The sequence below is a fragment of the Salvia hispanica genome, chromosome 2 (assembly GCF_023119035.1).
Source record: "Salvia hispanica cultivar TCC Black 2014 chromosome 2, UniMelb_Shisp_WGS_1.0, whole genome shotgun sequence".
Taxonomy (NCBI): domain Eukaryota; kingdom Viridiplantae; phylum Streptophyta; class Magnoliopsida; order Lamiales; family Lamiaceae; genus Salvia; species Salvia hispanica.
The window spans coordinates 35,276,405-35,415,471 of record NC_062966.1 but is presented as its reverse complement, the minus strand read 5'-3'; the positions used below and the strand labels follow the sequence as shown (position 1 = coordinate 35,415,471).

Sequence of the window (139,067 nt, the reverse complement as noted above, 5' to 3'; positions counted from 1 at the left end):
TTATTATCTTCCATTTGTAAAAAAATATTGCTTAGTTTCGTCCATTTTACACAGAAGAAAACTACACATGCAAAGAAATATAATTATTTTCCTACCAAAGTGGAGTATTAAATAGTGATGCATGATTGCATTCAATCTTTAGTAAAATTTTGTATTTAGAGTTTATATATTTATTGTTGATAAGGTTTCCATACCTTACTGTCTTCCTCTCCCGTCCCCATCTCGACCATTATTACCACAACTGCCATTTTTTCATTATTAAAATTGGACATGTGAGAGCATTGGCAATAACATGGTTAGGAACAGGGGTGTCGAAACGGGTAGCGGGTAACGGGTAATTCGTATCCCGACCCGATACCCGCCGGGTATCGGGTACCCGCTACCCGATAATAACGAAAAATGGGTCGGGGTCGGGTATTATAATTTTGAGTTTTGCGGGTAACGGGTATACCCGAAATGCTCGATGCACCTGATTACTATAGGGGATTTTAATTTATATTTTAATTAATTTCAGTATTTTAGTTTAGGTTGGGTTTTTTTTTAAATCTCCTCTTCTCTCTTCTATTCTACTAGTATATTTTTTTGTTTTTCCATTCTATTTCTATCACTTTTTGTTTTTCCAACACACAGCATACATCGCAGTATATTTCATTTTTTATTTTTCCATTCCAAATCTTTAATGGATTTAAGGTAATTCATTAGTTAAGTATGCATACAGTAGTACTCACAGTATATATTACTTGTAGCAAAAGGTGATGCGGTCATCCCAGCCGCCCCCACACCCCGGCCCGACAGTTTATGAGGGGGTTCAATCAGGGTACACAACGGCCCGTTAGAGAGGAGGCCTTCAACCCACTGTCCTGACAGGAGCCCATCTCTCAAGGCCTCACACTTGTGCCTAAGAGATGGAAGCTCCCACACGCCAGTAGTGGGATTCGAACCCAACTCCTTGTAGCAATATCTGCTCCCCAGGATCCAATTGCGCTAAGCCCCTGCGGGCTATATATTACTCCTATTATGTATAGCAGGTCCAGTAGCACATTTATATCTTATATACTATGTACTCGTATACACATTTTAACTTTTAACAATTAAATATCAAAATATACAAATAAAAAAAAATACATGTTCGGGTCGGGTACCCGCAACGTCGGGTGCGGGATACCCGACTCGGTATCGGGACTACCCGATATGTAGCGGGACGGGTATCGAGACTGGATTTATGGGCCTAAATCGGGTGCGGGTACCCGATGAGTCGGGTGCGGGTACTCGCGGGTACCCGTTTCGACACCCCTAGTTAGGAATATAGTTAAGCATGCACACGACTAAACTATGCAATTTTAGTTTTTATTAATAAAAGTTCAATAATTTTCAAAATAATATACTTAATTGAAAGCCTAGTCCTATATCATGTGATCTACTTTGACCCAGCATGTTGTTTAAGAAATGTGAAGGAAATTGAGTGAATGCAGATACCAAAGAAAAATATGAATATTATAAGCGTTTAAAATTCAAAATATTTATCGATGTTGGATTGGGTTATGGGTATGCGTGCATATTACCCGATTACCTATAATTTTCTCCAATGTAATTTAATACCGACATGCACAGAATCAATCACACTTTATATGGTAGCCTCAACATTAGGGCACCACGCCTTCGTCGTCACATTCTTAAATAGACTGAACTAATAGTACTTGGGTAAAAACGAAAACAAATATTCCTCTATCAAACTGAAAAATTTGTACTTCCTCCATCCCGTTTAAGATGACCATCTTTCCTTTTTTATTTGTCCCAATCAAGATGGTCACTTTCCAATTTTGGAAATAACCCCCTCTCTCATCTATCCTCATTAAAATATTCAACTACATTTTTCCTCTCTACTTTATTTCACATTACAACACTTCCTAAAATCTCGTGCCACTCAAGAATGTGGTCATCTTGAGTGAAATGGAGAGAGTATAATATAACGTAAATAATAATTATTACTATTATTATTTGAATATATAGTAGAATATTTATCGTTGAGATCAACTATATAACCTTTGCTTGCAAAGCTCAAAAGATAAGTACGAATTTCTTTACTAATATACTAAGCAACTCAGTAAACATTTTCAAGGTGTAAGCTACTTAAAAAGTTTGCATAACAAGCAAAGTGTATAATTCTTCGTAAAGATATCACATGATGCTATGACCCCTAAGTTTAGGCATATCAAGTAGGAGTACGATGTATTTCCCACCTATATACTATTTCTTAATTTTTAAATGTATTTATCCCTTTTATACCCATTTTCTTTACATTATTTTACTGATCAAAAAGAAATTCAGAAATTTTTACTATTTATTATTGTATCGTCAATGGGCATAAATCCATTTGATTCTCTCACCAAATAAATTAAATAAATTCATATATAAAGGGTAAAATAGGTTTGTAATTTGTAATTTTTATCCCCTACAAAGTAATTAAACCCTTAATGAAGAAGTATTCTTACTTTTCCAGCAAATTTGAGTGCTTGAATCGGATTTCCTAACTCATGAAAATGATAGTACAAAATCCCTATCGACACGCATTGTTTTTCTGGACACTTCATTTTCTTAATTAATTTTAAATTAACTGTATCTCAAGTGTCTGTTTTCATCGCAGTTAAACTAAATTAAATTAATAGACGAACTATCAATTTTTTTTGGTTAACAATTAATGTGATATGTCAGGAGAAAGACAAGCCCCGAAAGCAACAAGGTGGATAAGTGTTGCAACAATATTAGTTTAATTGATGTATTAATTATAGTTACCAAGCTATATGGTAAATATTTAAATGACATCATAACAACAGTATATTCTGATGGTGTAACCTCTTGCTCGATGGTTGGGTTCATTAGCTCATAAATTAAATTGATAATAGTCATTTAAATTGTGAGATATAGGAGTATATTTGGTGTTGGGTTATGAGATGCAATTTTATGGTGTCTAATCTATATTTTCTTGTGTTTGAGCAGGAATTGTACATGTCGTTTCTGATTTTACATTTTTCCTTCACAACTAATATTCCAACTTAATTATTTATTCGTCATTATCCGGTACAGGTTCAATACGTCAATCAGGTTGGTGTTTATCCCATAAAATATTACTCCCTAGTTAGTTAGCATATTACAAGAATTCAGAAAGCAAAGAACTATACCAAAATTAACTTGTAATATTGGGGTGAATTAGTAATTTAGTCGAAAAAACTAGGTCCTGATCATTAGTTGCAACCATGCATTGATCTTTTGAATAAAATTAGTAATAATTATATAGAGGAGGAGAATATCAGTTTAGGCATTAATTAAATGCGGTTTTACTTTGTCTAAACAGATTTTTGTAAATAAATGGGACTTTTTTGTGTCTATTGTCTAAATGAAATTGATATTGGTACGTATAGAAGAAAGAAAATAAGGAGATTTTTTTTAAAAATTGTGAGAGACTGAGTTTATTTCTCTCATCATTTTCACAAGAGCATCTTATCCATTTACAAAAGGGGTAATTTTTAAATTTTTTCAGTTTGACTTTAATCATGACGGATGCATATAAATACAAGTAGATATTATATGGTATATACTTAGATCGTAAAGAAAAAAGAAGTGTGGTCAAACTTTGACCATAATAATCTATGTCACAATCCATGACCAAATAATTAGTCATTGTTGAGTTACTTCTATTGGGGTATAAAGGTATTAATCGAAAGGAAAATTTCTTTGCGATCCATATGCCATCGTAAATAAGGGTAAATAATATCGAACGTTAATGAAATTTATTGAGATATTTATATGTGAGTTATCCAGCATAAAAAATTATCAACTGGAATATCTAATGGGTCTTATTGTCAGTTGGTTTGGTCTAATAGCATGGGTGATTATGTTCCAATATTGACAAATACGAATGGCTTTGATATAAATTGTCCGAAATCGAAAATACTCTCAAACCTAGCTATACCTTAGGTATATAAGTTGTCCGAAATCGAAAATACCCTAGACCCTAACCAACCCCGTATAGGGAAGAGAAAGTTCAAGCCCTAATTAGCATATACTGAACATCCAGACAAATGGTGGCAAATAAAATACTCTCTCCATTCGTGAAATGTTGTCCAATTTTGCCATTTCGGTACATCTGTGAAATGTTGTCCACTTTGCTTATATTTTCTTTCTATTTTCGGTTAACTGGACACTACTTTCCACTAACTCATTACACGCACATTCTATTATAAAACTAATATATAAATGCGAGGCTTACATTCCACTATCATTTTTCCACTCATTTTTCTTCACATTTCTTAAAATCTGCACTGAGTTAAACATGGACAATATTTTGCGGACGGAGGGAGATCCCTAGAATTTATGACCCATGCGTGTGCATGCAATGCTTTTGACCGTGTGAGAATCTTATGCCCTTTTCTTTACAAAAGGGTGAGTAAAATAGATTCGCCATGAAATGGTAAAATAAGAGAGATAATAATGTAGATAAGACTCTTCTCTATATTATTCTCTCTCTTAATTTACCATTTCTCCTCTTTAACTATTTTTTATCATTTTTACAAAAAAAGAGCAGAAAAGTCAATGAGATTGCTAAAGCGGGACGGATGGAGTACTAATTTGGCATCTTAATATAATTTGGCCCTACTCCAGTCAAAAGAAAGATCCCACGGTCAAACTCCTTATTCCGAATATTTCATCCCTTTGCCGAATTAAAAAATTCCCATATAAAAACTGCAAAATCTGAAGATTAATTTTACCTTTGATCAATGAGGTGGGTTGAGTACTTTATCCTCTGAGTTGCATTGCTTTTGCCGAAAGAAAAATAGATGAGGAAAAAATTCTCATCCAATCCAAGATCTTGCTTTGAATTATCTTCTAAAATCTTCACATGATTGTATTAGTCCATATATATAACTCCATGCAATACGTATAATTGGAAAAGCATATATGCCTTTGAAATATTACCATAAGATTTGACAGCATAATTATCATCTAACCGCCTTTCCGATATGGTAACTGCAGTAAATATTCTAGCAGCTAAAAAATGTGGGCCACAAAGAATTTGGATTGCCACGAATGTTTAGTGCTGAAATCGCCTGTGAATTCTAGAGAAAATGACACTACTTCACTTGGCCACTTAAGGTGACGAATCTCTCTATCAAAAAAAAAAAAAAAAAGAAAAAAAAATGGGCATCAAATATAAATAGGTCTCCAAGAATTGCATTTGTTCATAAGTGAAAACCACACTAGACTTCATCCATGGACAACAGGAACAAATGTGCAGGCTGCTACAGACAGTTCAACAAGATGGAGCATCTTGTCGAGCACATGAGGATTTCATATCACTCGAATCACGAACCCCTCTACGGAATCTGCCACAAGCATTGCCGCTCCTTTGAGTCTATCAGAGAGACACTGTCACGACCGCATTTTCTAAAGATAGAAAACACGGTTGATCGCGACTAGGGGAGGACTAAAAAAGCGGGAAAGAAAGGGGGAAAGCAACAAGACTCGGAGCTCGAATAAAAATGAGAGTATCACTTCAAACAATCAACAACTCAAACAATCAACAACAATAAAGGATGAAACTTGTGTAATTAGTAAACTTTAGAACTTTATAAAACATAGTACTAATGCACAACTAAACTAATAACATCGTCTTTTTTAATTTAGAACACTAATTATAGAGTTTTCCAAAATTAAAACCTAAGCCCAAAATAATGAATAAAATTAAAACCTAAGCCCAAAATAATGAATGAGGCCCAATACAATCTCTCTCTTCAGATCGGCGCCTCTCCTTGTCTTTCTCTTTCTCGCCACCGCGCCCATCTCCCTCACTCCTCAGCCTGCTGCCCTCTGGTCGGAGCTGTACACCGGCAGTTCTTTAGGCCAGCCTCTTTCCCTCCCTCCTCGCCTTCCTCAACCGCCGCATCATAGGGGACCCACGACTCTGAATTTTCAACAGTAAGCTCACATTTCTAAAGCTTTCACCTTTTAACCTTGTTGATTTTTCCATTGATTTTGTTGCTGTAGTGTAGTGGATTTATATTATCCTCCCATGTTATTTTGGTTTTCAAGGAAAATCGGATTCCGGTCATTTTTCTTCTTCTCCCCTTCTTTCTCTCTCTTATGTGCAATCAAAAAATCAGTCCACAACAATAGTCCTCAAAATTTCCGATTGGATTAATGACTTACTTATGTATAAGTGTTAATCTCCCTATCATTTCATTGCACCAATTTTTTATCCAATAATCTCCGTCTTTTTTTTGACCACTTTCCCGCCAAAACAGTGCCTGCGCGAGGTTTTCCCTTCTCTCTCTAAACCCTGAACCCTAATTTGTTATTTATAGAGAACTAAGCTAAATTTGGCTAGTGTCTTAACTTAAATTGTTCTTAGAATTGCAAATGCTCGTTTTTGCCAATTAGGCGTGATAGAGTTCTCAGTAAATTTTTTAAAAATGTCAGTAAATTAGTTGACATAGGAACTTTGGGGTTCATTGCTCTTGGCCGGAAAGTCGTTTAGTTGCATTTTCTTCCAACTATTCAGTTTTTGTATATATATGTATGGATTTTGTGCAATGATAGATATTATTGGTGTTTGAGTTGTTCATTTTCTGCTTGCGTATGAAAAATAGTTATGAATTGCTTTCCAATTTCATCTACTGAGCTGCAAGCTTGCTACAATTGGCTGATTATTAGGATTGCATTTTGCAGTCTTATAGAGCTATGGATGATAATCTTTACGATGAGTTTGGAAACTATATTGGACCTGAAATCGATTCCGACGATCAGGAGAGTGATAGGGAGGAGGAGGAAGAGGAGGAACTTCCTGAGGATGAGGAGGCTATGTCTGATGATGAACATGGCCCTGGAAAGCCAAATGGGTGGCTAGCAACAACTGAGGATGTTGATATGGATGGCCAAATTGTCCTAGCCGAGGATAAAAAATATTACCCAACTGCTGAGGAGGTCTATGGCGAAGAAGTGGAAACTTTAGTCATGGATGAAGATGAGCAGCCACTTGAACAGCCTATTATTAAGCCTGTGCGAAATCTCAAGTTTGAGTTGGGGGTTAAGGATTCAACTACCTATGTATCAACACAGTTCCTTTTGGGTCTCATGTCAAACCCTATGCTGGTCAGGAATGTTGCTTTAGTAGGCCACCTGCACTGTGGGAAGACCACTTTCATGGACATGTTGGTCGAGCAGACGCATCACATATCAACCTTTGATCAGAACAGTGAGAAACATATGCGATATACTGATACGAGAATTGATGAGCAGGAGAGGAGGATATCCATCAAGGCAGTGCCAATGTCTCTTGTTCTTGAGGATAGCAATTCGAAATCATATCTTTGCAATGTTATGGATACTCCTGGTCATGTTAACTTTTCTGATGAGATGACAGCTGCTCTGAGGCTTGCTGATGGTGCGGTGTTAATTGTTGATGCTGGAGAAGGAGTTCTGGTAAGCTCATCTTATTTATTGTAGGTGTGTGTGTTTTCAAACTTTGGATTCCACCTCCATCTATGTGTATTTAGTTTCCCATTTGTTAATAGGTAAACACAGAAAGGGCAATACGCCACGCAATCCAAGACCGCATCCCCATTGTAGTTGTGATAAACAAGGTGATATCTCAAACCCAGTGAAGTTTTGTAAAGTTGGTACTCTCTCTGATTATTTCACTTAATGCTGCCTGGATGGTTTTTTCTTTGACATGTCTGACTTATGTATTCTCAGGTTGACAGATTGATAACTGAGCTCAAGTTGCCTCCAAAGGACGCGTACCACAAACTAAGGCACACAATTGAAGTCATCAACAACCACATTACGGCTGCATCTTCAACTGCTGGAAATGTTCAAGTTATCGACCCTGCCCTTGGAAATGTTTGTTTCGCGAGTTCCAGTGCAGGATGGTCATTTACCTTGCAATCATTTGCTAAGCTATATGTTAAACTCCACGGTGTTCCATTTGATGCTAACAAATTTGCCTCTCGCCTTTGGGGTGATTATTACTACGAACCTGATACCAGAAGTTTTAAGAAGAAACCACCTGTAAGTGGAGCAGAACGGTCCTTTGTTCAGTTTGTGCTTGAACCTCTTTATAAATTATATAGTCAAGTGATTGGAGAACATAAAAAGAGTGTAGAGGCCACACTCTCTGAACTCGGAGTGACTTTGAGTAATGCAGCTTATCGCTTGAATGTTAGGCCACTGTTAAGATTGGCATGTAGCTCTGTTTTTGGTAGTGCCACAGGGTTTACAGACATGCTGGTTCAACACATCCCATCTGCAAAAGATGCTGCACCGCGGAAGGTTGAGCACATCTACACTGGTCCTAAGGACTCCCCAATTTATGAGGCCATGGAGAACTGTGATGCATCAGGTCCTCTAATGGTTAATATTACCAAACTGTATCCTAAATCAGATTGCAGCGTCTTTGATGCCTTCGGCAGGGTCTACAGTGGAGAAATTATGACTGGCCAGACGGTACGTGTACTGGGAGAAGGGTATTCTCCCGATGATGAAGAAGACATGACAGTGAAAGAAGTGACCAAATTATGGGTCTACCAAGCTCGTTATAGGATTCCTATTAGCAAAGCCCCTCCTGGTTCTTGGGTTCTAATTGAAGGTGTGGATGCTTCCATTATGAAGACTGCCACACTCTGCAACTTGGAATATAATGAAGATGTCTATATATTTAGACCCCTTCAGTTCAACACTCTTCCTGTGGTGAAAACTGCTACAGAGCCATTGAATCCCAGTGAGCTGCCAAAAATGGTGGAGGGTCTTAGGAAGATCAGCAAAAGCTACCCATTAGCTATCACAAAGGTTGAAGAATCTGGGGAGCATACAATTTTGGGCACTGGAGAGTTGTACTTGGATTCCATAATGAAGGACCTCAGGGAGCTTTATTCAGAAGTGGAAGTAAAGGTTTGTATCTCTTTCATCGTCCTACTTTTGCAGATTATGTTAGTGATTGAGGGTTTCAAGCTTTCTAACTGGCTTTCGTTCTATTTTTTCCCTCACTTTGTCAAAAGGTGGCAGATCCCGTTGTCTCATTTTGTGAAACAGTTGTGGAATCCTCTTCAATGAAATGCTTTGCTGAAACTCCAAACAAAAAAAATAAAATTACAATGGTAAGCATTTATTTTAATTTAGAAACTCACTATCTAGAAATTTTACTTAGTAATATATCTCTCGTCATTATTTGAATTTCTAGATTGCGGAGCCACTGGAGAGAGGACTTGCAGAGGACATTGAAAATGGCATTGTAAGCATTGACTGGCCCAGGAAAAAGCTTGGCGACTTCTTCCAGACAAAGTATGACTGGGATTTGCTAGCTGCGCGGTCTATTTGGGCATTTGGTCCTGAGAAGCAGGTAAGTAATGCGTCCATCAAATGTTTTTAGCCAACCATATCTGCTCCACAATAGCACCATTTCAGACTTCATTATGTTCTTTTAATTCCTTGATCTAGGTGTTCCTTTGAAATTTTTTCTTACATAAATTAATGACATATTTACGTTAACAGGGGCCTAATATTTTGTTGGATGATACACTGTCTAGTGAAGTGGACAAGAGTTTGCTCAGTGCAGTTAAAGATTCTATTGTGCAAGGGTAAGTTTTTCTGGTGGCTTTTCTTTTGTAATTTACACGTGTTCTTGTTGCACTAATGTACGTCGAACAGGTTTCAGTGGGGAGCTCGAGAAGGCCCTCTATGCGATGAGCCAATCAGAAATGTTAAATTTAAAATAGTAGATGCCAAGATTGCTCCTGAGCCACTGAACCGTCAATCCGGCCAGATCATTCCAACTGCTCGACGCGTGGCTTATTCGGCTTTCCTTATGGCTACACCTAGGCTCATGGAACCAGTGTATTATGTGGAGGTAATATTTTTCTCTTACCCTTTGCTGTGTTACAGAAACCTAAGTCAAACCAATATTAGCATTGTTTGGTTGGTTATGTATATGCCATTACACCCACTGACATACACAGAAAGAGTATGTATTCTGGGTGCTTGGTTTTAGGGATTGGTTAATAGTAAGCAAAAACCTACTAATTTCTTGCCCTTTGCAACTCTTTTCTTTTTTTTTTTACTGTATCCTAATGGGTATTATTTTCAGATACAAACTCCAATAGACTGTGTTTCCGCAATATACACAGTTTTATCGCGTAGGCGTGGTCACGTCACTGCTGACGTTCCACAGCCAGGGACCCCAGCCTACATCGTTAAGGTATGAGGCTCTTATTTCAAGTAGCCAGGTATCTTAGTGATATTCATTATTCTTTTTACCATAACTTCCATTATTAAAATTTGTAGGCATTTTTACCGGTGATAGAGTCGTTTGGATTTGAGACAGACTTGAGGTATCATACTCAAGGGCAGGCATTTTGCGTATCCGTATTTGATCACTGGGCTATCGTCCCTGGAGATCCGTTGGATAAAAGTATAGTTCTACGTCCGTTGGAGCCAGCCCCAATTCAACATTTAGCTCGTGAATTTATGGTGAAGACGAGGCGCCGCAAGGTACAGTATCTATCCTCATTTTCGACTTAATTACGGCTTGAAATTCACAGGGTTAAATGTGTTGATTTGAGTGTGAATATATTTCTGAAGTAGTTTTATTCCTTATAAATTTGTATGGATTTCCACAGGGAATGTCGGAAGATGTGAGCATTAACAAATTCTTCGATGAGGCTATGGTTGTTGAACTGGCTCAGCAGGCTGCCGATCTTCATCAACAAATGATCTGAACTTTTCATTTGTTTGGCTCGATATCGCGGTTTGGTAGATGCTACACTTTGTTACCTACGTATATTTTGTTGTAATACACTTCAAATTCTGTGATTTTAATGTGTTCATGTGTGCTTTGTCAAGCAAACATCGACCCAAATTAATGACTTTAAAAGGATTTAAACCTCAATGGTTTTTCGACTTTTACCTCAATTTAAACCTCAAGGGTTTTGTACCACAAGTATCCCTTATCATATAGTACCCCTTTTTTACTTCCTCCGTCCTTGAAACTTAACACAATTTTTAACGTGCAATTGTTAAATTAAGAGATACTATAAAAAAGTGCTTTTGTCTGCTAATTGGTATCCCAGTTTATCATTTTTTTAATCTTAGGAGTAATGATTCATTTTTACTATAAATAATAAGTAAATTTTAAATTCTACTAATTTATTCTAGTCATATTTTATTACTACTATAAAAATAGTATCACACTCTTTGTTTTTAGTAGGGAAACTTGTTGAGATATGCAACTATGAAAATTATAAGGAGAGTATGTAGGAATCTTCTCCATTTTTTTCTTTGATTACTTCATGTTGTTTTGCAAGAAGACTGATATTTATTAATCAAATTGTTGAACAATTAAAACTTAAAAGAAATCTTGGAAGTCATTGAACTCAATTTTTTTGCTTATTTTACCTATAGATACACATATGAGTATTTAATATCAAGATTGTACTAATCCACTACTACTTAAATTATTATGACTTGCTTATTTTACCTATAGATACACATGAGTATTTAATATCAAGATTGTACTACTCCACTGCTAATTAAATGATTATGGCTACACTCCACTAAATATTACTCCCTCCGTTTCATAGTTGTAGAGTCATTTCATTTTACGCGCTCGTTTTGAAAAAATAATTATAAATAGTTATAATGGAGAAAAATTAAAGTAAAAAAAAAGAATATTGTAGATAAGACTCTTCTCTACATTATTCTCTCTCTTACTTTACTTTCTCTCCATTTTAACTATTTATTATCATTTTTCCAAAACACATTTTAACTATTTATTATCATTTTTTCAAAATAAGGACAGAAAATGAAATGACTCTACTAATGTGGAAAGGAAGGAGTAGTACTTGTGCAAAATTTTAAGTACGTTATTGTGCTAGAATCGTGACATAATATTCGACAGTAGCCGATCGAATAAAGAATGTTTCATCAATCGTATATATGGGCAGTGTGCTGATTGGGAAACTTAAAAAATAATCACTCTTCGAACAATTTATGCAGTTTTATGTTTTGTTTACTCCACTAATTAAAAACACAACACAATAGCAGACTATTCGGACTCATTCTTTTATGCGGGGCAGGACCCACTGGCAGTGAAAATATAGTGAAAATTGGTGGAATTAATTAGTGCAATGTGAACCGTTTTTTAAGAATATATAGTTTTATGGACTAATAAAATGTGAATAAAATGAATTAGTGGAATATAAATTTTTTACCAAATGTAATAGTAAAAATAAGCATTTCAATTAATGAAAGATGGATGAAAAAAAAAATTAATACTATCAATTAATAGGGGACTAATGTAATATGACAGAAAATAAATGGGTTCATTCTTTTTTATGCGGACTCACCGGCAGTATATAATACTCCTACTCCACATTCATCTGGTTTGACTTTGGGGAATTGGCACTGATAAAGTGCTTAGTTTAGTAGAAGAGTGATGATAAACAATCAAATTTTGTTCCACCAAATAAAATTATATTAGTAATTTGATATATTAATTATATTTAAAAAAAACTTGATGTCTCTATTCTCTCTCTCAAAATCAAATACTCTTATTTCTTCTAAGTTCTAACAAACTCTATTCAGTCACCAACGTCTATATTCTCGAAAGTGAAAATATGCCCACATTTGTTGTCTCACTCCAATTTCTTTCTTCAATGTATAACATATAGATTTGAACTTCCATTCACTCCAATTTCTAAGACTTCTCCCAAATTACCAAAGATGAGACTTCTCCCAAATTACCAAAGATGAAACCATCAAGCTTTCTCTCCATATTTGAACAAGAGGCGCTATTCTTCTATGATTTTACTCCATTTTATTTCATTATGCCATACAATTGTGTAAGAAATAATATCACTCTGTTCCACTTTAGGAGTCCCTGTTAGATTATTCCATAAATGATAATAGGCCCCACATCTCACTTACCATTTTCCGCTCACATTTTATTATAAAACTAATATATAAAAGCATGACCCACATTTAATTATCTCTTTTCACACATTTTTCCTTTACTTTTCTTAAAACTCGTGCTGAACTCAAATGAGACTCCTAAAGTGGGACGGATAAAGTATTATATTGTTCCGCTTACACTATAGCGTGTGTCTTAGGTTTAAATTTTTCGGTGTCATATATACCCTTTGTCTCAGTCTAAGTGAGACGTATTCTATTTTGGTACATCCCAATCTAAGTGAGACATTTCCTTTTTCGGGCAACAATCAACTCACTCCTCTCTGTTTCTTACTTTATCTTCTCTCTTTTTCTTTTTTACTTTACTCTCTCTTACTTTACTATTAATAATTTAATTCACTAAACACCACTACCTAAATTCTTGTGTCAAAATAGAAACGTTTTACTTAGGCCGGGATGAAGGAGTATAAAGCAACCGTGTGTGACTCCAAATTCCCACTCGATCAAAAAATATCTCCTCATCCCCATTTTAGCATGAAACTTCAACAACCACATCCACGATAGCTTCCTCCCCGCCATAAGTTTTCTGTTTTACTTCTGCGAGCTCAATCATTTCTTTGGACATACATCAAATGATTATTTGCTATATTTGAGATTTGCACCAGTGCCATTATTGATTTCCGGCCGCGACTTACTAAAATCCATGATAGCTTTAAATTTCACCATTTATTTGTGCGATTATTGATTTCGCGCGATTTAATTTTAGTATGCTAAAATTTCGGCTGTTATATTGAATGTGATTATTCAATTTTGTAATATTTTTTTACTTATTTTTAGAGGTTATCCCTGGTTCTGGCTGGAAAGAGTCTTGGGCTATTCTTCATCCTTGGATAGTTGGAAAGAGTCTCGGGCTATTCTTCATCCTTGAAGCTATACAACGGTGGATGAAGGAGGACGACAAACTGTAATATGCACTGCTTGTTTTTTCTTTGGTCATACCACCTTTTCAAGAAGCAAGCGTGGCACCTGACACGTAGTGATCTATTGGAAAAAAGAGGATTGGACAAAACAAACATAATTCATCTAATATGGTTGATTCTAAGTGGATGTCTTTTATTCAAAATTGTGAAGTTTAACTACATGTGACTGATTTCACCAGACCAATATATGTCTCTGATATCACCGGATCAACCTATGTGGTTGATTCTAAGTGTACGTCATTGTGAATGTTAACTACGTGAGACTGATTTCACCGGAACAACCTATGTAGCTGAGTTGAATTGCACTCTTGTTCTTTTCTTGTTTTAGAGATAGTTGAAACGTTCCAAAGGGGTTAGAACCCTTCTTGTCATTCAAGAAGCAAACGTGACACTTGACGCGCAATGATCCATTGGAAAAGAGAGAGTTGACCCAAACGAACATAATTCATCTAATATGGTTGATTCTATGTGGATGTCTCTTATCAGGTATAGTTTAAATATGTCAATCAGGTTGGTGTTTATCACATAAAATATTACTCCCTAGTTAGTTAGCATTACAAGAATTCAGAAAGCAAAGAACTATATCAAAATTAACATGTAATATTGAGGTGAATTAGTAATATAGTCGAAAAATATTAGGTCCTGATTAGCTGCAACCATTGATATTTTCAATAAAATTAGTAATTGTATAGAGGAGGAGAATATCAGTTTAGGCATTAATTAAATGCGGTTTGACTTTGTCAAAACAGATTTGTAAATAAATGGGATTTTTGTTTGTGTCTAAATGAAATTAATTGATATTAATACGTATAGAAGAAAGAAAATAAGGAGATTTTTTTTAAAAATTATGAGAGACTGAGTTTATTTCTCTCATCATTTTCACAAGAGCATCTTCTCCATTTACAAAAGGGGTAACTTTTAAATTATTTCAGTTTGACTTTAATCATGACGGATGCATATAAATACAAGTAGATATTATATGGTATATACTAGACCGTAAAGAAAAAAGAAGTGTGGTCAAACTTTGACCATAATAATCTATGTCACAATCCATGACCAAATAATTAGTCATTGTTGAGTTACTTCTCTTGGGTGTAAAGGAATTGAACGAAAGGAAAATTTCTTTGCGATCCATATGCCAATTTCTTTATAACCTATTTCCAAATATAGAACCACGTCGTAAATAAGGGTAAATAATATTGAGTGTTACTGATATCTATTGAGATATTTATATGTGTTATCCAATATAAAAAGGTTACCAATTGAACTATCTAGTGAGTCTTATTGTCAGTTGGTTTTGTGTAATAGCACAGGTGATTATGTTCCAGTATTGACAAATACGAATGACTTTGATATAAATTATCCGAAATCGAAAAAACTCTCAAACCCATACATTCGGCATTATAAGTTGTCCGAAATCGAAAATACCCAACCCCATCTAGGGAAGAGGAAGTTCAAGCCCCAATTAGCATATACTACTGAACATCCAGACAAATGGTGACAAATAAAATAACTAGAAATCAAATTCCATGAGTGGAAGAAGAGGATTTGGATCCCCTGCTGGAGCTGTTGTTACACATAGCAAATTTTTTTAAATAAAAAAAATTAATATTTTATATATTATTTTAATATTATAATTTATTATTGTAAAAAAATGGTTGTATATAACAGCCGCTCTCGCTGTGCTTGGAGCCACAGCAGGGGATCCAAACCCGTAATAAGGTCCCTAGAATTTATGACCCACACGTGTGCATGCAATGCTTTTGACCGTGTAAGAATCTTATGCCCTTTTCTTTTCAAAAGGGAGAGTGAAATAGATTCGCCATGGAATGTTCACACCAAAAATTAACCATTGGTTGTTGCTTTAATTTGTTGGCATATTATTAATAGCGAGTTTCCTAACCTCGGTTTTCTGAAGCAAGACTAGGTTTCCTTGTGCCTACACGTGTTCACATACACATCCACTAATTCATTATAAACACACATACATATAGGATATATGTGTATAAACACACATATAATACACATACATATAGGATATATGTGTATAAACACACATACATATAGGATATATGTGTATAAACACACATATAATACACATACATATAGGATATATGTGTATAGACTAATACGATAGACTATGATTTGGGTCGATTCTGAGTTCTGCTCAAAATGCACTATAAAGACTCATGAATCACATCATTAAAAAAATTGTTGTGGGATTTAATGATAATTTGTTTAATTTGGCATCGATCTTAATATAATATGGCCCTACTCCAGTCAAAAGAAAGATCCCACGGTCAAACTCATTATTCCGAATATTTCATCCCTTTGCCGAATTAAAAAATTCCCATATAAAAACTGCAAAATCTGAAGATTAATTTTACCTTTGATCAATGAGGTGGGTTGAGTACCTTATCTTCTGAGTTGCATTGCTTTTGCCGAAAGGAAAATAGATGAGGAAAAAATTCTCATCCAATCCAAGATCTTGCTTTGAATTATCTTCTAAAATCTTCACATGATTGTATTAGTCCATATATATAAATAACTCCATGCAATACGTATAATTGGAAAAGCATATATGCCTTTGCAATATTACCATAAGATTTGACAGCATAATTATCATGTAACCGCCTTTCCGATATGGTAACTGCAGTAAATATTCTAGCAGCTAAAAAATGTGGGCCACAAAGAATTTGGATTGCCACGAATGTTTAGTGCTGAAATCGCCTGTGAATTCTAGAGAAAATGACACTACTTCACTTGACCACTTAAGGTGACGAATCTCTCTCCCTCAAAAAAAAAAAAGAGAAAAAAAAATGGGCATCAAATATAAATAGGTCTCTTCAAGAATTGCATTTGTTCATAAGTGAAAAACCACACTAGAATTCATCCATGGACAACAGGAACAAATGTGCAGGCTGCTACAGACAGTTCAACAAGATGGAGCATCTTGTCGAGCACATGAGGATTTCGTATCACTCGAATCACGAACCCCTCTGCGGAGTCTGCCACAAGCATTGCCGCTCCTTTGAGTCTCTCAGAGAGCATCTCATAGGTATATATATTTATTGTCTTTTCATCAAATAGATAGAATTTTATATATATGCTTGATGATTTTTGCGAAGCAGGACCTCTTCCTAAAGCCGAATGCGAGAGGATATTCAAGGATCGAGGATGCGACATCTGCTTGAATGTCTTCAGCAGCCGCCACGCTCTTCTCCATCACCGAGACAAATGCCACTTCTCCCGTCGAAACAATGTAATAATTTTACTCATTCAAATATGAAATTTTCATATTATCCTTTTTAATTCCAAATTTAACATATGTTAACTTTTTTTTTTCCTATTGGAAAATTAGGGTTATAGAATGGGGATTCAAGATGAGTTGAGGATGGATAACACAAGGGGGAAAGTGGTGTCTCTGGCTTGCAAAATGGTGGGAGGAGGCAGTGATGGCTCACTAGACCTCTGTGCAAGAGTCTGCCTCATTGATGAGAACGAAAACATCCTTTTCCACACCTATGTCAAGCCAAGCCTTCCTGTCACCAACTACAGGTACGAGACGACTGGCATAAGGCCGGAGTATTTGAGGGAAGCGACGCCAGTTAGACAAGTTGGAAGGAAGATTCAAGACTACTTATGCAATGGGGAGCCGATATGGCAGATCCGGTCTAGAACTGGAAAAGCTCGAATCCTCGTTGGCCATGGCCTCGAACATGACTTAAAATGCTTGGAGTTTGAGTATCCCGAGTTTCTCATTAGGGATACTGCTAAATATCCACCATTGATGAAGACGAGCAAGCTGAGCAACTCGTTGAAGTACTTGACAAAGGCATATCTCGGGTTGGTGAATGAATCTAAAATTTTATTAATTTTTTATCATGTTATATGTGTGTTTTTTTTACTATTATGAGTTATGTGCAGATACGATATTCAGAACGGGGTGCAGGATCCGTACGAGGACTGTGTTGCAGCGATGAGGCTGTACAAGAGAATGAGAGCACAAGATCATAGGGTGGAGAGCTATCCATTGGCTTCTGATCAGCAGAATCGGAATAACTTTGCTTCGTGGAGGCAAGCCGAGCTGGAGAGGATGAGCCCGGAGAGAATGTTGGACATGTCTAGATCTGATTACTATTGTTGGTGCTTGGACTCCAAATGAGGTGGAGATGATGAATTCAACAACAAGTTTGAACTATTTATTTCCTTCTTTTATGCCAGTAGATTTATGTGTATTATCAGAAGAAGCAGTAATATTGTATAATGCCATTACTATTGTTGCTATTTCAAAGGTAGTAGTAATTTAATTAAAAGTGTTTTGCTACAAATTTGAGAAATTTGTTGTGTTGCTGAATAAATTTATCTTAATTAATTATTTGTAAAAATAAAATAAGTTCCAAAATAATGATCCAAATTATATGGTTTCAAGAAATCAAGAAGGTCCCAAAAAAGTAATATTACCTGGATATATTTTGAATTATTCAAGTTCTTAAACATGATCCTAGTTATGGAAACAGTCAAGATAAATCTTAAAAATGATTTTGGTTTTTCAAGTGTCTTTCAAGTGATTTTCAAGATATTTAGGTAAAAAGAAGTGTAGTTATTAGTAAATAATGTCTATTGGTTAAATGAATAGTATGTTAACAATATATGTCCATAATTTCATAGGTTTCACTTCTCTTCAAAATTCACTCCAATAGCTCTTTGAGAAAAAAAAAAAAAACATGATATATATCGCTTGTGCAAAGTTAAAATAATTAATAGTCTCGTGTTATTTTTTCGAATAATATCGCGTAGTGGTTGAATGCTAGTACAATACATAACTAATTTGTTGGCAACGTACGTTAACTCACGAATATTGTTGTAATTGTAATGTGTAATACTAGCCTATATAGATATTAATTGAAAAACAAATTGATGTGGAAAATAAAATTATATTATAAAAAAGTTGTTTATTGAAGAATAATTAGGCTAATCATACATGTCTGGTTAAAAATAAAGCTAGACTAATCTACTGATTGTATTTTAGGCCATAAATAATTGATGTACTAAACTGTGATCACAGTCCAAAAGTGAATTAGAGAAAATAATTTGCAACAAATAATAGGCCCTAATAAATTTAAAAGTTTATAGATATGAGCCCGATCAATATATAGCTTAAAAGAAATAGACTATAATAATGTTTTTAAAAGTGACTATACTAACTTTAAAAATGAAGTAAAGTTAAAGTTGATTAGATGATATTATAGGGATGTGATCATATCATAATCCATATTTATAGTGATAACCTAATAATCCTCATTTTATCGATGAAAAATATTATTTAATGGAACAGAATATTATTTTATGGAATAAAAGTATCATTTTATGTATGCTGAAAAAATATCATTTTATCGTGTATAAATATCATTTTTAGTAAAAATGATACTTTTGACTCTAGGGTTATTAGGTTATCACATATATATATGAGTTATGATCTGATGCACCCCTATATTTTGATGTTCAAATTTTTGCATAACTATAGCAGGTTTATATTAATGTTTCGTGGAAATAAATTTGCTTCGTTAAGTTTTTAATTTTAGTTTACATTATGATTTTTATAGGGGAGCTTACATTGAGGATTTAATATTATGGCGTGGAATTCAATTTGAGCTATAATTTGATGTTCTATCTATATATATTTACGACTTTACCTTAAAATTTATTTCTAATTACAAAAAGGGAATTTCTAACTATTGTATGGATTTTTCGACAACATTTTTTCAATTTAAATGACCAAATTGCTGGTAAGTAAGATAGTAATTTAATAATTTAAACTTCGATAATAGAAGAGCCTTAAGTTATCTTTCAAATTTTGTTTTATTCGCATTATTTTTTTTGGTAATTTTTGTTGATAGATGGAAATTTATTTTTATCCACTTTGAGAAGGACAAAAAAAATGTGTGGTTACGTGGTATGTCTCCAAAATCAAATCTTTTACCACTGAAATACAAAAAGAAATCAAACTAATTATACTAAAACACAGCCAAGACAACCGTAATCTAACATTATTTTCATCTCATCACTTGCATTATTTATGTCATCTTTTAAAAAACTTACAATCATATTGCTAACTAGTCACTTCACTTTTCATGAAACCCATACTTTTTTTTATCTCACGTTTGGATACATATTGCTAAATAAAATTGGTAGCGAATGCTTTAGCCCAAAAAATAACAACAATCAAAATTAACCTTTGGCCCAACCAACTATTATTGAAAGTCCATAATTTAAACCTCCCATCATCAACAACTATAAGCCACGACATAATGAATGTTTATATACACCATTTTGTTCTTAAAGATGCAGACAGCCGCTACAAACCTACAATAGATACACGCAGAGTATATCTCGACCTAGATCGATGAAGAGGAACTCGAGGCGAGGGCAGCGGTGCACACGACCTAGTTCGAGGGGAGGAAGTCGAAACTATGCAGTTTTGGAAGTGCAGAGAACATAGCCAGATATGAGAGAACTCATTGCGAGGGCGACGAAGGCGAGGAAAGACATGGACACGGAAGCAGTTGCTAAATCAGGAAACTGGTCCTTCCCCCAGTTCAGTTGCCAGTCGTCGATCCGGATGGTGGCAGACGAGGAAGCTGATATGAGAAGATAAGCGATCATCTGCCACCAACAAACATAACCATAACCATGATCATTATCATCGGAATGTCTTTCAGTAAGCATACCAAAAACATGAGGGGAAAAAGCATACAAGCAAGTTCTTGATTTGTAAAATAACTTAACCAAGATAAGAAGCTGTCAAGCTGCTAAATAAAGGGAAAGTTAAATCAATCATAAATGTCGATATCGTTGCATCTTCTACATATGATTACCGTTTGATGGGCTGGGAGTCAGAACCAAACTCTAGCAAAAATTCAAATAAATGATAGTATGCGTTTTGACCCATCGGACAGTCTCACACAAGTGTTTGTGTTTCTTAATTGGGTTCTCGGGCAATTAGTTTTTCATCTTGTCATATTATACGCACAACTTAACATGGTATCTATATAGCATGATCGTGAAACACAACGTAGAAGCATGTAGTTAAAGCAACTAAAGAAAGATGAGAATAGTGGTGAATGGAATCTATTTTTTCATCTTTACCATACTGCTTTTCTCAAGCTATGAGATTCCTCCTTTACTCATAAAAGAAGAAAATGCACGCACACTCCTTAAAGCACTAGAGACAATAATTCTTCAACATGTAAAGTGAGGTGGTGACTGACGAGTGGGAGGAAGAAAGGAACATAATGCAAGCCAAAAAAGCGGCTCAACAAACAGATAAACTCTTAGTGATTCCCTTTCGTCAACTCATGGCTTATCCGATTATCTAAGGAGCAAGACGACAACAAGGCCCACAACACCAAAGAAATCACTCTATTTTAGGCCAGAGACACAAGCGAACTAAATTAGGGAATAGAGAGCAACTGCATAGATATGAGTATCAATTATCAAACTGGGTAGACAGAAGTACTAATTCAAACCCTTCATTATCACTAATCATCATACAGAAAGGGAAACACGATTCTAATGAAATTTTTCTCTCAACATCACCATCACGACCACTCACTTTCCATGCTTGGTCTAGGCAAGAAACAACACAAAGAAAAGTAATATATCTGATTGTGCAAATCATTACTCATTACCATAAGGACGCATATAAGTAATTAACCACACATAAAGGATTAACCACAAAAGGGAGATTTCTATTGCAAATGTTCATTTATTGGAATATTTGATTTCTCAAATCACATATAATAGGCAGTAAAGACTTGCCTGATCAGCTGCAAAGTTGAGGTAGTGCCGGAGTTTCGGTTGTTGATGCACAATATACTTTCCGGTCACCAGATTATATGACATATCCAATGCCTGAGCTCCAGAATACACAAATCCAATCACATTCACAGACATACAGTACCTGCCAAATCCCTAATTCAGATTCAAAACCACAACCTTCAAAGAATTCAAATTTCAAACAGCCTTGTATATGCTACACTGATGAGCTACATCAAACACGATTGCGATAAATCTTCACACAAACATATATTCACAGTTGTTTGGATAATGTAGTTGGCTAGTCTTAGCATTCAAAGAGCCGACCAGAGGCTACTGGCAAAGAACACATCTCCATTCAAATTTCAATTGACCACTGATCTATTCCATAAGGGAAAGACAAACTCCACCACTTGAAATGTAATCTCTCAACTGTTACCGAAACTTTTCCACGTTGTATTTGCGACCACAACTTTGCATGAATGTGAATTATTAATGTCTTTTTCCAACTTCTACAAAAAGTGTATATAAACGAGCTGAAACAGAGCTTAACTGAATTCAGAATTTAAGTCAAGAAATCACAATCAAATTAGTAGAATAAGTTACATACATATTATTCTTTGCCTAAATTGAACCAAGTCATCACTCCTAAAAATAGAAAGATTAGTATAAATAATTCGGGTTATAAAATACATTTATTTGCAAACATATAAATTCAAGATAATTATTTTTACCTGAATTCTTTGTAACGATCAAATGAATCGAGAGCCCATCCCTGATTTCTATCAGCTGCCATTACCGCAAATGAAATTAAGCAAAACAGCAATCCAAAAACCCTAAACCCCAACGCAGCTTTCCTCACCATCTTCTCCCTCTCACCTCTCCTCAAAATAGACAGCGACGGACTAACCCTCCTCCGCCTAATTCCACTTCCGCCGCCGCCGCCGGCCAATTCAGGTCCCGGATCCGGCTTCGGCGCCACCACATTCGGCTCCTCCATCACCGCCCTATTCACCACCGCCGCCATAGGCTCCTCCACCACAACCATATCCTCCATCGGCCCCTTGTACATGTCCTTCCTCACCACCACCGCCGCCGGCCGATGCTCCTCAACCCCACTCCCGCGGCCGTGATCGAAGGCGATGTACTCGGATTCGGGCGAGGAGCGATCCATCGGCCGATTCGTCTCGTGCTCCGGCGAAGAGCCGCGGCTGTTGCTGATGGTGATGTGCGCGGAGTCGGGAGAATTTTGGTCCGGCGGGGAGAGCGAGATGTGGTCATCGCTGTTGTGCTTGGAGTGAAGCGGCGAGGAGTAGGAGTCCGCCGGAGAAGATAGGGAGATGTGGTCTCCGCTGTTGTTGCGTCGCGGAGAGGGGGCAGATTTGGGCGGAGCTGCTTCGGTTTCAGGTGGCGGCGCCTGATTATTTTTATTTTCCATCAAAACGGAATTTCGAATGAATTGTTTTCCGGAATTTTCGATTCTGTTGATTTTAATAAGAAAAAATGAAATTGTTTGGAAGAAATGCAGCTGATATTTTTCAATCCTTTTATTTCCACATACACAGACAATGGAGTATATTTTTTTATTTTTTTATTTTTTATCGAATTTGGGGGCTTGTTTTCGGACTGATTACCAATGTCGATTCCTGCCAAATAATGCTATACAAATCATTTAACAGAAGTTGACGGTAATGAAAAGTATGTGGGGACGCCTAATCTAACGGAGTTGCAAAATTATATGGATGAGGTGTCCAAAAATAAAAATTTTATTCTAATAGGAAAGAGGGTGACTGAGGGAATATTCAGTTTTTAATATTACTTCTAGCTCTGTCCCATAATAATTATCCATTTTAATTCCCACATGAGCTTTTAAGAATGTAAAAGAAAATATTGATTGGAAAAATTAGTAGAAACACTAAATTTCTTATCTCATGTCTGCTTTAAAGCATCTTCAATGGTCGGCTAGCGATCGGCTAGCCAATTCTTGCCGGTATGCGCCGTGGGGATGCGGTGGGGGAACTAGGGGGATGCTCGGCGGGGGGGTGGAAGCCCTGCAGTGAGCGGTATGGCGGCCGGGTGGGGGAGGCATGCATTTCGCATTTACGCCAGAAGAAGATGTCGTGATCAAACGATGGGGATGATGTGGCAGTAGAGGGATGCGGTGGGGATGTGCCAGACGTGTATGCATCCCGGATTTGTGGGGAATGCAGTGGGTCACCGGGAGTGGACACTCGCATATCGTACCTCGCTTGATTTTTGACGGCCGCGGCTCACCACGCTCGACCCTGAAGTGGAGACGTGCAGCTGATCACTCGGCGATGACCTTCTCGTCATTGCATGATATGGATCGATCTCGGGATCCGGATACTCCCGTTCCAGCGGAGGCGAAGCCGCGTCGAAGAAGAAGACGTAAGGGGAAGGCCAAGGCGGCCGGCAAGTCGTCGCAGCTCCGCTGAGGACGACACCCCCGGGCCGGAGGAAGTGGATCTGAGGATGAGTACGCCGGGGTGGCCAAGGGGTGGTGGAGGTGTACGATCCGTCGGCCGCGAACAAACTGGCCGTCAACATGTGGGCGAAGATCAGAGCCGCCTATAGGAGGCACCGCCCGCACGGGAAGGACTTTAGCGGGGAGGAGGTCCGGAAGGGGTGGGAGCGCATCAGGGTCGCGGTCGGCCGCTGCTTCGTCGTTGTACGCCAACGCCGTCCGTCGCCTCACTAGTGGGCGAGTAATGAGGAGGACGCCCGGAGGATGGCCAAGAATGAGTTTCCTTGGCGGGGAAGTATAAGGAGTTCAACTTCTGGGAGTGCTTTTTGTTGCCGAAGGACTCCGAGAAGTTCTGGGCGGGGTGCGACGCCGGGTGGCCGAAGAAGCAGAGGCCGAACTATTCCGGCGACTACAGCGGGCAGCAGAAGGCGGATCCTCACGACCTCCCTCGGGATGCAGAGGAGTTTCCATCCCCTCCTTCATTTGTTGGTCGTCCTCACCCGGTTGGCAAAAGCAGGCGCAACGGGCTGCGAGGGGAGGATCCCCCCTATCGCCCCATGAGGTCCAGTCCTCCGCCCTCCCACCCGCCCCACTCGAGTACACTCTCCATTCGCGTAACCATACGCGGGATCAGATGTACAAGGTCTTCCAAGATTGGAGGACCGACACTGAGCCCACGGAGAAGATGTTTCTTCACTCGATGCTCGAGAGCATGCGGGTTGATTTGGAAATCGCGAGGGCACGACTAGCGGGTTTTAAAGTGGGCTCAGATACCACGGGCGGCGGCAGCGACGACAAGGACGGCGGCAACGGCGACGACGAGGAGGAGTAGAGAGTGGCGGGGCTCGTGTGTGGAAGCCCTTTAAAAAAAAAAAACATGTATTTTTTTTTAAATCTTTGTACTTTTTTTGAATGAAATGAATTAATTTTCCCTTATACGTGTCGTAAATTTAATTTCGTAATTTAATCGTAATTTTAATCCGTAAATGTAGTATTTTTTTGAATTATTTTTTTGCGGCTAGCCTATGGCTGGCCTAAATCTGATGTGACATGTGTATTTTTAGTGCTGCTGACGTGGCAGGGTGAGAGAATGGCTGGCCTATTGCTGGCCTATTTAGCATTGGAGATGCTCTTATGTGAAAAAATACCAATTGAAGTGGAGGGTTTTTTCAAACAACAAAGGGTTGGGTCAACTATTTAATTAAATGATATTGAGTGTGTTTTCCATCTCCTCTCGAGAAAGAAGTAGGGAAGAATACGTACAAATCAGATTTTTTGAGGAACGTATCAAGAGAGAATTTGATTTGCTTAGACAGTGTGTGGTTGGTAAACAAGGATCAGTATTATAAAAAGGTACAAAATATATCGTCAAATATTCAATTAGTTTTATAATAAAATGTGAATGTTATGAGTTAGTGGAATGTGATGCCTATTTATCATTTATTGTCAAAAGTGAAAGTGGATAATTGATGAGAGGAGAACAAAAATGGCAAAAATGGACAATTAATGGGAGACGGAAAGAATATATCTTATGATTAAATATATGTGTGTTCAGTTTATGAGATTGAATTTAACAATTTAATTATAAATGGATAAATATATGATAATTAGTTATAACTAATCATTTTAATTAAAATAATTTTATATTTAATGATAATTAATAATTGACAATCGAACGATACCTAAGTATACTTTATATTGTGCCAAGCCATTCTTCCAAGGTCTAATAGTATCAAGTTATAAAATTCTAGCATCAGATTTCATATTAATCATATTTATATAATGGTTGTAGTACAATTTTCTATTTAAGGGATATAATAACTTTAATTCTCTCTATCAATATTTATTTGTTTTATTTATCAATATCAAATTTTCAAGAAAACAAGAAATGTTGACAAAATAAAATTATCATAGGTCACTAAAAAAATGAATAAATGCAATATGCATAACAAAATATACTCAAAAGGTTTAAGATCTATTCCGGCTTGAATTCCCCAAACCGGCACGGTCGTACCACTTCTATGGCTTAAGATCTAGAGATTTTTGAAGTCCAATTCTCAACAAACATAGCATCCGTCCTAATTAAAAATCAGGTTAACTATCTTCCAACGATGCGGGAACATTGTTATTTCCCTATACACTGTACAAGCATATAAATATAACTTCATGCCAACACTATTTGACTAGATTTATTACTACAAAAATGCGTTATCAAATTTACAATCAACACAATCATATAAATACACATTTATACCAACAATATTTACCTAGATTTAATACTACAAATAACGCATAACTAAATTTACCCATTTAGAGAAAAAGAAATAAAGTTTAAAAATCTGAAAAGATAAAAAAGTGAAAAATCCACCAATCGCGTAACGGTATAAAATATAGGAAAATGCCTTTTACTGCACCCACAATTCTGCACTATACACATTTGACCGCACTATTTCCCACTTCCCCTTTCCCAATATTCCTGCAAAATTCTGTGGAAACAGCGCAAAATCCTCGACGCCTCCTCCGCGCTCGACCGTGCAACGGTAAATGAACTCGGCGAACAATCGCGAGAGCTTTTCCTTTTGTTTCTGTGAACAACATAGAGAAATGTGTTTGACGCGTGGTGAATTGCAGCTGTAATGGAGTTTTTCTGCTTGTTTTTTGTGCATTTTTAGCCTCCGGCACCAGGCGAGCGAGGATGGGAGCAATTTACGAAGACGAGTGCTCGTTGTCTTCGAATTACAGTTTCGCGTGCTCTCAGGATTTGAGATTCTCCAAGCAAGTTCATGACAATGTCCACGGAAACATTTATCTCGATCAGGTAACATACATCTCTCGGACTCGGACTGTGTGTGTGAGTTCTATTGGAGCTACTTTTCCTTGTGCTCAAAATTGTTAAATTTAGTCGATAGATAGAGGATAGGTTCATGACTTCATTCTATTGATAAATCGTTCGGTTTAAGCTTTGTGAAAGCTGTGATGTGTTTCTACCTGAAGAGCTACTATATTTTATTGTGTTAAGCGTTTGTTCAGATTATATAGTCAGTTTATCAATTGTTTTTTTGTTTGTTTTGCAGCTCTGTTTGAAATTTGCTGATACCGAACAGTTTCAGAGGTAAATAAACTACTTCTGCCATCGATATATCTGATGTAGTTATGCTGATTTAGAGAGGCGTTTGGTTGGGAATTTCGGTGAATTCGGAGTAGTGGAATATAGAGGGCTGATTTTATAGGAGAATTGTTAACCATTGATGTTTGCTTATGAATTGAGGAAACGAACTCTAAATATAACTTACTATCAGGTTTTAAAAACTTGTTAGGAGGAATGCTTTTTTTTTTTATTTAGAATTCTTATTAGTTGAAAAAAGTGCAACTGTGCAAGGGTGTTTTGTTCTTATTGTTGTTGTTTATATGCATACATATATGTTTATGTGTGTGTATTTATACATGTACATATCAGATTGTTTCTAAAAAGTTAAATGTATAGTTGAAGTTGAAGAATCAATTATAAATTCCTCAAACTAACAGTAGTCTTAGTTTCTAACACAATATTTGTTTTATTGCCAGGCTGCGTGATCTTAAGCAACTGGGTGAGTGCAGGACATTTGGTGTTCTCTCATTATAGTCATTCACTAGCACTACATTAATTTTGAGAAATGGTTATGCCGAGTAGCTTGAGTATAAGATTATGACCTTAAGTTATCCATAAGGTCGTATTATCTGTTCAATGTTCATTTTATTTAATGAGCATTCAATTATGTGAAGAAAATCATTGGCTAGTGACAACATTCTATAGTATAATACTCAATTGGAAATTTGAGGAAATTGCATCTTTAGGCTTGATATTTGTTCATGCTCTTTTACAGTAAAAGTTTTCTTTTGGAGACGTCGAGATGTTTTTATGGAAACTCAGTTGTAAGTTGTAACTGATGTGTTACACACCTCACTTGTTTACTTCCAACACTTGAGGCAAAAGATTATGGCCTTTTTAAAATTTTTATACAATTATAGTTGCTTGTGTTTTTCAAACTGCAGTGAATATCAAGAAGAAATATCATGGATTTGACAATTGTTTTATTGAAGCTCTCTGCTCTCCTGATGAAGGATCTCAGTTCACTTAACTCATATGATGAAGTCTTTCCATTGACCATTTTGTGTTAAATATTTTATTTTATCTTCAGGAATGGCACACATGGTTTACCCAGGAGCTGTCCATTCTAGATTTGAGCATTCTCTTGGAGTTTACTGGCTTGCTGGTGAAGCTGTTCACAAACTTAAGGCTCAACAGGTTGTGCCTTTGCATTAGAAATGTTTATTGAAAGTATACAGTGAAGCTATTTTGTAATCGTTGCAAGTGATATGCATTTTGCAGGGATTAGAGCTGGGTATCGATCGATTTGATATGCAGACTGTGAAACTTGCAGGTAATTTTGCTTTTTTCTCAATCGATGAGCAGGAGCATCCATTTGCATAAATCATAGTTCCTGACTACCTCTTATGCTTTGATTGACAGGGCTCTTGCATGACGTAGGTCATGGACCTTTTAGTCATTTGTTTGAACATGAGTTTCTTCCCAAGGTTGTTGCAGGATCAGAGTGGTAATATTGCATGACCAACTACAATTTTGTAAAAAAATGAATCCAGCTGATTAGGTCCTACTATTAAACTGTGATATTGATGTTTATAGGTCTCATGAGCATATGTCTATAGAGATGGTGGATCATATTGTTGATGAACATCACATTGACATAGATGCTGACACCATTAAAAGAGTCAAGGTGAAAATGCTCATCACTTGGTTTAATTTGTCAGAGGTTAGAGTGGAACATGATTTCATAATATTTTGATGTCATTAAGTCAACTAAGGTGATTAGTCTTTTTATCGAATCATAATTTCTACTTTACATCTGTAACTTGTTAGCTGTGACCAATGAAGAATTCAGTTAGTTAAACTCTAAGAAGAAGATATTGATGGAGTCTCGTGGAGACATATTACTAGTGGTTCTGTGAAATTGCATTTAAAATTCTAAATAACGGTTTGCTATATGAAATGTTTTTATTTTTTATCCCTGGGCAATGTTTATTCCTAATGTTGAGGCACTGAGCTTTGTGCTAGTATTTGATTAGATTATTTCAATCGTAGTTCTGTTTTGTGTGTCTAAGAGTCAATGTTAGTTTTGACTCCATTTCTGTCCCTAATACTTTCGCAGGAAATGATACTCGCAAGTTCAAAATATGGTATAGGCAAAGTAAGTGATACTGTAAAGATCATGGCGATTTTATTTTATTGATAATGGTGCAGCTTTATGGTATGCCAAATCACTTGTTGAGATTAAATATGTGGTTTTCTCCAATCTATAGAGCACAAGGGAAAAGCGTTTTCTTTATGATATTGTGGCAAATGGTCGAAGTGGCATTGACGTTGACAAGTTAGTAACCTCAACTCAGGGGACTATATGTTCTTTCTAAATTTTTGATATCATCTTTAAGTTTATCACTGTATCTTCCTTAGAAACTTTGTTAATCGTCTTATTATTTATTCCACGTTTAATTTATACTTCAGATTTGATTACATTGTCCGTGACAGCCGAGCATGTGGTTTAGGATGCAACTTCCAGTTTGAGAGGTTATTTTCTAAATTTATTCATTATTCGACTCACATGCACTTAGTTACTAAAACTTGGGGAGGATTTCACTAGATACAATTATATTTCATGAAGGATTCTTTGTGACCTGCAGGCTAATGGAGAGTATGAGAGTTATGGGAGATGACATTTGCTACCGGGCAAAAGAATGTAAATTTATGCATAGCTGAATATGCACCTTTTCATTTAGTAACCAATCCTCTTTTAATGAAATATAAGTTTCAGATCTTACTGTCCATAAGTTGTTTGCCACCCGAGCTGACCTGCACAGAACTGTTTATACTCATGCAAAAGTGAAGGTCTGTGCCAAAATTATGTTAAGTTCTGAAGTTGATTTAATTGCACATATATAGCAGGAACAAAGTCATATCTTGTTTTTGCTTACCTTGGGTGGCCTATTTACGTTTGAAAATTGCTGAAAGTGTAGTTTTGTGTTTCAGGCTTTAGAGCTGATGGTAGTAGATGCCATGGTGAGTGCAAATAGTTATCTACAAATAGCATCTCACATACAGGATCCTTCTCAGTATTGGAAGGTTGGGGAGCTTTCCAACTTATATATCTTCTAACTTCGTATATTGCATGATATTTACAGTTTATGTTTTGTGTTATAGTTAGATGATACTATTATAAAGACAATTGAGACTGCTCCAGACCAAGAACTGAAGGAATCCAGGGATTTAATCCTTCGGATTCGCCGGAGGGACTTATATCAGGTCTGATAGACTAAGTACACACATTGACGATTTGTGACTACTACTGCTACTTTGTTTTTCATTCATTTTAGCTCCTAGTGCAACAGCATGATTATCTACTGACCCTCTAATTTGATTTTGCAGTATTGTAATGAGTTCGCTGTTCCAAAGGAGAAATTGGAGAATTTCAAAAACGTCACTGCTCAAGATATAGTTTGTTCACAGGTATGATTGCTTTAGAAAATACAGTAATATTTTAGTATTATTGGCTTATTTTCCAGGAAACTTTCTGCAATTTATATTTATTGCACTCTTGCTGTATAGAAAAGTGGCGGAGTGTCCATAAGAGAGGAGGATGTTGCTGTTACCAATGTCCGGATTGATTTGACTCGTGGGAAGCATAATCCTCTCGATAGGTGCTTATCCATATTGAATTACTTCATGCACCCATTTCCTTTGATATAGTTTTTGAATGGCTGTACTAATGTTTTGTGTTCTCTCGCATATTCCTTCTTCCAGCGTCAAGTTTTTCCAGGTGTGAATCACGGGTCCCAGTTGTGGCTCTTATTAGATTCTCATTTCCGCAACTTTACACTCCTGCAACTTTCTCACTATTTCCCCTCCCCTATTCTCTCCTTTTCAAGGATTATGAAAGTACGGAGAAATTCATTATTTCTGATGATCGCATCAGCCACTTGCTGCCAACATCTTACCAAGACATGATTGTTCGAGTCTACTCCAAAAAGCCTGAACTGGTCTCTTTAATCAGCTTTTGAACTTTGATCAAATTTCATGGTCACGTGGCTGTAGTTTCGCGTATAAATGCTTAACTTTCTGCTTGTGCAGGTTGGAGCTATTTCCGATGCCTTTGAGAATTTTCAGTTAAAGACCTACGGAGTCAAAAAACAAGTGCTGGCAACACCGGAGAAGAAAAGGCAACGGCTTATGTAGGCGGTTCCACTATCCTGGTTCTATCTTTCCCTTCATTAACATGATGCAGCTATAGTTATACTAGCACATATACATCTTCAATAGTATATTCGTATATGTTATTGAATGGCAATATATCCACATAGGCCACTATTTTTTATAACCATGTAAAAAACACTTTGGTTTTACGCATTTATCATAATATACTTCTTTTAATTACTCATGCTAGTCACATTTGCTGACTTTATATAAATCCATTTTATTGATATTGTTAGTTTGTCGTGCTGGAACTTCATGTTTAGATGCCGTAAATGAAGCACAATTATCACCATCATTTTGGTGTTTTGATAACTGATTTTTGTTTCTATCTTATGAAAAAGATGACCCTGAGATTGTGGTCGAATTTCGTTCTAGTGTAGGGGAGTTACCCTACATAGGTAAATACATAAAAAAATGGACAACATCATTTGTTCCCATATCGTTACTAGAAACTTCTAAAAGTTGGCTACAAAATATTATTTCCTCGTCCTGCTATAAATAATTGTGGATTTAGGGAGATTGCAATTGGAGTCTTACATAATTTCTTTATTCTTTATCACGTTGAATAATTGTGGAGATGCTGTTTTTGCAGTTGGATTATTCCAGCTTAAGACAGATATAGCTTTGATGGGTCACATGGAGTGTAACATGCACAAAATAATGTATATATAGTTTTATATTTATGGTAACATTAAGTTGCTAAAAAATGTATGGGACTTGTTTATTTTCAAAGTCTTCGAATTTAAATGGATCTAATTCTTTACTCAGCGTGGGATATTAGCTTATACTACAATGATTTGAACATCCACTTTGGCTACATATGCTTCACGTTGTATATAAGTTTATGGTTCATGCCTCTAGTCTCGGAAAAGGATCATGCGCAGAATAGATAGTGCATTCATAGTTTATTAATGATTAAAAAGTTGTTTTCTAAATACTAATGCCATGAGATTGCACTGCCATTTAAAATCTATTACTACTAGATATCGGTCAAGAATCTTGCTTTGGGAAATAAATACTAATGCCATGAGATTGCTCTGCCATTATATATATACTACTTGATATTCCAACTTTTCAAAAAATTGTGTAAATTAGATGTTCTTTAAATAAACACACAATCTTATCAATAAAATTTGGTCCATGGCATCCACCAAATCATACGAAATCTAGATTTATCATTTTTAGGTGTTATCTTAATCGCATAGATTTTATTTTTCATTTACTAGATGATTACATGATATTCTTATCAAATCATAATCACCTAAACAAGTGCATCTGAAGATAATACTCGCCCAATTTATTACCTATAATTTTGGTAGTTGACTATGAATTTTAATGCAGTAAAATTGATAAAATAGAAGGGACCGAGGAAAAAGTTGGAGTATTGTGTGAAGGATTTTGTTCACTTTATTAAAAAAATAAACTTATTATAAATGAAAAATATGGAGAAAGTAAGATAGGGTTAATAATAAACTTATTACTATTACTATATGACTAAGAATTAGGAATAGGATTGAGTGCCCTCGGTCAAACTTCGGATTAGATCCTAAAAAGTCGGGTCAATGGGTCGTTTTACCAATTTTTTTTATAATTAACTTATCTTAATCTATTCAATAAACACTATAATTATAATAGGAGTAATATTCTGAAGAATCTTTTCACATTACACAAACAAGATGCGAAAAATAAATGTACATATTATATTATATAAATCCAAAAAAAAGCAGCACAAATCACATCACATTAAATTAATCCGACTGACAAAATCTGAGATTAATAATTTCAAATCGGCAAATCCCAACTGATTAAACTTCCACACAATGCTGCTGTCCGCTGACAGTTGCTTTCACTAAATCAGCACACACAAATACCCAAACGACGTCGCATTCGAGCTAGCCGGAGAGATGGCGGAGGAAGACGTCCACGGCGGCGGCGGATTCGTGAGGGCGGATCAGATAGATCTGAAGAGCATCGACGAGCAGCTCAACCGGCACATCACCAGAGCTCTGACCATGGAGAAGAAGAAGCAGGAGAATGGAGGAAAGCAGCAGCAGCAGCAGGATGAATTGAGGGAGATTCCGGCGAGGCAAGACTGGGAAATCGACGCCTCGAAGCTCGTGGTCAAAGCGGTGCTGGCGCGGGGCACTTTTGGCACCGTTCACCGCGGCGTTTACGACGGAGAGGATGTTGCAGGTATATGTTTATTGAATTTTTCCCTTTTATGGATCTAGATAAATTAGATTCAAAGATGGTCGAATTAGACTGAATCTTGTGTTGCTGTTTTCAATTTCAGCAATGTGGTTAATTGACATGTTTTGGAATGGAAAATCTTTGTGTTGGTGATGAAACTAGTCTATGCATTCCATGTGTTTGTTAATTTGTCTCAATATCAGTAGGCATAAACCTTGCAGTATTTATGCTAATCTTTTATTCATAGACAGTTACAGGAGCTTTTCATGTCCAATTTTTTGATGATTAGTTGTTTTCTTGAAGGGAATAGTAGAATTATATGAAGAAATGAAATTCTGGCCCTCATTTGCTTGATAGTTGATACACCACCATATATAGAAAAATGGGCTATTTCTAAATATGCCATAAAAAGAGAGGACTGTTTATGAAATAAGGGAACACTGATGAGTGATGCAAAGATAAAAGCTTATTGTGAAATAGTTAACACTAATTTCAAGCTGCTACTGTGTTTCGATGTTGAGTGGTGACTTAGATTCATTGTGTATGCTCCCGTAACAGTTGATTTCTTTTATCTCCAGTAAAACTTCTCGACTGGGGGGAAGAAGGCCACCGGTCACAAGCTGAAGTAGCTTCCCTTCGAGCAGCTTTTGCACAAGAAGTTGCTGTATGGCACAAGCTTGATCATCCAAATGTTACGAAGGTAACGATTTTCTGCTAAAATGTTGGATCATTGCTTGTCCTTTTATCCTCTATTGCAAATTTCCGTTATTTCTCTCAAGATGTGATGATGGCCTCTGTCTAAGAACAAACTCAATATGCCTTTGTCTGTTTGGGATTTTCACCTTATGATACCTTTTCAAGCATACCGTGATTTGTCATGCCTCGGTGCTGATTCGCCTCTGCAGTTCGTTGGAGCTACATTGGGTGCACCAGAGCTGAACATACAAAAAGACAGCGGCCAACTTGGAATGGCACGTAATGTCTGCTGTGTCGTGGTTGAATATCTACCCGGAGGAACCCTTAAAAATTTCCTCATTAGAAACATAAGGACGAAACTTGCTTTCAAAGTGGTTATTCAGCTAGCTTTGGATCTTGCACGAGGGTAAGACTTCACCTTGATCTCACTGTGATTTACATTGATTTTACATTTGCTGGTTATTTCAATCACTTGACTTTTCTATGCTAAATTTCTACAGCTTAAGCTATCTTCACTCTCAGAAGATCGTGCACAGGGATGTGAAAACAGAGAACATGCTTCTCGATAAGAAGAGAACAATCAAAATCGCTGATTTTGGTGTCGCACGTGTCGAGGCTTCAAATCCTAACGAGATGACTGGGGAGACTGGCACCCTCGGTTACATGGCGCCCGAGGTATATCTATGTCATCTCCCAAAGTAGACAACCCAACGATTATATCATTTGCAGTATGCCTTACTTTTCTTCGGTTCAATCTTTCACAGGTCCTCAATGGCCACCCCTACAATAGGAAATGCGATGTATATAGCTTCGGTATCTGCTTATGGGAGATATATTGCTGTGACATGCCATATCCAAACCTCAGCTTCTCTGAATTGACTTCAGCTGTCGTGCATCAGGTACATAAAAACTTAAAAATTGTGCGCTTTTCTTCAAGATCTTCAGTTTTGAACTAAATCATCATCATTGTATGCAGAATTTGAGGCCAGAGATACCTCGTTGCTGCCCTAGTTCTATTGCGAATGTGATGAGACGATGCTGGGATGCCAACTCAGACAAGAGGCCGGAGATGGATGAAGTGGTTTCCATGTTGGAAGCCATTGATACATCAAAGGGAGGTGGCATGATTCCTCCCAATAAATCTCAAGGTTGTTTCTGCTTTCGCCCGAGAAGAGGGCCTTGAGAAATCTCCCATCCATTTCAAGTTTGTACAGTGTTGATGTTCGTAGCAAGCTTAGCTTCGATAAACTATACTCCACTAGCTAGCTTCTCCTTCATCTCTTGCTTTTCGTATTAGAATTATGTATCCAAACTCTTGCTCAATTCAAAAACAAAATGAACATTTTGAGTTCATTGTGGAAATGGTTTAATTCATTTTATAGCCAAAAAAATAATTTTCTAAGTTAAGAAAGAACGAAATACTAATATACTAGCATAGGAGTACTAGATAGAGAGTCTAATGTCAAAGTGGTATGAATCAATTATATTTTTTTTACTCCATCAGTTAACATCACAATTTTATCACTATTTCATTTCATTATTTGTACTACTAATGAATCTTATAGCCTTTTTATTTAATTATATTATGTTTATTTATATATTTTAATTAAAACAATATCTGAATAATAAAAAATTTAAAAGTATATTATTTACAGTGAGGATATCCTCACCGCATTATTTATTATTAATAGTAATATTTAGGATAAATTTTTAAGGTTTCGAGTTTTATTTTCCTTTTGATACATTGAGACTTGAGTTATATCATAACGTGAAACAACAAGACATTAATATGTTTTTATGATTTAGATATGCATTAGAAGTCGTATGTATGTCTATCATTAACAAATTTGAGATTAAACTTAGTTTTCGGAATAGGATATTTTATTTTTCAAATTCAACACTCGATTTAAGTTATTATTATTATTATTAATATTATTATTATTATTATTATTATTATTATTATTATTATTATTATTATTATTATTATTATTATGATTATTGTTAAGATTTTGTAAATCTATATATGTTGATATACATAGAATCAGATACCTTTCGTTGAGATAATATATCAAGAAAAACGATATTTATTACAACTACGCAACCTTATAATCCCAAAGTCAATTAGAATTAGATTTGTTATCAAATTCATAAAAGGATAAATTAAGATTATGTCTATCATTTAGATATTTAAGTAGCCTATATAAACACATGTTTACACAAGAATTCTGCATCGCAAAAATCAGCATCTCATTCTTTCTTTCTGGCCGTTGCCATAAAATTCTTTTTGAAAGTTCAAAATGCACGGAGTCAGCCTTGTTCGTTTCATCGTCGGCATCGTTGGTTTGTATCACTTCATTCTAGTACTACTAGTTTCTTTGTTGGATGTTAATAATTTTGTTTTGATTCTTATAATCACTATGTTGTTTATTTTTGTCAGGCAACATAGTCTCGTTTGGGCTGTTTCTGTCTCCAGTGTAAGTATATAAATCTCTTTATTTTCTTGAAAAAAAAATATATGTAGTACTCCTAGTATATAGTTGTGGTGATGTGAAATATGAAATTTGCAGGACAACAATATGGAGCATCTACAAAAACAAAAGCATAATGGATTTCCATCCATATCCATTCCTTGCTGCTTTCATGAATTGCATTCTGTGGATATTCTACGGCATGCCTTTCGTTCATCCAGATAGCACTCTCGTGGTCACTATTAACAGCGTTGGTCTCGCATTGGAAATTATATACCTAATTGTTTTCATGATCTATGGCAACAAGAAGTATAGGGTACGTAAGATTAGTACACGTATTCATATTTATTACGATTTTCAAACCCTAACCCTAATCCTAACACGACTTTAATTTATTGTTTCTCTCAGAAAATAATACCACTCTTCATTCTTGGCGAGCTCGTGCTCTTTGCCATCATCGTCGCAATCTCGCTCCTCGCCTTTCACACCACCACCGATAGGTCCATGTTGGTCGGCATCATTTGCGACGTCGCTGGCATTATCATGTATATCTCCCCTCTCAGCACCCTGGTAAACCCTAACTCCACTTTTTTCTCCTTTTTCATGATGATACTCAAATTGTTTTTAATCTGACAAATTGATTTTTATTTTACAGAAACATGTTATTGAGACTAAGAATGCTGAGTCCATGCAATTTTGGCTTTGCCTATCCGGCTTCCTTAACGGTGGCATTTGGTTTTGCTATGCTTTCTTGAAGAAATTTGACCCTTACATTGCTGTGAGTTAATAATTTTTAAATTCAATTATATAGTTTATTTTTTTTCAAATAAATCATAATAATATATACTCAATTGTGTAGGTTGGCAATGGAATTGGAGGATTGTTTGGCGCGATCCAGCTCTTGGTGTACGCCTTTTACTACTTCAAAGCGAAGAACAATGTGGCTAACGACGCCAAGCAAAGCGATGCGCAACGGAAACTTTCTCAATTAGTTTGATCTTTTTTAAGAGTTATGCAGCAGTTTGATCTTTTTTGTTATTAGCAGATTAATTATTTTGTTCTAGCTTTCAAATTCGATTCTAGGGTTTTGACTTGAGTTACTTCAAGTTTTTGATATTGTTTTATTACATTTGCAATATATTTCAATTCTTTTTTTTCTGAGGCACGCTTCAGTTCTCTATTTTGTGTCTATTAGTTTTGCCCTTTGTAACTTTGCTCCGAATATAAGAATAATTAAACAAGAAGCCGCTAAAATTATTTTCGAAATTAAGTTTGTCATAGAGAAAATAAGTTTAATTAATTCAAGAGAAGGCCAATCATATGGTTGACGAAACCAACAATTGGATTTACTTTTTCTCGGCCTTATTGTCTAGGAGGTCATTTTGGTCCCCAAAAAAGTAAAAATATGAAAAAGAACAAGATTTTATTTAACTGTAATTTGATATAGGTTGGAATGGATTCGAACCGGAAGGAGTGTCAGCTTAAAATTATTATAAGGTTTTAGGTTAAGTGGTAGAATTTTGCTTCAATGGCCTAAACTTTGAGTAAAATAAAAGGATGGATTTTGGAGGAAATAAATAGAGACAACATACTTGTTTTACCATTATCTTAATTATTTATCTCATCCTTTAATTTTTGTATATTGGTCTAGAAAACTGTGAATTTAGTACAAATTTGTTATTTTCTAAATTCATGGTTTTTTTCCAAAGTTTTAAAAGTTGGTCAAAAATTAATTAACACGTCAATTTCCCGAGGCAGGTTATTTCTCCTAAACTTTGGAAGTGATAAAAAAAATACTTCAACTTTACATAGTGTGTCAATTTCCCATGGTATTTCTGAAAGAGTTTTTTCCAACGCATGATAATTGGGACCCAAAAAGGGTGTGCTCAATTGAATAAGCGATAAGTGTATTGTTCTATATTTTTAATTCTTTTAAAACAAATTATTCTGCCATTATTGTGTTAAAGTGTTCTTTATCGAACGGCAAAGCTAATGCCTAATAGACACAAAATAAAGAATTGAAGTGTGCCTCAAAATATATTAATGCATATGTAATAAACTAGTAATTAATCTGCTAATAATAATAAAATTCAAACTTCTACAAAACTCTCAACAATAAAAAAAGATCAAACAAATTGGGAAGCCTTCATTTGCACATCGCTTGGCTTGCCATCGTTTAACACATTGTTCTTGGCTTTGAAGTAGTAAAACGCATACACCAAGAGTTGGATCGCACCAAACAATCCTCCAATTCCATTACCAGCCTACACAATTAATTAAATATATTAGTACTAATTATTTGACAAAAAATTGGTTATAGTATAATTGAATTTAAAAAGTTATTAACTCACAGCAATATAAGGATCAAATTTCTTCAAGAAAGCATAGCAAAACCAAATGCAACCGTTAAGGAAGCCGGATAGGCAAAGCCAAAATTGCATGGACTCGGCATTCTTAGTCTCAATAACATGTTTCTGAAAAAAAAAAAAATCAAATTATAATTAAGATTAAAAATAATTTGAGTATCATCATGAAAAAGAAAAGTGGGATTAGGGTTAGGGTTTACCAGAGTGCTGAGAGGGGAGACATACATGATAATGCCAGCGACGTCGCAGATGATTCCGACCAACATGGACCTATCGGTAGTGGTGTGAAAGACGAGGAGAGAGACTGCGACGATGATGGCAAAGAGCACGAGCTCGCAAAGAATGAAGAGAGGTATTATTTTCTGAGAGAAACAATAAATTAAAGTCGTGTTAGAATTAGGGTTAGGGTTTGAAAATCGTAATAAATATGAATACGGGTACTAATATTACCCTATACTTCTTGTCGGCGTAGATCATGAAAAAAATTAGGTATATAATCTCCATCGCGAGACCAACGCTGTTAATAGTGATCACGAGAGTGCTATCGGGATGAACAAAGGGCATGCCGTAGAATATCCATAGAATGCAATTCATGAAAGCAGCAAGGAATGGATATGGATGGAAATCCATTATGCTTTTGTTTTTGTGGATGCTCCATATTGTTGTCCTGAAAATTTCATATTTCACATCATCACAACTATATACTAGTATTAATTTTATTTTATTTTCAAGAAATTAAAGAGGCTTTTATACTTACACCGGAGACAGAAAAAGCCCAAACGAGACTATGTTGCCTGACAAAAATAAACAACATAGTAATTATAAGAATCAAAACAAAATTATTAACATTCAACATTGAAGTATATAGGCTAACTAAATATCTCAAACATAGACATATATATATAAATTAAACGAGCAACCAATTATCCTATACAAATATCTAAAAATCGAGTATTGAATTTGTAAAATAAAATATCCTATTCCAAGAAATAATTTTAATCTCAATTTTTGGAATGATAGACATAAGACTTCTAATACATATCTAAATCTCAAACATATTAAAAGTGGCAAAAAATCTAGATTTCAGTATATATTTTTGCTACATTTCGATCTTTATTTTTGTACAAACAATGAGATTTCTAGTTTCTTTAACGTTATTTGTATCAATTACATAACCAATCTTTTGTTTTGAGTCAACTTGAATTTGCAATTAAAATTTTAAAACAAAAAAAATTAAATAAATTAGGAAATACGAAGCACGAACCAATAATGCCGATGATGAAACGAACTAGGCTTTGTCCCTGCATCTTTGTGAGAGAGATAGAAAGATGGTGGAAAGAGCAAAATGAGAGTTTATACTAGAGTGATTTTGGATAGGATGAAGCATTAAATTGTAAGCACATTTGGATAATTGGACTGTGGATATGAAGAGACTATTATTGCATTTAATTTTGGATTAATTAAGAATCTAAAACACTCGTCAATGTTTACTTCTGAGGTTAGATAAGAATACAATTAATTTTATAGGTCAAATGTGAGCAACTTATTAGGCGATGAGTATGAAATAGCTCATCAAGATAGTCAACAAATAAGTCACGAATTTTTTAAAAATTAAAATACAGTTAGATTTTTGGATGAGCCAATTTCTGTAGGGAACATGATGAATTCTCTAATTCCTACTCCATTCTATCTTTTTATGTGATTAATAAAATATGCCGTAATTGAAAGGTGGTAAAATGTGATGTAGCAATGGCAAATCGTGTGTTTTGTGTCGTTATTGTGTCGACACAATAACGACATGATACGATAACAACAAACACGAACATGATCCGTTAAGAAAACTCGAAACACGAATACGACCCGCTACCCTCAGACACGAACACGACACGAACCACTCCAGGTCAACACGACACGATAGCAACACATATACGACACGAAACAATAACGACACTATAATAATAATATAATTACAATATATTAATATTATTTCTAATATTAAATTTTAATTTTAAATTTTTGAATAAAGAAAAAATAATAATATTATAATTATTTTTTAACGTGTAACACGAACCCAATAAGCCTTGACACATACTCATTAATTCCGTGCGGATTCGTATCGTGTTATCGTGTCGTGCCAAAAATTGTCAGCCCTAACGTGATGTATGCGAATAATAGTTGTTGCTGCAGCGATAACGAACCTGGATTCATTAATCATATATAAGTAGGTATATTTGTAATTAATACTATATGCTTAAAATAACATTAACTCGGCAGATCTAATTAATTGCCAATTAATATTATCTTACAGTAATACTAAAAAAAAAAATGGATGAATTATAATATTTTCGTACCCATTTCACATTACAACCTTCGCACAATTTATAAGCTATATAATCCTTCAAATCAAATTAATTAAACAGAACAAAAATGATTTAATTCATTAACCCCCAACAAAAGTACTTGATTCTTTTAGCCCAAAGACATTTTAACGAAATAAGAGCCCATTTACAAATCAAATTAAGGGCTCAGCCTATTATCTCTCTGACTTATTTAAGACCCTCATTGTTGATTTTGGGCAAAGACTCTGGATCAGAATGGGCCCGAAGTCTCAAGAAAATATATATACAAATACTGCTACAAAAACATACCACCGTCATGAAAAAAATAATCTCATTTTTTGAACCGTCCATCAGAATTAGTATCTATCTACTTATAGTAAAATGATTTCAACCATTTTTTCTCTCTATATATCTCTTTCGTATTTTACGAACTTTATATTAAAACTCATATCATGTACTAGCAACTAGCAAGACTTTTTTTTTTTACAAGAGAGTGGATAATTATTAATCAACCATTTGGAAGATAAAACAAACAAAGATTGTTATTGTAAAATACACACCATGTGTCAAATTGGATGAAACTATCTAGTAGTTGAGGAGAAAGTGACAAGAGAGTGGCAATAAAACAAATACAAGAATGTCACAGTATCATTCAACCCCACTACAAAAAAAGAACAAAGAAAGTAGCACTAAGTTTTCTTACAAAGCACAAACTCATACATCCCAAAAGCAAAAATTGTTCCTCCTCAGGTGCTTTTCCTTTTCTAAACATTGCTCGATTCTCTGTTTTTGAATTACTACTACTACTATTTTTTTACTACCTCCGTCCATGAAAATTCGTCCCGGTTTGACCGGGCACGGGTTTTAAGAAATGTAATGGAAAGTGAGTTGAAGTTAGTGGATTGTGGGTCCTACTTTTAAAATATTAGTTTTATAATAAAATGTGAGTAGGAATAAGTTAGTGGAATATTGGGGTCCACTACTAAAAATGGTAAAAGTAAAATGGGACAAATTTTGGAGGACGGACGGAAATGGAAAAATGGGACAAATTTTCGTGGATGGAGGTAGTAATTCTTTTCACTAACTCATTTTTATAAGTATTTTCATGTTGTCATTACCACTCATTAATTTAAGTAACATCATAGAAAATAATTAAAACACTAGCCATAATCTTTCTTGCGATCACTCACCTTTGTATAAAGCTACATGTCACATTAATTAATTGTTCAAATGGATATATTCAATAATATGGTTGATGAATATCCCTGTCTATTTAGCTTTTCTTTAGGGCAAGCCACCTTTAGTTAGGCGAGGAGGAGGACTAACAATCTTTGTCACCTATATTGAATCAATATGTTAATCATGTAGACATAGTTACTTATTCTAAAAATATGTACTACTAATATTTTTCTATTTAAATTCGTCATTTTCTAGAAGAATAAAGTTACTTAGATTTTCAATATGTTTATTATTATTACTAATTAAAATAGCTTAGAAACAAAGCTACTTGCTAGGAGACAGAGTCAAATTGGGATGTCGAGAAAAAAACGAATTTATTAAGACTTAAGATTACGACCCAATTGTTCCTTTTTTCACCAGAAAAATGTGCGAGAATATGCTCAAAGTCGAAAGATGGGAGAGAATGAACCAATGTCACATTAGCCCTATTGATCGGTGGTGAGCTAGCTATAGTGAGATGATGGACAATTGAAAGGACATTCGAAATTGGCTAGGATCAGGAAAAGAAAAGCGAGGAGATAGCATGCTTTCGCATTGGTGATTTATGGTGTATTTGTTGTTTTATCTTATTTGTACGTCTGTGATATTCATGTGATTTTATTTATAGGCTGAAAAATGCTCAAATCATCTGAGGGCGAGCAATGGGACACAATTCTAAAAAATAGCCCCAACAAAGCTAACAATTCATTCTATTTTTCAGTTGTTTTTCGTGTGACTAGAGATGCTTTGTTGTTAGTGTTGTGATTTTTCTTTGTTTCTAGTTTATTTGAAGTCTGGATTGTAGGTATAGGCTAGATCAATACATTCTCGACCCGTCATTCTTCGAGTCGAGATTGTAGGTACGCTGGATTAGGGTTAAATATGGATGGTAAATTTTACAAAGTTTGAACTAAAAATGGAAGGATAAAGTAAAATGAAACTCAAATGACTATACTTGTTTTTTCAGTCAAAAGATATCTCCGCGTACCCTTTTATCCTACCTTGCCTTAGCAAATAAGGAATCGTAAAACTATATAAAGAAGAAAAGCATTTTGCCTTTATGTATTTATTCGCTACCACGCATAATTGTACATGTATGCACCCACTAACACTATTTTTGGACCGTAGAAATCAATTTTAATTTCGTGATTCAGAGAACTTCAATTTCTCAATCACTTGAGATTTGACAATATAATTGGCCACAATAATTTATCTAATTTTCCCCTTTTAATTTCAATTTATATATGTTTACTTATCTATGCATTTTAATAGTATGATTAGATCGATGGAATTTGATAATAGACCCCCCCCCCCTCCACCGCCACACACACACACAATAGCTTTTTACATATTTGTGCATCTTTTTCTTTTATATATATCGTAAAATGATATGAATATTTCTTTATTACACATGCAAATTAATTATATAGTACCACGTACTTTTTAAATTAAATATTTTTGTTACATCATAGTTAACAATAATGCGTGTGTGTTGATTACCATATTAAATAGGTTGCACCGCAAATTAAAAAAAAAAAAAAAAAATTGCAATGTCGAATATCTTTCATTATGGCTATATGGACATTTAAAATAAATACTATATGGACATGTAGATAAAAAAAAATATTTAATAGCATTATCTGGTAGAGGGGGAATAATAAATCGAGTCTCATCCCGTCACTCGTCATTATAAAGATAAGAAATATCACAATATTATATTTTAGATTCCATCTTGATTTTAATATTAGAAAATACTGTCACGTTTTTTATATTTATGTAATGTTTATCATTATCAATATCGAACTAGGAATAAATTCTTTAAAAATATATTCCTGCGCTGCAATTTATTAAATGATTAAGAAGGAGATTGGTATGAATAAATGATTTATAAAGGAATAAACGAAATTGTGAAAATGATACTATGTTGGAAGGAATGGGCCGTTTATAACCACATTTGTGGTAGTGAATTGGTATATCTAATGAGAGAAAATATATGGTAGTACTAGTCTAATAGATGTTCTATTAATAGATAAATGCAAGAAAATAAATTATCTTTTGATGCATGTTTTTAAATGGAAATTGATATTTATTCTTTTGTAAGTAAGTTCGCATATTTTGATAATATTTGATACTCCCTCCGTCCCATAAAAATATGGACAATAGATATGGCATGAGAATTAAGAAAAAATTAGTAAAGTATGGCATGAGAATTAAGAAAAAATTAGTAAAGTAAGAGGGAGGAGGAGAATGGTATGGTAAAGTAAGAGATAACAGAATAATGATATATAGTTAAATTAGTGTTAGTAGATAATGAGACCTACTTTATTAAATTGATATTACTTTCCAAAAATGGAATGCACATATTTTTGTAGGACGGACAAAAATGAAAAGTGCACATATTTTTACGGGACGGAAGGAGTAATATATTTCACGCTAGTGGTTCAATTGAAAACAATCATAAAATGAGAAATTGAAAATTTATTACAAAAGTTTAAGATCTCATGTTCTCATTTTGAGATAGTACTTAGTTCTCAATTGATCAACTCCTTGTATATCACATTTAATTTTCAAACAAAGAAATCTTTTGAGTCAGAATATATTCTAATTATCAATACATTATTGCCTAAATCGAATAAATGTTTTGTTCTTCAGTTTTGTGGTCGCGCGATTGCTGAATTAACATCAACACTCATATATTTCAGAAATGTAAATAGACAATAAATAGAACATATTAATCTATATATGATGGATTATAAAAAAACATATTAAATTGGGCTCCCCAGCCCAACAAATGCAATCAAATGGAGTAGATGATTTAAAAAAATAATATCCAAAATGGAGTACTAGTATTTAGAACTACTTTGAGAGGCTCTAAAATATCAATTCTATTATATATAGACCAATTGTAATTGTCGAATACATTAACATGTGCTACTAACTTTTCAAATTATTCACAAACCAAAACATCTTGAACCTTACCTTATCGCAAAGATATACTCCTAATATATAAACAAATGCATAGATTCTTCAATAATAAAATTGAAGTTTTAACATTAAAAAAGGAGTTGTTGAAAGAAGTATAATTGATCGTAAATAAAGGTCCATGATAGTATGTTCCCTTGATTCCATATTGATCCTTAGAAAAAAGGATGCTTTATTGTCTATGAATGAGGATTTAAAACTAAGTAATTTCGAATGCCTAATTACTTTTCTGGCTATTTCCCTAATAAAGAAAGATTCTTGAACTGGTCATCTTTTTTTGTTAAGTGATGTTTCTAGGGATGTCAATGTAGCCCGCAATCCGTGGGCCGGCCTGAATAGCCCGCCAAATTTATAGGGTTAGGGCTGAAAATTTCTGTCCCGATAAAATTACAGCCCGATTAGCCCGCAGCCGATTAACCCGCAACCCGTTAGGGCCAGACCCGAAAACCCGATAAAATTTCTATTGTTATATTTGTTTGACTCTAATTCGACACTTCATTGGTTATTTTATAATATAGATTACTAAAAAAATAACTTTCAATTTTATATAATAGATATTTAAATTATTTATTAAATTTTTATTAACATAATAATAGATATATTAATTAGAAACTTTAAATTCACTAAAAATATATTTAAATTTCTAAAACATGCTTTAAAATTTCTTGATGTTTATGTTTTATTTTGCATAAATCTCAAATATTAGTATTTGATTATGTTTATGTTTGAGTATAAGCATATATCTCAAATTTATTATAATTAAATATTTTACATTTTATAAATATAACTAATTTTATCATTATTTATTGGATTGAACGCATGTTAATTTTATCGGCAACAACCCGATTAGCCCGTTGGGCTAGCCCGAAACCCGAGCTTTTAGGGTTAGGGTTGAACTTTTATAACCCGAAAAAATCACAGCCCGATTAGCCCGCACCCGATTAACCCGCAACCCGAATAGGATTGGCCCGAAACCCGGTGGGCTGGCCCGATTGACATCCCTAGATGTTTATATTCCTTCTATATTTAAATTATGTGATTTTAAAATTTATAATTATGTAGCTTTTGAATTTTTAATATTTAATTTTTAATTTGACAAATTATACTTTTAATAAAAAAGTAATAAAATGAATAGGTAGAGTTGTGGTTGAAAGTTTGTGGCATAGTTTTCAATGTTATGGCTGAAATTTAAAATGATGACGAGAGTTTAGGGGTGGGTAAAAATAACGAAATCTCGCTCTTACAGTACTAAATTTTAGGTATGCTGCAGTTTTTGTATTAATTAGTGAAAATTAATTTTTGGATTTTCAATTTTTTTTGGATATACTGTGCAATTTCAGTTTTACATGCAGATTCAGTTTTTGTAGTTTGCATTTCAGTTTTTCGAAAATTCAGTTTGGTTCGATTTCCATTTTTACAAAATTTTAATTTTCCAGTTTAGTTCAATTTGGCTAAAAAACTAAATTGAAAATCGAATAACCATCCTAATTGTGGATGTCGTAATAGATAAGTTCATTTGTGTTTATCTCAAAAAATATACTACTAAGTTCATTTGTATGGTTAACTAAAAATTGCAATATCATGACAACCTTTCAAAGCAAAATTCAAATTCACATCTGATTTGTACATAGAAAGAGATTGATTAAACTGATCGATCTACAAAAATTATTCCCAGACATGCAATTCCACGGCAACAACTGGCGAACACATGGAAAGTGGACCACATAGAAATAATTATATAAAATTCTGTCTAATCTTCAACTTAAGGGAAATTTATTCTTGGTTGAAATGATTAATATATTGGATTAATCCCACTAGCTAGAATCTGCCTTGATGTGCACAGAATAAATGCTAATTCATGCACTATTTTGATCCACATTATATTACACACGTCAGTTACGCTGTTTGAATTTGAGTCTTATCTTCAATCTTTTTGTTCTACACAATATAAACTTAATCAATTTTTACACTTCCTTTCTTCGCATAAAATAATTTATTTAGGAATTTACGTTAAAAAATTGGTTGTGTTTCTAAATTTTGTTACGTAAAGAAATTGGTTTATTTTTCTAAATCTAAGAAAATTCACTTATATTTTTATGAGTTGCAATACTTTATATATGTATGTGGGTTGTAGCTAAATTTTGCCTCGTCTTATTATATGGCTGATTTTGTTGTGGTGAAATTATAAGATCAAACAAATGAGAGATAGATTCTGTGGGAACACTGCGCGTGGTTATCCTGCAATACTGCAAGTGCTGTTGTTAGATCTGCAACACCTAAACTAGCATATACCCTCAATTCAATTTTAACCAAATGTATAAACTAAATAATTAAACAAAATTAAATGGAGTAATTAAGTAAAAATACCTTATATTTACACGAATAAGTACAAATAAATCTGTTATGGAGATAGCACCTCAAAACAAATATAGTACTGTTTTAAGTGTTTTTTACAACATATGCATATATTTCATGTTCTGTTCATTTCTGATAAATATTTAAAATGCTTTTATAAATATATTTTAAAGGTTTTTTCAGTAAAACCAACTTGACAACTAGTCAGTCTGCTACGTATTTGTCCAGTGTCTTGATTGGTTTAGATCTCATCGTATATGTTCACTTGTGTAATCTAATAGTAGTAATAATTTATGGAATTACGTAACTTTATTATAGATAACAAAATTCGGCAATCAATATAATATTCTTACTCACCTAACTTACATAAATAAAACTATAAGATTAGTGCTAAAAAAGGGTGTTGACTATTAATAAGAATTGCATAAGATAACATTTCCCATTACTAGTACTATTTACGAACTATATATTTAATCGAATTATATTATTATTTGTATTTATGGCTACATTAATTTCACAGCAAAAATATAAAATGGTTGACTATTTGGATAAACCGCAGCGTAGTGGCTACCGTAAATAGTGTGGACTTGACCGCACCCGACAACTCCCCGACCGCGGAGAATGGCTACTGTTTATCCTCCATATTCTACAGTACCCCCCAACCGCCCATGATCCTGTCAGCGCACCCCCAGCGCAAGTTAGCCAAGCCCAATCAAAACACCCCACGACATCCCCGCTAAATTAATAATCGGACTAATTACTCCCTGCCACCACGCCAATATTCCAAAGTCCACTTGGGCAAAATCGTCTTTTAACTGAAGGCACACCACTATAAAACCGCGCGGCCCCTCATCAATCAACTTTACTGCAAAAATCATCTTAAAAAATCGGCTAACTGAAAAACACCGTAAAATTACCAGAAAGCCCTCGCCGGAGGTCTGATCAAAGCCTCCTCGAATCAAGTTCCTTCGTAGCCTGGAGCTGACTTTTCCGGCGGGAAAATCACTGTTGCGGCTCCGGGAAGTTAATCACCAGGAGCTGGGAAAAGTCGTGCGGCGCATGATGGGATTTTGCATCTGCCCGTTGGAAAGTCCGGCGAGGCTCCTGTGGTGCTCGAGCTTCTTCCGCCACAAGTTAATGCTGTTCTAATAATCCATTAGTGTTTTTTAATCGAAGAAATCATCCGCCGTTAGCATTGTACTGTGTTTAGAATATATATAGTGTGTTTTTTTTCTGAGACAATTATACATACACGTTGCGTGCGTGTTTGATATTTGGATCTGCCGAGTAAATCAGCGGAAGGAGATGGAATCTGGACGTATTTTCTTCGAGCCGTCTTGCCAGAACAATATGCTGTTCGTTAATTCCCATTCCGGATTTCGAGGTATTCAATCACCATCGATTCTACAGTTTTTAATTAATTTTTTAAAATTCCGAATCTCGATGAAACTGAACTAGCTTAACGATGTATTAAACCTAATTTGAACCGTGATTTTGCTTTGAATCGGTTTTGAGATGTGAATTTGGAATGTAGTCGGAGGAAGAACGGTGATAAACATGGAGGAATCGTCGAAGCGGCGGCCGTTTTTCAGCACGGCGGAGGAGCTCTACGACGATGACTATTTCGACGAGCAGTTGCCGGAAAAGAAACGCCGTCTCACTCCCGAGCAGGTATAATACAAAATTTTCGCATTACGATTCCAAAACAATAGGAATCACGATGCTTTCCCCCAAAAAAGTTCCATTAAGACTAAGCAGCATATTCTACTCATCTTAAATCAGAATCAAATTCCCCAATTAATCAGAATCTAATCTGATTCGATCGGGAACATGATTTGATTTTTGGCTATGCAAAATACTCGATCTGATCAATTAATTGTGGCGATGATAGGTGCACATGCTGGAGAAGAGTTTTGAGACGGAGAACAAGCTGGAGCCGGAGCGCAAGACGCAGCTGGCTAAGAAGCTGAACCTGCAGCCGCGGCAGGTGGCGGTGTGGTTTCAGAACCGCCGCGCGCGGTGGAAGACCAAACAGCTTGAGAGGGACTACGATCAGCTCAAATCCTCGTACGATTCACTCCTCTCCAACTATGACTCCATCCTCAAGGAGAATGACAAGCTCAAATCTGAGGTATCAAAATTCAAACTTTAGTTTTTTGAATTTAGTCACTCAAACAATTAATGAAGAAGCTTAAAAATGAAGTATGATCACTCATATTAAATATTTAGCAATCACATGCAATGAGGTTTATTGAGTTTTAAGGTAATTAATGGCTAGATCCCATGTCATTATTGTTAGTGATTAGTCTAGAGTTACTTACTTAAGTCGACCATATTTTAAGCAAATTGTACATTTAATTATGAATAGAGTGACCTTGATCTTAGCAATTTTGTTTTTTTCGTTAGTTGGTGAAAGGATTACATTAAAATTCATTGAAAAAAACATTTCCTTGAATAAAATTCCAAAGAAAGTTGGATTGGATGCTGCTTCTTCAGAAGATGAAAGGGACACGAGGGGCCAATTCATATGCCCAAGATTCGTTCTTAGCTAATATACAATGTGTAATAAGATAAGCAAAATTAGTTGCCTTTATTTTAATTTTACATAAGTCATCAGTGAAATAGTAGCTTTTTTAATTCCCAAATAGAGAATATACCTTCTTAGTTCCTTAATTTCCTATTTAAATTAATCTACTATTTACATTGATGTGTTTTACAGTATCAATTTATCTTATGTATATATTCATAAATCAATACAGCTACTTTCCTTGAGTGAGAAGATGCAACCGGAGGAAACCGCAGGAGAACCGGGTCAGAAATCCGACCCTGTCGCGGAGGTGGATGCGGTCCAGCCATGCCTTGAGCTGACGGTGAAGGTGGAGGACCGACTCAGCATTGGCAGCGACGGCAGCGCGGTGGTGGACGACGACGGCCGCCAGCTTCTCGACAGTGGCGACTCGTACTTCCCGGACAATGACTACCCCGACTGCATAGCGGCCGTTGAGGGTATCAACTCGGAGGAGGACGATGGCAGCGACGACGGACGGAGCTACTTTGATGTGTTCGCGGCGGAGCAGCAGGAGCCGATAGGGTGGTGTATCTGGTCTTGAAATGAAGACCTGTTTATTAGCTTATTGTGTCATTTTAAGTTCCTAGCTTTGTTCTAAAAATAAAATTGTAATTTGAGATTTGCTGTATTTTCTTTGTTATGCTGGGAGTTAAGTTATTATATATATATACATATTATATGTATGTGTGTGTAAAATCTGTCCAATTTAATTTGATGAATACTTGTAATGTTTTGGAGAAAATGAAAATCATAGTAATGTAACGACAGAAATTTGTCGATTGCAACGGAAAACATTTTTTGTCGTTTCATTTGGGATATTGGCATTTCGAATCCATTAGCAATTTTAAGAAATTATTCGAGTTTACTCAGTTTCTGAACCTCTTTTTCTACCTTTACCTATTTTTTAACTGATTTATTAACATGATTTGTGTTTATTGTTTGTTTTTCCTTGGTAATTTTATTGCTTTTGCTCTCATTTTTTACTTTGAGAGCTTTTGACTTGATCATGAGCGTCCATTGGCCTGCTTAGGACCTGTAAGAAATTGGGTTTTAAAAATCCATTTTCTTTCTAATTATTTTATTGAACTTTTGCTTACCATCTTAGACGTTTGAGCTTTTACTTGTTATATCAAAAAAATTCCTAGGTTTGTCTTATTTTTATTATCAGAATTTATATTTAATTTTTGTATTTAATACTCCCTCCGTCCCACAAAGATCGTCCCATTTTTTCATTTCTATCTGTCCCACAAAGTTTGTCCCATTTCACTTTTACCATTTCTGGTAGTGGACCCCATATTCCACCAACTCATTCCTACTCACATTTTATTATAAAACTAATACTTTAAAAGTAGGACCCACATCCCACCAACTTTTTCAACTCACTTTTCATTACATTTTTTAAAACCCGTGCCGGGTCAAAGTGGGACTATCTTTGTGGGACGGAGGGAGTATTAGGCTATGTAAGGTGTAATATATAAGCTCCAATATTTTGCAATAAAATTAATTTTCTTTTGTATATTAATAAAACTTTATTTTAAGAATTGCAGGCTTTCTGCTTGAACCATACCTCCTCAAATAATTTAATTTTTGGTGTGTGTGTTATTTCATATCACTAAAGGAAGGATAAGCAGAATAAACACTCTACCTTGAACCCCACTAGTGCTGCAGTTCAACTAAGTTTCAATGTATCTACAATTATTAGAAGAAAATAATAGCCTGTGTATTATTATAAGCCTCATATATATTTCATACCCTTCCCTTTCTTCATCAAAATTTCATTCAATAGTATAATCATATGATGTGCTACATGTCCATTATACAATTAATATACATACATATTTACATACAACTACAAGCAACATCAACATCAATGATCAATCAGCATCCACCACCCAAAGTAAACAAATAGAAAATTTGAAAATAAAAATTATCACTTTGGTTTGATGCATTTTATTTGCATCCACTGCTTTGCAATATCTATCTATCTTTGTGGGTTGAGTTGGCAAACTTTCAGCATCACAACAAAAGCTACATATATATATTTATATTTCACAAGAAACCCTTTTCATAGTTAGTGGAATTGAAAGAGAAGTGTGTGGGGATTTGAATCTCATTCCCAAATTGCCACTTTACAAGAAGATTTTATTTGTTTACCAACTAAAACCTTTGACCTTTTTGATTTTTACTAGTCTAAAATCTTATACATATTCAAGAAGGTGAAATCAATCTACATGGGTTTAATAGCGTTGTAGAATATTGAAATCGATGGATATGGGTTTAATTGTAGCTATTTATTGAAATACATACTCGATTTTAACATAAATTGTATCAGGTAATAATTTACATGGTACAAGATCGTAAAATAAAATGAATGAAATAAAGTATCAATGTGGACTACACATCAACAATTCTTTGTGTTGTGCGCTCACAAATGATGTACTACAACACATTAGTCCTCCCTCCATTGCAAGGTAACACAAAGTGTACATTCATTTTTCATTCAATAAATTTAATTGGTAAAGAAATGAAGAAATGTAACAAATCGCTCAATTAGGAATGAGCAATCCTAATTCACAAGAATAGTTAACAAATCAGATAGTGTTTGTGTTATAAGAAATCCAATTCTTCGAAAAATGTTTCAACTAAAAATTTAACTACTTTACATCCCATATTTTGATAAGACATTTTTGGGCTAAAGAAATGAATGTTATGCCTACTATAGAGAGACTAAGTGGAGACTACAAATGTCAAATGAAATGTGGACATTTTCATGTGATGGGTATCAAAGCTATAATGTCACATACCACAATCCACATTACCAATCAATATTAGAATACTTCTTCCCACTTTCATATATGCCACAATCTCAGCTAACATCTACCCCACCCGCAATTCAAAAGTAAAATTTTAAAATTGCACATCAAATTGACAGCCTATTATATCCATTAAACTTTTAATAGAATTGGTAATGGTACTATGGATGTTATTAATTCCTAAATTGTGGATTAATGCTAACCATTAGGGAGTCCAATTGTTTGAGCTAGTGATGTGATTTGACATTTCTATTAATTTTAGACAGCGTTTAGTCTTCAGGTTTATCTAAAACAAAAACATTAGTAGTAGTGTTAGTATACTCCTATAAGTCATTCGTACTAAAAAATGTGTTTTTTACTTTTGGGCATAGTTCAATAAATTTTTGAGTTGCTTTGGGTGTAATTAAAATTCTCGTTTTATTGTAATTGTAATTTGGTTGAATGTAGTGTGAACGATAGACGAGCATGCCATTTCTTGTTATTCTGTCTTAATGACCAGTTAACACTATTTTACTTTAGACGATATCGCTTTATAAGAAATTAAATTCACTTTTTGTTTATATTCGTGAGAAAAATGGATGAAACCATTTTCACAAAACGTAGAGAGGATTGACTATGTTGATTGATAAAAAAAGGAGTTCATTTCTATATTACTCTCACATACTAATTTGCAATAAGTTTCGATTTCATTAATAATGTAATTAAAGTAACGCACTAATAACGAGTATATGTCTATATAGGCCCAATTCATATAAAACTACTAGTCCACATTGGCCCAAATACATGATTTGCCAATCTAAAAAATGTTTAGAAAACATTGGGTTGTGTAAAATATATTGGGCCAATTACCAAAATCATTGGATCTTTAAACTGGGCTTTGAATATATTTAAGTTACACAACAAAAAGATTAGTGTGGGATTTGCAACCAAAAGAAAATTTCACCTCATCTGTTGAAGTATCAAACCAATTATTAACAACTAAAAATTCTACATTACTTAATATAAATCCATGTGACGTAACTCGAAGATAATTCAGAAACAAACAGTCAATAAAGTTAGAAAATATAGTGTAAATTGCTTCACCAACTCCACAAAGCGCACCACATGTTTGAATAATTGCCTCACTTACTCAACACCAATGTCTTTATTAGTTTAGCTCCTTCTATTCGCTCACATTCCATCCAAAATTTTCTATTACAAAAACCATGTCACGCCACATTATATTTCCAAACTCATCTAATACAAGACAAATAATCACAATCCAATTATCTTCTTCAAAGATGTTACATGAATGTTTGAGATGGAAAAGCACAGCGTAGGTCTAGCAACGCAGATCCTAGTAATGGCGATCGTGATCTCCGTGATCCTGCTGTTCCTAGGCATGGGCGTGCTGGTCCTGATCCACGTGTGGATCGTGGGGCGGACGCTGAGGAACGACGTTGGTAGTGATCAGAGGAGAAACGCGGTGGAGAGGGAGAGCTTGGGGAGCACGAGCATGTCTCGGGACGACATAGAGAAGCTACCGTGCTTTGACTTCGCGGCCAAGGCTAAAGGCAGCAGCCCGGCAGGGGACTGCGCCGTGTGCTTAGAGAAGTTCAGGGCCGGGGAGAGATGCCGGCTGCTGCCCTCGTGCAACCACAGCTTCCACGCGGAGTGCGTGGATTTGTGGCTGCTGAGGGCTCCCGTTTGCCCAATTTGCAGAGCTGTGGCTGCTGAGGAAGAAGGAGGTGGTGTTGAGGTGAGGGAGGAGGGTTTATAATGTTTAGGTTATTCAAAATCATGAGTTTTCTGTATTTGGAGTGAATGTGTGATACATTTTGTACATAAAAATTCCAAATAGTGAAAGAAATTTACTCTTCGTCTGTCGTTAAGAGTCACATTTTTCATTTTTCGTCAGTCGCCAATAAACGTGGACCTCACATTCCATTAACTGATCAGTCACGTTTTAATGTGTAAAATTAGAACTCACATTCAACTAACTTTTTTATCGACTTTGTTTTATAAAGTCAAATATTTTCATAACATATGCATCTATCAAAATTGTGACATTTATTGCCGGAGGGAGGGAGTGTGGTTTATAACTTGTCATAGTACTTTCCATGAAGTTAAATCCTTAATTATTTCGTATGAAAATTAGATAGAGGTAATTTTAAGTTTAGTGTTTTTTGGAATTTAGACAATTAGTCTTTGAATGTTAGTAATAATACTCACTCAACCTTTAATTTTAGATAAATGAGTACTATATTTAGTTTTTGTCTCAAGGATTGAGGTTAAAACTTTAGACGTTAATTGGCGTCAAAATTCAGAATTTATTGAAAATTTGAAAAGTTTTTCATCATATTTCACACTTTTGTATTAGTAAGGTGTTATTTTGAGACGAGTTATGGCGTTGGGCTTTTGGGCCAGAGATAAATGCAGCATTGAGAATTATAATATGGTTGTCTTTTTTTAGGCTTTAACTTGTAAGTTTAGAACTTAAGATTGTTAACTCTATTATTCGCGAAATAAGGAATCATTTTCCCGAATTAAAATGTGACTGACTTGATTACATGTCAATCTTTATACAACAAATTATTTTTCCAGTTTCAAGAAATCCTTTTCAAGAATTAATGAATAGATAATGTATTTCATTGAAAAAAATCAATTTACACTATGTCCAATCCCGTGAATTTCGATTTTTGGATGTGCAGTATTTTTCATTTTCTTATAGAATGTAATTATTTTCACACATGTGTTTTGAATGGGAAGTTCTTTAGATTGTTGTGTTTGGCGTGTATGGTCTACGCATGCACGAAATGTGATTTTGAACCTTTATTTTACTTTCTCAATAATGCTACTTTCAAGGATGAGATTCAACTTTTCCAATAAGTTTATGCAATTACGAATTCAATATATAAAAATCAAAGTATATATCTTTAATTAAAACATTGACTCCTTCATAAAAAAAATTCAGATATTGATAAATATCAATAAATGCACAGATTAAATTAACAAAAATACTTCATTCAATTTTTAGCAAGTTATTTAAAGTTGTCTAATCACACAAAGTTATTGGGACACGTCAAAATCCTATAACCGAAAATATCATTTATGCAATTCTTATAGATTCTACTTATTATATTAGATTATTACAGATATTATTCTTGGAGTAAATGATTAGCTTCGAGTATACAAAGATAAAAAGCGTTATAGAAAACAAAACAATATATTACAAATATTTTTGTAAAAGCAAAAAAATGTAATAAAATATTACTAATATATATTCAATATCATAATTATAATTTATATTTATAATTGAATTTTATAGTGTTGCTGTGTGTTTAAATGAAAAGTATTCCATAAAGGAAAGAAATTAAACATTTCATACAAAAATACAAATAAAAGAAAAGGATATATGGAAAATTTGACTTACATATTTTTTTTTAATTCGAGCTCATTTGGCAAAATGTCGGTACATTAAAGCAGTAAGATTCAAAAATAGATATTGAGTTCCAATAATGATATTGATAGGCATCCCCATCATTTCCTCTCTCACATTTCATACCCATTAACAAATCCAACACGGCTTCTCTTGCTTAAATGGACACCACCACCTTCTGATTTTAACCCCAATTCAACCTTTTGCTTTCATTTCTCTATGCATGTTCTAACACTATCTACAGATATGAACGGACAATATTAATGCTGATTGCAAGAGCATTTGACTTGTTGGAAAAAATAGACCATATGTTTAACTTTTTCAAATTCATAATATTTGAAAACAGAGGTCATGTCGGTTATTCATCAACTTGGCATAAATTAAGACCGGTGATTGTGTAGAAATAAAAACCAACGAAATTAAAACCCGAGCGTGTAAACGAATCGAAGCTATCTGTTTGTACGTGGTTCGATCGGTCAGATCGATTTGACCACTTATCGGTGATTAAACTATACTTCCTTCGTCCCGTAAAAATAGAAACTCTTCTTTTTTTAGTTCGTCCTTTAAAATAAAATTTTTCTATTTTAGCAAACTTCTTAATATCTCTCTATTACTTATCGATTTACCATTAAAACTAATGTCATCTTAAAATTCATACTTTTAGAAAAAGGAGAGAGAATGTAATTACACAAATACTCCACAATAATGCAAAAAGAATTTAATAGCCATAAATTCTTTTACCCCAAAATCATTTAATAGCCATAAATTATTTTACCCTAAAAATCTATTGGAAAGTATTACAAAATTTCGCACACGGCATGTGCAACGATATAGGAATTTCGCACACGGCATGTAAATATAAAGTACTTAATAACTAAAAATATAGTTACACTACTACACTACTACTATACTAGTGTAGTAATGTCTAACGTTGAAAATCATACTAATAAAGAATAGAAAAAGAAAGAATTGGAAGCCCACATAAATATAGTTACATCTGCACATTTATGACTTATGACACCAAAGTATCGAGACATTTTTCATTTTTATTCACTCAAATAATCGAAATATTATTTGTGAAAATAAAATTTAATATAAATAAATAGAAATTAATTTCAAAAATTAGATAAAAATAAACAAATACTGTATTAATTTTTTTTTTACTATAAGGCTAGTATTTTTCACTACTATTTGATACTCTTGTAGACTATCATTAAATGCCTCATATTTTTAACAATAAGTTGATCTCATTTCATTTTTATAAGTATATTTTAGAATTTGAACCTTGTATTTTGTTAAATTATGTTACTCATATTTATTATTAAATTAATATAGAATTTTATTAAAAATTTTAAATCATTTTCTCTATAAAATCAAACCAAACACACGAACACACAACACACACACACAAATGGCTCCTCTATCTTCCAATCCTCACATAGTGATGTTCCCCTTCATGTCAAAGGGCCACACGATCCCCCTTCTCCACCTCACTCACCTCCTCCTCCACCGCGGCCTCGCCACCGTCACCATCTTCACCACCCCCTCCAATCTCCCCTTCATCTCCGAATCCCTCACCGCAACCACCACCACCACCACCACCGACCTCTCCATTGTCGCCCTCCCCTTCCCCCAAAACATCCCCGGCATCCCCACCGGAGCCGAGAGCACAGACAAACTCCCCTCCATGTCCCTCTTCATCCCCTTCGTCCGCGCCCTCGAGCTCCTCCAACCCTCCTTCGAGAAAGAGCTAGAAAGAATCCACGCACGTGTCTCCTGCATTATATCAGACGGCTTCCTCCCCTGGACCTTAGCCTCAGCCTCCAAATTCGGCATCCCTCGCCTCAGCTTCTACGGCATGAGCCACTACGCCATGGCGGTGTCCAGAGACGCCGGCATGAACGGCCTACTGTGGGCCCACGAGTCTGACAATGGGGCCGTCCCCCTCGTCAGGTTCCCGTGGATCCAGATCACCAGAAAAGACTTCGATGCGCCGTTCGATCAGCGTGACCCGAGCGGTCCCCACATGGATTTCATCATCCAGTGCTCCACAGCGACACAGAACAGCTTTGGTTTGTTAGCTAACACTTTCTACGAGCTCGAGCCGATCTACGCTGACTACTTCAACAATGATTGCAAGGCTAGAGCATGGAGCATCGGCCCGCTCTGTCTCACAAAGCTACCAAAAAGGTTTGATGAGAAGAAAAAACCATGGATGGAATGGCTCGACCGACGTCATGGTCCAGTTCTGTATGTCGCGTTTGGGTCACAGGTTCAAATCCCGTCAGCTCAGCTCCAGGAAATAGCCCTGGGGCTGGTATCCGCGGAGGTGAGCTTCTTATGGGTTGCGAAAAAGAGCGAGATGAATGAGTTAGATGTGGAGACTGAAAGAGGACTAGTGGTGACGGAATGGGTTGATCAAGAGGAGATTCTGGAGCACCCGAGTGTTGGGGGGTTCCTGAGCCACTGCGGGTGGAACTCGGTGCTGGATGGGATATGCGCGGGAGTTCCGATTCTGGCGTGGCCGATGATGGCGGAGCAAGGGCTGAATGCGAAGATGGTGGTGGAGGAGATTAAGGTTGGGCTGAGGGTTGAGACGGTGGATGGGAAAGCGAAGGGATTTGTGAGTGCGGAGAGCTTGAGGAGAGGAGTGAGGGAGTTGATGGAGGGCGGGAAGGGGGGAGAGGTGAGGGAGAAGGCGAAGGAGATTGCTGCGGCGGCCATCAAAGCTACCAGTGAAGGTGGATCATCGTGGAACGCTTTGAATAGCCTTATAGATGAGATACAGAGGCAGAAACAAATCAACGGTTCTACATCTTTTTGAATTTAATTTTCTTTTAAAAATACTCCAATTTATGGAATTTGACTTTTCTTTCAGATTAATGTCGGGTCATATCTCTTTTTTGGACGGTCCCGTTATAGTTATGTAATTTCCTTTTTATGCCAAAATTTAATCCATTTTATTTTTCACTTCAATTAACTCGTTAAAAATTTCATTTATTTTTAATCTCTATGTCTAAAGTAAATGTCTCACACTAATGAAATAGAGGCTGGGATTCTCATAAGTGCATTTATTTGGAAAAGTATGGAACCGAATGAGCCATTTCGTCGAATTTTCACATGGATATGCTTTTTCATATATAGCGTGCATGAAAGAGAGTATAGTTTATGAATTTATGTCCTAATTAAATTTTTGTTTTTTTAACTTATGTTTTTTTTTTGGAAAATCAAGCCTTGGAAGTAGTTGTAAATTATTGAAAAAAGTCATGCAATTTGACGTTGTGATTCATCAGTCTAGTATGGTGACTAGTTACTTCGTTTATCAATAATCAGGAGTATTAATATATTGTTTGTTTAAATCAAGAAAGTGTGAGAACATGCGAAGGGAAATGAAAGCAACGGTGGTGGTGTCAATTTGATAAGCAAGAAGCCGTGTTGGATATGCAAATGTGTTTTGAGTGAGATCAGTCACAATAGATTTTTGAAAAACAGAATTAATAAATAAATAAAGCAACTTTTATTATTTTTTTATTCCATGTTAGAATATACTATATGATTTTTTTAAGATTTAATTTGGTAGTAATAAACTAATAATGATGATTAGAGTTCTTATTAAAAGTAGTACTATTATCTTAACAAATATTACTAATAATATCACATGTCAAAAGAAAAAGAGAATATATAGATTACTATTTTACGTATATGCAAAAGCAATAGACAGAAATTTTGAGTTTTGAATATATACAAATCCATTATATCATTTTATATTGGAGGGGTATTGCTTTTCAATTGATATGATAATTCATAAATACTCTCCAGCACCAGTGTCTTTTCCAGTCACGTATGACATTTAAACGTAACACTAGTGTTATTAATAAGAATGTGACATTTATTTTATTTTTTTGCCCAACCGACTATGAGAACCCAAGAGAAAGGAGAGGTGTATGCAAGAGAGTAGAGGCGTTCTGTTTTGGAAGTAAGGATGTCTGATTAACGGTAAACAGATTGGAATCGGCAGTTACAATTTTCAAACTGAAATGTTCACAGTTCGATCGAGTCAAAAGTGGCCAATTGGTTTGATTGGAACTAGAATTGGAACAGAAACTAAAATTATAAAAAATTGAAAAATCCATTGAAAATCAGGTTTGGATTCCCTGCTGTGCTCAAAACCACAACAAGGGGTGCTATTACTATTTTTTATAAAATAAACTTAATATTTTAATATTTTATTTATGAATAAAATATGTGCACATTAGAGCAAAGCAACCCCTGCTGTGGCTTTAGCACAGATTCTTGAAAATCGACAACTTTGAAACAAAACCATCAATTCCAAAGTCAGACCAGTTACGCACCCATCTCTGTTGAAACGGGGACTGGTGGCATCACTATTTGGAAGGATGCTCTTAAATTTATGGACATGGGAGAAACTACCCACTATGCCTAAAAAGAGTAATGAAGTTGATAATTAAGGCCAGCTATACCTAATTACTAATAAATAGTGATAGAAATGCCAACTATACCTAATTAATTAGTAGTGATTAAATTGAAACCGCCAAATACCCAACTATACAATAGTACTACAGTTACAAAATTGAAACTACAAACTATACCTAATAAATGAGCTATACACGGCATAGTTAGCATATTTATATGGGAAAATGGAGCAAAGGTTAATTGCCTAAGAAATACAGTACTTAGTTAGCATATTTATATGAAAAAATGTAGCAAAGGTTAGTTGCCTGAGAAATAATGAAGTATGATCAAATTCTTATTTGCCCTACACTTTTAAAAATTTGAATGATAAATCATAGTTTTAAGGCCAGCCCACTATTTGTGAACTTAGTATAGAATGTGGTTTGTTTGGAAAATATCCTAAAATCGAAAATCTAAAAGAAGAAATAATTTGTCACCAACTAATCATACTAAACTTATGAGACCATCTCTAATAGTACTGCAAAATCTAAAATGCATTAGAATAACACCTCTAATGGTACTGCAAAACCAATCATATTATAGGTTTTTGAAGAAAAAATACTTTTTATCACTAAAAGTATATCAAAAACATTTTTTATAGTTTAAGTTATTGCATTTAAGTCCAAATCAATTCATATTTATAAAAATAGAAGAAGAAAAGGAAGAGAAATTAAAATATAGTGAAAAATAAAACTTACAGGGAAAAGAAGGAAGCGGCGGAGAAGAAGAAGATATGAATTAACCTAATCTAACCTTATTAATATTTGATTTAGTTATTAAATAATGGGATGACCCAAATTAATATAATATTATTCAATATAATTGGAAAAAAAATAATCTATTACTACTATTTACCAAGAATGAGCCGTCACTTTATTCCACTATGGAACCCAATTTTATTAAATAGATAACAACGGTACAAATAAAACCTATGGAAACTATTAATTTATTAGTTAGTAATTAAATACTATACGTACAATACTATATTCAAATGCTATTATGGCTCATATTCAAATGCTTATAGCACCCTAATCCAAAATTAAGACCAAATCTCTATTCTTAAATTTTAAAATGAGTCGATGAGATTAAATCTTACGAATCTCAATAAATAGTAAACAAAATATCAACAAAAGGGTAATATCGTCATTATGTTATCATATGATAATTTTCGTGAATGTTTTTTTATATCAACATAGTGTATTACATATATCAACAATATGACATAAGAATATCAACACTAGTATAAGAAAATATCAACACATATTTATTGAGAATTTTACATGGTTTTATTGAGATTTTTGATGTATTTGTTGATAAAAATCTGGTTATCAACATTTACAAAAACTAAAATAAAAAATATCAAATTTCATCATCCGAACGTCGTCGGAATATATGCAATTGAGATCTCGTTGGAATCCTTATAAAATTATCTTTAATTTGATATATTTTTTGCGAAAAAATAATTTAAATCGAGAGAATTACGTAAATTTAAAGTTTTAAGATGATTTTAATGGGAGGGAATTAATATTAATACCCTCTAATTTTATTTATTAATTTTCTTGATTAAAAATATAATCCATGTGGCATTATTTCAACCACTAGATTTTCTAATCTAATGCTAAGATTTAATTTTAATTTTAAATTGCTATTAATTAGCAATTAATTACCTCCTTGTTGTCATAACACAAAAAAATAATTAAACATAAGTAATAAAAAACGATGCATAATATAGAAATCCCCTTGCTGTCATAACAAAAAAATAATTAAACATAAGTAATAAAAAACGATGCATAATATAGAAATTTTAAAATAGAGAAACATAAGCCCAAATAAATAAAATCAAAACAGAAGAATGATGAATAAATTAAATTTTTAAATGAATTTTAATTTGAATTTTAGTTATTTTATGTGTACGTTGTAATATTTTTTATAGTATTTTTATTGTATTTAAATTTTTAAAATTTTGTAATTTATTATTCAATAAATAATGGATTTCATATTTAGTTATAAATTAATTAATAAATCTTATATTATATTATTTAATTTATGATATTGATAAAGTGTCATGAGGTTAATGTGTAATTTAAAATATATAGGTGTCATTGAAATGTATAAAAAGTTAGTGGGTGAGGAATATTCCTTTGGGTTTGAGTTTAGTTTAAATGTTGGAGCAAAATCAATATTTAGTGTGAGTTTACACTAAAATAGGTTTGAGTTTAGTGGAATAGTTGGAGATGCTCTGAGTTATGACTCACAACGTAAAATCGCATTATTTTATGTGCTTTTATTTTTCCATAATTTACAACTATTTTCAGATTTCCAAAAATAAATACTCTCTTAGTCCCTTAAATTTTGTCACATTTTTCTATTTCCATCTATCCCATAAAATTTGTCACATTTCAATTTTTACCATTTTTTTATAGTTTATTACTCCCTCCGTCCCATTAAAGATGTTACACTTGTGAGACGACACGAGATTTTAGAAGGTTTTGTTTTGTGTGTTAAATGGAGAGAGAAAATATAATTTTTATATTCATGTGAGGGGGAACTTTTTCTAAAAATGGAAATATGATATCTTCTGTGGGACAAACTAAAAAGGAAAGTGTGACATCTTTTGTGGGACGGGGTGAGTATAAAACTAGTATACTATATAAAAGTAGGATCCAACTCTACACCAATATTTTCAACTCACTTTCAATTATACTTTCTAAAATTCATGTTCGTCAAAGTGTGACAAAAATTTAAGAGACGAAAGGAGTATATCAAAGAAACACTAAAATTTAGTACATAAACTCATAAACACAAAAACAAAAATCCACGTGAAAATTCGACAAGATGACCTGTCATTGGACTACATACCTTCCAAATTACTATAATGAAGTTTTGAAAACACTTATGACAATTTATTTATTTTTTCAAATTCAAACTTATAATAGTATTCAAAACGATTTAAAACCGTTGATTTGTTTCTGCTTCTGTATCTCATCAATAAGCCTGTTCAAAGCATTCCACGATGATCCACCTTCACTGGTAGCTTTGATGGCCGCCGTAGCAATCTCCTTCGCCTTCCCCTCACTTCTCCCCCCTTCCCGCCTTCCATCAACTCCCTCACTCCCCTCCTCAAGCTCTCCGCACTCACAAACCCCTTCGCTTTCCCATCCACCGTCTCAACCCTCAACCCAACCTTGATCTCCTCCACCACCATCTTCGCATTCAGCCCTTGCTCCGCCATCATCGGCCACGCCAGAATCGGAACCCCCGCGCATATCCCATCCAGCACCGAGTTCCACCCGCAGTGGCTCAGGAAACCCCGAACGCTCGGGTGCTCCAGAATCTCCTCTTGATCAACCCATTCCGTCACCACTAGTCCTCTTTTAGTCTCCACCTCTAACTCATTCATCTCGCTCTTTTTCGCAACCCATAAGAAGCTCACCTCCGCGGATACCAGCCCCAGGGCTATTTCCTGGAGCTGAGCTGGCGGGATTTGAACCTGTGACCCAAACGCAACATACAGAACTGGACCATGACGTCGGTCGAGCCATTCCATCCATGGTTTTTTCTTCTCATCAAACCCTAAGCTTTTTGGTAGTTTTGTGAGAGAGAGCGGGCCGATGCTCCATGATCTAGGCTTGCAATCACTGTTGAAGTAATCAGCGTAGATCGGCTCGAGTTCGTAGAAAGTGTTGACTAACAAACCAAAGCTGTTCTGTGTTGCGGTGGTGCACTGGATGATGAAATCCATGTGAGGACCGAGGATCACGCTGATTGAACGGCGCATCGAAGTCTTTCCTGGTGATCTGGATCCACGGGAACCTGACGAGGGGGACGGCCTCACTGTCGGACTCGTGGGCCGACAGGAGGCCGTTCATGGCGGCGTCTCTGGACACCGCCATGGCATAGTAGTTCATGCCGTAGAAGCTGAGGCGTGGGATGCCAAATTTTGATGCTGAGGCTAAGGTCCAGTGGAGGAAGCCGTCTGAGACGATGCAGGAGACACGTGCATGGATTTTTTCTAGCTCTTTCTCGAAGGAGGGTTGAATGAGCTCGAGGGCGCGGACGAAGGGGATGAAGAGGGACATGGAGGGGAGTTTGTCGGTGCTCTCGGCTCCGGTGGGGATGCCTGGGATGTTTTGGGGGAAGGGGAGGGCGACGATGGAGAGGTCGGTCGTGGTGGTGGTTGCGGCGAGGGATTGGGAGATGAAGGGGAGATTAGAGGGGGTGGTGAAGATGGTGACGGTGGCGAGGCCGCGGTGGAGGAGGAGGTGAGTGAGGTGGAGGAGGGGGATCGTGTGGCCCTTTGACATGAAGGGGAACACTACTATGTGAGGCTTGGAAGATAGAGGAGCCATTTGTGTGTGTTGTGTGTTGGGGTTTTGGTGTCTATTAATATGAATGAAAAATTTACATCCAATTATAGCATCTTCAGTACAAATAGGCAAGTCATAGGCCAGCCACTCTCTCTCCCTGCCACGTCAGCAGCACTAAAAATCCACCTGTCATATCAGATTTAGGTCAGCCATAGGCCAGCCGCAATAAAAATAATTCAAAATATACTACATTTACGGAATTAAAATTACGATTAAATTACCGAATTAAATTTGCGAGACATATACGGGAAAATTCATTAATTTTATTTAAATAAAAAAAAGTACATTAACTAAAAATCAAAAAAATTACATAATAAAAAAAAATTCGGGCTTCCACATACGAGCCACCGCCCCACTCTACTCCTCACTAATTTATTAAAAAAATACATTTAAAAATGTTAGTATGCCTTGAATCTGTTATAGTTTGCCGCAAGCCGAACGGGGGTCTCGCTATTTCTGTTTTAGGTCTTAATGTATTGGGCTAGTTGTTGTTGTCCGTCGCTAGATGTTGCTCTTGTACAGAAATTTAGAGATAGAGAAAATCGCGTTTATATAGTTTTTCAAAAATTAAAAAAAAGAATTTAAAATTTTTTTAAAACAAAGAATTAAAAAAAATTATAAAAAAAGAATTGTAAAAAAATTAAAAAATAGCACTGGCCGATCGCTGGCCGATCGGCACGCACAATGCCGGCCAGCGCGTCGCGATCGGCCAGCCCACGCTGAAATGTTAGCCGATTTCCCGCTGGCCGACTCCAATGATTCGGCTAGCCGATCGGCCAGCGCCGCAAATCGGCTAGCCGGTCGCTAGCCGACCATTGGAGATGCTCTTATATATCCCTCTCATTGAAAATAGTTTATTTTTGTAGTTTTGTCCTATTTCATAATAATAACAATTTTTATTTTAGTGTATTTTTTATCTTGAATGAGGTGGACTCTATTCTCTGCTTGGGAGGGAGGAAGTATTAAAAATAATCTACGTATGAAAAATTTATATTTTTCTAATTTTTATCTATTTATCAAAATTAATATTTATTTATTTTGTAGTATATTTTTTCAAATAAAATGGATATTTTTTCATTAGCAATGTTTGACTTTGAGAGAATGAAAATCACAAAATTGGAAAATGCCACAATAATTCAATTAAACGTCATAACTCATAAGTGGGCTGACGTAACTATATTCTGTGGATCACAATTCTCTCTTTTTACTTTCCTTAGTAGAATGTTTTTTTTTCTACTATTGACATTACTACACAAGTACTCTAGTTTATGGAGTATATTTTTACCCTTATAATTGTATTTTAAGTTACGAATTCATGGTTAAATCATAAATGCCCTTTGCGAAATTCTTTGATACTTTTCTATATTATTATGTTATGTCCATTAAATGATTTTTTGGGTAAAAAAATTTATGGCTATTAAATTATTTTTGCATTATGCATTTACATTTTCTCTCTTTTTTGTCCAATATCAGTAATACTAATATTGCCAATTAAATTTTAGGCTGTATTTATAGAATGTAGTAATACTCCCTATAGTTACAACTAATAAAATTACATTTTGTTGATTAGTAATGTAACATGCCATTATAGTTTAACATACTGCCTATAAATGAGTATAAATTGATAGATTTGATAATTCGTTTACAGTTACACTCTCTAGTTTTTATTTCATTGGTTTTTCTACACATAATCACCGTCTCAATTTATGCCAAGTTAATGAGTATCCGCGCAACATGACTTCTTTTTTTTTCAAATACTATTAGAATTTTAAAAAGTTAAGCATGTGATCTATTTTTTCCAGCTAAGTAAATTTCTGTTGCCAAATCATTATTTAAAAAGGTTCATTTAAATCTTTAAGTGTTAGAACATGCGTAGGAATATGTAAAAAGAAAAAAAAAACATGCGTAGGAATATGAAAGCAAAGGATTAAATGGTGGAAAAATATCAGAAGGTGGGGTCAATTCAAGATGCCGTGCTGGATTTGTAAATGTGTTCGGTCACAAAAGATTTCTTAAAAACAGAATAAATAAATAAATAAATTCAACCTTTAATAATTTATTAAGCTTTCAAATTTCGTAACAGACTATATAATAATAACGATTAGCGTTCATTTATTGAAATTATCATCATCTTTATACTTTAATAAGTATTACGTGGAGTACTAATAAATCACATGTAAAAAAAATTCCTTTTCAATATCTGATAATTGAAATGCATTAGAAGAAGTTTCAAGTTTTGAATATAATTACAAATCCCAATTTATTCAATTTATATGGGAAGAGAAATTCCTTTTCAATTTGAACTGATTAGTTACAAGCACTGTCCACTGTCCACTCTCCACCAGTGTCTCTTCCAAATAATTTTCAATCATGTACGTCCAGTCATTTAAAACGTGACACAAATTACTAGTATTAATAGTTCAGTAATACTAGTCTATTCTCGTTAAAAGAGTATTTTACCTAATTAAGTTGGCCATATTATAATATGGAGGGAACATTTTTTTTTTTCGAACTTTGCCAATGTAATTTTTTAATGTCCATTAACTTCGATGTAATGTTCAAGCAAATTTTATACTATTTCAAACTTTTTTTTTTTAAAAGTACCCTCAAGGCTCAAGCCCATGAAGGACATTTTTAGTGTATTTATCTCTCTTTCTTTATTACTAAAATATTTAATTTTCTCTTTAAATTTTTTTGCCACTTTCTTCTCTTTTTCTCTCTTCTTCCCCATTTCTTCCTCTAATTTAAAAGGGGCAATTTTTTTTTAAGAAAGGTAAATTAAATACTCCATATTATTAATAAAGAAGAGAAAATAAATAGACTAAAATGCTTTTAATGGGCTTGAGAGTATTTTCATCCAAAAAACTCTAAAATAGTATATAAAAAAAAAAGCAATTCAAACGATATAACATTGAAGTTAATGGACCTCATAAATATTTTCAAATGTTAAGGACCAAAATTGATTAACTAACAAACTTTGCTGACCAAAAGAAATGTTACCCAACCGAATGTGACATCATTTATTTATTTCATTTGTTGCCCAACCCACGATGAGCCCAGGAGAGATGAGAGAGGTGTTTGCAAGAGAGTAGAGGTGCGTTGTGTTTAGGAAGTAAGGATGTCTAGTTAATCATAATCGGGTTGGAATTCGCATTTACAATTTTCAAGCCTAAAATGTTCACGGTTTGATCAGGTCAAAACTGGCCAATTGGTTTTATTGGACCTATAATTTGAATCTGGAGTAAATTATTAGAAAACAAATCGAAAAATCCATTAAAAATCAGACAATTTTGAACCGGACTAGTTACGCACCCGTCTCTCTCGAAATGGGGATTGGGGACCGGTGGCATCACTATTTGGAAGGATGCTCTTAAAGTTAAGGACATGGGAGAAACTACCCACTATGCTTAAAAAGAGCAATGAAGTTGATAATTAAGGCCAGCTATACCTAATTACTATAATAAATATGATAGAAATGCCAACTATACCTAATTAATTAGTAGTGATTAAATTGAAATCGCCAAATACCTAACTATACAATACTAGTACAGTTACAATATTGAAACTACAAACTATACCTAATTAAATGAGCTATGCACGGCATAGTTAGCATATTTATATGAGAAAATGGAGCAAGAAATAACGAAGTTCAGTCGAATTCTTATCTGTCCAACACTTTTAAAATTTGAATGATAAATCATAATTTTAAATAGGAATGTCATAAAAATTTGAATGATAAATCATAGTTTTAAATAGGGATGTCAATAGGGCTAGCCCACCGGATTTCGGGCCAGCCCTATTCAGGTTGCGGGTCAATCGAGTACGGGCTAATCGGGTTATGATTTTTTCGGGTTATAAAAGTTTAGCCCTAGTTCTAAAAGCTTGGGTTTCGAGCTAGCCCAGCGGATTAAAAGGGTTGCTACGGATAAAATTAACATGCGATCAATCCAATAAATAATGGTGAAGATTAGTTATATTTATAAAATGTAAAATATTTAATTATGATAAATTTGAGATATATGCTTAAACTCAAACATAAACATGATCAAGTACTAATACTTGAGATTTATGCAAAATAAAACACTACATCAAGAAATTTTAAAGCATATTTTAGAAATTTAAATATTTTTTTTTGTGAATTTGAAGTTTCTAATTTATTTATCTATTATTATGTTAATAAAAAATTAATATATAATTTATATATTTAATATATAAAATTGAAAGTGTTGAATTAGAGTCAAACAAATTAAACAATAAAAATTTTATCTGGTTTCGGAGCTAGCCCATCGGGTTTTCGGATCTAACCCTAACAAGTTGCGGGTTAATCAGGTGCGGGTTAATCGGGCTATAATTTTATTGACTATGAATTTGGCGGGCTATTCGGGCCAGCCCATAGGTTGCAGGTAACATTGACATCCCTAGTTTTAAAATTTCTAAATTATTCCATGATAACTTATTTTTGGGGAAATTCGATACTAAATTCATGTGTGCATGTAAAATTTTGGTGTTGTCAATGAATAGTGGTATAATTATATATTAATGTGACGATGTGGACGACTAGATGTTGTTTTGAGCTTAATAAAACTAAAAATAGTTGCACAACTTTAGTTTAATGGAGTAACTGAAAAGATTTCGTAATATATCATGATTTATCATTCAAATTTTGTAAGACGTGGAACAAACCAAAATTCATGATCGAGAATAGCAACATTTTCTATTGCTACCAAATGTATAAGAAATAAGTCTTGATTGTCAACAGTTTTGGTTTCCTCTATATATATACAAGTGAATACTATTAAAAGTCCCCATCTTATAAGAGAATAAATTTAATAATTAAAATTGATCGACATAGATAATCTTGTGTTTTTTTCGAGGGAAAGTTAGACATTGTAAATAAGACGAAATCAAGAATTAATAATTTCCTACATTCACTAGTTACAATCCAATAATCCCTTTTTTCCGGGACTATAAATTTGGATTTACGATTCGAAAAATACTATAAAGGCGAAATTTATAAATTTCCCCTGCAGTCAACATTTTAGTAGTAGCTCATAGACTTCTTAAATAGGATGATGTAAATATAATTGCACAAAATTGACTTCTTAAATTGGATTGTGTAAATAAAAAAAGGAAAGAAAAAACCGAAATTCCCGCGTTTCCTCTAAAAAATCTCAACGGTCATAAACGTCCCCCAATCCACCCCTCCGACCAAAACACTTTGAATCCTTGATCGATTTTTCTCCGCTGCCCGATTTGTCTCCAATTGCCATCCAATTGCTGCTGCTGTCGTTGAATTCGTGGATTGCTTTCTCTTTCTCCGCCGCCACAGAAGAAGAAGAAGAAGAAGATTCGGAAAAATCGACATCCGCGCGGAGAATCCTGCCCAAAATCGGGATCCTCCATGGAAGATGAATAGGATATTCTCCCGGCCGGCGTCCCACCTCCGGCAGCTCCGGCGATCGTTCACATCCCGGCGCCACCACCACCACCCTCCCCCACACGACCCGACCGCCGCCGCCGCCGCCGCGGACGAGCCGAACTCCCTGACCATCCTATGGCACTACCAGATCCTGGACCCGAACAGCGACATCGTCAACCTCTGGAACCACATCTTCCTCATCTCGTGCCTCGTCTCCCTCTTCATCGACCCCCTCTACTTCTACCTCCCCTACGTTGAGGACGGCGCCGCCTGCATGAACATCGACATCTCCGCCTCCATCCTCATCACCTACTTCCGCACCGTCACCGACTTCTTCTACTTCCTCCACCTCCTCATGAAGTTCCGCATGGCCTTCGTCGCCCCCAGCTCCCGCGTCTTCGGCCGCGGCGAGCTCGTCATGGACCCCCGCCAGATCACCCTCCGCTACCTCAAATCCGACTTCATCGTCGACCTCTCCGCCACCCTCCCCCTCCCCCAAATCCTCATCTGGTAGGCAGTCACACTTGCTTATATACTGGTTTCAGTTCTCTCTTTAAAATGACAAGTGGACGACCCCACTTGTCAGATACTGTTATAGTTATTTTTGTTTTATTTGCCAACAGGTACGTCATCCCGGCCACGAAGACGGACGGGGGCGGCCATTCCAACAATACGCTAGCCCTCATTGTGCTCATCCAATACATCCCGCGTCTCTTCGTCATCTTCCCACTCAACAACCGGATCATCAAGACCACGGGCTTCATTGCGAAGACGGCTTGGGCTGGGGCGGCTTACAATCTCCTCCTCTTCATGCTCGCCAGCCATGTGATTGGAGCGTCGTGGTATCTGTCCTCGATTGGGCGGCAGCATTCGTGCTGGAAGCAGAGGTGTAATGAGGAGATCTACACTCCTCCGCATTGCAATGTCAAGTTTCTTGATTGCTCCAAGATTAAAGCGATGGGAGCGGAGCGGGAGAACTGGTTGAATCTCACCACTGTTCTTGCTCGCTGCGATGCCAAGAATGGGGATTCGGATTTCAAGTTTGGTATCTTTGCTGAGGCCTTCACTAGCCAAGTCGCCTCGTCTACTTTCATGGAGAAGTATGTCTACTGCCTCTGGTGGGGCTTGAGAAATTTGAGGTGCATTTTCTCATCTTGCTTCTCTATTAATAATATACATTTGCTTATCGTGCTTCATTTGCAGTTCGTACGGGCAGACTTTGAGCACAAGCACGTTTGTTGGAGAGACCGTTTTCTGCATAGTTCTGTGCATTTTTGGGCTGATTCTGTTTGCACAGTTGATTGGGAATATGCAGGTACGAACTACTCGATTTGAGTAAAATATACTAGTAAGATTGATTGCTTATGTTTGTTTGTTTGTGTTGGTGAAGACTTACTTGAGCTCAATGACATTGAGGCTAGAAGAGTGGAGAATCAAGAGGAGAGACATGGAGGAGTGGATGAGGCACCGGCAGCTGCCACCGGACTTGCAAGATCGCGTGCGTCGCTTCGAGCAATACAGATGGCTGACAACAAGAGGAGTGAAGGAGGAAGAGATTCTCAAATCCCTACCTCAAGACCTCCGCCGCGAGATACAAAGACACCTCTGCCTCAACTTAGTTCGTGGCGTAAGTCTCTGGCTCTCTCTAATGCAAACATGACACAAGAATGACCAAATCTAAAAGAAATTCAATTTTATGACATGAAGGTGCCCTTCTTCGCGCAAATGGACGACCAGCTTCTCGACGCGATCTGCGAGAGGCTGACGTCGTCCCTGAGCACGCAGGGCAGCTATATCGTCCGCGAGGGGGACCCCGTGGACGAGATGCTGTTCGTGATCCGAGGCCAGATGGAGAGCTCCACCACCAACGGGGGGCGGTCGGGCTTCTACAACTCGATCACGCTGAGGCCGGGAGACTTCTGCGGGGAGGAGCTCCTGACATGGGCGCTCCTGCCCAACTCCTCGCAGAACCTCCCGTCCTCGACGCGGACGGTGAAGACGCTGACGGAGGTGGAGGCGTTCGCGCTGAGCGCGGAGGAGCTGAAGTTCGTGGCGATGCAGTTCAAGAGGCTGCACAGCATGAAGCTGCAGCACGCGTTCAGGTACTACTCGAACCAGTGGAGGACGTGGGGGGCGTGCTTCCTGCAGACGGGGTGGAGGAGGTACAAGAAGAAGAAGCTGGCCAAGGAGCTGGCGCTGCACGAGAATTCGGGGGGATCGCACGGCCACCACATCGGGGCCACCATCTTGGCCTCGAAGTTCGCTTCGAATACGAAGAGGGGGATTGCGCAGAAGCTGAGGGAGGCGCAGGCGACGGCGGCGGCGTCGACGACATTCAGCCTCGTCAAGCCGGATGATCCTGATTTCACTGAGGAGGTTTAGTTTTGCTTTGTTTTTAACAAAACTGTCTTTCTATGTATGTATGTTACATGTATCACTCTTTCTTGCTTCATTCACACATTTGTGTATATATCTTTCTCTCTCCCTCTTTCATTACCTATACAGCTTGCCTTTTAAATTTGTTCCCTCTTTCATTTCTGGCGTTATTTTATAGTGGAAGAAATAAAATAAAATAAAATTATTAAAAAAAAAATAGAGGGAGGCCTTCGATTGGCCCTTCCTCCACAATGGAAGATCGATACAAAGGCCTTTCTCATCAGCATAGGCTGATATATCAGCCGTCTAGGGGAGGAGGGAGGGGGGTGATCGACGGCCCGTTCACTGCAATAGTTGGCCGATGAGGCCTATGGGGAAGGCCCTCCCATCGACCAACCATTGCTAATGCTCTTATTGACAACTAGGCTTCTTAATTGCACAAACCAAGCACAACCCTGCTAGACATGGCCCATTAGTGTAAATTAACAAACTCCAATTGAGTCAATTTTTAAACACTTATTTATATTTTCAAAATTCCTCCATTAATCATATTTTTTCAAAATTAATTATAATAAAATAAATTTTTAGTACACATATTTATTCAATAAATAATAATGTTTCAAATAATTTAAAATAATTAAATAAATATATACATCAACAATAAGTAAATTAATACGTTGAGTTAGATCTAGATTTGTAGAAAGATATACAGCACTAGTTAGTCCACTTCAGTCATGGGCTTGGGTTGGCTGGCTGGACCTAAGTCAATCAGTCTGAGATGGGCACCCGACCCAATTGACAACTCCGACCACAACCAAGAGTATTTCACATTAAATCGATCAAATAATTGAATATCAACCCAATTCTGGACATATATCAAGAAGCCTACTACAAGTTTGCGATCCTAAACTTCGAGTAAAAATTCCATGCTCCTTCCATACCAAGTTGGCATAGTAACTTGGTATACCTCACCAATAATTTCTTGACAAATGAAAATTAAAAACACCCACATGTCACATCAATTAAACGCAAATTCAATAAAACTAATTGCACAAAATAGACACCCATTAATTATGGAAAGTGGCATTATATTACGCTTGCAATATACTGCTCCTACAATATATATGTATACTACTGTTAAATATGGACTACGTTATACTCCCTCCGTCTGCCATTAGGAGTCTCATTTCTTGGTGGCACAGGTTTTAAGAAATCTTAACAAAAGTGGGTAGAAAAAAGTTAGTGGAATAGGGATCTCACATGTATATATTAGTTTTAAATGAAATGTGAGTAGAATGAGTTAGTGGAAGGTGAAACCCTATTACCATTTATGGTAAAAGTGAACCGGGACTCCTATTTGCGAACGGACTAAAATAGAAAAACGGGACTCCTATTCGCGGACGGAGGGAGTATTAAGTGATAAACTAACGGAATGAAGTAATAACCCTAAACCCAACTGAAAGATAATTATGTCATAACACATTATGAAGCAATAAACTAATGGAATAAGTAATAAACTAGCGGAATGGAGTAATAAACTAACGAATGAAGTAATAAACTAATAGAATGAAGTAATAACATGAATAAATGAAGTAATAAACTAAAGGAATGAAGTAATATCACGACTGAATGAAGTAATAAGCTCATAACATAAACATGACTAAATGAAGTAATAAACTAACGGAATGAAGTAATAACCCTAAACCCAACTGAAAGATAATTATGTCATAACACATTATGTAGTAATAAACTAATGGAATGAAATAATAGCATGACTGAATGAAGTAATAAACTAACGGAATGAAGTAATAAACTAATAGAATGAAGTAATAGCATGAATAAATGAAGTAATAAACTAACGGAATGAAGTAATAGCACGATTGGATGAAGTAATAAAGTTCATAACATACATTCATTTAGTTCATTATGTAGTGAATATAGTTCATTTTTACTCCAACAAGTTTTTATCGAATAAAAAAAATAAAAATAATTAAAAAAAAAAATTAAAATTAAAAAATTAAAAAATTTAAAAAAATTAGAAAAAAATTTAAAAAAAATTAAAAAAATCTAAAAATTAAAAAAAACGTTTTTATTTAATAAAATATTAAATTAATTATAAATTAATCATAACCATAAGATTAAGAAAAATGAGTGGCCCTAATTTGGTGTCTAGTTCGGTCTTTAAGGGTTGATTAGTGGTTAATAGGACTCTATAGTAATATATTGAACGCCTATTATATGAATGTAAGCTATATTTAATAGTAGTAATATAATGCCACATTCCATAATTAATGGATGTCTATTTTGTGCAATTAGTTTTATTGAATTTGTGTTTAATTGATGTGGCATGTTGGTTTTTTTATTTCCATTTGTCATGAAATTATTGGTGAGGTATACCAAGTTACTATGCCAACTTGGTATGGAAGGATCATAGAATTTTTAATCCTAAACTTAAGTATATAAATCCAATTTGAATTTTCCTATTATAAAAACTATATACGCTAGTATCTCGTGTTGTACATTTTTAAAATGTATTAGTGTTAATGAAAATGGTATGTAAATTACGAAATTATTCGAGATAATCATAAACGATGTCTAAATAGAGAAAACGATCAATTACTTAACTTGATAGTTAATCTGATCAAATGCACATGCACAACTAATCGAAATAAATCATAAATAACAAAACTCCAAATTTGATAAAATCATACAACTAACTTCGATTCTAATTCCTATCTTGTTAGGTAGAAATAATTCAGTTGAATGCCTACACATAAAATTGTTGCTTGTCTCTGAAAAAGATATTTGCAATTCCTTTTGGGTCGGGCCACAGAAATTGGGACCAAAAACTTCTATTGAAAGCAAAACATTTGTCACATATAGGGGGTGGGCCATCCATTGTTTGAACACAAAATATTAAGTAAAATGAAAATTGTGATTAATGGGCTAAAATTTATTTCTAAGTTTATCATATTTTTAGAGCACTGCTATATGCGGATCAAAGCCCATGTGTGTGGGGACTCTTTTGACCATAAATGTAGTCAAGATCTAAATCGTTGATGATAAGAATTATTTTGTGTAATATATAGAACTATATTGGAAAGGAAATATTGATCTTAATATTTGATACATTTGCAATCGGGTTACACTAGATTTAATGTGAAAATTACCAAAAATTTAACCTTAAGACATTATTCAAAAAATATTAAAATCTCAATTAGACAAATATGAAAACAATTCCGTTAATGAAAATGATCAAATATTGAGATAAACTATGATATTTTCCCTTCGTATGTATAATGGCTTCTATAGTTCACATCTTTGAAAGAATTCAAATTTTGTGAGCATTGGCTTCTTAAAAAAATGTGTGAATTGTGATGCCATTTTAAGACACCAATATATGAGCTGTTAATGATTAAGAAGTCTGTAAATCAAGACGTAACTTTTGCAAGAAATAAAGTCAGAATTATATTATTATGAAAATTGAAACTCATTTAATTTGTTCAGTGATTAATTATGCTAATAAATCAATTAATTAATTAGTGTAGATATACTTCTTGTGATTGCCACGGTGCACGTGCAAGATCCAGATATGGCAACTAATTGGTAACAAAATAAAAAATTCGGATTATTTATTTTTCAGTGATTCTAATTGGATCGATTCGATTCGGATCAAATGCCATTTATTGCAAAAATTAATCAAAGAGACTATTATACCCTTGGATAAAAATACATAAAATGAGTATTAATGGAATATGTTAATAAAGTGACATCTCTTAACTATGCTCAATATTTTAATAGAGCATCTCCACATTAATCCTTATACTAATTAATTGATTATATAGGTTAGTAGATAATTTTCGCAGACATATTGGAACATGAATTTCTCCTGCTTTGTGTATATCCATCAATTGTGAGGCCAATAAATATTGCATAGAAATATCGAATACTTTGTGATATTTTTTTATCTGTCTATATATTATGAATGTAAATTTCTTAAAAATAAAAGTATTTAAGTAATTTTTTAGTCTGATTAGTCTTGAGAGTTCAATTGACATAAGAATGCATATTATTCAGAAATGAAAATTTCTATATGGATTTTGGATTTTAACATTATAATGAATGGTCACCCCTAATTCCAAAACACAGGCAAATGTGAAAAGTCAATAGATTCAATTATTAATAGCATATTTCCATAAAACATGGATACAATCATAGTGTCATCGCGTCACAAATTATCATGTCATGCTTTATGAATATTGGTAAGTACTCATTTAAATATTTATTATAGAGCCATCTAAATGGGATATTACTCAGACCATTCCATAAAGATTGAAACTTTTCATCTTCTTCTTTTCATCACAAACAGAAAAGAGAGAATTTGATATAAGACATGTAAACCAATATCAACCATATGTCGAATTTAAATGAAACGTATCAATACTTGGCCCCCTCTCTCTCGTTTGCACGTTATTTTTTGATTTAAACTAATTATTTTAAAATTGTGAATTTTGTCATATTCACTATAATCTTATACTAATTGCATAAAATTGAGGTGAAATTACTACTTTTTGGAGGAGACTCTCTAATTCAAGATATTACGATGATATTAAACCCTCAAAAGATCCAAATTCAAATATCTAACTATTTTTAGTTGAAATTATTGGAATTCTCTAAAATATATTCCACTTAAAAGAGCTAACTTATAATCTTATAGTATTCCATTAAATTATTCACATGTATAAAAAATATGTGAAATCAAGCTTATGGCCTTATAGGGTGTTTTAGCGCCTCATATATTAATTTGTATGCATTTATTTTGATTTTGCGAGAAGTTAAAATATTCATTTGCTATGACCAAATAGTGTTATAATTTATTTCATTTTTCATTTTTCATTTTTCTTTTTTCATTTCTCTTGAGTGTACCATGTACGTTATATATCAACCAAAAAAATATTAATGAAGGGGCATATGCAAACTATATAACTTTATTCTTAGGTGACCCCAAGTACTGATAATTTGAAATAATGTTTAGTACTCCATTGATAAATCATATATATAGCCCACATTTAAATATAGTACATTCATCACATCATAGTTTAATTTACACTATGTTTTAATTGAATAAATATTTTTTTAGTGGTGGGACAGAAGTTCGTCAGTGTAGTGGATGTCTACTTCTCTCTTTTTGCCAAATAATGATTTGATATATTTTATGATATCACCTTTAGACCATCTTATTCTTATCTCTAATTAATTCATTTTTCAGTTTGGTAGTTCAACTCATTATTATATTTATTTGCGATCTTTTTACTATCTATGTCGATTGTCGACTATGACAATTTCCTAATCGTCTCCAATATCACGTTTAAATCTCACTATTCCATATTCCCCAAATAAAAATTTACTATTTTCAATGTATTAATTAAATTTTTGACTTCAAAATGAGTAGTAGAGTTTTATCCAAGACTTTTTTTATTTACAAAAAAAATGCTTTCATCGTTTAGATATTCTCGAAGGAACTCTAATTAAGTGTTAATTAATTGATTATCATGGCTAATATAGTAGGTGAGCTAAGTATAAATTAATCAATCATAGCATACCTAATATATTTTGAGCTGAACAATTGTACAAAGCTTTCACAAAAAGTTTATTTGATTAGTTCAAATATATGATGCATGCATGGTTCATAGTTTTGCAGAGAGAAGTTTTATTGTATATATAATTGAGTTAACGTAAAGAATTGGTTAACCTTTTGTTTGTAGTCTCAAAACAATAGTATAAAAAAGGTTATGGTTTAGATTCTTTTACGAATGGTCTTGGTTTTGAAAATATAATAACCGAAATTATGGTTTAATAATGGATTTAGAAAATTAAAGACCGATAGTGCCAAACACATGATCTATAAATTATGCTTTAATGATTTTGGTGGGTATATTTATTAATTATTGGATTTTTTGTGATTTCTTCAAATAAAAACTCATTTATCCACAAATTTAACAAAATCAATCAACTTAAATTTTGATGTACATGAATAGTTGTTTTGATTTTGATCATTAATGAAATATTTGAAAATCGACTTCAGTAACCCATTTCCCGATTTACGTGGGTCATCCTTCCACAATATCATTCCAATTTTATCTAATGTACTCGAAGGAAAAAAAACAAATTTGAAAATCGACTTCATTAAGCTTTGTTAAAGAGGTAATAGTTCATCAACAAACCAAAATAAAGATTAAAAAATATTCTTTAATTCGAATAAAGTGATTTTAATTTCAACCAAAATAGTATACAATATCAAGATCCAAACGTGATTTTTTTTTAGATTTCAACCAACATATACAATATCAAGAAGCCACTTTAAACAACATAAGTCAATTACTTCAATTTTGCATGAGTCTACCAAACTCTAGTAACCCCACTCTAAACGTGATCATCTAGAAACGAAGTTGATCATAAATGTACGTGACTATTTAATAATGCAAAATTTTGTTGGCACATTTATGATTTGAAAACAAAATCATGAAGTATAACTATATATTTGTATCACAATTCACAACTTCAAAAGTATGGTATGCTAATTGGTATATAGAGATAGTTCAATTATATACTTAATAAATTAGCTTCTTTCATATATATTCAAAATTCATTCAAAGGCGATAAAAAATGGAAGTGCGTCAACATGAACTATGCATTATTTTTATAATTTACACAGTAGTACTTTTTTTGCTAATAACACACTTTCATTGAGTATTACACCCTACATACTAATAACAATTGATTGCCTATATATATTGTATTTATATGTAGCCGTCCACAAAATTAATTAAGATAGTAATTTAATCGATCTAGGTCAATTCAATTGGCCGTTCCGAATATATAAATTACATGATTTAATTGTTGTATTTATATAAAAACAGGAGTAAATAGAGAAATATGAGGGATCGAGATTATATAAAGTTGGCCTAGAATATTTCGTGGGGTTTAGTAATTTCAAATATATGACATTATTTATTTGTAAAAATTCTCCCATTTTTATAATTCGTGACAATGTTTGATAATGTTGTTGCTTTCGTAATTAAAATAATTCAAAACGTATTTAACATCATTAACAGCATAATTTACAAAAGACAAGAGAATGAAGTCTAAAAAAGGAGGCATCTTTATATAGAATCGGAATTATGCAATATGTCGTTGAAAAAACCAATATTATTATTATTGACGTTATTCACAAGGAATATTTGTTGGCTTTTCGTTATTCTAATTCTAGCAAATCCTAATTGGAATTCTAGTTCTCTACGTTTTATCATTCACACAGACAAAAACAAGACTCAAAAGATGAACTGTTTCTTTCTATCAATTTAGTAAATCGACGTTCAATAAAACGTGTTTGGTTAGGTATAGTTTTAATTGAACAAACACCTTGTTTTCTCTTTAATAAGATGCTTTGATAAGTCATCCAAGTTCAACTTGATACACTTTAATAAATGCACACTTTAAATTTAGAATTTTCAAGTATATCAAAACGGATTTTTAATAACTTATAACTATAAATAGTAAAAACCACTAAATTGTGATTACATGTTTATAAGAACCAAATAGCAATTAGCCTCAATTTCATAGTAATATTTATCTATTCAAACGATGGCGTTTTAATGCTAGCGGCTTTTTTTCATATTGGCATTTTCAAAAATTGTGCTTCAATTTAAAGACAAAATTTTTTTGAAAAAATAAATTCAAAAATCATGTATTTAGATTCAAAAGTTACATTTTGGGGGAAAACCAGAAAGTATTATACTCAAGTTGGTAAATTTACAAATAAATAACCTAAATGATACTCAGAACACTACAATTTTTTCAAACTGAAACTAGCGTAGGTCAGATTGTCAAGGTCAAAATAAAGTCGTTTTTTGTCACCCTAAGCATTGTCGTTTTGTGCGTTACATGCAGACGTGCAGTTATAAATTTTACCCGAAATAGTAAATGCCCCTAATATTTGTTTTAAATCTCTTCTTCGTCCACTAAATTTCTTATTTTTCTTCTTTGAAATATAGGGTTTGTGCGTTGTGCCAAATTTGCCTTCTTCAACATTCAAAATTTCTTTTGACACGTTAATTCCGAGGAAATTTGAAATTTGTGATGGGGCAAAAGTGCAAATACAGAAAATAAGTAATCAAAGAGAGTAAATGCCCTTTATGACAATGGAAGTACTCATTGATTTTTTTTGGAACAAAAAATATCAACAACTGCAGTTCCCTACCGAGCCAGTCACCGAGTTCACATCTCATGCCACGTTACTTTCATGCCTTCTAACTCAGAAAACTATATATCAAAGTATATATACATAAACCAAATATTTTGCATTTGAAAACGTATACATTCTTTTGTAGGTGCTTTTTATACAGATTTTGGACTTATAATCTTTTTGAACTGGTGTAGACTGTAGTGGCCACGCCCACCCATTATCATTTATCAACCAACCCCACAAAAACACATAGATTGATAGATCAAAGTAGTTTTAATTTCTCTGCAATATTGAAGAGATAAACACTACTGAGCTACACACCACCACTACCCACCCACTCAGTATATTCTATTTTCCGAACATTTCTGCAAAAATACAAAAAGCAAAAAGCTGAGGCAGTTTTTTCTCTTTAAAGCTCCCATTCTTGTTCTTTGACTCTTTTTCATTTTTCAAGATTGGGTTTTTATTGATCCAATGGAGGTGGGATTTCTTGATCTTATTCCTGTATATTTTATGAGATACTACAGCCCATTTTGTGTACAGTGAGCTCTGAGAATATTATTTGACTATTAAATCATGTTACTCAAATTAATAGTGTCCACGTACAACACATTTACATATGTGTTGAGGGACAATATTCTATAGCACGATTTCCCACCGGCCTTTTTCCTCTTCCTCAGTGGTTCATCCGCCCAAGACTGCATTTTTCTCGATTTCCATTTTGTAGTGTTTTCGTGTTTGTCTCTTGTTCTCACCATTTCTCCAAAAAGAAAAAGGCTTCTTTGTTTTTCTTGAGTTTGTTGGAGCAATTTTGGGGTGGAACTGAAAAGGGGCTAGTTTTATAGTGTTGGCTTTTAAAAGTGTTTTGTTTGGAATGATTTCCCCATGATTTTGAGAAAGCCAGTGATGGATATTGAGAGCTGGAGCCCTGATAGTAATAAAAATCCCATAAAGGTGAGTTCTTGCTGCTGAAAATTCAATTCTTGATTTCTGGGATTGTTTTACTCATGATTTGATGAAATGGGTTGAGAATTGAATTGTGTTTCTCTGCAGAGGGAATCATGGAGAACTGTTTTGACATTGGCGTATCAGAGCTTGGGTGTTGTCTATGGCGATTTGAGCACTTCGCCTCTGTATGTGTACAAGAGCACTTTTGCAGAGGACATTCAGCACTCAGAGACTAATGAGGAGATATATGGGGTTTTGTCATTTGTGTTTTGGACTTTAACTCTGATCCCACTTCTCAAATATGTGTTCATAGTGCTTAGAGCTGATGATAATGGCGAAGGAGGGACCTTTGCCTTGTATTCCCTCCTCTGCCGCCACGCCCGTGTGAGCACGCTCCCGAATGGTCAGCTCGCCGATGAGGATTTGTATGAATACAAGAAAGATGGGATTGCATCTGGTAATTTCAGAGGCCTTGGTTTGAGATTGAGATCCACATTGGAGAAGCATAGGGTGCTGCAGAGGATGTTGCTCATTTTGGCCTTGTTTGGGACTTGTATGGTGATTGGAGACGGGGTTCTCACCCCCGCGATTTCTGGTAGAAATCCACATTGCTTTCAATCTGTTATGTTGTGTTTTTGGATTTGGAAATTGTGATTTGATCTGTTTATACCTGTGTTTTTGCAGTTTTCTCTGCAGTTTCGGGGTTGGAGCTCGTTGTGTCAAAGCATCATCACCAATGTGAGCCCTCTTATCACCTTAGAATTCTTCATGTTTTGATGTTATGTTATATGATCTTTATTTGGTGTTTTGTTGGTGAAGAAATTAGTTAGTTTGTTAAATCTCCTGTTTGAGTAAACTTGAAGGATCACAACTGAAATTTTCTAAATTTAGCTACAGTCAATTACTCTAACTCCCGGTTTCTTCGCCTCTGTCGTGTGTCTTTAGCTCGTCATCCGATTCCTATTCCGGCAATTTTGTGTCTTGAGCAATTCAGTGTGATTGAAATGCCATATGGAAAACAAGGAATAGTTAGAAAACTGAGATTGGACTAAAAAAAGAAAGGCTGTCAAAGTTATATTAGTTGATGACGATGTTCCGGCATTCCCATTGACAAATCTGCACAATTTTTTATTCGTAATTATATAAGTAGATGTGTAGTTCGTGGACAAAGAGATCACACCAAATTGTAATGAAAAATGCATCACTGTGGGGCCTTTGTTAAACTATGACAAAAATCTTGGCTTTAATCAAAGTCCAATCAATATTATCTATATAAAGTAAAGTTAGGTCACCATCTTTCTTGATTGTGGTGGATGTATGGGTATCAATTATCAATTATCATACTACTATCTATAGTGGAGATCCAAGTTGAGATTGCAGATTCTTAGGTGATCATATTATAAGATTTCTTGTGGATAACATAGTAACTTTGAAAAGTAAACTTTGTGTAATAAACAATGAAAAGCAGCAGTAAAGTTGAAAGATCTTCTAATAAAGTCATGATTTTTATTGTTCTTAATACATCACCTTCAAGCAAAACCTTTTCAAGAATAGTTAAGAATATCTCATAACTTTTCTTATCACCTGTTCATCAGTTTTTACTATTAACTAATGAGTAATTTTACTTAACTGTTACGTGTATATGCAGATATAGAAGTCCCGGTTGCTTGCGTGATTCTGGTGTTCTTATTCTATCTCCAGCACTACGGGACTCACCGAATAGGATTTCTATTTGCACCGGTAGTGATCACATGGCTCTTCTGTATCAGTGCCATCGGAGTTTACAACATCATACAGTGGAATCCGCACGTTTACAAGGCACTCTCTCCGTATTACATGTACAAATTCCTGAGGAAGACACGGAGAGATGGCTGGATGTCGTTGGGCGGGATTCTGCTATGTATAACAGGTACAACACTCTACAATCTTCACCGGTCTCTTTCCTTATGCATATTAGTCACTAAATGAATGTACACGTCCAGGTTCGGAGGCTATGTTTGCTGATCTTGGACACTTTTCACAGATGTCCATCAAGGTATATTTGTAGTGTTATATTTGTCTGCTCGTTTTATGTTTGCAAACGAAACAAGATTCAAACTGAGAGCTTCCTGACTCCAGATAGCCTTTAGCTGTGTCGTCTATCCGTCCTTGATCCTCGCGTATATGGGACAAGCTGCATATCTTTCCAAACATCACATCAACGAGAGCGACTACCAGATTGGATTCTACGTATCAGTACCCGGTAATGCTATACACATATTCCATCGTTCCATAGTGATGTTCCAAATCCTTGTATCTGAGTTAATATTCCACTCATGGTTGCAGAAAAGCTACGTTGGCCTGTTCTTGCAATCGCCATTCTTGCTGCGGTGGTGGGAAGTCAAGCTATCATTACTGGGACGTTTTCGATCATCAAGCAATGTTGTGCAGTGGGTTGTTTTCCGAGGGTCAGAATAGTACACACATCGTCTAAAATTTGCGGCCAGATTTACATCCCGGAAATCAACTGGACTCTTATGCTGCTCTGTTTGGCTGTTACTATTGGATTTAGAGATACAAAACACATCAGTAATGCATCAGGTAACATCTCGTTCGATTCTTGCTCATCATCCACATGTATCTCGCTCGTACCTTTTGAAGTAGTACGAATAGATTCTCGTTTTTCCCTACTGAGTTGAATGAGTGTTGATTTGAACTCTTCGTCTGAATGCTTGCCGTATGTCTTAAGCTTTTGTCATGTTTTGCTCGAGCAGGTCTCGCTGTTATAACAGTTATGTTGGTTACAACATGCCTTATGTCTCTTGTGATCATATTGTGCTGGAATAGAAGTGTCTTATTCGCCCTCGGCTTCATATTATTCTTCGGCTCCATCGAAGCGCTCTACTTCTCCGCTTCTCTGATCAAGTTCCGCGAGGGCGCTTGGGTCCCTATCGCGCTTTCTTTCACATTCCTTGCGATAATGTACACGTGGCACTACGGGACGCTGAAGAAGTACGAGTTCGATGTCCAGAACAAGGTCTCCATCAACTGGCTCTTAGGTTTGGGTCCGAACCTAGGGATCGTCCGTGTCCGAGGGATTGGCCTCATCCACACGGAGCTCGTGTCTGGGATTCCGGCCATCTTTTCGCATTTCGTGACGAATCTCCCTGCCTTCCATCAGGTTCTGGTTCTGTTCTGCATCAAATATGTTCCCGTGCCTCATGTTCGATCCGACGAGCGATTCTTGGTCGGACGAGTCGGGCCGAAGGAGTACCGCGTTTACCGATGTATCGCGCGATACGGGTACCGTGACACGATCATAGACGACGTCGAGTTCGAGAAGGATCTCGTGTGTAGCATAGCAGAGTTCATCCGGTCGGAGGGGTCGGAATGCAACGGTTCGTCCGAACACACTCTCGAGAACGAAGAGAAGATGACGGTCATTGGGACGTCATCGTCCCACGCAAAAGGCGTCAAACTATGGGAGGACGACGAGGGTGGAGATCCGCAATCGTGCGATGATGCCACCACGAGCACGAACGAGCTCGGGGAGATCCGATCGCCTGTGGGGCCGAGGAAGAGAGTTAGGTTTCTCGTCCCGGAGAGCCCGGAAATCGAGAAAGAGGAGCGGACCGAGCTACGGGAACTCATGGAAGCGAGGGAGGCGGGGATGGCGTTCATTCTAGGTCACTGCTACGTGAAGGCGAAGACGGGGTCGAGCTTGATGAAGAGGCTCGTTGTGAACGTCGGGTACGACTTCCTCCGGAGGAACTCGAGAGCGCCGACGTACGCGTCGAGCTTCCCGCGGGCGTCGACGCTAGAGGTTGGTATGATCTACCATGTATGATACCTTGTGCAGCTTCTTGTTTTTGGAAGTTTGGTTTATGTAAAATGTAAATGGATTGAATCAGTCTTTTATACGAGGTAAAGTAAGCTCAAGTTCAAATGAATTCTCGCTATTGTGAAAATGATATATAAACTAGTACTTTATTTACTAACATCAATAAATTTTGTACAAATGAAAATGCAATTGAAAACAGAAAAGAGGTGTATGTTTTTAAAACATTATCATTAAGTCTATTATATAGTGCCCAAACATTATCATAAGTCTATAACGATCGACTTTTTTAATTGAATAATATCATTTTCTTTTTAATTTTTGTATAATTTTGTTACATGATAATATTATAAATATCATTAGTGTTATGTCTGAATTTCAACATCGAAACTTGCTTTGAAATATATTTTAGTTAAAAACCAAACTCTGCCATTATAAGGTTTAATTAGTAGTTTTATGTTATTTTCTGTTTTAGTTAATATTGAAATTTTTGATATTATGTGTTGATTTTTTAAAAAAACAAATAAATCTAATATATTGATAACCAATTCAATTTATGTAAACATTATTAGTACTATTTAAGATTCTATCAATGAATTTTTCAAAAAAAAAAAAAAGATTCTATCAAATGATATGCAGTGGATTATACGAAAACAATTTTTTTCTATTTAAATGTACTGTAATTTAAGATTTGCATGAAATATAATCAACATATATAATTTGCGTTTTAAGAATAAACTACGTAGTTTCCGTTAATAATTTCGATTCTAATGGAAAGTATTAATACATCGAGTTGACATTCTAAAAAAATCACCGTATAAGAAGAAAATTTTAATTTTAAAATTTATATTGATATCTTTGACTCTATGACTCTGTTTCTAGAGATTGGATCTTAATTGATTCATCTCAATCCAAACATTATTTATAATATGAAATATAATTATGAAAAAATGGGTATAATAGAATTCGATACAAAAAAAATACTAGTACTATATTTTTAAAAAAGTGGGGTTAATGACATATTAAGAAATTATTTTTCTTTTATTTTTACTTATAAAATTTTAAAAATATTAGTAGTAATAATTTATTCATATGGTTATCCATTCCAACATACACAAATACGTGCCAAAGCCAACACTAGTTGTACTTGACTTCTTACATAAGCAACATTAACGTGTAAGTTGCAAGCTTTTTCCCTAATATTTTAGTAATTTTATTAATGAAAAATCGGCCGATCACAGTTACAGAGACTAAAAACTGATTACATGTTAAACTTTATGCTAACAAATTGTTTCTTATTCACTTACATGTCTATTCACTGTGTAACATAGAAATTTTAATAGTACTACTACTAATATTCTTGCTTTCCCATCCTAATTAAATTGAAGGATTTCTTTTCACCATTGAAATTATATAAAATAGGAAAAGAATAAAGTATTAGAAGAGATAAGAAAATAAAATGGAAGAGATAAGAGAAAATTAAATAGGAGATAAAAAAGAGTAAGAGTGATAATATATTTTGTTTTTATATAAAAAAATGAGTCAACATAATTTAGGCACCAATATGACTAAACTTAGGTATATAATTTTTTTTTAATTTTTTTTAATTTTTTTAAATTTCATTTAATCTCCTAAAAAGAAAGATATACACTACTACTTACATGAGACAGAGTTGTATGCGACTGTTAAGACAAAAAACACAGCATATGTCTCATGTTATAGGGCTTTAATAAGTTCACCTACTGCTTTAATACTGTGAAAATCTCTGCTTCATTAGCAAAGTTTGATTAAATAATTGTTAAGACCACCTTTTCATTGCTTCTCCCTCTCTCTCTCTCTCCTCATTCTTCAGTCACCTCATGCTCTCTTTTGTGACTCAGGGAAAGTACATCACAATGAGTACAATATAAAAAGGGGAGGAATGTAGAGATCTGCCCTCCACATTTTCTTGAATTTCTCTGTTTTTTGCTAAGCAAAGGTGAAATGGGAAGAAAGAATTGCTTCGTTCTTGCTGTGATTCTCCTAATTTTTCTTGCTGGATGCTCCTCAGTTTCTGCTTCACCCGCTACAAGTGAGGAACACTCTCTCCACTACTTAATTTTCTTGATTATGATCTTTTTTAACCAATTCTTGAATTTCTTGTAATTTTTTTAGAAATCGTTGGTGGGGTTGTGACAAAGGTTGTCTCCACCATTTTCAAGCGGCTGTGGTCTCTCAAATCAGCCACCAAAACCGGTATGGTTTTCTTCATCCACCCACATTTTCAAGATTTTTCAAGAATTAATTTTTAATAGCTCCCTCTCTCTCTCTCATTGTGGGGTCGTGTGATTGTAGCTACCTCTAGCCGCTCAATGATGAAATTTGAAGGTGGATACACGGTTGAGACAGTGTTTGATGGGAGCAAGCATGGAATTGAGCCATACACGGTGGAGATCTCACCGGATGAGGAGGTTCTCATATTGGACTCCCTCAACAGCAACATTTACAAGATCCCAACCCCTTTATCTCGATGTGAGTTTCTTGCCTTAAATTCAGTTGCATTTGTTGATAAAGTTTCAATCTTTGACTATAATGTCTGAATTTGGAGTTCTGGGGTTTCAATTGATGGTTTGGTATTGCTTGTGATTGCTTCATGTGTTGCATTTGAGGTTAAAGTTGTGATCTTTGGTTGTTAGAACTCAGAGGTTTTAGTTGAATGAATTCTTTTCTTGGAGATTACTCTTATTACTTTGTAATTTTGTTTATGATGACTTTATTCGTTTTGCCTCTATATCTTGCTTTTGCTGAGAGCAAGTTTCTTTTTTGGGGCTCTCTACTTCTTTTTCCTTTGGATTTGATTCTCTTTTCATAAATTTGTTAGCTTCTTGTGCTTTTCTTTTATAGCTTAGTTTTGTGTTATTAGGCGACTTGAATGCTGCTTTATTCTCTTCCTGAGATTCATTTTGTAGTTTATGTTGTCCAAAACTAGCTTTGCATCTTATATAAAGAATGATTCCTTTCAATACGCCTTGATTTCGTCTAGTTTACGCGTTTCTAGCTTGTGTGTCATTAGTCTTTGATATCACACCTCGAGCTTCTGTCTTGTACAAGGAATGATTCCTTTCGACACACCTTGATTCCGTGTAGTTTACACGTGGCTAGATTTGGTCGAGTTGTTTATTCATGGCATTAGTCTTAGATTCCATGGCTCGAGCTTCTGTTTCTGATCAAGAATCCAATGCTCAATTGATGAATTTGATCAAGAATCCATTCTTCAACGTAATTTAGCAGTTTAGCTCCCTTTTCGTGAAGGTTTATGCAGTTTTTTCCTTATAAAGTTTGTGCAAACCATTGATTTATAGCTTTGTTGTTCTCTTTCTTGATGATTGGCTCGTTACAGATAGTCGGCCTAAGTTGCTGGCGGGATCAGCTGAAGGGTACAACGGGCATGTAGACGGGAAGCTGAGGCAAGCAAGACTGAACCATCCTAGAGGGCTTACTGTTGACGACAGTGGCAATATATACGTTGCTGACACGATGAATATGGCGATCAGGAAGATCAGCGATTCTGGTAAAATATAACAAGCCTTACCATCCATTGAGTGCACTTGAAGTCAGTCAATGTACTCGTGCAGATATCCGAACATTGCTGGTTTACTTCGTGCAGGAGTTGTGACGATTGCGGGTGGTAAGCCAGGCCGGAGAGGAGGACATATGGACGGACCAAGTGAAGACGCGAGGTTCTCGGATGATTTTGATTTGGTCTACGTTGGAAGTACATGCTCTCTGTTGGTCATAGATAGAGGGAACCAAGCAATACGAGAGATCCAACTCCACGAGCACGATTGTTCCCACGAGGAAGACAACAATCTCGATTTAGGTAGACACAGAACCTATTTAGTTACTTGAATTCGACAACGGTGTGACATGTTTGAATGAATCATTTCAGGAATAGCAGTGCTTGCTTCAGCTTGTTTCTTTGGTTACATGCTCGCCTTGTTGCAACGTCGAGTCGCTTCTATGCTTTCGTACGACAATGTAAGTGAACTTATCCCGATCACTTGTCGAATATGAGTTAAACATTGTAAAATTGACGTTGTGGAACGACTTTCTAGCCTAAGGAACCGAAGGCTTATGCGACGGGCATGCCCCCGGCACCGTACCAGAGGCAGCCCCCATCCGCGAAATCCGTCTTGCCGCCCCTGATTCCGGCCGAAGACGAGTACGACAAGCAAGAGGACGGACTATTCACTTCTCTCGGGAAGCTCGTCGTCCACACTGGCTCCCTCGTAGCCGATCTCTTCGGCGGACTATTCTCGGGATTCAAGAAGAAGCCCGTCGTCATAAACCACATGCCGGCCTACCAACAACCCCAACACCACCACCAATACCAGTCAAGGCACGGAGGCGCGTGGCCCGTGCAAGAGAGCTTCGTGGTTCCACGCGAGGACGAGCCACCTCCGCTCGAAGCGAGAGAGCCCACGCCACGCAAGAACTACCCCTACAAGGACGCGGAAAAGATGAGGCCGTCGAAGCAGAGCCGGCCCTACTACAACCAATGGAACGTCCACGGGCACGGGCACGAGTATCAGCAGCCGCAGCTGCAGTCTCATCAGCATCACCAGAAGCACCGGCCGGCCAGCCCTCAGACGTACTACGAGCAGCAGAACTGCGAGACGAATGAGATCGTGTTCGGGGCTGTCCAGGAGCAGGAGGGGCGGCGGGAGGCGATGGTGATCAAGGCCGTCGACTACACCGATCCGGCCTACGACGGCAACAATGTGAGGTCGAGATATAACTACATGAGCTATTCCTCCTATGGATACTAGTTAAGTTGTGTTGTTTGATGTTAACAATGTTGAACACTTGGTTCACAATGTATAGAAGTAATGATGATATGATAGTATTATGGTATGAAACAAATGTTCTTTTCTTCAGTTGTCTCATTTCACTTTTTTTATGTTTTTGGAAAAAAGTTGTTTCCTGAAGCTAATGATGATATATATAGGCGTGGGGGTTTTCATATACTGGATTTCTTTTGTTCTGACAAATTCAGCCATGCTTAACTTTTTTTGAGATTGTCCATTGGTGGATTGAATTATGTTTTATACCCTATGGACTTATTCTTTTTGATGTCCCATTCAAATAACACATTTCCAAATAGTGTGTTGTTCTAGTAATGATGTGGTAATATCCGACACTGTGGCGAGTTCGAGTCCATCATGATGTGGCATTTAAATTTCTGTTAGTTTATCGATATAAAATGGTCTAATGATTTCTTCGTGCTTGATTTGATTTAAGTTTACATGTCATAAAGAGTGCTTCAACTGAGAACTAGTATCTTAAAATGAGAATTTTAAAACTTATCAGTTTTCAATTGATATGATTTGTGTCGCATTTGTGCATCCAACTAATAAGCTCTCGAGTTCTTATTTTAAGATAGTTCTCAATTGCACCACTTCCTTATCACAAATACTCAAAAAATTATAAGTAATTAATTAAGTACTCACAAAATACAAAGAAGAGAAGAGAGATTTGATGAAAGTTGCAAATTTATATAATAAATGAATAAACACGAGAACCTTACAAGCATAGTCTATTGCTCTACAAGCTACCCAAGTTCCTACTTTCAATCAATTGACAAACTAAACTAAAAAACAAAATCCCCTGATGCATTGCTAAACTGATAAATCAAATCAGTCCCAGATGAAGAAATTAAATAAAAAAAATTACATAGAATTCCCAAAATAAATGCTATATAAAAAATTAAAAAACGATGAACATTAATAGGAAAAATAACAAGGTGTACTTAATCATCGATAAGCATTGCTTTAGTACTAATGATGCGAGCCGGTAGTGTAAGAATGTCCCTCGCCCGGGCTTGGACCAGAGTCCTTGATATTAGCAAAGATGGTCGTGATTTCATCGCCTCCATGGCCAACGACCGGAGAGGGAGGCGCTTCTTCGTGATGAATATGGTGGATAGGGCGTGATTGAACATTATTCATAGTGAATATCAAGAAAAGAATCAAGAGAGAAGAGAAACATGGTTTAGGGTTGGCCATATACATTTTCTAGTGATTGTGATTTGTGAAATATTATTGAGAATTTTGATGCAAATGAGAAAGCAAATGATGTTTTAGTTTGTGAATAAGTGCATGGGGAGGTTGTTTATATATAGTGTGAAGGATTTATATGTGGAGTTTTTGACTTGGAAAATTGGAAATGCAAAAGTACCCAATTCAAACACGTTTTGGCGATTTATCATCATGCACAAATTCAAGATTAATTTTGAAAATTTTGGATATTATTTTTAATTTGTACGTTTTTTGTATACATGAAGACAACTGATGCTATATTATATAGAGAAATATTCCGTATAATTTCAAAAATCGAATTTACAAATTTTACCAATGCAAAATTCAAAGATATTGTCAGTGGATGTCTGTTCCATTTATGAGAAAAAAATGAAATGAAAACACAAATGTTGTTCGTCTCAAATTAAAGAACATACATGTGAGTCAATATTAGGTACATGTGATATGTTGTTACACTTATTCCATATTACTATAATATTGCAATTTGAGTATGATCCAACCGAGTAAGGAATTTAATTTTTCAAAATTTTTACTATTATGATCAGAAAGAGACAGCCTATATAAGTCTGAAAATTTTACTCGTGGACTTGGTGATATTGCCCAACAACAATTAATTGACTATATTTCAGTCCAAGGTTTAATATTCAAATATATACTCCTGCTGTTAGATTTTGGTAAAACAATGCATAGGAAACGTTTAACATAATTTCAAGAAATTTAGCACTATTATAATTAAGCAACACCGACACACTTATATTTTAACAATGATATTTTGTATTTTTATTTCTCTATTGTAACTTTAGAGAACCTATATTAGCACGATTGTCACTGTTTAATTTATTTTCTCCAGTCCTAATATCGTATGATAATTAGAAAAAAAAGTTGTTGCAAATCCCAAAATTTGAAAAAGAATTATAGCATTATCCTAAAAAGTCAATTGAGAAAAAAAGTGTTAAACATTATTTCTTTGGTCAAAGTCTACATTCTGTTGTTCAAACCTTGATGATGTTATTCACAACATTTTTCTATTGCAATGTTTTAATCTTCTAAAAATGTGTCTACAGAAAGAGAAAAAAGAAAAACACATTCTAGCATTTCGGTAGTTTCCTGGGAAAATGTAGTATTATAACATAGATAATAAACTAATAAAGATATATATATTGGAGAAAAAAAAATCATGAACTTCAACTAAGCAATTTCACAAATTTAAAAATCATTCCCTAATACCACAACTTTGATAAATTTTTGCAATTATTCAGACTCGACTTGTTGCGTACAAAATGGTCTCCCTCTTCAACGACGTCGTATTTTATCTCTACAAATCATCATCGGTTTATTAAAGAGTAAAGGCCAAAACTAGTCCTGAACATATGCCCATTTTATAATTTTAGTTACTTTATCTTTTGAATTTTTGCATCCTGAACATTTCAACTCGGATCACAATTGATCTTACACTAACAATTCCATCAATTTTTAAACGGTTTTAACCCGATTTTGATGGTTTTAACAGTCCCATTCGGGTTAAAACCGTTTGAAATCGGTCAAAATCGCTTAAAACCATTTAAAAATTGACGAAAATGTTAGTGTAGGACCAATTGTGATCCGAGTTGAAATGTTCAGATGAAAAAATTCAAAAGATAAAGTATAGAACCAAAATCGTAAAATAGGCATATGTTCAGGACCAGTTTGGGCCTATACTCTTTATTAAAATAAGCACTTTGTTCTCTTTTTCATTTTATTTTCAATGTCTTTACATTAGGTTTATTTTTCTTTATCGGTATATAGAATTACCGTTTTTATAGCCTACACTTTTATTTTGGGCCAAACTGATTCGCTTGAAATTTTAAGAACATGAGCCCGTCCAAGGCCCATAATCCACGAAATCAGTCCATATAATAGGTAACAGGAAAAATAATACGGGTTTGTATTCCATTATTTTGATAAAACATATTAATTCTATTATTATTATTGATGAAATCAAGTTGTTATACTATAACAACAAGATCAGACACAAGATTAGCTATTATATGATGTCCTGATGCAATCTATGTTTTAATTTCTCTTTCTTGTATTCCGTCTAATAGATGATCGATTAATTTTGTCCATTTATGGTTGGTGCATTTTCGATTACGTTAGTTTAGTACATCTGTGTACAACCAGAATCCGACACATTAATATAATTGAGTCCATCAGCTAGTTCATTCTATAGCCTCATCAAAATATTCAATCATTGTTAAATAATCTGTCAAGAATGACCGTAATTTGAAAAACTCGAAAATTAAGATACACGTCTATAGACACCACACAAAAGATTGGTCGTTGGACGAGAGTATATCCCTTATAGTCCATTTGGATCATAATTTCTCTTTATTCGAAAACTCTATTTGATCTGAACATGCAAATCAACGTATCTAATATTCATATTGACCAGTTTATGGTTAGGGGTATAATTCGAGCTTAAATTTACAAGTATAGATATTTTTGCCAAAATTTGATAGTAACATGACCGACTGGACGGGCTCAAACCACTTTTAATATTCAAATCGGTCATTTGACCATTACCAACGACAATACAAAAATTGATAATTTTTTAATTTAAAAAAATGAAAAAGATGTCGCTCGCTCGCATGTCCAACAAGAGAGCAAAATCACCCATCGTATCAGGAGCAATGCATGGCGATCTGCCACTTTCTCTCTAGTGTGCTGCTGCCCACGGCCCATCCCATCCCACACTAGCAACGTGGTCTCGCTGGCTCGTTCCAGCCGGACGGGACGCAGCGAGACCCGTAAGTTATACCCTAATAACAACCATTAAGGTAGGATGCATTATCCTAGCTGGCAGTTAGTTGGCCAGGTATACAGTTATAACTGGTTTCAGCCGTCCGTCCATTTTTACCGTTATGCACCAAACTAACATGAAAACCTCACGCTTATATACCAAATGCAATCAAATGGAGAAAGAGGGGAAAATATAAATATAATTAGGGTTTGCAAATCCCCAAAATCGATCAATCTATATGCAAACCCGAGATTACGTGAAGAATTTGCATATGCGATTTCTTCTGCAATCCTCTTTCCTCTCAATTACGTTTCCCCTTTTCAATTTGATTCGCTTATTCAATGGCGCAACCTGAATTTCTCAGAGATGACGACGATTACCTCGACGATCTACGCGACGCCGCATTCTTCCGCCGCGGATGCTGCTTCCCGTGCTTCAGATCGCGGCGATTCGAGCGGATCCCGCCGTCTTCCGGAGAGAGCGAGGCGATTAGCCGGAGCTGGTGGGGACAGGGCGTGGAGGCGCTGAAAAGCGTGCGCGAATGGTCGGAGCTCGTCGCCGGTCCGAGATGGAAGACGTTCATCCGCCGGTTTAATCGGACCGGCGGCCGGTCGAGGACTGCGAGATGCCGGTACGATCCGATGAGCTATTCGCTCAACTTCGAAACGGAAGGATCCGCTCATTTCCGAGACTTCTCGTCGCGTTATTCGGCGATTCCAGCGCAGAAACTCCCGATCCACGGCGGCACGTGACGGCCACGTGCCGCGGTGATCGGGTGCGGCCTTTTTAATTGATCGGAAGAATTTATTCTTTGATAAATCAATGAAATTAATGGATTCGTAATTATATTCGTAATTTTGGGGCTGGATTTTGAGAATTTTTGAGGATTTGGAAAAATATGGTGCTGATTCTGCACTGCAATTTTGAGGTTCAATCAATTTTGTTCAGCTCAATTATCTGGATGATGTTCTAAAAAATAAATAAAACTGAAGAAAATGATAATTTAATTTCTCGAAGTGGTTAAATAAAATTCCTTAATACTACTAAATCATAAGGTAACAAGTTACTCTACAAATCCATAAATGGATTAACCGAGACCCTGAATATTAAAAATATTAAAAAAGTAATTAGAATATTAAACTTATAATGATTGTCATAAGGTACGTAGTTTTAAAATTACATTAAGATTTACTTAATTAGTTTTTATAAGTGAACATGATAATAAAAGTAATTAATAATATACTCCGACACATTTTCATAAAGCAGACAGATGGACTAACTAAATTGATATTCTTAATCGAATCTAATCTACGCCAAGCTAATATCCAAATAATTTGTGAATAATATATACAAAATCGTGTAGACACACATGCAAACTTCTCTACTAGATCAACTTCCACATGTTGTACACTTTTTCTGAAATTTTTAAATACTAGTAGTACTTGAATGTTGGATACTCAAATCGATAAATTTCATAATTAGTTACTTATATCTGATGCCAACTACTGGTACTAAAATAATCAGAATATACCCTTGATTGCTTGCCCCTTTGATTAAAAGGGACGTTTAGATTAGTTGTGTGATTGGTAAATGATGTCTTGTACACACTGCAAAGGACTAATTTATTTTATAAGAAAATATTAATGTACAACAACTAATCACACCAAAATCAGGCACTCAAATATAAAAATTAGACAGTGGATTAATTGAATTAATCACAAGATTCACAACTCATTTCATTATTTTCTTTTCTAACTACCAATATAGTTAGAAACCATCTAAGATGTACTATATATGTTAGTAAAACGCTAACTTTAACCAACAAATTGGAAATTAGAATCACCATAGACACGGAGTAAATGAGGAATCATTTGTTATATATTTTTGAAAATAAACAAAAAAACATGCCATCTCCAAGAACACTTCTTAAGCCAAAGAAACAATATCAAAATGAACATAAGATACACTTCACAAAAATCTCTTAAACATATCACAATTACCTCCTTTGTTTAAATTTCAAAGACAAATCTGTAATGTACTCCTATGCATAGTATAGTAATTGATAGTACTCCATTGTTCATCAAGAATGTGCAAGGACCATGAGTAGGTACTTTTGCAAATATGAATTACTATGAGTATAATAATATAAGGGGTGTTTTTTCAAAAAAATACAAATTACACTCTTTATAAATGGCTAATAAAGCAATAATTGCACACACTTGGTGGGAGTATAAGAGAAACATTTTGTAAATTCTTCAAAATTGTAATAAGGGTATTTATAAACCATGAGTTAGCATGAGTACCATCCAACTAGCAATGTATTCACAAGGTGAATGACAAGGATAATATTGTTTTTATATGTCTTTGGGCCAAAACAAAAGTAACAATCCTATCAAAGTTGAAAAACAAAGGGCACTAAACCATGGCCCCAATGCAAAGTGGCCACAAAAAAAGAAGTTTTGAACATACAAAAAGAAGCTCTTATCACTAGAAATTGCCTCAGACAACTCTTTTCATGGATCCCACCAAATGGTCCCAATCAAAAGGAAAACAACTCCACATACATAAAGGGCTAAACAACAGCACATAATCAAAAGGCAAAAGAATAGAATAAATTTACTAAACCAAAGTGGAGTGATGCAAATAGCTACCAACTTTAGCAGGTCAAGACCAAGTCCAAAAGCAAACATGAATTCTCCATGATTTTGATGAACTCCCTACAAACTTTTGCGAATCCAAGAATCAAGATCTTTAAAGAAAGTGCAGCAAATTCATCGACTGACACGAGGCACAAAAGCTTTTGCTATGAGAAGGAAGATGGTGCTTTTACACAATCGTTGGTACGAAGTTCAGCTCTCGATGAGGATAGGGAGATATGATGTTAAATGAAACACATACTACTATGTGGAAATTTTCCCAGATCAAGACAGCTTTCTAACTAAACATGGTTCATGTCTAATCCTGATATCTCATTCAATCATTCCAATCCAATCATATGAAAAGAAGTATGGTGATTTATGAGTTATTCGATTATTGTGAGACGACCTAGAAAGGTAATGCAACTATGCAATCATGCCACAAGTAACGAGTTTTCTCCAATGATGCATTTAAGATATGTCCAAACAAGAAAAAAACAAGATATGAACAGCATCAGATTATTGTAACAAGAAGATCCAAATGGCAATATATGAAAGCACAAAATATATAAAAGATAACCTAAAACTGATAGGAGACTCTGATTCATTATATAGCTATACCAAATTCTTTCCAATCATGCAACTAATTTTTGTCATAGCAAAAGTAAGCCAAGCAACTGCCATTTCACTGATGATGGATGATGAATCAAAAAATAAAAAAGACCTTTCACACGCCTTCGCCTCTATGCATCCAGGATAAGTCGAGGTTTGGTGGCGACGAACTCTCCAAGTGGGCTCCCGAGGAGCTTGCAAACTTCCCCTTCTTCGACCACAACCAAATCTTGGAAACAGAGTAGCTATCAGTCTTTGTTCCAATACTTATCTTCTTGCCATCCGTGTTTTCATCTGCCGGAGCATTAGCGGCCTGCTCGGCCCCTCTGACAAGCTGTGCTCGATTGCGAGCTCGTTCTTGGCTCAAGGCAACCTTAAGGCTAGCATCACCAACTACATACTGATAGGAACCCAGTGAGTAACACCTTCTAGCATCCAATCTACTGCTGCTAGACTCTCCTATGCTTTCCCCCGCTTCGGTTTCATCCAATTTTCGAAACTTCCCAAGCCTAACAGGAAAGACCCCCTTCTCCGTAGCAACCTCCTCGATCTCCACCCTCTTCTGAGTAAGAGAGAATCCATTATCACCAAAGCCAGGGCAGCCATCCTCCTCCCTAAAGTCATCATAATCGAACATCGGATTCTCTATCGAGAACCCAGGGTTGAAAAGTGTCCCCCTACAAAGAGGGCAAGAGGAATTCGACAAAAGCCAGGTGTCAATGCAGCTCAAATGAAAGGCATGGCTACACATAGGAAGCAACCTCAGCTGATCAGTCTCTGTAAACTCACACAAGCAAACTGCACAATCAAACGGCTCCTTCGGACCCACAACCTCCTTGTACGAAAACACAGGCAACGCGTCTATAAAAGCCTGATCCAAGCCAGAGTCATGCAAATGGAAGAGCTGCTGCAGCTGCCTCTGAAGGGCATCAGAGGTGGAGGATTCGACATTCCGACTGGACTGAGACGAGGAGGGGTTCTTGGTGAGGAATCTCACAAGCAAGTGGAGCAGACCAGATATGAAAAAGAGCACAGCTAAGATGACTATAATGAACAGAACAGCAGGGCTGATTCTTGTCCCAGATTCCTTGTGGCTATCAACATAAGACGAAGGTGGTGCAAGAACAAACGGAGGGGGGTTTGCCAAGACTCCATCTTTTTGACTGATTTGATGGTTAATCCAAGAAATTTTCAAATGGGAGTGAGCAACCTGCCCAGAAACCCATCTTTGCCCTTGCATTTCTATTTTGGGACAAACCACCTCAACATTCTCACAAAAAATTCCCACTCAGTGTCTGAACAACACACATCCCCCACCACCACAAACCTCAACTTTTACAGCTCCCAATTTTATGCAACCAAAAATTCAAAATAAAACTCAAATATGATTTCAGATAGATACAGCAGCAGGTGGGCTAAAGCTAATAAAGAACTGGTTGTTCAATAATACCAAAAAATGACGACACCAGTAGCTTTACACATACATATATTGAAGCTTCACCTACCTTGATGCTGAAGAAGACAAACCCCTTTATATGTATATTAGAAATGGACCCGCTTCTTGCAGCTCCAGCAAAACCCTAAAGACTAAGCTTTTCCCTTGGAATCTCACACCCCTTTTATAATGCTCTCTCCCCTTTCTCTCTCTCTCACCTTCAAACAAATCTTTACTCATAAATATTGATATACAGCCAAGATTTGGTCTGAATATATATAATTGCAATTCATCTATAACAGGATATGTGCCAAAATAAAAATTAGAATGCGCAGTGACAGAGGCGAGTGCGTGTGAATTTCACACAAGCGAACGGAGGGAGAAACCGAAATGGAAGATAAAGGGTCGTCACTAGTTTTCAAAGTAAATGATTTTGCTTAAAAAAGACACCATTTTAATTTTTTCTTTCCCTTTCAAAAGAAAAAAGATAAAGATTCACACTTTTGCCTGAGTGCACGCGCCGATACGGCGCGTGGATTTGGTGGTCAATGGTAAGCCGACAAAACGCCTCATATGGCCTTAAAATGTGGGCGTGAGTCATATTTAGAGCTAGTGTTCGTGCCAGATCAACTTTACTATTTACAGACGCTGATTTAATTTGTTGACAATTTTGGCCTTATCAGTTTGAGGCATCGTTGACTGTTCCTCGTGATGAATTCATGGGTAAAAGTGTCAATTAGAGTGAAAGAGGTTGACTGGTGGAAGCCGGTTTCTATCTGGCTCTATCATTTTGCTGATTTGCATTTTCAAGGCTTAGTTAATGACTTGAAGTTAGCGGTTACTTGATATTTTTTGAGTTGAAATTTACGATACTTTCTTCTGAGAGGGTAAAGAAAATTTATTACACTTAAACTATTTATTTGACCAGAAAATTTGAACTTGATCTTATCAGAAAATTTAAAATTTTGTTTTATTTAATTTTGAAAAAAATAGAATTTAAACATAATACTACATCTCTATTTAATCTGGCTCTATAATATTATGTTGAATTGCTTGAATTGGCAACGAAGAAATAACAATTTTTTTTAATATATTCAATATCTTTGTCAATTTAAATCTAGCTTTTCGTTTCGATCAGTTCTAAATTTCATTTTAATTTAACTTATTTTAAAGCACGTTTGTATCTTACTCAATTTTTAGATATCATCAATAGCCATAGCAAATTAGAAAATTAAATCTTAAACCTCATCCAATTAAAGTATATTCGAAGCTAGTATAATATAATGATACATCAAGTTGGATAATATACATGAGGCATGAGCGACAGATCGAACAAAATAATCTTAAAATTATTATCATATTTGCTATTTTACTTATACACACAAAATCTGAGAATTTCACGAGTTGAAACTCACAAAATAGTCAATATTTGAACTCAAACTCATATTTGAGTTAAATACGTTCAGATCGAATCTTAACTCGTTTCGCAATGAGGTGTCTCGCACAAGACTTCGTCTTTTTTTTTTTTTTTTTGTACGTATAGTATTGCTAGTAGGCTTATGTAAGATTTTTTGAAAGCTTGTGGTTAAACACATTGCTTGTCTTGTCCGTCATTAATATATGGTTGGAATGACTTAAGGGGGATGGCCAATTCCACCTCTATAATTAATCTTTAATTTAAAGGCAATTTGATATGTAAGCATTGTGTTCAAAATGAGACAACACAATTGATACAATGAATTAGGTCACAAGAAACAAAGGAGGAAACCACATGGCCAAAAAGGTTTACATATATACATATATACTATTTTTTGTTGGTGTTTTATTTTGTTTCATATATACATGTCATGTTGATGATGATTTGGTGAAAAGTTAGTCAATAATTCATTAGTATGTTCACAAAAAAAATATTTATAGTCTAATTATCATAAATGAGTTAGTAGTGTATATTCATTTCGGTGTTTGCGTGAATGATTTGAATTCGATATTTATTTTCGAAGTTGGATGTCAATATAAAACAGTTTTAGAGATATTTTTTTATTTGATAGATATATATGAACAACTACAATAAATAGTGGATCGCATATATGAACAACCATGGAATATTAATAAATACACCTCTTTTCTCGTCACTTATTTTATATTCAATCACATTCTTGACGGGATTGCATAATTATTTTAATAATTAAATTAAATCTTTAGGTTGTGATGATGAAACCTTTTGCAACCACCCAATTTGCTAGCAAATGCGCATTATGTTGGCTTAGTAGTAGGTGATAAAAAGTGACATTCAACTAATATTTCGTTAATTGTGGAATAATGTTTTATTGAAAATGAAAAAAAAATAGTAATAGTATATGCCAAAACTAAAATGATGGTGAAATAGTAATCAATAAACACTAATTCCACTTATATAGAGAAAAGTTGAGCCCGGATAATTATTTCCAAAAACAACTTCAGTCAGAAAAGAAAAAGACAATTCCACTAGATTAGGTTATTTTAAGCCACATTAATATTTTCAAATGTAATGATAAGTTTGCTTCCAACAACAAACTTCAAACTTATGTTTTCTAGCCAAATAATGTTACCTTACTCTTGTAAAACGCAATCCAAATAAAAACTCAAAATTACCATAATGTTGTTGCATCAAATTGAGGAGCTTACAATTAAAAAACCAAGACATTTCCTATACTTTATTAGATTAAATCATGATACTAACTTGATCTAAGAACAAGCAAACATTAACAAATGATTCCACATTATAAATTTGTCTACTTACCATCTTTAGGTTGTGATGAAACTATAGACCAGTAAAAGATCTAGTCACGGAGAGGTCCGAGACGTCCAAAGACCTCTCATCCTCCTCCCTCAAGGCGCCAATCGCAAGCGCCACCTGTCTCATACTTGGCCGCGCCTCAGGGGGTTTAGCCACACACTTGATGGCGATCCGCAGCAAACGCACCATCCTCTCCTCGTTGATACACTCCCGCATCAAGTCCTTATCGAACACCTCCACCGTCCACTCCTCCCTGACCACGGCCACCACCCAGGTCGCCAGGTCCAAGCCCTCAGTGAGAACCATCCTCCCCGTGAGCAGCTCTAGCAGAACCACCCCAAACGCGTAACTGTCTACCTTGAATATAGCCTTGTAGTCCTCCTGAGCCTCCTGAAGGGCGCCATTCGCAAGAATGCCGCCCTTCTGGTCCTGGCTCTGGTCCAGCATCAGCCCATATTCGCTGATGCTGGGCTCCATATTCTTGTTCAACAGAATGTTGGATGATTTAAGGTTTCCGTGAGGGATCCGGTCGTACTGCAGCTCGTCGTGCATGTACGCTAACGCGTCAGCTATCGTAGCAGCAATAGACAGCCTGCTGGTCCAGTCCAGCGGCCGTCTGTTACTGCTGGTTCCTATCATTTTCAACAAATCGTGATCATATTAAACAAAAACAGTTACTACTATATCCCAATCAAGAAACTGGGAAGGGAGAAGCTTCCTACCATGAATGTGTTTGAAGAGATTTCCATTCTGCTGAAACTCATACACAATGAGCTTCTCCTGTCCAGAACTATAGTAGGCAACAGCAGGCATAACATGGGAGTGTTTCACCTGATTAAGCCTCTTCATCCTCTGCCTAAACTCACCACTTGAAATCTGCCAATCCTTAATCCTCTTCACTGCAAGAACCATCCCATGATCCTCACAGACAACCTTGTACACACTCCCATGGCTCCCTCTCCCCAGAAGCTCCGCGGGCGCCTTGAGAAGCTCGTCGAACCTCATCCCGTTCCCTTCCCCGCTCGCCACCACCATCAACGAGGCCGAAGCCGAGGCCGACATCTGCCCGCTCTCTGCGCTCGAATACTCATTTTTTCCCTCCTTCGAATTCACCTCCGGCTTGATCACGCTTTCCACGCCAGCGTCTTCGCCTCGCTTCGACTTCTTCGCCTTCTTCCGCAGCCATATGAGGACGAGGAGCACCGCGACGAAGGCGATCGCCACGTACCCCATGTACATCAGAATCTGTTTATTTGTGAGACCTTTCTTTTTGACCTGCGGCGGAGGCGGAGGAGAAGGCGGAGGCGCGTCGGGAGCTGACTCAGCAGCGGCGACTAAAGAGCAATTTTCAGTCAGCGGAGGGCCGCAGAGGTCTGGATTGTCTAAAAAGCTTCCCGGCGGCAGGCCACGCGCCCCGACCGGGATGAGGCCGGAGAGGCGGTTGTGGGAGACGTTGAAGACGCGGAAACGCGAGAAATCGAGGTCCGGGATCTCACCGGAGAAGTTGTTTTGTTGGGCTAGGAACGCGGTGAGGGCGCTCATGCGTGACAGATCGGGCAAGGATGCGGAAATGTGGTTGGAAGATATGTCTAAGTGGGCGAGGGCGGAGCAGTTGGAGATGGCGGGAAAATTCGGCGAAGAGCGGAGGGAATTTCCGGCGACGATGAGGATGGAGAGGGACTTGGAGAGGGATTGGGAGAGGCAGAGGGTTCCGGGGTCGAATACGCCGGCGAGGCCGAGGGCGGTGAGGTCGATTTTCTGGACGTGGAGGAGGTGTTTATCGCAGGTGACGCCGCGCCATTTGGCGGTGCAGGGGTCGGAGGTGGAGTTCCAGCCGGAGATGGTGGTGTTCTTGTTGTTGTTGGAGAGTTTGGAGAAGAAGTCGAGGAGGGAATCTCTCACTAGATTCTCCTCTGATTTCGCCAGCTGCAGGAGAAGAAGAATAAGAAGAAGCGTGAATTGCTTCATGGTGTGTGAAAGTGAAAGTGAAAGGGATGAGGATGGAGATGGAGAGAGAAGATAATATGAATGGCATTGCGGAGATTGCCAAGGCTTTGATCAGGTCTGAGGAAGAAGAGTCCATGCAGATCGTGTTGGAATTAATTTAAGGTGCCGGCGAGAGATGCTTTGATTCAGTTAGTGATGATTCTTGATTTCTCAAATGGGAACTACGATAACGACGTTTTCAGCCTCATTCATTTAGTAATCATCGTAGTTGAACAAATATAGCAGTTGGTTAGTTTCTATTTGTCGTGTTTTAGTTAGTTTATTGGTTTGGGACCGAATTGTTGGTTTAATTATTTGGTTTGATTCATTCTCAAATAGGATTTGTGGTGATTGGATTGATAAAGGTGATATACTATAATTTATTGGGGTTCAAGAATAGCCGGTTTATGTCTTCAATAGAAGTGGAGCTGTAATCGGCCAGTTCAAGAATCACTGTTTTATGATTGAAATAGAAGTGGTATTTAAACGGACAAGATAACATATTTAACTGTTTCGATTTTGAATCGATAATATGTTGCTCTGGTTCATAATTGGCGTTTTGTTTTAAGTTTTGTTTCGGACTTTCAACGATGTTCCACAATTTTCACAGTATTTTCTAGTTCGAAAATATCAGAGCCAGTTCGGGTTAAGCCCATCAAGGACGATTATGATTCGGGAACCAACACCGTTAGTTTGTTCCAATTTGAACCGGCGATTCTGATTTAACCATGCATCCCTAACTGTGTTTATTTAAACCCATCACGGACAGCTACAGTTCAAAACCAAAACCGCCGGTTTAGTTTCAGGCCAAACCGAAGGGGTGCATGATGCATACAATAACTAGTACTTTATTTTCAATTAATCATAAAAACAACTGAGGTATTCAGAGTTTGAATCCGTCATCAAGTTTAGCACGTAGGTTGCTGATGCCATTTCACAGTCTCAGTCTACACAAAACACAATCATGTGACAAATTCTTGCCAGAAAAAGGGCATCTTTCCACCTGCAAATGTCCAAATCTTTCACACTAATAGACGCTGTAATTAAAAACATAGATAGATAGATACAAGCCAGCATCAGACAGTAACAAATAAGTCTGATTGTGCAAGCATTACATCCAATTGAGTAATAAACTAGAAATTTGGAACTCAAATGGATATTCAACTCCCCTACTCTACTATGCTATATTAACCATTCATGATACAATTAATTATAACAAAACAATGCATCACCAGTTTTGCCCCCTAAGGATCCGCATGCCCCGCCACTTCGTCCTCGCTTTCGCTCCGCCCGTCGCTGTAGGCCTCATTGTCACTCACTTCCTCGTCACTCTCATCGCTCCCGCTATTATCAGCGTGATTCTTCTTTGCATACCGGTCACAATACTCTGGATCACGCGAGGAATAAAAAAGATCGTGAGAAATGTATGCGTACCAATAGCAACTCACCATTTGCGGGCATTAGCCTTTCTAGCTTCTCCTTTCGAGACAGAGTTAAAGGACATACCCTTAACTTTTTGGTCGTATTGCTCTTTGTCTTTCATCATCAGAGACGCAGCATCACCGTTGAGTGGGTCTGAAGGGTTAGGATAGAGTAGAAGCTGGGGGAGGAAAACCTCGAACACATTCAACAGATCTGCATATGGATATACATTTTATTAAGCCAATGCAATGCCGGTCTCGTGACATAATTCGATACAAATATAGTCGTGAAACAGCAATGGAGCTGGGATTTTAAAATGAGGGACCCTGAATTTGTAAATGTCGGGAGCTATAATCAATTGCTTTGAGCTTACCATACATTGGACTCCACGACTGGTTGATGACATCCAAGCATACCGAACCCGACCTATCATCCAAATATTTGAACAGATAAACATGATATCATACATGAAAAAGCTGCTAAAGGGTCATAAAATTAAATGATACTCCATGACAAATGGATTTCAGGTATACTCTCCAAGTGCCAAAGTTAGTGTATATAATAACAGAACTGCGAAGTAACTTTTTGCGTATCCACATCCGAATTGTTCACATGCATTAAAAGGCAGTTCCGGGATTGAAAGTCAGCAGGAAGAGGCTTATATTCCTCTGATATAGCTGCAACGAAAAACGCATGGGAACTTACAGCTCGTCAACATTGGGGTGGAAGATTTTGTTGACGAACCCAATCGAAGGAGATTTGTAAGGATAAGCATCTGGAAGTTCCACGCGAACTTTCCAAACTCCACCTTCGTACGGACCTACAATCGCAGGACCACCCTCCTCAAACTTGTGATCAATTTTATCGGAACTCCAAAATTATCCATCATCAGTCAAGGATTTATGTACCAAAAGCGTCTACGTGAACTAATAATCACTTTCCAGAAGGCCAAACAGAGTAAAGTTATGCACTGAGAAGTATAAGCAACAAACAAAAAATATTGCGAATAAAAATTTAATCTAGTTGTGATATTGTCAATTAGGTTGTTCATAAAAGGATAGAAATGAGAAAATGAAAGTGACAAATAATTAAACAGTATTGCCAACACGATAACAAAACTCTCAAGTGTAGAAAATGAAGTCATATCAAATGGAAGCAATCACATGCTAAAGTAGGGTGGCATTACTTTCTTTTGGGCCATGAAATTCCACATTGAACTCGTTGATGCCATCATTTATGGGCTCCACAGTGTAGTCACTCATCATTCTACAACATAAACATTAGGTTAGGTAATAGAATTCAGAGTTGCCATTCTTAGCTACAACCTCCAAACTATAGATATCTCCGATGAATGCAACGTGAAGAGGGAAATATTAATCAATTGTTGGCCAATCAGAATGGTGAACACGAGCTGGATAACCGTAGAGATGGTTGTTAGCAGTAGAGAAACTAATCCAAAAATCACTTACAATTTCATGACATCCATGTCACGCCTTTTGCTGGGGGAGGACATTTTGTCTAAGAGCTATCCTTCGACTGCAAAACAAGGAAAATGTGAAAACAGATTTAAAAAAGTTTACAACTTGAAGAAAGAATCGTAAAGAGTGACAAAAGAATGGAACCATCACATATTCATGCTAATGTCTTGCAGAATTTTCTAGAAACAAAACCTTGAATTGCAGGCTTGAGAAAGCAACATATAGACAACTATTACTACTTAAAAAACTAAACTCCAACTTAAATAGAAGACCATTTTCCGGGAGAAAACGACGAAACTAGAAAGCGTAGCTAATTAATTTTGCATCGTGAGAAGAAAGAGATCGGGACATCAGCAGTTTGGTGGAATCTCCACCTTGCAATTGCAATTAAGAGCACTGAAACTATAAATAAAAGATCCATATCTCATGAACTGTCAAATTTCCTAAAACTTAAGACATTTCAAGAGATGATTCCTTCCCTTTAAGCAATATGGAAGCAATACTAAATAAAGCATATCAACAGCCTTTCTGGCATATACTATGGATCGATGGAGTACCAAAAACTCCCAAATCATTCAACACAACAATCTCTAGCACTACAACAACGACGTTTTATGAGTTTTAGATTGTAAGGTTTCTATTTCAACTATGTTCCTGGCTTTGATTTCTAGAAACTCAATGGCATCTATACTTACTCACCTATTCAGCTATTCCAATGCAGCAATTCTCATAGCCTTTATCAAGTGGGAAACTTTTTCAATTTTTTTGCAGTTAAAGCTGATTAAGTTAACATATGCATTCTCTAACTTGCACAAATCTTCAATTACCATAGCAAAAGATTCCCCAAAACAGGGCAAAACGTTCAGCACAGAATTTCTGTAACTAATCATCAGAAAAAAGGGGGAAAAGTGCAAAATCTCAAGAGCCCACATCACCATTAAACCCAAACAACAACAAAAACATTCAATCACACTCCAAGATCGAAAAATCAAGAATCCCACAATCCTAAATCATCGCATTAATTAGCAGAAATTAACACTCAAAACTAACCCAAGAGAATAGAGAGAACAACAGGAGCAGTAGATCAAGATTAAATTTTTAAGGCCTGCGGTGTGTTGAATAAGCTAGAAATGTAATGATGAGATATGAAGGGCATATGTCGACATTATTAAATTGGGTGTTGCACAGCCACTACGAAAAATTCGATGTTTCATAAGATTTAGGTATTCAGTTTCCACGTTCACGTGCTGAGTCGGTGAAGAGATAATGTAGCTTTCCTTTAAATTGCGAAAAGCTTAACATTCGAAAAATGAATTCTTTTAATTCTGTGGTATATTAATAGCTGCCGGTTTTGGCTCTTCTCCACCAAATCTTGAACGCGCGATTCTATTTTTACCTCATTGTTGAAGATGTTATCAGATTTTTTTAAAAAGAAATTGGTAAACACAATACACTGAATTACGATCAACCACCTTTCGAATGAATGTGGACAACTTATCTACAGAGGAGAATTACGAGAAAATTGGTGATATTTTTAATTTTTAAGGCAGAGTATATTGTTTGTGTTTATAAATGGTGCTATTAAAAAATTGCCACTAAAAATAGTGGTAACGTGTCCAAAGTAGAGGTGAAGACAATAAATATTGAACTCGAATTAAATATTGGAATTTGGAAAACCATATTATGTGTATTCTTATCGAAAATTTTAGATAAAAAATATACCACATGGAGTCTCGATCAATCGGTAACCCAATCAATAATTAACTGACTAAAACCCTACTGAAATGCAAGGCCCATATACTTGCGTGTTTATCTGTTTGATGCAATGATAATACATCACCCAATTATAAAAAATAACATAATACTAGTAATATTTCAAGACTCAATAGCTAAGAGCATGTTTGATTGGGGTGATAACTCCATCTATGGATAGAAATTCATGAACAACCATAATACTTCCTCCGTCCCAAGGTATTAGACCAACTTTCCTTTTTGGGATGTCCTAACATATTAGACTCATTTCCTTTTTTAGCAAAAAGCATCTATCTTATTTTATTCTCCACCTACTCTTTTCTCTCTTCTCTTCCCTACTTTTCCCTCTCTCATACTTTACTCTCTCCACTTTAACTATTTAAATATCACTTCCTTAAATCATGTGCCCAAAAGAAGTGAGTCTAATACTCCGGGACGGAGGGAGTACTACTTATGGGTTAATAAAACTAATACTCCATTCATCTGCGAAAAATAGTCGCATTTTACCATTTAAGATGTCCATGCAAATAGTCATGTTTTTTAAATGGAAACTCTCTCTTATATTTTTCACTTTTTTCTCCATATTTCTCTTATTTTATCAATCTTTCTCTTTTTTTTCTTTTTTTCTTTTTTTCTCTTATTTTACTAATAACTTTACTAATATGACTATTTTATTTGGAAGGACAGAGTAATTAATACTGTTTGCAAGAATTCGGTGGTTCACCTCTTGGTTTCATTGGCATTGCATAACACTAATTAAACAGTTGGTTGACGTGATAAGAACATGCCTAATTGATAATACGAAACATATTATTGTGTTGTTTATGTCACCAATTGATTTTCGAAGAAGACAACTAGACTGATATGAGGAGAGAACAAGTATCAAAATTTACCAAATTTACTATTAGGATACTCTGTATCCAACAAAAGAAAGAAAGAAAACGATGATACAAATATAATCTCACGCCATATCAATCTCATACATTCAACTTTGTACCATACTATCCAAGTCTTGATTATGATATAAAAGGCCGATTTCACATAGTGCGACTATAGGAGTATACACATGCAATTAAGGTCATTTCCGATTAATAAGATCTGTATCAACCATAAAAGCGTGAACGATCAACATTTATTCAATTCAACTTTCCACTAATTAAAAAGAGAGATTTTCTCCATATTCATATGAGGAGTTTTCCTTCGTTCCAAAATAAATATCACATTTTTCTCCTTCATATTAATATAAATATATTATATTTCTCCTGACTTAGCACACAAAATATCTTCTAAAATCTCGTATTATTGGCAAAGAGTATGACATCTAGTATGACATCTCTCGCTACTTAGTATACAACTCATGTTATTATTCAAGTATGGCATCAAATATACGACCAAGGCAATAATTAATATTTACGCGCATCGCTTTCGAAGTGGGCCCCACCAAGTTGAGAAAGCACTCCTGACTCCACACTCCACTACCCTATAAGGCGCTATAATATCAAGTGCAACATCGACCAAAACGGAAAAATAAAATTGTCCCAAAAAAAAAAAAAAAAAAACATTGCGTGTGCCGGTAACACGCTCAGGCGAAAAAAAAAGATAAAAAAAAGGATGGCGGCAGGCGGGCGGAGCAGCTACTGCTACCGCGAAGCGCTCCCCTTCGGCGCCATGGTGTCGATGGAGTGCCTCAACGTCGGCCTCAACACGCTCTTCAAATTCGCCGCCGATCGCGGCATGAGCCGCCACGTCTTCCTCGTCTACGCCTACGGCGTCGCCGCCCTCCTCCTCCTCCCCTCCCTCTTCTTCTCCCGCCGCCGGTGCGTCGATCTCTCTCCCCCGCCTTCTAATTCATTCATTTGTTAATTGATTCTCTGTTTTGATTTCAGATCGCGAGTGCTGCCGTCGCTAAATTCCTCGATACTGCTGAAGATGTTCCTGCTCGGAGCCATCGGGTGAGTCGCCGTCCCTCGATTGCTCTTAATTTCAATTGATTGATCGATTAATTGATTGATTTTGTGTGTTATTTGCGGAAGGTATGCTTCGCAGATAATGGGGTATACCGGCATCAATTACGGCTCTCCCACGCTGGCTTCCGCCATGAGCAACCTTGCTCCGGCCTTCACTTTCCTGCTCGCTGTCATTTTCAGGTCATTTTACTTTCCTATCTCTCTCTCCAAATTACTGTTTTTGTCCTTTTCTCATCTAAGCATCATTTTAATGCAAAATTATTTTAAACATGGATAGAAAACAAAAAACCTACTATCTCTCCGTTCCATAATAAGAGTCCTATTTTGTCATTTCGATCCGTCTCACACTAAAAGTTCTATTTCACTTTTATCATATATTCCACCAACTTATTTCAATCATATTTTGTTATAAAACTAATATATACATAAGTGAGACTCATATTTCACTAAATTATTCAATCAAATTTTATTTATATTTCTTAAAACCGTGATAACTAAATAAGACTGTTATTGCGGGACGAATGAGGTAATTGAAATATGGACTCATTTTAACAAAATTGGCCGGGTAGACGGGCGCACAACAGGTCTCCCTATGTCGCACATTGTCGTTGTTCAAACTGTGTTTGCTTTGTAGGCATGGACACTGATCTAGGGGTCCTTGGAAGTATTTCTAATTGTTGAACTAGAATTAATTAATGAATTAGGAGTATTATTATTTGAATTCAGTAATAAATGCGTTTGGGGTGAGCGAATAAAATGAAAATAATGGTATTAATTCTCTTGAACTAAAATTTAATGCATTATGTAGTAGTGTGTGATTTTAAGATTTACTATTGTCAGTCACGTAAGTGAGCGGTTAACCTGATTGATAAAAGGTTCAATCTTTTTTGTCTGAGGTTATGAATTTGAATCCAATAAGCATATAATTGGGACCTCATAAATTGAAGAAGCGTGGTTTCGTGGTAACAATAATTGGACTTTGCTTTTACTCAATTTATTTATTTATTTATAAAGTACATGGCATTAACTATGTTGCGTGTTTATAAGTCATCCTTTTGTTTTTGGCTTGTGCCAATAAGAAGCCATTCTTGATTAATAAGAATACGACTAGTTGAATTATTAAAAAGTGAAACTACACACAAACTTATATACACAAGATTTATTAAATTGTGTAACACACCCACCCCACACACGACCCAACCCCACACCAATAATAGTTATTTAGAACGTATCTTTTTCGCATTTGTAACCCCAATTTAAAAATAAACTAAAAAGGGGATGTAGAATAGTGATGTGTCTATCCTATTTTTGTGTGGTTCGAATCTTCGACTTTGTTAGCGGAAAAGGATGTAAAATATGCTAATGCTAATTTTTTAATTCAAGAGTATATACTTTTACAAAATCAATTTTAGTCACAGATATTAATTATAGATCTTTATATACAGTAATAATTTTTATTTGTATAGCTAATCGTCATTAAATAATAAAATCGATAACATATTATAATTGCTTAACGAGGTAAAACTTGAGCATCAAATTTAATACTACGTGACAAAATTCTCATTGACTAAAATTTCTTAGGTTAAATTAAAGCGTTAAATGCATGCTTTTGAATAACAGACGAAAATGACAAAACGAGCACACTTATAAAGGAAATAGCTAATGCCGCAGGATGGAAAAGGTAGAGTTATCGAGCAGGACGAGCCGGGCTAAGCTTGCCGGCACAATCATCTCCATATCAGGAGCATTTGTTGTAACATTTTACAAAGGCCCTACCATCAATGCCTCATTTTCCTCCTCTCCGCCTTCACTGCACCAACTAGTACTCGACTCACCTCGATCCGACTGGATCATTGGCAGCCTATTCCTCACCGTTGAATATATGCTCGTGCCAGTGTGGTACATTCTTGTGGTAACTAACTTACCTGCCTTCTCAACTCCAACATATTTATTACAATTTCTCTATGATTGTCCTAATTAAGCCTAAATATAACTTGTATATAGACGCATATTATGAAAGAATACCCTTCGGAGTTTACCATCATCTTCTTCTACACATCTAGCGTGAGCGTTCTAGCTGCAATCGCGGGAACTTTTGCAGAACCGGACTCTAGTAAATGGATGATCAGACCTAATATTGCTTTGGTCTCTATGTTATGTTCGGTAAGTGGTGAAGAATGTGTAGTTTTCATGTATGTTTCCTTCTTTACCTCGTTTCATGGTGTCGATTTTTATGTGTAGGGTGTCTTCAACTGTTGCATAAACAACTCTGTCCATTCATGGGCGTTGCACTTGAGAGGTCCCGTCTTCGTCGCCATGTTTAAGCCTCTCTCGATCGCCATAGCTGCAGCCATGGGAGTTGTCTTCCTAGGCGACACTCTTTATCTTGGGAGGTAGTAATAAATTTCTCAACAGGGGATTCTGTTTTTACCACATAATTGTGTATTTCTCATTTTGATTTTGATGGTGATTTTAGTATCATTGGAGCGACGATAATAGTGATCGGATTCTATACCGTGATGTGGGGCAAAGCGCAAGAAGAGTTTGGCGAGTTTGTGATCGAATCGACAACAGATTTGGAGTCGTCTATGGATCAAAACCATCCGTTGCTACAAAGCTACAAAAGCCATGGCTTGCAGAAGAAGTGAAGTTATAATTGCTAAAGGAAATTAACAACCTTAAGTACATGGTTGTGGCGGTTTGATTATTTAGAATTGTTAAGAGAAGAATATATATCATTGTACATGTATGTATTACTCCAATGTTCATGGTATATGTTTAATGTGTCTGTTGGAAAGAAAATGGAGTATACTACTCCATTAAGGAAGAAAATGATGAATTATGTGACATAAAAGTACTCCATATAAACTGATATATTGAGGATAAACATATTGTGGGGTAGTGTTTACAAATAAAAAGAGATTTACTAACTATTATGGACATTAAAATGGCAAGTCAAAATTGGAATTGTCATAGTCATGAATAATTAACCACAGTATCCGATCATAGTTAAATTTTGGAGCACCAATAATGACATAGTGAGTTGGGCCATGATGTGGAATTCTCAAATAGTGACATGGAGCTAATTTTATATTGGCATCTTGATAAAATAAAAAAGAGTATATAGAAGCATTCACACTAGACAAATTTTATATTGGCATTCTGATAAAATAAAAAGAGTATATAGAAACATGCACACTTAGCAAATGTGTTGGTTGAGTCAAAAAGCTTTATAATCTGCTGTCAATGGACAGAAAAATATGAAGGAACTTGGGAGAAATAACATAAACTTGGAAAGGATGAAGAAAATCCAGATGGATGTTGTGAATATGGGAGAAGATAAACGACTGTCAATTCAATTCAACTTTCCACTAATTAAATATAATAATTATTTAATATGAGTAGTTTTCCTCGAGCTCATAATAAATGTCATATTTTTTTTAATTTGTTTAACAAATAATATCACATTAATACTATATATTATATTCTCTCACTACTTAGTACTCCCTCCGTCCTCCAAAATTTGTTAGATTTTACCATTTTCGTCGATCCCACAAAATTTGTCCTATTTAGACTCTTATAAAAAATAAACGTTAAATTTAGTCTCAATCTTCTCAATGTGAGACTTTTATTCCCCTATACACCTTCATTTAATAACAAAGTCAAACAATATCTTAAAATTCGCATCGGAACAAATTGAGATATCTAATATTATTATCGTGTGTGACATCTATTATAGAAAGAAGAAAATACTTGTTATTTACGCGCGTCGCTTACGAAGGTCCCCAACATGGCCCCCTTCAAGTTTAGAACGCACTCCTACTCCATGGATATGAATCTCCTGCCGTGATGTTAGCAAATTAAGAAATGCTGTTACACTCATTCCATTATTTTTATTTTAAATTACAATATTAAAATATTAATTTATTTTATTATAAAAAAAGCACGGCTGCCCCCAACTCTAATATTAAGTTAACATCGACTAAAACGGAAAAATATAATTGTAACCCCCAAAAAAAGAAAAAAAATTGCGTGTGACGGCAACACGCTCAGGCGGGAAAAAAAAAAGGATGGCGGCAGGAGGGCGGAGCAGCTACTGCTACCGAGAAGCGCTCCCCTTCGGCGCCATGGTGTCGATGGAGAGCATCAACGTCGGCGTCAACACGCTCTTCAAGTTCGCCGCCGATCGCGGCATGAGCCGCCACGTCTTCCTCGTCTACGCATACGGCGTCGCCGCCGCCCTCCTCCTCCCCTCCCTCTTCTTCTCCTGCCGCCGGTGCTTCGATCTCTCTCCCTCGCCTTTTATTTTATTCATTTGTTAATTGATTCTCTGTTTTGATTTCAGATCGCGAGTGCTGCCGTCGCTGAATTCGTCGATACTGCTGAAGATATTCCTGCTCGGAGCCGTCGGGTGAGTCGCCGTCCCTTGATTGTTCTTAATTTCAATTGATTGATTGATTGATTTTGTGTGTTATTTGTGGAAGGTATGCTTCGCAGATGATGGGGTATACCGGCATCAATTACGCCTCGCCCACGCTGTCTTCCGCTATGAGCAACCTTGTACCGGCCTTCACCTTCTTGCTCGCCGTCGTTTTCAGGTCATTTCTATCTGCAAATTACTGTTTTTGTCTTTTTCTCATCTAATAATAATGCATAGTTTTGATTCAAAATTATTTAAAAAATAGATGGAAAAAACAACTGCCACCTCTCCTCCGACAATAAGAGTCATGTTTTGCTATTTCGGTCCATCCACTATTTCAATGGTACCATAAATACTAAGAGCATCCACTATAGGTGGACAACTTTTGGTGGACAACTTTTTTTTTTTTGTCCATAGCCCCATTTTATTTGTCCACAGCCACAAAAAAAAGTGTCCGCAGCAATAGTGGACACTTTTTAGTGGACAACTTTCACTTTATTTTTCTTGTTGTATATTTTAATTCAATTACAAATTATCGGACTAAAAATAATTCGAGATAAACGGCTAGTGCAATAAAATTAAAATTGAAAACTAAATTTTCGTCGGATTAAAGTGAGGAAAATTACAACGAAAATTTGATCTACGGAAATCACACATGTTGTTCATGCTACGCCGCCTCCCCTACGTGCCCAGATCTCTTCAATCAAATCGACCTGGAGTTGGTCATGTGCTGTGCTCCGGCAGAACGTTGATGTCGTTGTTCGAACCTGCAACACCGAAATATGCATGCCAGATCCGCAAACGGTAGTCAGCAACGGCTTCGAGGATCATCGACGGATGTTTTCTGCTTGAAACCGGTAGTGAACTGGCCTTTCCACGCCACCGGGCAGTTTTTCCACTCCCAATGCATGCAATCAATGCTGCCCATCATCCCTGGGAAACTGTGCACCGCACCGTGCATATCTAGCAGTCTCTGGCACTCATCAGGGGTTGGCTTTCGTAGGAACTCCGGACCAAAGACTTGCCGAATGCCCTTACAAAACTGCCGGAGCACATTTAGACTAGTCGTCTCACCCATCTGTAGGTATTCGTCGAACATATCAGCCCGGTCCGGCATAGTGCAAGTCGCCCTAATTGCAGAGGTGCATTTCTGCAAAGCAGACAGACCGATCCGGCCAAGTCTGTAATCACTCCGGAGCGTGAAGCACTCGAACCGGTCCGCCAATGTCGTCGCTATATGGGTAAATAGCGGTCGGGACATTCTGAAACGCCGATGAAAAATCTCAGCCGGGTAACAAGGCTCATCGCTAAAGTAGTCGGCCAGAAGCCGCTCAGCCGCTCTGACATGGTCTCGTGGGATTGTCCGACGATGACGAATCTCACGAGGGATTGCCGTTGCCGCCGCCTCCTCGTCGGCCTCCCTCTGCACCTCTTGAATCAAAGAATCCCATGCTTGATTCCACAAATCATCCATAATTGAAAAGTTTTTAGAGATAGAAAATTTGGATAGAGAGTGAAGAAGTGTGTGGAGAGAAGATGAAAATGGGAGGAATATTTATAAAAAAACCTTTATAAATTCGAATTTAAAAAAAAAAGGAAAATCGGCGGACCGCCGCGGCGGTGTCGCCGCGCAATAGGTAGGCGCGGCGGCCGCCGCTTTTCTCTCTCCAACGCCCCGTCCTCGCCGCAAATCCGGCGAACGTCCGTCCGCCCCACCCAATTCGTCCGCCCCCGGGGCGGACGCCTTCGCCAATATAGATCGCCGCGGCTAAGCCGGGAAGGGGGCGGCCGGCGCGGCGGTGCTATAGTGGATGCTCTAAGCAGGTTTCACATTCCACTGACTTGTTCCACACACATTTTATTATTAAACTAATAATAGTATTATATATAAGTGAGACTCATTTTCCAATGGCTTAATCAACGAAATTTTATTTACATTTCTTAAAACTAATGCCATAACCAAATAGGACTCCTAATACGGGACGTAGAGAGTAATTTAAATATGTACTCATTTTAACGAAATTGGTAGGGGAGATGGGCGCACAACAGGTCTCCCTATGTCGCACATTGTCGTTGTTCAAAACGTGTTCATTGTTTGCTTTGTAGGTATGGACAATGATCTAGGGATCCTTGGAAGTATTTCTAATTGTTGAACTAGAATTAATTAATGAATTATTATTATTTAAATTCTGTAATACTCCCTCGGTCCCATAAGAATATGCACTCTTTCCAGTTCATCCCACAATAATATGCACTTTAAAAAAAAATTTAAAAAAAATTTCTCTTTAATGATGAGAGACTCATTCTCCACTAACAATACTTTAATTACTTTTTCTCTCTACCCCTTTCATATTTTACTATTTTACATTAGAACACGTGTTGAAACCAAAATGCATATTCTTTAGAGAAGGAGGGTGTAAATGCGTTTGAGATGAGCGAATAAAATGAAAATAATGATATTAATTCTCTTGAACTAAAATTTAATGCATTAAGTGATTTTATGCTATAACTATGTAGTACTGTATGATTTTAAGATTTACTTAGTCACGTAAGTGAGCGGTTAACCTGATTGATAAACTAGGTTCAATCTTTTTTGTCTGAGTTTATGAATTTGAATCCAATAAGCATATAATTGGGACCTCATAAATTGAAGAAGCGTGGTTTCGTGGTAACAATAATTGGACTCTTTATTCCATTTATTTATTTATATGGTACATGGCATTAACTAAGAAATCATCCTTTTGTTTTTGGCTTGTGCCAATAAGCCATTCTTGATTAATAAGAATTCGACTAGTTGAAATATTAAAAAGTGATACTACACACAAACTTAATATACACAATAGTATTAAATTGTGTAAAACACCAACCCCACACCAATAATAGTTATTTCGACCGTATCTTTTCGCATTTGTAACCCCAATTAAAAAAATAAACTAAAAAGGGGTTGTAGAATAGTGACGTGTCTATCCAATTTTTGTGTGGTTCGAATCTTCGACTTTGTTAGCGGAAAAGGATGTAAAATATGCTAGTGCTAATTTTTGAATTCAAGGGTATATACTTTTACAAAATCAATTTTAGTCACAGATATTGATTATAGATCTTTATATAAGGAGTACTAATACTAATATTTTTTATTTGTATAACTAATCTTCATTAAATAATAAAAGTAATAACATATATAATATTATAATTGCTTAATGTCGTAAAACTTAAGCATCAAATTTAATACTACGTGACAAAATTCTCATTGACTAAATATTCTTAGGTTAAATAATAGTGTCAAATGCATGCCTTTGAATAACAGACGAAAATGACGAAATGAGCACACTTAATAAAGGAAATAGCTAATGACGCAGGATGGAAAAGGTGGAGTTATCGAGCAGGACGAGCCGGGCTAAGCTTGCCGGCACAATCATCTCCATATCAGGAGCATTTGTTGTTACATTTTACAAAGGCCCTACCATCAATGCCTCATTTTCCTCCTCTCCGCCTTCACTGCACCAACTAGTACTCGACTCACCTCGATCCGACTGGATTATTGGCAGCCTATTCCTCACCGTTGAATATATGCTCGTGCCAGTGTGGTACATTCTTTTGGTAACTAACATATTTATTAGTACAATATCTCTATGGTTGTCCTGAACCTAAATGTAACTTGTATATAGACGCATATTATGAAAGAATACCCTTCGGAGTTCACCATCATCTTCTTCTACACATCTAGCGTGAGCGTTCTAGCTGCAATCGCGGGGACTTTTGCAGAACCGGACTCTAGTAAATGGATGATCAGACCTAATATTGCCTTGGTCTCTATGTTATGTTCGGTAAGTGGTGAAGAATGTGTAGTTTTCGTGTATGTTTCCTTCGTTTCCTCGTTTCATGGTGTCGATTTTTATGTGTAGGGTATCTTCAACTGTTGCATAAGCAATTCTGTCCATTCTTGGGCCTTGCACTTGAGAGGTCCCGTCTATGTCGCCATGTTTAAGCCTCTCTCGATCGTCGTAGCTGCAGCCATGGGAGTTGTCTTCCTCGGCGACACTCTTTATCTTGGGAGGTACTACTAAATTTCTCTACATGGGATCTGTTTTTATCACATTGTGTATGTCTCGTTTTGATATTGGTGGTGATTTTAGTATAATTGGAGCGACGATAATAGTGATCGGGTTCTATACCGTGATGTGGGGCAAGGCGCAAGAAGAGTTTGGTCAGATTGTGATCGAAACGACGACGGATTTGGAGTCGTCTACAGATCATAACCATCCGTTGCTACAAAGCTACAAAAGCCTTGGCTTGCAGAAGAAGTGAAGTTATGCTAAAGGAAATTAACAACCTTAAGTAGATGGTTGTGGCCGTTTGATTATTTAGAATTGTTAAGAGAAGAATATATATCATTGTACATGCATGTAAATTATAAACCTATTGGTCACATTGCAATATATCTTTTTGGTACATTTTTATAATCTTTTTTTTGGTACATCACATTGCAATATTTCGATAGGCCATCAATGTTCATGATATATGTTTAATGTGTCTATAGGAAAGAAATATACTTTTAAAGAAGAAAATGATGAATTATGCGACATAAAGAGTAAATACCTTGATATATTGAGGATAAAGATAAACATATTGTGGGGTAGTATTTACAAATAAACAGACATTAGATTTAATGGACATTTAAAATGGCATTCAAAATTGGAAATGTCATAGTCATGAATCATTAACCACAGTCCACAGTATTCGATCATAATTACTCCCTCCGTCCCCGACTAAGAGTCAAACTTTTCTATTTCGGTCCGTCCCCAATTAAGAGTCACATTTCATTTTTACCATAAATGGTAAGTAGGTCTCACATTTCACTAACTCATTTCACTCGCATTTTATTATAAAACCAATATAAAAAAATGGGTTCCACATTCAACTAACTTTTTCAACCAACTTTTCTTTACCTTTATTAAAACTCGTGCCTAGTCAAAGTGTGACTCCTAATCAGGGATAGAGGGAATATATTTTACTACTACTACTGTACTACTACTACTCCTACTATTTAATGTGAATAAGTTGGAAGGAGCACCAATAATGTTATTGTGAGTTAGGCCATGATGTGGAATTCTATAATAGTGACATGGAGCTATTATTATATTGGCATTCTGATAAAATATTAGTATAAAAAAGAGTATATAGAAGCATTCACACCAGAAAAATTTTATATTGCCGTTCCGATAAAACTATAAAAAAAGAGTATATACAAACATTCACACTAGGCAAATATGTTGGTGTATTTTAATTATTTTCTTAGAGGATTTTTCTTAGTTTTCTGATTTTAATAACCACATTTTATGTTGCCCTCTCTTCGCCTCTCATATATTTTATAGATTGAGTATACATCAAATAATTTATAAATAAAAATTTGATATTTTTTCTATAATAAACAAAAAAAAAGAAGCGTGGCTCATGCACAGTTGAAGTAGACACCACACTCCCTGCATTATTAATTACAACAATTTACAACACTAATCACCAAATTAACAAAATACTCTCTCCAATTAAACATGTCGACGCCGGCGAGAGGCGGCAACCGCGATTACTGCTACCGAGAAGTGGTGCCGTTCGCGGCGATGGTGAGCCTGCAATGCATCAACGTCGGACTGAACACGCTGTTCAAGGTCGCGGCCAACGGTGGGATGAGCCGCCACGTGTTCATCGTGTACGCCTACGCCGTCGCCGCCCTCATCCTCCTCCCCGCCCCCTTCTTCTCCCGCCGGTAGATTGATCTCTTCTGAAATCCATTTTCCAAATTAGTAGATTAATCTCTCGATTGATTCAATTTTGTATGAAATTGTGCAGCTCAGGAACTCTGCCGTCGCTTAATTTATCGCTTCTGGTGAAGTTTTTTGTGCTCGGAGTGATCGGGTGAGCGAGATCGGAGTTGACTTTTTGAATTGATGAATTAATTTAATTTAATTCGATTAAGAAATGAATTAAGTGTGCGTTGATTTTGGTGAAATTAAAGGTATTCGTCGCAGTTGATGGGATTCACAGGTATAAATTACGGTTCTCCGACGCTTGCTTCCGCCATCAGCAACCTCTCTCCGGCCTTCACTTTCGTCCTCGCCGTCATCTTCAGGTCTCTCTCTCTCACACACACACACACTCTTATTTCTTGGAGTTTACGCGACATTCATATTTTCATGATTCAATGGCGTGCAATGTGAATAAATTAATTAGTGAATAAATTGTTTTTGAAAAATTACTTAACAAATAATAAGTGGAGTAGTATGTAAAATTACTATTTATAATGCAATGGGCCGACATTGAAAGCGACCGAAACTCGAAGGCCTGCCCAAACTGAAAGGCCCAACATTGGAAGCGACCTAAAGAGGATATTGTTGGTTTTTTTTCCATAAATGGGCCAACGCTTTAGCTTGGGAATTATCTGAAAAAAGTTTGATCAATCCATGCCATTTTAAAAATTTATTTTTATTCCACTAAAAAGAACTTTGTAGTACAAGTAACATTTATCGATTTTGGGAGTATTTTAGTATTTTGTTGTTGATTATGGTCTGAATTGTTGTATTGCTACTTTGTTGGTAACCATTTTTGCAGGATGGAAAAGTTAGTGGTATCGAGCTCGAGAACTTGGGCCAAACTTGTAGGCGCGGTGGTATCCATATCGGGAGCGTTTGTAGTAACATTTTACAAAGGTCCGACCATCATTAATGGAAATGCCCCTCTTTCCACTCCCCTTTCACTATATCCAGTATTCGACTCGGCTCGATCTGACTGGATCCTTGGTAGCCTATTTCTTACTGTCGAATATATCCTCTCTCCCATATGGTGCATTTTTTTGGTAACACGCCTGCCTCATTTCCATCTACATACTATATGACTTTGATGTTATCATATTGTCCTAATTAAAACTAAATTTAATATGCATATAGACACACATCATGAAAGAGTACCCTTCGGGCTTGACCATAATGTTCTTTTACTCATCTAGCGTGAGCCTTCTAGCTGCACTCGTGGGGATATTTGTCGAACCGGACTCTAGTAAATGGATCATTAGACCTAATATTGCTTTGGTCTCCATCGTATGTTCGGTAAGTGGTTATTTTTTTTAATCAGTCAGAAAATAATGAAATTTGGTCAGATTCTAGTCCGTCCCGTAATTAAAAAACAACCGTAAAATTAAGAAATTTGAATTGGTTCTCAATTGTCATACGACAAAGTATTTAGGTGAAATTGTATGGTTGTCGAGAAATCATACGTGGACGTCAACGTCAGTGAGTTAAATGTTGTTGTCTATTCATAAACATAACTACATTCTTTGGTTTAAAAACATCATCAACATATTGCATGTAGGAAGTCGTAACTTTTTTGTAGTGTGATAATTGAGAACAAACCAAATCTCATGATTTTCCGGCTAATTTTAAAAGTCACGGAACATACCAGAATTTGACAAAACTTTTGTGCTTTTTCATCAATTTGGCCTACAATCTCTCCACTACATGATTCCCAGCTAGCTAATTAGTTTCCTAAGTTATGTGTATTGTAGGGAGTGTTGAATGGTTGCATAAGCAATAGTGTTGATTCTTGGCTCTTGCACATGAGGGGCCCGGTCTACGTGGCAATGTTTAAGCCTCTTCAAATCGCCATAGCTGCAGCCATGGGAGTGATCATCCTAGGTGACACTCTTTATCTTGGAAGGTAATGGATTCATAAGACAAATATTGAATCATTTTTTTATGGAAATAGAAAACTATTTAATGTGTATTATTTGTGGTGAGATAGTATGATTGGAGCAATAATAATAGTGACCGGTTTCTACACTGTGATGTGGGGGAAAGCAAAGGAAGAGGTGGGTGATTTTGTCACTGAAACAGGAGATTTGGAGTGGTCAACAACAGATCAAACTCACCCCTTTCTACAAAGTTACAAAGTCCAAAACTTGTAGGAGTATGTATGCATAAGGAAAGCCACCATGAGAAATTTTGGTGTCCAATTGTTGGACTTATATAATTTATGAAGAATAAAAAAGGTCTATATTGAATGCATATGTGAATATTGACCTAATGTCACGTGTAATTATGCTTCAAGTCACCTAAAATTATATATGGTTTATGATTCTAAGTTTTTGACTTTTCTCCTGTGACAATAATAATATTGGACAATCCCGATAATTTAATCTTGAGTAATCGAACGTCTCCAAAAGGATTAAAACATTTGTTCGCGGACTATCCTCAAATATTTAAACATCATTATGGGCCTGGACCAAGCTTTAAACTGACCTGTCCAAGGCGGGTTTGGGTCTCTCGGTCTGTCTAGTCGAGTTGATATCTTAATACTATTCGTTAATTATATAAGTACTTTTTTAAAATTTAAAGTTTACATATTCATGAACCTTAGAAAAATATGATAAAGATTAAAGAGGACAATGTCAAGGTTTTGGACGTGCTCCTCTAAATTCATTTTCATTTTTTGACTTTTAAATAAAAAAAAAGTCCACTTGTATTTTATTTACATAAATATAACATTATAATTTTCTTTACATATATATGCGCACGTGATAAACGGCGTACCTTTTATGTTATCTGATATTTTTGTAGAATCATGGTCCACGGTCGAGACCACATTTATTCTTTTCGTAGTAGTACTAAATTTCATCGCGTGTTATACTAGTCAAATGCTCCACTTGTTTTAAATTGTTACTTTACAATAAATGAAATGTCATGCTTTGAAAATAATGGTAATGTTGAAAGAGCAAATAGTAGAAAGCATTACTCCGATCCCTCCGTTCCTCGTTAATAGAGACATTTTTTTTTGGACCGGAGATAAGAATAGTGTGTTAAGTGAATGATGAATAAAGTAAGAGAGATGAAAAGACAATAAAGTAAAAGAGAGTGTTACTTTTTGGTAAAAATAGAAATGACCCAATTATCCTGAAATTTCTCAAAATAGAAAAATGACTCAACTAACATAAAATGTAGTGAGTAATAGTTATTGGAGATGTAAAGATATCTGATCAAGTTGCCTCAGATGATGAAAGGAGATGGATAGAAGAACATCTGATTCTAAGTTGTTCGGTAATTGTTACTCCCTCCGTCCCAGTTAAGATGATCCATTCCGTTTTTTGCACGTGTTTTGTAAAAATCATAATAAATAGTTAAAGTGGAGGGAAAGTAAATTAAGAGAGAGAGTAATATGGAAGAGACTCTCTTCTACATTATTCTTTCTCTTACTTTATTTTTCCTTCACTTTAACTGTTTATTATGATTTTTCCAAAACACATGTGAAAAATGGGACACAATCCCTTTCCATTTCTAGATGCTTCAGTAGTCTAGTGGCGTATATAATGAGGAAAGTGTCTATGCAATGCATTTGCAGCCCTATCATTATTGATAGTAACACAACTAGCAACTTTCTCTTCTTAAACAATGGAGTTTCTCATTTTCCTTTAATAGTTGGTTATCAACTTAATTGTACAGCAAAATTGAGATACAAGACACAATCATGCCTAATAGTACTATATACGTTGAACTTATTTATCTATAACCCTAATTATTTTGTCAACAACGTTGCCTTTTATGAAACGCTCGCTAGATAACTCCTTCTTCGGGTGGCTCGTTGGACATGTCGAAAGTGCTTCAGGTCCACATAAAAGTCAAGCAAGAGAGAAAATTAATGAAAATAGGTTTGAGCTATATTTGTGCTAAAAGACACCAAGAAATCAAAGTTGAGGCTATTTTTATAAATACCCCTTCAATTGTCCCTGCATCTTCAATACTAGTACATGTTTAATAAATGTTAAAAGGCGTATATACTAGGTTTGAATTATTCAGCAATCTATTTGTCACTTCCTTCAGTTGAGTTTATCAAATTCTCAATGTCTAACGTGTGTCTCACGTGGAAGTTTGAAATATATACGTATCATGACTATTCAAATGAAGAAAATGTTTTCTTCTTAAATATACTAATCCCTTCCATCCCACTCAAAATATTTATATTTCTATTTAATTTTGTCTCGATCACTCAATATATTTGTTTTCTATATTTACAAATAATATCTCTTCTCTCTATACGTACCTTTAATTCGATATGACAATCATGGTTCATGTCTAACCAATCACCACAAAAAAAAAAAAAAAAAAAAAAAAAAAACAATACACTTGATAAGTCCAATTTGGTTATGAGCCGATGACACGGGTTTTAACTATTTGCGTCGATAATCCTTCGGTAATTGTCGAGAGATTACCGTTGGTAAGTCCAATTTGATATTGTCGAGAGATTACCGTTGGTAAGTCCAATTTGATATTGTCGAGAGATTACCTTCGGTAATTGTCGATAATCCTCTGTTTTTTCATAGTTGAGGCGGAACTTTTCGACACGGAGTTTAAGAAATGGATACTGAGTGTATTAAATAAATAGATAAAAAGGTAAGAGAGAGAAAAAAATTGAAAGAGTAAAGTAAGAGAGAGTAAAAATATTACTACTATATATAGAAATGACTCTACTATGAGGGAACTTCCCGAAATAAAAAAATGATCAACTATGAATGAATGGAGAAAGTACCTAAGATTTTATACTCTTTGAGTAGCTACTAAAAATAATTATAGTACTTGCAACGTACTTTTCAACGATCAATTCTTCATCATGTTAATGACATAAACTTTGAAATTACAAACATACTTTTCTCGATTTCACACTCTTCTAATTTCCAATGCAAATCAAACTTGCCCAATTGCTTTTCAAATATGTACAAACCATTCATTTCTTAATTCTTGTTGTAGGATCAACTAATTTTCTTAAATCAAATTTCCAACGGCATAGCAATTAACAATGTACCCCTCTATCCCTTAGTTTATCCGTCTTAATTTCATATTTAACTTAATTATATATGTCAGTATACATAGTACTTGGCCACTAATAATAAATTTGTATATATATGTAAACTAAAATGATATACTTCACATAATAAATTTGTCTAGTTGATTATTGATTAGTGTTCTAGCTATAGCTAGTGAAACAAAATACGCATCTTTGAATGCATACTCGTCGCAGGTTCATCTTTTGAATTCTATATAAGGACCAGATTTCTTGTGCAAAATATATTTGTGTCGCAATTCGCAAAGACCACATCTCTGCAATTATCTTCATCATGGCATTTTTAGACTTTATTTTCCAAAAATTCATCCACAAAGATATCTTCGAAGCATTTCAGAGAATGACTCTAATCGATAAGCTTATCTTCCTCGTACGTTGCTGCAGTCGGATTCGTCTATTACAAATATATTTATGTATATTTGATGAATTGATTAATTTTGAGTTAGCTTTAATTTATTATTTTATATAATCATTCACACACACATTGTCATTTTTATTAATCTATCACATAACTCATGAAAATAAACATCTATACTTGTTTCATTGAGATTTGCAGTTTGTTCATTCCGTCGATAAATCGGGAGTTGCATGGCATAGGTTTCCGGTTTTCCTAGGGTTGCTATACCTAGCTCTACGACGACGTATTCACGAGAACTACAACCTGTTTAGCGTTGGCCCCAAACGTGTGGTGGGGCCCACGTTCGATCCGGCTGCTGTTCCTTTCAGAACAGCAGACGGAGAATTCAACGATCCGGACGATGTAGATGCCGGGAGCTCGGGATCCTTCTTTGGCAGGAATATGCTTCCCCTTGAACAAAAGAATAAGGTAGTTTAGTTCATTAAAAAATTTATGTAACGTTTTTGAATCATTTTTGCTCCAATTTCACTGAAAACCCTAGACTTTTTTAACTTCTACGGCTAGACAACAAAAATTAATTTCACCTATCTACATAATTTTATTGTAATAGTACGTCACCAATCAAAGCTGGCGGGATGGAGGCGTTGCAATAGAAATTACTACTCCATATAGATTTCACGTGTTTGAGAGAAGACAAAAAAGTAGTAGTACTAGTACGAAATTTTTGTCAAAAAATATTGTTGATAATTTGATGTCTGCAGCTAACAAGGCCAGATCCAATGGTGGTGGCAACAAAGCTATTGGCACGCAAAGAGTTAATCGATACCGGCAAACAATTCAACATGATAGCGCATCCTGGATTCAGTTCATGGTCCACGATTGGGTCGATCACCTCGAAAGTCTTGATCACCAGGTACAATGCCTAACAATTTATCAAATCAGAAAATTGCACAAAAAATTACCAAGTTTGGCTAATTTCTCAATTTAAAAAATCACCTGATCAAAATATGTACTTCTATGTCATAATTGTCATTAATAGTAGTAATTTTTATTGCTTTGTAAGTTTATCTTTGAGCAATCTGATAGAAAAATTACCCAAATGCAGGCATAGGATGCAGACAATTAATAAATATGTCAAGTTATAATGCGATTAGCCAAAAATTAACCATGATTTTCTGTCAATTTGCATTTTATCAAATTCAAATCTCAAATTAATGACATCAGATTGAACTGAAAGCGCCGGAAGAAGTTGCGAGCCAATGCCCTTTAAAGTCGTTCAATCTGTACGAATCTAAACGCATACAAATCAACGACGCCGACAACGCAATCGAGACCGGCTTCTTGAACCGACGCACGCCTTGGTGGTAAGAAGAAGAAGTCGATTTATTCAAAACATTTCAAGTTTGAAAAGTTTACGTTGATTAATTTTGATTTTGTTGATATGGTGAAGGGATGGAAGTGCGATATATGGCAGCGACAAAGAGACGTTGAAGAAAGTGAGGAGTTTCGAAAATGGGAAGCTGAAGATATCCGCAGACGGCCTCCTTCCCCTTAATCCAAACGGCACCGTTTTGTCCGGCGACGTCCGCAACGTGTGGGCGGGTCTCACCGCATTGCAGGCCCTCTTTGTCAAAGAACACAACTCTGTTTGCGATGCACTCATGGTCCGTACCGTACGGACACATATTTTCAAGAGTAATTTTCAATTGAGTTTGATGAATTAATGGTACGTGTGTTTTTGCAGAAGGAATACCCTAATTTGGGAGACGAGGAATTGTACCGCCATGCAAGGCTCGTGACGTCAGCCGTCATCGCTAAAGTTCACACCATTGATTGGACCGTTGAGCTTCTCAAAACTGACACGTTGCGCGCAGGAATGAGAGCCAATTGGTCTGAACTCGCATTAGATTGATATTGTCTGCCTTTTGTTAGTATAAGTCTTCACGATTTTGTTATGATTGCATCGTATAGGTACGGATTGTTGGGCAAGAGTTTCAAAGATAGATTCGGACATGTTGGTGTTGCGGAACTAAGTGGTTTAGTTGGTTTGAGTAATCCTGTGGATCACGGCGTACCATACTCCTTAACTGAGGAATTCGTTAGCGTTTATCGCATGCATCCTCTTCTTCCAGACAAGCTTCGCCTCAGAAACATCGATGCTTCTCCTGGTCCTAACAAATCACCCCCTCTTGACACTGAGTATGTATTACCTCTCGCTCTCTCTTGTGTTAACTGTATGTGAAAATTAACTGATCCAGCAGTATATATGAGTTGTAAATGAGAAAAACTTATGTTTTGATGAAATGACAGAATTGATATGGTGGAGCTGATTGGCAAGAAAGGAACAGAGAATCTTTCAAGAATAGGGTTGAGAAAACAAATAGTGTCAATGGGCCACCAAGCCTGCGGTGCACTCGAGCTTTGGAACTATCCCATCTTCCTCAGGAATCTTGTCGCTCACAATGTCGATGGCACCGATCGCCCTGACCCGGTCGACCTCCCTGCTCTCGAAAGTAAGTCCATCTAATTCCGATTTTTCCCATAAACTTCAATATTGGTTGCTAAAATTATAAACTCAAAAGTTTAGCGAGAAATCTAAAAGTGCACTAAGTTCATGATATTAACGACCATTAGACATGCAGCATGGGGAGAAACACATAGGAGCTCACGGAGCTTAAGCCCCTGTGGAACTTGTTTTTTTTTTTTTTTTCTTTTATAAATTTGTTAGTTTCATATTATTTTTATGTAAATTATTATACAAAAGTTCCTATCAAGGAGTTAAATAAGATATGATTATATTTTAAATAAAAATGCTCAGGCTAATATTTATTTATGCGTCCGCCTCTGCCATGCAGTTTACAGGGATAGAGAGAGGAGCATTGCGCGATACAACGATTTCAGGCGCGGGCTTCTAATGATTCCCATCACAAAGTGGGAGGACCTAACCGACGACGAAGAGGCTATTGAAACCCTACGCCAAGTGTACAACGATGACGTGGAGGAGCTCGACCTTCTCGTCGGCCTCCTGGCCGAGAAGAAGATCAATGGCTTCGCCATAAGCGAGACAGCTTTCTTCGTCTTCTTAATCATGGCGACGAGGAGGCTGGAGGCGGACAGGTTCTTCACAAGCGATTTCAACGAGGAAACGTACACGAAGAAGGGGTTGGAATGGGTGAACACAACAGAGAGTTTGAAAGATGTTTTGGATCGACATGATCCAGAGATGAGCACTAAGTGGATCAACTCCACCAGCGCTTTCACTGTGTGGGACGCCTCTCCCGAGCCGAGCAATCCCGTCCCGCTCTATCTCCGCCTCCCAAGTTGAACACATTAATTTCGTTTGTTAAGAAATTGGATTTCATTGTCTAATGTATGTAGAGATATAATTTCAATTATATTGTGTCCATGTTGAATTTTGTTTTTTATCACACAACGAATTAGTTAATGTCATTTGTGCGCATCTTTGTAATATAATTGAAATGTTATTTTAAGCAGTGTTTGAGAAATTAAAGATTGACGTAAAGGAAGGAAAAAGAAGAAATAGTGAGATTGTGAAAATTGTATTTTGCATAGAGATGTGGCTATATTCTTATATTTTCAAAGATAAACTTCACAGCCTTCCTTTCAACATTTTGGATGAAAAAATAATCCTCCCTCCGTTTCTCTATAGTTGTTTCACTATAGTTGTGTCATTTTTCCATTTCGGAAAGTTTCTTCATAGTTGAGTCATTTCCATATATAGTAACCTTATTCTCCCTCTTACTTTACTCTCTTTTACTTTATTTTCTCTACATTTTCCTCTCTCTTACTTTTTTATCTATTTATTTAACACACCCAACATCCATTTCTTAAACTCTGTGCCCAAAAGTTTCGCCTCAACTATAGTAAAACGGAGGGAGTACTCCATTGAATGTTATCAAAATTGAATGATGCATTGAGCATTCATATGGATTCGGTTAAAAACTTGTGTAGATATTAGGCTATTAGTGGTTGAGTCCATTTGGAAAAATCTGATAAAATTGGAACGATATATAGAGAAGATAAGCATGGCACGTTACAAGGACGACACGCATAAAACGAGAAATAGATAATTTACATAAAAAAATTAATTATATAAACTGAGTCTCTGATGGGTCGGGCCTGGTATTGCAAAATTGCCCAATTGAAACTCACTTAATTCAACCAATGAATCTAGCCCAAACCTGCTTCGTTTCACTAATGGACCAAGGTGGGCCGGGCTGGCCCATTTAACAAGTCTAGACGTACTCCTCTAAAGTTCTTTTTGTTTTTTGAATTTTTCAAATAACTAAATGCCTACTTGTATTTTATTTTTATAATCCTTGTAAATTATGTATATCTATGCACGTTATAACTTATAGGCTGGGCACGTTATAATTTTTATCATTTTCAAATAACAAAAAGATTCACTTGTATTTCTATCTTCATAAAAATATCCTTATAATTTATGTACATCTATTCACATTATAAGGATTTTGGCCCGCTCCTCTAAATCTCCTTCTTATTTTTTAAAACTTTCAAATTACAAAACGTCCACTTGTTTTTTATTTTCATAAATACTCCCTCCGTCCTGCTTTAGGAGTCACAGTTGAGACGGGCACATATTTTAAGAAAGTGTTTGAACGTGTAATAAATAAATGTTATAATGGATGTTTGGAACCCACTTTTAATTGAATGTACAATAAATAAATGTTGTAGTGGATGTTGGGACCCACTTTTAACATTTTTTTATATACTTTGTAGGCATTTTTATTAGTTTATCCCAACCGGGACACCCAAAATTGACCGGAACTCCTAAAGTGGGACGGAGGGAATATATCCTTATAATTTATTCTATGAACGTTATAAGGTTTTTGGCGGGCTCCTCTAAATTTCCTTTTTATGTTTTAAAACTTTCAAATTACAAAAAGTCCACTTGTTTTTTATTTTCATAATTAAATACTCCTATATCCTTATAATTTATTATATGCACGTTATAAGGGTTTTCGGCGGGCTCCTCTAATTTTTTTTTTTTTTTTTTTTTTTTTTTTTTTTTTTTTTTTTCAAATAATAAAAAGTTCACTTGATTTTATTTTCAGAAAAGTATCCTTAATTGTAATTTATTTACAATGGAGTACGTCGTAAACGAGGTACCTACTATGTTACGTTAATTACGTGACATATTTTTGTACAACCATGGTCGAAACCACATTTATTCTGCTCATATACTCCATCCCAACACGTATTAAATTAGTCAAATTTTGTTTTAAATTATTATACATTCAATGAAATGACATGCTTCAAAAATAATGGTAAAGTGTAAAGAGCAAATAGTAAAAAATAAAACTACTCCTTATCCCACAAAAGTATGCATTCTTACTTTTTTAAGTCTATGCACTTTCTAATTTTATGATTTTTTTTCGCCGTAATAAGGTGATACTCAATCTTCACTAAAAATAATTTAATTACTTTTCCTTTGTAATTCTCTCTTACTTTAATAATTGTGTATTAAAACTCAGGCTCAACCAAAATGTATATTCTTATGGAACGGAGGGAGGGGTAGTATTATCAACTTGTATAGCTAAATTTTTTCCTTTGTAATTCTCTCTTACTTTAATAATTGTGTATTAAAACTCAGGCTCAACCAAAATGTATATTCTTATGGAACGGAGGGAGGGGTAGTATTATCAACTTGTATAGCTAAATTAAGGTGAAAGGAGCAAATGCCTTAGTTAAATATAAGTTAAAAACTTATTTTTTATTTCACTTGTTTTTTCTATTAATTTAGATGATTTGATGGCGAAGTAGAACATACGTGTAGTTATTAACGGTATCAATTTGATGATTTTATGAAATTTATAAAAAAAAAAAAATATCATCACCATAATATTGATAGCCTGAATGTGCTTCTTCGGGTGGCTCGTTGGACACGTCGAAGGTGCTTCCAGTCGACATATATAAAAGCCGAGCAATAGAAAATGGAGTAACCTATATTGGAAATTCGAATTAAAAGATTCCTAATAAATCAAAGCTGATCCTTTGCTTCTTCGATACATGCTTAATTAATTTTAAATCAACCCAGGACATCTGTCACATTCTTCAAAGATCACCAAGTTGATTTTTTTTAAAAATAACCCTTAATTTTTCATGTGAATTGATCGTTGCTTCTACGGATATGTTTAATTAATGTTGAAAATAATATACTAATAGATTTGAATCAAACCAGCACTGTCTGTCACTTCCTTCAAATTGAGTTTATGAAATTCTACATGTCCTAATTATGCGAGTCTCGCGTGAAAGTTAGAATTTATATCGACGACGTTTCAAATGAAGACGATGTTTTCTTATGTAAATACTACATTTTCTTTTCTTTAGAACATTTCTGTAAAATTCTTTAAAAACTTGATTTAACTAATTACGTAAACTCAAAACTAACTCCAGCTATAACAAATTAGTAGTTGCACAATGATAGGATTGTGTATCCTAACGAATCAGCAATAGAGCACTAGAACGATTATGAAGAAAAGAACGAAAATAAATGCTTCCCTAGTGGAGGTTCTAGTGTTTGAAACAATGAATGATAATCTAATGGATTTTAGTATTTATAGAATCACAACCCTAGCTAGACGGTTCGACCTTCCTAGTTGTCTCGGAAAAGAACTGACAATAAAACCCGAGGATATCCTATTCTAAGACTCAACGATGTTTTGCCTTGCAAGGCAAGATAGCCGAAAATAAAAGGCTATAAAATAATATTCCATAGAAGATAAATAAAGATAATTAATAAGATTTGGAAATCCCCATCTCTAGATAAGTCACGGCACTTTGTGAATTGTGACTATGCAGCTAAAAGGCTCGGACCGTGGCTCGTAATTAGTAGGGCTGAGCAGAATTGGGCGTGAATGTGCCGTGGTGGGAGCAGGTTCGGCGCTGCCAGGCTGGTCGTTCGTCGCCGGGCCTGTTGTAGGGGTCGAGATGGTTGTATATTTTTTGTGTAGCAAAAACTCAGTTGCTATCCACGTTCATCTCTAAATTGTTAAATTTAAAATGAGATAAAATTTGTGAACAATCTATATAGTTGACTACTACTATATTTTAATGGACATAAGTACAATATTTTTTTTTAATTCATAGATGTATATATTAGTCTACCAGCTGGTGAAATAAAACACGTAACATGATCACAATTATATCTTCAGAGTTCTATATAAAGATCTGCTTTCTTGTGCAAAATATATTTGTGTTGTAGTTCTAATTCCCATCTCTACATTTATCTTCATCGATCATGGCATTTATAGACTTTATTTTCCAAAAATTCATTCACAAAGATATCTTCGAAGCATTTCAGAAAATGACTCTAACCGACAAGCTTGTCTTCCTCGTACGTTGCTGCAGTTAATTAGATTCCTCTCTTACAAATTTATTTTATATGTAACTAGGGGTGTTTGATAAATTGATTAATTTTGAGCTTGCTTTATCATTTTATACATGTTGGACATAATTTTATCATCATATATTCAAGAATACATAATTGAATATAAATAAAGCAAGATCTTCGAACATCATGTATTTCACGTAAAACCATAAACATAATGGATCGAAAACTTACCTTTATGATCCATAGCGGAAGCGATTGGGGAAGACGGAGAACTTCCTCGGACTTTCTTTGGTGTAGTAGCGCAACTCCAACTCCAAGAATTTGTTTCTCTCTCTTTCCCTCGTTTATGTGTTCTCTTAATGTGTGTGTTTTGATGGGATCACCACACTTGTATTTATAGGCAGAGAGAGGACAAACCCTAATTATCAAACCCTAAAAGCCCTTTCCATCAAAGAGGCCCAAAATAATTTATTCATAATCATAAACTTGATTCTCAAGTCTCACGTAAATCACAAACATTATTCCTTACTTATATATTCCTTTCCTTAATATATGATAGGAAATATATTATTCCCAAATCAGTGACTATATATTAGTCAACTAACAATCGGCCATATACAATTATATATAACCTCAATTTCCTTGTTAGTCATAGGAATCATATTGTGAATTACCATTAATTGACTAATTAATCACATGATTAGGAAACGTCCCAATAACAATAATTAATTAGGGAAAAATGTGTCGTATACCAAGTTAATGTATTATATTAAATATCCAATTCTATTTAGGATTCTATCACATGTCACATATGTGAGACATAAAACTTACATTCTGAGTTAAGCGTTGGTGTTTAGTATCTTATTGAATCATTTTGCTCCAATTTCATTAAAAACCCTAGACTTTTCGACTTCACGGATAAACCATCGAAATTAATTTAACCAATCTTCAAGTTTTTATTGTAATATGCCACTTTTTTCTGTATCTTTTCTATTTTATCAATTTTACACTAAAATTAGTGCCGTCAACTCTACCAAAACTATTGGTAGAGAACGGATGCCATGGTAATTTAATTTACTATATAGATCTGTATTTAGCATAAGACTGAAAAAAGTATATTTTGCTCAAAAAAAGTTGAAAATGTTTGGTGTGTGCAGCTAACAAGACCAGATCCAATGGTGGTGGCAACAAAGCTACTAGCACGCAGAGAGTTAATCGACACCGGCAAACAATTCAACATGATAGCTGCATCTTGGATTCAGTTTATGGTCCACGATTGGATTGATCATCTCGAAAATCTTGATCACCGGGTATAAAAAAAAATATAGAAAGAATCATTAAATTTGGTTAATTTCTAGTTAATCCCGTAACTTTTAAAAATATTCTTTGTGTCATTAGTTTGACTATCAAAAAAGGAAGACACCTACATGTCGGATTTTCTGGCTATGAAACAATCTAGAAATTTGTCAAAAATATTACATAATCGACTATTCTTAGACTTAATGTACTAGGAGTATTTTTTTTTTGCAATTTTCCCTTTATCAAATCTCAAATTAAGTTATTAATATATATACCATTAGATTGAATTGAAAGCGGGCGACGAAGTTGCGAATCAATGCCCGTTCAAATCGTTCAAGTTTTATGAATCTAAAGGCATCCAAATCAACGACGGCGACAACGGAATCGAGACCGGCTTCTTGAACCGACGCACGCCTTGGTGGTAAGAAGAAGAAGTCGATTGATTCAAAACATTTCACGTTTGAATAGTTTACGTTGATTAATTGTTGATTATATGGTGAAGGGATGGAAGTGCGATATATGGCAGTGAGAAAGAGACGAAGAAAGTGAGGAGTTTCGAAAATGGGAAGCTGAAGATATCGCAGACGGCCTTCTTCCTGTCAATCCAAACGGCACCGTTTTATCTGGAGACGTCCGCAACGTGTGGGCGGGTCTCTCCGCATTGCAAGCCCTCTTTGTCAAAGAACACAACTCTGTTTGCGATTCACTCATGGTTCGTACCGCACGGACACGTACATATTTTCAAGACTTATGCTTGATGGTGCATATGTGTTTTTGCAGAAGGAATACCCTAATTTGGGAGACGAGGAGCTGTACCGCCACGCAAGGCTCGTGACGTCAGCCGTCATTGCCAAAGTTCACACCATTGATTGGACTGTAGAGCTTCTCAAAACTGACACAATGCGTGCTGGAATGAGAACCAATTGGTAAACTGCGAGCACATTATTAGTATGATATTGTTTGTTTTTGGCCGCAGTCTTCTTCGTAGGTTTTTATGATTAGATATCAGACTAAATACTATGTTGTCATGATTACAACATATAGGTACGGATTGTTGGGCAAGAATTTCAGAGATAGATTTGGACATGTTGGTGTTCCGTTACTAAGTGGTATAGTTGGTTCGAGTAATCCTGTGGATCACGGCGTACCATACTCCTTAACTGAGGAATTCGTTAGCGTTTATCGCATGCATCCTCTTCTTCCCGACAAACTTCGCCTCAGAAACATCAATGCCTCTCCTGGTCCTAACAAATCTCCCCCTCTTGACACTGAGTATGTATTACCTCTCCCCCTCTCTTGTGTCAACTGTATGTAAAATATAACTAACTTGAAGAGTTTGAGGTAGTGTTGTTAAATGAAATAAAAATAACCACATTAAACTCATATTGGTGTAAATGTAAATAGAGAACTGAAAGGACTATTTAAGAAGTTTCATGGGTCACTCTTCCTAGAATAGAAATTTATGGAATTCTATCCGTAAATTCAAATAAGTATAAATTATGTTTGGATGAAATGACAGAATTGATATGGTGGAGCTGATTGGCAAGAAAGGAACAGAGAATCTATCAAGAATAGGGTTGAGAAAGCAAATTGTTTCGATGGGCCACCAAGCATGCGGTGCATTCGAGCTCTGGAACTATCCCATTTTCCTCAGGAGCCTTATCGCCCATAATGTCGATGGCACCGACCGCCCTGACCCGGTCGACCTCCCTGCTCTCGAAAGTAAGTCCATGTAATTTTGTTTTATCCTGTAAACTTCAATATTGTTTGCTAAAATATAAACTTTAAAGCTTAGTCAGAAATCTAGCTAAAAGTACTCTAAGTTCATGATATTAACGACCGTTTGACATGCATCATGGCCAGAAACAATTAGGGAGCTCAAAGGGCTTAAGCCCCTATGAAACTTGTTTTTAATTTTTTTTTATTGAATTCCATATGATTATATTTGAAATAAATATAGAAATAACCCTTACTAATGTTTATTTTTGCGTCCGCTCCTGTCATGCAGTTTACAGGGATAGAGAGAGGAGTGTTGCAAGATACAACGATTTCAGACGCGGCCTTCTAATGATTCCCATCACAAAATGGGAAGATCTAACCGACGACGAAGAGGCAATTGAAACCCTACGCCAAGTGTACAACGATGACTTGGAGGAGGTCGACCTTCTGGTCGGCCTCTTGGCTGAAAAGAAGATCAAGGGATTCGCTATAAGCGAGACAGCTTTCTTCGTCTTCTTAATGATGGCGACGAGGAGGCTGGAGGCGGACAGGTTCTTCACGAGTGATTTCAACGAGGAAACGTACACGAAGAAAGGGTTGGAATGGGTGAACACTACAGAGAGTTTGAAAGATGTTTTGGATCGACATGATCCAGAGATGAGCACTAAGTGGATCAACTCCACCAGCGCTTTCACTGTGTGGACGCCTCTCCCGAGCCGAGCAATCCTGTGCCACTCTATCTCCGCCTCCCAAGTTGAACACATTATTTTCGTTTGTTACGAAATTGGATTTCATTGTGTAATGTACAGATATATATCTCATGTCTAGAGATATTGTATTTCGTTAATGTCGTTTGTGTGTATCTTTGTAATATAATTGAAATGTTATTTTAAGCAGTGTTTGAGAAATTAAAGATTGACGCAAAGGAGGAAGAAGAAATAATGAGATTGTGAAAATTGTATGCTTTGGATAGTCTTACTAAATTGCATAATTAAGTTTTCTAGTTTCGTGTAAGAATTCATTCTTATAATCGTACAAGCAAAGGCACCCAAAAAATCAAGACTTCGATCTACCTAATTTGATCGACAAGTCTTTTCTTATTTTTGGGTTGTATACAACTTCTAAAATTCTAATGGCCGTGAATTTCCACAACTGTATAATAATTAATATTAATTGCATAAAGAACAGACAAGTGTGTTTAATTAAAGAATCCAATTTTTAATAATTTATCTAATTTATTCTAATTTTTAAATTTTATCGATTCGTCAGTTTTTAGCAATTGGATCAATTCTATCATAACCTTTTTAACTTGTAAATTCGTCAGTAAATGGGTTTTGATCTAATGCAAAATTCATTCTTAGTACAAAAATGCATGCAGAACCAAATATATGAAAGTTATTTTTATTAGGCCTGCTTATTCGGCCGGTTTCGGTTCTAACCGGACCGGTTGATCGGTTAACCGGTTTTAAATTTTCATAAATTCAAGAATCGGAACCGGA

The 139,067-nt window shown here is 35.7% G+C and overlaps 22 protein-coding genes, 1 non-coding gene and 1 pseudogene across 24 annotated transcripts; 18 read left to right on the top strand and 6 right to left on the bottom strand.

Moving 5' to 3' along the window:
- The first annotated feature begins 5,793 nt into the window (after positions 1-5,793).
- On the top strand, positions 5,794-10,936 carry LOC125205464 (110 kDa U5 small nuclear ribonucleoprotein component CLO-like). Its single transcript, XM_048104408.1, has 11 exons — positions 5,794-5,973; positions 6,724-7,476; positions 7,569-7,637; positions 7,750-8,943; positions 9,051-9,149; positions 9,233-9,391; positions 9,544-9,629; positions 9,700-9,898; positions 10,136-10,246; positions 10,333-10,539; positions 10,668-10,936. The coding sequence occupies exons 2-11, from the start codon at positions 6,736-6,738 to the stop codon at positions 10,764-10,766; spliced, it is 2,964 nt and encodes a 987-aa protein (XP_047960365.1). The 5' UTR covers positions 5,794-5,973; positions 6,724-6,735; the 3' UTR covers positions 10,767-10,936.
- A 5,881-nt stretch (positions 10,937-16,817) lies between these two features.
- Positions 16,818-18,222, top strand: LOC125203266. Its single transcript, XM_048101578.1, has 4 exons — positions 16,818-16,992; positions 17,066-17,196; positions 17,296-17,780; positions 17,862-18,222. The coding sequence occupies exons 1-4, from the start codon at positions 16,830-16,832 to the stop codon at positions 18,097-18,099; spliced, it is 1,017 nt and encodes a 338-aa protein (XP_047957535.1). The 5' UTR covers positions 16,818-16,829; the 3' UTR covers positions 18,100-18,222.
- A 1,928-nt stretch (positions 18,223-20,150) lies between these two features.
- LOC125207734 (CASP-like protein 4A3) lies at positions 20,151-23,319 on the bottom strand. The gene is made up of 3 exons (XM_048107201.1): positions 22,487-23,319; positions 21,756-21,897; positions 20,151-20,600 (listed from the first exon to the last, which is right to left on the bottom strand). Exons 1-3 carry the CDS (start codon positions 23,188-23,190, stop codon positions 20,406-20,408), a joined length of 1,041 nt encoding a protein of 346 aa, XP_047963158.1. The 5' UTR covers positions 23,191-23,319; the 3' UTR covers positions 20,151-20,405.
- Positions 23,320-26,620: 3,301 nt separating this feature from the next.
- LOC125203326 (deoxynucleoside triphosphate triphosphohydrolase SAMHD1 homolog) lies at positions 26,621-31,720 on the top strand. Of its 2 annotated transcripts, none has more exons than XM_048101650.1 (20): positions 26,621-26,777; positions 26,910-27,055; positions 27,312-27,349; positions 27,802-27,824; positions 28,416-28,522; positions 28,607-28,658; positions 28,748-28,832; positions 28,922-29,012; positions 29,445-29,483; positions 29,596-29,663; positions 29,798-29,860; positions 29,974-30,029; positions 30,105-30,178; positions 30,320-30,412; positions 30,491-30,592; positions 30,716-30,796; positions 30,896-30,987; positions 31,091-31,106; positions 31,216-31,326; positions 31,418-31,720. In XM_048101650.1, exons 1-20 carry the CDS (start codon positions 26,636-26,638, stop codon positions 31,520-31,522), a joined length of 1,584 nt encoding a protein of 527 aa, XP_047957607.1. In that variant the 5' UTR covers positions 26,621-26,635; the 3' UTR covers positions 31,523-31,720. The 2 variants fall into 2 exon arrangements, with proteins under 2 accessions (XP_047957607.1, XP_047957606.1); XM_048101649.1 differs by having other exon boundaries at positions 28,922-29,048.
- Positions 31,721-33,334: 1,614 nt separating this feature from the next.
- On the top strand, positions 33,335-35,820 carry LOC125204400 (serine/threonine-protein kinase STY13-like). Its single transcript, XM_048103057.1, has 6 exons — positions 33,335-33,733; positions 34,309-34,430; positions 34,636-34,832; positions 34,927-35,101; positions 35,191-35,325; positions 35,403-35,820. Exons 1-6 carry the CDS (start codon positions 33,445-33,447, stop codon positions 35,607-35,609), a joined length of 1,125 nt encoding a protein of 374 aa, XP_047959014.1. The 5' UTR covers positions 33,335-33,444; the 3' UTR covers positions 35,610-35,820.
- An 848-nt stretch (positions 35,821-36,668) lies between these two features.
- On the top strand, positions 36,669-37,971 carry LOC125203805 (bidirectional sugar transporter SWEET7-like). The gene is made up of 6 exons (XM_048102260.1): positions 36,669-36,766; positions 36,864-36,900; positions 36,994-37,210; positions 37,303-37,464; positions 37,550-37,672; positions 37,754-37,971. Exons 1-6 carry the CDS (start codon positions 36,724-36,726, stop codon positions 37,889-37,891), a joined length of 720 nt encoding a protein of 239 aa, XP_047958217.1. The 5' UTR covers positions 36,669-36,723; the 3' UTR covers positions 37,892-37,971.
- A 1,049-nt stretch (positions 37,972-39,020) lies between these two features.
- Positions 39,021-40,567, bottom strand: LOC125206876 (bidirectional sugar transporter SWEET5-like). Its single transcript, XM_048106091.1, has 6 exons — positions 40,525-40,567; positions 40,018-40,054; positions 39,711-39,927; positions 39,461-39,622; positions 39,246-39,368; positions 39,021-39,158 (listed from the first exon to the last, which is right to left on the bottom strand). The coding sequence occupies exons 1-6, from the start codon at positions 40,565-40,567 to the stop codon at positions 39,021-39,023; spliced, it is 720 nt and encodes a 239-aa protein (XP_047962048.1).
- Positions 40,568-49,011: 8,444 nt separating this feature from the next.
- On the top strand, positions 49,012-51,406 carry LOC125207120 (homeobox-leucine zipper protein HAT5). The gene is made up of 4 exons (XM_048106336.1): positions 49,012-49,538; positions 49,689-49,825; positions 50,046-50,285; positions 50,914-51,406. The coding sequence occupies exons 1-4, from the start codon at positions 49,460-49,462 to the stop codon at positions 51,262-51,264; spliced, it is 807 nt and encodes a 268-aa protein (XP_047962293.1). The 5' UTR covers positions 49,012-49,459; the 3' UTR covers positions 51,265-51,406.
- Positions 51,407-54,786: 3,380 nt separating this feature from the next.
- Positions 54,787-55,413, top strand: LOC125208523 (RING-H2 finger protein ATL56-like). The gene has a single exon (XM_048108157.1). It carries the CDS (start codon positions 54,828-54,830, stop codon positions 55,293-55,295), a length of 468 nt encoding a protein of 155 aa, XP_047964114.1. The 5' UTR covers positions 54,787-54,827; the 3' UTR covers positions 55,296-55,413.
- Positions 55,414-58,343: 2,930 nt separating this feature from the next.
- On the top strand, positions 58,344-59,930 carry LOC125204300 (UDP-glycosyltransferase 90A1-like). Its single transcript, XM_048102905.1, has one exon. The coding sequence runs from the start codon at positions 58,366-58,368 to the stop codon at positions 59,776-59,778; it is 1,413 nt and encodes a 470-aa protein (XP_047958862.1). The 5' UTR covers positions 58,344-58,365; the 3' UTR covers positions 59,779-59,930.
- Positions 59,931-64,225: 4,295 nt separating this feature from the next.
- LOC125208547 (UDP-glycosyltransferase 90A1-like) lies at positions 64,226-65,784 on the bottom strand. The gene is given in 3 exon segments (XM_048108181.1): positions 64,226-64,500; positions 64,503-65,179; positions 65,181-65,784. Coding segments are annotated over 3 exon segments (1,407 nt in total). The 5' UTR covers positions 65,777-65,784; the 3' UTR covers positions 64,226-64,366.
- A 5,418-nt stretch (positions 65,785-71,202) lies between these two features.
- LOC125208196 (cyclic nucleotide-gated ion channel 18) lies at positions 71,203-73,689 on the top strand. The gene is made up of 5 exons (XM_048107780.1): positions 71,203-71,723; positions 71,837-72,352; positions 72,417-72,528; positions 72,604-72,840; positions 72,921-73,689. Exons 1-5 carry the CDS (start codon positions 71,203-71,205, stop codon positions 73,593-73,595), a joined length of 2,061 nt encoding a protein of 686 aa, XP_047963737.1. The 3' UTR covers positions 73,596-73,689.
- An 8,403-nt stretch (positions 73,690-82,092) lies between these two features.
- Positions 82,093-86,711, top strand: LOC125205465 (potassium transporter 8-like). The gene is made up of 8 exons (XM_048104409.1): positions 82,093-82,788; positions 82,888-83,377; positions 83,467-83,520; positions 84,431-84,691; positions 84,765-84,817; positions 84,901-85,024; positions 85,108-85,362; positions 85,536-86,711. Exons 1-8 carry the CDS (start codon positions 82,720-82,722, stop codon positions 86,606-86,608), a joined length of 2,379 nt encoding a protein of 792 aa, XP_047960366.1. The 5' UTR covers positions 82,093-82,719; the 3' UTR covers positions 86,609-86,711.
- A 1,713-nt stretch (positions 86,712-88,424) lies between these two features.
- LOC125203255 lies at positions 88,425-91,566 on the top strand. Its single transcript, XM_048101562.1, has 7 exons — positions 88,425-88,670; positions 88,754-88,834; positions 88,934-89,110; positions 89,979-90,149; positions 90,246-90,458; positions 90,528-90,616; positions 90,694-91,566. The coding sequence occupies exons 1-7, from the start codon at positions 88,583-88,585 to the stop codon at positions 91,405-91,407; spliced, it is 1,533 nt and encodes a 510-aa protein (XP_047957519.1). The 5' UTR covers positions 88,425-88,582; the 3' UTR covers positions 91,408-91,566.
- Positions 91,567-95,344: 3,778 nt separating this feature from the next.
- LOC125204835 lies at positions 95,345-96,310 on the top strand. The gene has a single exon (XM_048103578.1). It carries the CDS (start codon positions 95,797-95,799, stop codon positions 96,205-96,207), a length of 411 nt encoding a protein of 136 aa, XP_047959535.1. The 5' UTR covers positions 95,345-95,796; the 3' UTR covers positions 96,208-96,310.
- A 2,266-nt stretch (positions 96,311-98,576) lies between these two features.
- LOC125206189 (RING-H2 finger protein ATL46) lies at positions 98,577-100,548 on the bottom strand. Its single transcript, XM_048105476.1, has one exon. The coding sequence runs from the start codon at positions 99,941-99,943 to the stop codon at positions 98,819-98,821; it is 1,125 nt and encodes a 374-aa protein (XP_047961433.1). The 5' UTR covers positions 99,944-100,548; the 3' UTR covers positions 98,577-98,818.
- Positions 100,549-102,750: 2,202 nt separating this feature from the next.
- Positions 102,751-105,254, bottom strand: LOC125204412 (probable inactive receptor kinase At2g26730). The gene is made up of 2 exons (XM_048103073.1): positions 103,637-105,254; positions 102,751-103,546 (listed from the first exon to the last, which is right to left on the bottom strand). The coding sequence occupies exons 1-2, from the start codon at positions 104,880-104,882 to the stop codon at positions 102,939-102,941; spliced, it is 1,854 nt and encodes a 617-aa protein (XP_047959030.1). The 5' UTR covers positions 104,883-105,254; the 3' UTR covers positions 102,751-102,938.
- A 684-nt stretch (positions 105,255-105,938) lies between these two features.
- LOC125205508 (ubiquitin-conjugating enzyme E2-23 kDa-like) lies at positions 105,939-109,036 on the bottom strand. Its single transcript, XM_048104490.1, has 7 exons — positions 108,851-109,036; positions 107,792-107,858; positions 107,509-107,588; positions 107,028-107,142; positions 106,696-106,748; positions 106,407-106,535; positions 105,939-106,287 (listed from the first exon to the last, which is right to left on the bottom strand). The coding sequence occupies exons 2-7, from the start codon at positions 107,833-107,835 to the stop codon at positions 106,145-106,147; spliced, it is 564 nt and encodes a 187-aa protein (XP_047960447.1). The 5' UTR covers positions 107,836-107,858; positions 108,851-109,036; the 3' UTR covers positions 105,939-106,144.
- A 1,889-nt stretch (positions 109,037-110,925) lies between these two features.
- Positions 110,926-114,305, top strand: LOC125206875 (WAT1-related protein At3g28050-like). Its single transcript, XM_048106090.1, has 8 exons — positions 110,926-110,948; positions 111,007-111,369; positions 111,439-111,504; positions 111,586-111,699; positions 113,191-113,431; positions 113,524-113,682; positions 113,761-113,912; positions 113,996-114,305. The coding sequence occupies exons 1-8, from the start codon at positions 110,926-110,928 to the stop codon at positions 114,165-114,167; spliced, it is 1,290 nt and encodes a 429-aa protein (XP_047962047.1). The 3' UTR covers positions 114,168-114,305.
- A 1,173-nt stretch (positions 114,306-115,478) lies between these two features.
- On the top strand, positions 115,479-120,390 carry LOC125205605 (WAT1-related protein At3g28050-like). The gene is made up of 7 exons (XM_048104650.1): positions 115,479-115,795; positions 115,865-115,930; positions 116,004-116,117; positions 119,296-119,536; positions 119,605-119,763; positions 119,842-119,993; positions 120,073-120,390. The coding sequence occupies exons 1-7, from the start codon at positions 115,590-115,592 to the stop codon at positions 120,242-120,244; spliced, it is 1,110 nt and encodes a 369-aa protein (XP_047960607.1). The 5' UTR covers positions 115,479-115,589; the 3' UTR covers positions 120,245-120,390.
- A 1,056-nt stretch (positions 120,391-121,446) lies between these two features.
- LOC125205604 (WAT1-related protein At3g28050-like) lies at positions 121,447-124,074 on the top strand. The gene is made up of 7 exons (XM_048104649.1): positions 121,447-121,700; positions 121,784-121,849; positions 121,950-122,063; positions 122,543-122,786; positions 122,878-123,036; positions 123,492-123,643; positions 123,728-124,074. The coding sequence occupies exons 1-7, from the start codon at positions 121,489-121,491 to the stop codon at positions 123,888-123,890; spliced, it is 1,110 nt and encodes a 369-aa protein (XP_047960606.1). The 5' UTR covers positions 121,447-121,488; the 3' UTR covers positions 123,891-124,074.
- Positions 124,075-127,060: 2,986 nt separating this feature from the next.
- LOC125205602 lies at positions 127,061-130,625 on the top strand (annotated as a pseudogene).
- Positions 130,626-131,168: 543 nt separating this feature from the next.
- LOC125208730 lies at positions 131,169-131,273 on the top strand. Its single transcript, XR_007174210.1, has one exon. It is a non-coding gene; the product is annotated as a U6 spliceosomal RNA (small nuclear RNA).
- Positions 131,274-135,710: 4,437 nt separating this feature from the next.
- LOC125205603 (alpha-dioxygenase 1-like) lies at positions 135,711-138,538 on the top strand. The gene is given in 9 exon segments (XM_048104648.1): positions 135,711-135,860; positions 136,131-136,270; positions 136,352-136,428; positions 136,431-136,561; positions 136,630-136,775; positions 136,894-137,121; positions 137,369-137,571; positions 137,858-138,268; positions 138,271-138,538. Coding segments are annotated over 9 exon segments (1,527 nt in total). The 5' UTR covers positions 135,711-135,725; the 3' UTR covers positions 138,327-138,538.
- The last annotated feature ends 529 nt before the right edge of the window (positions 138,539-139,067 follow it).

What these genes read in the sequence shown, in the direction of transcription:
- LOC125205464 (XM_048104408.1), top strand. Translation starts at nt 6,736, where the DNA reads ATGGATGATAATCTTTACGATGAGTTTGGAAACTATATTGGACCTGAA. An exon ending in ATTCAGAAGTGGAAGTAAAG is followed by an intron (nt 8,944 to 9,050) that starts GTTTGTATCTCT and finishes CTTTGTCAAAAG; the next exon opens with GTGGCAGATCCCGTTGTCTC. An exon ending in TGAAGACGAGGCGCCGCAAG is followed by an intron (nt 10,540 to 10,667) that starts GTACAGTATCTA and finishes GGATTTCCACAG; the next exon opens with GGAATGTCGGAAGATGTGAG.
- LOC125203266 (XM_048101578.1), top strand. Translation starts at nt 16,830, where the DNA reads ATGGACAACAGGAACAAATGTGCAGGCTGCTACAGACAGTTCAACAAG. An exon ending in TCTCAGAGAGCATCTCATAG is followed by an intron (nt 16,993 to 17,065) that starts GTATATATATTT and finishes TTTGCGAAGCAG; the next exon opens with GACCTCTTCCTAAAGCCGAA. An exon ending in TTGACAAAGGCATATCTCGG is followed by an intron (nt 17,781 to 17,861) that starts GTTGGTGAATGA and finishes AGTTATGTGCAG; the next exon opens with ATACGATATTCAGAACGGGG.
- LOC125207734 (XM_048107201.1), bottom strand. Translation starts at nt 23,190, where the DNA reads ATGGAAAATAAAAATAATCAGGCGCCGCCACCTGAAACCGAAGCAGCT. An exon ending in GATCGTTACAAAGAATTCAG is followed by an intron (nt 21,898 to 22,486) that starts GTAAAAATAATT and finishes GGGATTTGGCAG; the next exon opens with GTACTGTATGTCTGTGAATG. An exon ending in TCAACTTTGCAGCTGATCAG is followed by an intron (nt 20,601 to 21,755) that starts GCAAGTCTTTAC and finishes TGTTGGTGGCAG; the next exon opens with ATGATCGCTTATCTTCTCAT.
- LOC125203326 (XM_048101649.1), top strand. Translation starts at nt 26,636, where the DNA reads ATGCCTTTTACTGCACCCACAATTCTGCACTATACACATTTGACCGCA. An exon ending in TTGCTACCGGGCAAAAGAAT is followed by an intron (nt 30,030 to 30,104) that starts GTAAATTTATGC and finishes TATAAGTTTCAG; the next exon opens with ATCTTACTGTCCATAAGTTG. An exon ending in AAGATATAGTTTGTTCACAG is followed by an intron (nt 30,797 to 30,895) that starts GTATGATTGCTT and finishes CTTGCTGTATAG; the next exon opens with AAAAGTGGCGGAGTGTCCAT.
- LOC125204400 (XM_048103057.1), top strand. Translation starts at nt 33,445, where the DNA reads ATGGCGGAGGAAGACGTCCACGGCGGCGGCGGATTCGTGAGGGCGGAT. An exon ending in TCGGTTACATGGCGCCCGAG is followed by an intron (nt 35,102 to 35,190) that starts GTATATCTATGT and finishes AATCTTTCACAG; the next exon opens with GTCCTCAATGGCCACCCCTA. An exon ending in CTTCAGCTGTCGTGCATCAG is followed by an intron (nt 35,326 to 35,402) that starts GTACATAAAAAC and finishes CATTGTATGCAG; the next exon opens with AATTTGAGGCCAGAGATACC.
- LOC125203805 (XM_048102260.1), top strand. Translation starts at nt 36,724, where the DNA reads ATGCACGGAGTCAGCCTTGTTCGTTTCATCGTCGGCATCGTTG. An exon ending in ATGGCAACAAGAAGTATAGG is followed by an intron (nt 37,211 to 37,302) that starts GTACGTAAGATT and finishes TGTTTCTCTCAG; the next exon opens with AAAATAATACCACTCTTCAT. An exon ending in AATTTGACCCTTACATTGCT is followed by an intron (nt 37,673 to 37,753) that starts GTGAGTTAATAA and finishes TCAATTGTGTAG; the next exon opens with GTTGGCAATGGAATTGGAGG.
- LOC125206876 (XM_048106091.1), bottom strand. Translation starts at nt 40,567, where the DNA reads ATGCAGGGACAAAGCCTAGTTCGTTTCATCATCGGCATTATTG. An exon ending in GGGCTTTTTCTGTCTCCGGT is followed by an intron (nt 39,928 to 40,017) that starts GTAAGTATAAAA and finishes TGAAATTTTCAG; the next exon opens with GACAACAATATGGAGCATCC. An exon ending in AATTTGATCCTTATATTGCT is followed by an intron (nt 39,159 to 39,245) that starts GTGAGTTAATAA and finishes TTAATTGTGTAG; the next exon opens with GCTGGTAATGGAATTGGAGG.
- LOC125207120 (XM_048106336.1), top strand. Translation starts at nt 49,460, where the DNA reads ATGGAATCTGGACGTATTTTCTTCGAGCCGTCTTGCCAGAACAATATG. An exon ending in TTCCCATTCCGGATTTCGAG is followed by an intron (nt 49,539 to 49,688) that starts GTATTCAATCAC and finishes TTTGGAATGTAG; the next exon opens with TCGGAGGAAGAACGGTGATA. An exon ending in GCCGTCTCACTCCCGAGCAG is followed by an intron (nt 49,826 to 50,045) that starts GTATAATACAAA and finishes TGGCGATGATAG; the next exon opens with GTGCACATGCTGGAGAAGAG.
- LOC125208523 (XM_048108157.1), top strand. Translation starts at nt 54,828, where the DNA reads ATGTTTGAGATGGAAAAGCACAGCGTAGGTCTAGCAACGCAGATCCTA.
- LOC125204300 (XM_048102905.1), top strand. Translation starts at nt 58,366, where the DNA reads ATGGCTCCTCTATCTTCCAATCCTCACATAGTGATGTTCCCCTTCATG.
- LOC125208196 (XM_048107780.1), top strand. Translation starts at nt 71,203, where the DNA reads ATGAATAGGATATTCTCCCGGCCGGCGTCCCACCTCCGGCAGCTCCGG. An exon ending in TGGGGCTTGAGAAATTTGAG is followed by an intron (nt 72,353 to 72,416) that starts GTGCATTTTCTC and finishes CTTCATTTGCAG; the next exon opens with TTCGTACGGGCAGACTTTGA. An exon ending in GCCTCAACTTAGTTCGTGGC is followed by an intron (nt 72,841 to 72,920) that starts GTAAGTCTCTGG and finishes TATGACATGAAG; the next exon opens with GTGCCCTTCTTCGCGCAAAT.
- LOC125205465 (XM_048104409.1), top strand. Translation starts at nt 82,720, where the DNA reads ATGATTTTGAGAAAGCCAGTGATGGATATTGAGAGCTGGAGCCCTGAT. An exon ending in GTAATAAAAATCCCATAAAG is followed by an intron (nt 82,789 to 82,887) that starts GTGAGTTCTTGC and finishes GTTTCTCTGCAG; the next exon opens with AGGGAATCATGGAGAACTGT. An exon ending in ACACATCAGTAATGCATCAG is followed by an intron (nt 85,363 to 85,535) that starts GTAACATCTCGT and finishes TTGCTCGAGCAG; the next exon opens with GTCTCGCTGTTATAACAGTT.
- LOC125203255 (XM_048101562.1), top strand. Translation starts at nt 88,583, where the DNA reads ATGGGAAGAAAGAATTGCTTCGTTCTTGCTGTGATTCTCCTAATTTTT. An exon ending in CCCAACCCCTTTATCTCGAT is followed by an intron (nt 89,111 to 89,978) that starts GTGAGTTTCTTG and finishes GGCTCGTTACAG; the next exon opens with ATAGTCGGCCTAAGTTGCTG. An exon ending in CTATGCTTTCGTACGACAAT is followed by an intron (nt 90,617 to 90,693) that starts GTAAGTGAACTT and finishes ACGACTTTCTAG; the next exon opens with CCTAAGGAACCGAAGGCTTA.
- LOC125204835 (XM_048103578.1), top strand. Translation starts at nt 95,797, where the DNA reads ATGGCGCAACCTGAATTTCTCAGAGATGACGACGATTACCTCGACGAT.
- LOC125206189 (XM_048105476.1), bottom strand. Translation starts at nt 99,943, where the DNA reads ATGCAAGGGCAAAGATGGGTTTCTGGGCAGGTTGCTCACTCCCATTTG.
- LOC125204412 (XM_048103073.1), bottom strand. Translation starts at nt 104,882, where the DNA reads ATGAAGCAATTCACGCTTCTTCTTATTCTTCTTCTCCTGCAGCTGGCG. An exon ending in TCTCTTCAAACACATTCATG is followed by an intron (nt 103,547 to 103,636) that starts GTAGGAAGCTTC and finishes TGAAAATGATAG; the next exon opens with GAACCAGCAGTAACAGACGG.
- LOC125205508 (XM_048104490.1), bottom strand. Translation starts at nt 107,835, where the DNA reads ATGTCCTCCCCCAGCAAAAGGCGTGACATGGATGTCATGAAATT. An exon ending in ATTTCATGGCCCAAAAGAAA is followed by an intron (nt 107,143 to 107,508) that starts GTAATGCCACCC and finishes CTGCGATTGTAG; the next exon opens with GTCCGTACGAAGGTGGAGTT. An exon ending in ATACGACCAAAAAGTTAAGG is followed by an intron (nt 106,288 to 106,406) that starts GTATGTCCTTTA and finishes CGCGTGATCCAG; the next exon opens with AGTATTGTGACCGGTATGCA.
- LOC125206875 (XM_048106090.1), top strand. Translation starts at nt 110,926, where the DNA reads ATGGCATCAAATATACGACCAAG. An exon ending in TTCCTGCTCGGAGCCATCGG is followed by an intron (nt 111,505 to 111,585) that starts GTGAGTCGCCGT and finishes TATTTGCGGAAG; the next exon opens with GTATGCTTCGCAGATAATGG. An exon ending in GACACTCTTTATCTTGGGAG is followed by an intron (nt 113,913 to 113,995) that starts GTAGTAATAAAT and finishes TGGTGATTTTAG; the next exon opens with TATCATTGGAGCGACGATAA.
- LOC125205605 (XM_048104650.1), top strand. Translation starts at nt 115,590, where the DNA reads ATGGCGGCAGGAGGGCGGAGCAGCTACTGCTACCGAGAAGCGCTCCCC. An exon ending in CTCTTCTTCTCCTGCCGCCG is followed by an intron (nt 115,796 to 115,864) that starts GTGCTTCGATCT and finishes TTTTGATTTCAG; the next exon opens with ATCGCGAGTGCTGCCGTCGC. An exon ending in TGGTCTCTATGTTATGTTCG is followed by an intron (nt 119,764 to 119,841) that starts GTAAGTGGTGAA and finishes TTTTATGTGTAG; the next exon opens with GGTATCTTCAACTGTTGCAT.
- LOC125205604 (XM_048104649.1), top strand. Translation starts at nt 121,489, where the DNA reads ATGTCGACGCCGGCGAGAGGCGGCAACCGCGATTACTGCTACCGAGAA. An exon ending in GTCCTCGCCGTCATCTTCAG is followed by an intron (nt 122,064 to 122,542) that starts GTCTCTCTCTCT and finishes CCATTTTTGCAG; the next exon opens with GATGGAAAAGTTAGTGGTAT. An exon ending in TGGTCTCCATCGTATGTTCG is followed by an intron (nt 123,037 to 123,491) that starts GTAAGTGGTTAT and finishes TGTGTATTGTAG; the next exon opens with GGAGTGTTGAATGGTTGCAT.